Here is a 144,179-nt window from a genome sequence, read left to right as displayed (position 1 = left end):
CTTATCCACCTCCCTCCATCAACCCTCAGTTTGTTCTCTATCAGTAGGTGTCTCTTATGGTTTGTTTCTCTCTCTCTCCTTCCTTTTTGTCCCCTTCCCACACATTCATCTGTTTCCTAAATTCCACCGATGAGTGAAATCATATAATATTTATCTTTGTCTGATTGACTTATTTCACTTAGCATAATGCACTCTAGCTCCATCTACATTGTTGCAAATGGCAAGATTTCATTCTTTTTGATGGCTGAATAATATTCCATAGTATATTTTTACCACTTCTTCTTTATTCATCATTTAATGGACATCTGGGCTCTCTCTATAGTTTGGCTATTGTTCATAATGCTGCTATAAATATTGGGGTGCATGTACACCTTTGAATCTGTGTTTTTGTATCCTTTTGGTAACTATCTAGTAGTGCAATTGCTGAATTGTAGGGAAGTTCTTTTTTTAAGTTTATGAGAAACCTCCATACTGTTTTCCATGGTGGCTGCACCAGTTTGCATTCTAATCAACAGTGCAAGAGGGTTTCCTTTTCTCTACTTCCTCACCAAAATCTGTTGTTTCCTGTGTTGTAAATTCTAGCCTTTCTGATAGGTGTGACATGGTATCTCATTGTGGTTTTGATTTGTACTTCTCTGATAATGAGTGATGTTGAGTATCTTTTCATATATCTGTTAGCCATGTTGATGTCTTCTTTGGAAAAATATCTGTTTATGTCTTCTGCCCATTTCTTAACTAGCTTATTTGTTTTTTGGGTGTTGAGTTTGCTAAGTTCTTTATAGATTGTGAACACTAACCTTTCATCAGAAATGTCATTTGCAAATATCTTCTCCCATTCCATAGGCTTCTTTTTAGTTTTATTGATTGTTTCCTACCCTGTGCAGAATCTTATTATCTTGATTAAGCCCTAATAATTCATTTTTGCTTTTATTTTCCTTGCCTTTCATGATGTGTCTAGTAAGAGGTTGCTGTGGCTGAGGTCAAAGAGGTTACTGCCTATGTTTTTCTCTAGGATTTTGATGGTTTCCTGTTTCACATTTTTATATTTCATTCACTTTGAATTTATTTTTGTGTATAGTGTAAGAAAGTGGTCCAGTTTCATTTTTCTGCATACTGCTGTCCAGTTTTGAAGAGGCTGTCTTTTTTCCATTGGATATTCTTTCCTGCTTTGTTAAGGATTAGTTGACCATATAGTTGTGGGTCCATTCCTGGGTTTTCTATTCTGTTCCATTAATCTATGTGTCTGTTTTTGTACCAGTACCATATTGTCTTGATAACTACAGCTTTGTAATATAACTTGAAGTCTGGAATCATGTTGCCTTCCACTCTGCTTTTTCAGGATTGCTTTGACTATTCAGGATCTTCTGTGATTCTACACACATTTTAGGATTATTTGTTCTAGCTCTGTGAAAAATGCTGTTGGTATTTTGATAGGGTTTGCATTAAATGTGTAGACTGCTTTGTGTAGTATAGACATTTAAAAAATATTTGTTCTTTCAACCCATGAACATGGAATTTTTTCCTATTTCTTTGTATACTCTTCAATTCCTTTCATAAGTGTTCTATGGTTTTCAGAGTTCATATCTTTTCCTCTTTGGTTAGGTTTGCTCCTAGGTATCTTATGGCTTTTGGTGCAATTTCGAATGGGGTTGTTTCCTTGATTTCTCTTTCTGCTGCTTCATTATTGGTGTATAGAAATGTAATAGATTTCTGTACATGCCTTTTATTTCTTTTTGTTGTCTGATTGCTGAGGCTAGGATTTCCAGTAAATACTATGTTAAATAGCAGTGGTGATTGTGGACATCCCTGTCTTGTTCCAGACCTTAAGGAGAGGCTCTCAGTTTTTTCCCATTGAGAATAAAATTAGCTGTGTATCTTTCATGATGTTGAGGTATGTTCCATCTATCCCTACCTATATTAGTGTGTCATTCAAAGCCATTGTTTCCTTGTTGATCTTTTGCTTAGATTATCTGTCCATTGCTGTGAGAGGTTGCTAAAGTTCCCTACCATAATTGTATTATCAATGTGTTTATGTTAGTTAATAATCAATTTATAAATAATCAATTTATATATATGCTCCCAACTTGGGAGCATAAATATTTACAATTGTTAGATCTTCTTGTTGGATAGACCATTTACTTATGATGTAATGCCCTTCTTCATCTCTTGTTATAGTCTTTGACTTAAAACCTAGTTTGCCTGATATAAATATAGCTACTCCAGCTTTCTTTTGGCATCCATTAGCATGATAGATGGTCCTTCATTACCTCACTTTCAATATGCAGATGTCTTTAGGTCTAAACTGTCTTTTAGGCAGCATATATGAGTCTTTTTTTTTTTTTATCTATTCTGATACCATATGTCTTTTGATTGGAGCATTTAGTCCATTTACATTCAGAATGACTATTGAACGATATGAATTTAGTGCCATTGTATTACCAGTAAAGTTGATGTTTCTGGTGATGTTCTCTGTTCCTTTCTAGTCTTTGTTGCTTTTGGTCTTTTTCTATACTCAAAGATTCCCCTTTAATATTTCTTGCAGGGTTGGTTTAGTGGTCATGAACTCCTTCAGTTTTTATTTGTCTAGGAAGTCTTCATCTTTCCTTCTATTCTGAATAACAGTCATGTGGGATAAAGTATTCTTGGCTACATATGTTTGCCACTCAGCACATTGAATATATCATGCCACTTTCTTCTGGCCTGGTAAATTTCTATAGATAGATCTGCTGTGAACCTGATCTGTCTTTCCTTATAGGGTAAGGACTTCTATCCACTTGCTGTTTTCAGGAATCTTTCCTTGTCTGTGTTTTTTGTTTGTTTGTTTTGTTTTGTTTTGTTTTTTGTTTTGTTTGTTTGTTTGTGAATCTGACTATGATATGTCTTGGTGATGACTGGCTTTTGATAAATTTAATAGGAGTTCTGTGTGCTTTTTGGATTTCAATATCTGTGTCCTCCAGAAGGTTTGGGAGGTTTTCAGGTATAATTTCTCAAATAAACCTTCTGTTCCTTTTTCTTTCTCTTCTGGGACTCCTTTGATATGAATGCTACTATGCTTTATGGAGTTGCTGATTTCTACAAGTCTACATTTGTGATTCAATATCTTTCTTTACCTCTTTAGCTTCATTATTTTCCATAAGTTTATCTTCTATTTCACAGATTCATTCTTTTGTTTCATCCATCCACATTGTTATTACATCCGTTTAGTTTTACATCTCAGTTATAGTATTTTTAATTTCAGCCTAACTAGTTATGGTTCTTATATCTCTACAGTAAGGGATTCTCTAGTGTCTTTTATGCTCTTCTCAAATCAAGCCAGTATCCTTATTATTATTGTTTTAAATTCTGGTTCTGATATCTTACTTGTATCTGTATTGATTAAATCCTTGGCCACAACTTCTTCCTATTCTTTCTTTTGGGATGAATTCCTCTATCTTGTTTTGTCTGGGTCACTGGTTTTTGGTGTGTGTGATTGTTAGTAAAGCCTGTTGTATTCCTGCTCCTGAAAGTAATGACTATATTAAAAAGTGGTCCAAAGCGAAGCAAAATAAAACAAAAACAGATAACAACAACAACAAAAAGAAGCTAGATCCTAGGTGTGTTTTGGTCTGCTTATGAGAGGAAGCTAGATCTAGAAAAAAATAAAATAAATAAATTTTTAAAAATTAAAAAAAAAATTAAATGAAGTTAGATCCTACATGTGTGTTGATCTGTTCATGAAAAGAAGTTAGATTAAAAAAGAAAAAGAGGGGTGGGCAGCCCAGGTAGCTTAGTGGTTTAGCGCTGCCTTCAGCCCAGGGCCTGATCCTGGGAACCCGGGATTGAGTCCCATGTCGGGCTCTCTGCATGGAGCCTACTTCTCCCTTTGCCTGTGTCTCTGCATCTCTCTCTCTCTCTCTCGATCTCTGTCTCTCATGAATGAATAAATAAAATCTTTTAAAAAATTATAAAAAAGAAAAAGGGGAAGCTATATCTTATTTCTCCTAGAGTTGAAGCTCTGCAGCACTCTAAATTAGTAGACTCAGTGCAAGTGAGTGGTTTGTAGGGGCCTTGTGGGGGAGGGGCCTGCTGCTCTGATTCTTAGGTGAACTCCCCTAATGAAGATGCACCTGCAGGTCACAGGACTTGGGGCTCAGTGTAAGCCCCTCTGGCCTCCACTGGGTGGTGCTGTTTTGCTCCCTGAAGTCAGTCAAGGCTGATGGGGGTAGAGAATGGCGTTGCCATGCTCTCTCATCCTTAGAGCAAGAGCTTGTTCCCACCACTTTTCAGGAAGCCCTCTCAGAAGAGCAAACAATTACCTCTCTTGTGTCTCAGGCTGCTGCCAGATCCCTGCCTTCATCCTGCCTGTGTTCCAGTTGTCTGCCTGTCAGGCTGCACAACACTCCTGTGTTTTATCTCAGGCACAAATGACTGGATTTCAAAACTCCAAGTTTTAGAGATCTACATGGCCTGGACCCATGCTGATCCTCTGAGTAAGGGTCTTGCTGCACTGCAGCCAGTGCCGACTTGTCCCAGAAATAAGTTGTGCAACCATATAGCAGTTCAGGGTTTGTGGTAAAGTGCAGCTAAAAGCCAGCATGAAAGTTTGCTGCCTTGAGCTGTTGTCTTTGTTCCAGTGGTAGAGGACAGGACAGCATGCTGGTGCTGCCAGTTCTCTTGCTCTTGGAGAAGCTGTGCCATCACCCCCAAAATGTACTCTGAGCCTCTTCCCTATGACCCAGGGGTTCTTCAGACCATGCTGCCCACTCCTGGGGCTCCATCTTCCTTCCCCACTGGCATACCATGAAGCCTGCCAGGCATGATCGTAATGATGGTACAGACCTCTAAAACTTCAGATTCTGTGCTCTCTAAAAACCTGTGGTATTTGGGGGTGCCTGAGTGTGTCAGTCAGATGTCTGCCTCTTGATTTCAGCTCAGGTCACGATCTCAGGGTCCTGGGATCAAATCCCGTAACAGGCTTCATGTTCAGTGGGGAGCCTGTTCGGGATTCTATCCCTCTCCTTCTGCCCCTCCTCCCACTTGCACTCTCCCTCACTCTAAAATAAATAAATCTTAAAAACAAAACAAAAGAAAAAAACCTTGTGGTATTCATCTCCTCCTCTTTCCCAGTCAATGGTTTTGGGAAAGAGTTTTTCTTGTGCAATTCCTTCCATGTGGTTTCACTCTTTCTTTTTCTCTCACTCCTCTCTCCATGATCAAGGCTCCTTCTTCTTCATACCAGCTGCAGCTTCTATCCCCCAAATCAACTCTCCACAGATCAGCCTTCCAGGTTATGGCAGTGTTTTCTACCTCTAGTTGTGCAGTTTTGCTCTTTCTATCCTCAGATCAGTTTTTTGGATGTTCAAAATGATTTGATATTTATCTAACTGTGTTCAAGGAATAAGGCAAGCTTTGGGTCTCCTTACTTCTCCTGCATTTTAACTTCTCTTCCCTATTTAATTTTCAATTAATATTATCTAGTTCTCTCCACCCACCAAATGATATACTTCTAAAATCTACCCTAACACAACACACTTATCTCAATCATCATGTTTACCATTTGTATAAATTGTATCTGTTTGTAGATTTATCTTAATTAGACTTTGTTTCAGGAATATCTCAAAAGTAGAGTTAGTATTAGAGTCATCTTGGAAAGCCCAGAAATGTAGTATTAACTTAATATAAACTCAAACTTAACATGGTCTCCATAAATATTTAACTTATTTTGCAATACTCTTGGATAATTTATTAATTACAAATAGGAACAAAAGGAAATTCCAATTAATAGAGTGAAAATAGAATTTTCAACTGCAAAAATAGTTGCCAAAGGTAATAAAATAGCTCCCAAATACCGAAAGACATTTTCATTCTAAAACTATATTTTGGGAATCCCTGGGTGGCTCAGAGGTTAAGCGCTTGCCTTCGGCCCAGTGTGTGATCCTGGAGTCCTGGGATCAAGTCCTACATCAGGCTCCCTGCATGGAGCCTGCTTCTCCCTCTGCCTGTGTCTCTGCCTATCTCTCTCTCTCTCTCTCTCTCTCTGTGTGTGTTTGTGTCTTTCATGAATAAATAAATAAAATCCTTAAAAAAATAAAAAATAAAACTATATTTCTAGCTAAACGACCATTAAAGAATAGAGTAAAATAAATGTACTCTTAGCAAAAATTTAACAAAACAAAACAAAACAAATCATGAAAGTACTTCTCTGAGAAAATTTCAATGAAGTGTTTATCAAGGAATACAGTTAACCCAGAACAACACAGGTTTAAACTGCATAGGTCCACTTATACTTGGATTGTTGTTTTTTTTTTTAGAAAAATATGTACAATACTATAAATCCACTTTCTCTTCCTTATGATTTTCTTAACAACATTTTCTTTTCTATATCTTACCTCATTATAAGTATACCCAGTATACAATACATATAGCATACAAAATATGCATTAATCGAATATGTTATCATTAGGCTTCTGGTCAACAGTAGGCTATTAGTTAAGTTTTTGGGTGGTCAAAAGCTATAACCAGATTTTCAACTGCACAGGGGTTCAATATTCCCAACCACCACATTGTTCAAGGGTCAACTATATGTTTCACTAGGAAATTTCTATTTTTTTAAAGAACTGGGGTTAAAAGAACCTGTGGGCAAAAAAGGTGGTACATATGTGTGTGTGTGTGTGTGTGTGTGTGTGTGTATGAGTGATTTCAATTAGCATCATCTGTATAAACACACAACTAATGATAACGAATAACTTGGGGGGTGAGAATCATGATAGAGCTAAAATATTTGACAACACCATGTAAGGTAGCAAGGAGTGTGTTGTGGAGAAGAGTTAAATCATGTCAAAGCTTTGTATTATTGATAGTAGAGATGTTAATTAAGATTATATTCTGTTAAATTTCAATGGCAACCACAATAGGATGTATGTAAAATGTTTATCTTCTGGATCAGCAAAACAAGTATAAAATTACAGAGAAAACTTAAATGACTCAAAAGAATGCAAGAGGATAGAAAACAGGCTAGACATAGAGAAGTAACTATAAAACTTACAATCAGATCTTAGCAAGTTCCCAAATGTATTGATGAAAAGTAGCCTCATCAGTTAAAGAGCATAGATTTCTAGACTGGGAAAACTATAAATGGAAATGTATATGGTGATAACTCTCTGCAAAGTCCCATGTCAATGTATATGAAGCATCTCACATTGATTTTCCTTTTTTAACTAAATAATACCATTTCTAGTAACTAGTAATTTACCCACAAGAATAGTTAGAAGTGGCAATCAGAGAAATATACACATACTGAGACATATATAAAAAATGCTTCATGCTGTGCAAAAAAATAACAGGTTCCCAAAATCCTCTATACAATAAAAACTAAAATTTATAAATTTTAATTTTCTTTTATTTCTTTTTTTATTAATACATAGAAAATGTATAAAAATGCTACAATGTAAATGGAAGTACTTTCCTCTAATAGGCCAGTGGGTAATCAACTTTTTTCTTCAATATTCTCTTGATATTTATGACCATAAAAATGCATTATTTTGGTAATCAGAAAAATGCTGTATTTCTCTGTAGTAGAACTCATAGTATGCTTCAAATATACTTCATACACAAGATAATTTGGTTGAGGCACATACTGTTAAAATAATTTACATTGGGCATTTCTTTGTATCTTACATGTGTATGTGTGCATGCATGTGTGTATTATCTTATATGAATTTTATAAGAAGCTTGAGGTCTGGGCACCTGGGTGGCTCAGTGGTTGAGCATCTGCCTTCAGCTCAAAACATGATCCCAAGGTCCTGGAATCGAGTCCTGCGTCAGGCTTACCGCAGGGAACTTGCTTCTCCCTCTGTCTTGTCTCTGCCTCTCTATCTGGTCTCTCATGACTAAATAAAATAAAATCTAAAAAAAAAAAATTTCTTAAAAAAAAAAGAAGCTAAGTATTGTTATTACCTGTTTTTATATATAAGGAGACTAAAGATAAGAGATTACATCATGTAAGATTGTAAGATCTTACCTACTTGCTTTATAGATTCTGTGTTCTCTGTGCCAATTTCTCAAAATATGTATGGATTTCTAATATATTTTTAAAATTTTATATTAATCTCTATAAGGTTACTGAATAGCAATTGTGATGGTTCAGTTTGGTGAATATACAAATATGTACATAAGCATCTCAGTCTCAGTTGATTCTTTCCCACCAATATAGAAACACCAGGGCTAAGCAGCTGTCCAGATAGAAATTCCTTAACAAGCTGTAACCACAGACATAAACACCTCTCTTAAATGAGGAACATTCTCATGATCTTGACACTGCAATTTCTTGGCAATTTCCCAATACTATTAAGAAACATTCTCTAATCTCACAAAGAATGCTTGAGGTTTTTTTTTGTGGAATTTTTTTTTTTCAATTTGTAAAGATAAGTACTGGAAGATAAAACTAGAGTGCTGGGAAGACCAGTTTCATGCTCTGTGCCACTTCTCAGCTAACTGCAGTAGGCAACATGTCTTTGACCCTACTTTCTGTCCTCTGGCTCATCATTCAAACTCAAGGTAAGCACTACAATACTGACATCTTATACAAAAGTCAAATTATTTTATGCATTTTTAAAGTACTCTTGAGAAAGCAACATTTTTGTATGACCCAAAGCTCACTACTGTTGGCATTTTGGTATATTTACTCAATTTACATAAACTCCGTGCTTATAGTCAAGGTGTTGTGATTGGTATAATAATTTAGTTAGGATGTACCTGAAATTTCATTTCTCATTCAATAATGCTACTAGATCTATAATTGTATTTTCTAAAATGCACACAAACCAAATAACACCAGAGGATTAACTTCCAGGCCAGAAATCAAGAATTTTCTCACCATCTCCAATGTTATCTTGAATAACATTGATATTTTCTACTCCATAAGGAGAAAATCATCTATTAAGATAGAATTTGACCAAAAACTGTGCTAGGATGGATGACAAGGAAGACTTTTAAGTAAAATTAGCACTGAATTAGACTTAACAGCAATATTAAGCAAAATTAAAACTTAACCAACTGAACGGTTACTCATAAAGATCTATTAAATTTATTCTAACCTCAACCCCCCAACTTTTTCCATTAATTGGATTCTTATTCTCCATTGAATAAAAAAAACTTTTAGAAATATATTTATAGACTTTCTATTTTCCTGTGTAAGGAGTCCTTATTGGGATAGCACCATAGCCAAACTCTGGGGGTTGAGTAGGAGAAAATTTTTGCTTGATTATTTTCCTTTAGGTTCCCCACCTCAATCAGGTGTAAAACTTCTTGGTGTTCCCAAGGTCACCCTGTCTTTCAATGGGGAATTGTCTCTAAGCATTGACATTTATCTTTGAAAATGGGAGCTTTTAAAAATAAGACTGACTTTGATGGGTGATTGAACAATTAAAAGAAAAAGTAGATAAGGTGCACCTCCCATCTTCCTAGACTGGTGCTACATAATTTTATACTTTTCATGTTATTTAATTTTTACATGAATCCCCATTTTAGATAAGTAAACTGATAGGAAAGCAAAATAATTTTTATAAGACCATTTAGTTAGGACTTAAGACCACATATTTTGGCTCTGATATCAGTTCTTTTCCTACTAGATGCAAGCAAAATACAAAACAGTCTATGTACTATTATACCAAGTGTATCAAGAAGCACATTTAGCCTACTTGCTATCTAATTTTCCTACTTGCTATCTGATGCTTTGAAATTGCCCCAGCAGGGGATAAAAAAAAACTTTGCTTACTATGAAACCTGAAGTCTTGAGAGCAAATGCTAATGAGAGAAAGAACATAATAGTTTATCATTACAGAAGTAGTGTCTTCCCTAAGAATGCGGTATTTTTTTAAAGATTTTATTTATTTATTCATGAAAGACACACAGAGAAAGGCAGACACATAGGCAGAGGGAGAAGCAGGATCCATGCAGGCTCCATGTGGAACTCAATCCCAGGACCCTAGGATCACAACCTGAGCCAAAGGCAAACCTTCAACCACTGAGCCACCCAGGTGTCCCCAAAATGAGGTATTATCTGCTAATGAAATATTGGATTTTTGGAAGGGGTAATCAGGGGTAATCTCTTTGCACACAAAGAGAAAAAGACATAGAAAGTAAAAACAGAGATCTTTGAGAACACAGAGAGGAAAATCAACAATTTTGAAGAGGACTACATTGGAAGAGTGAACTGGGCCACAGGGAAGAATTCTGGTTCTAAAAATCTCTGATGTACTGAGAGATCATCTGAAGAATTATTTCATCATCTCCATATCTTTCCACAATAAGTAGATAGAGCAAAATTAAATTCTTTGTTATCAAAGCTGATAAGGAGAAGGAGGAAGGAAGACCTTGCTTTTCTTAATGCTTACTTTCTGGATGGGAATGGAGTCTTTTAGGCCATCTCAACAAAGCCAACCAACCCAAAACAAAACAAAACCCAAAACCTTTAAATGTATTATATCAATATTATTTCTTTTTCTCTAGCAATAGCCATAAAGCAAACACCTGAATTACAGCTCTATGAAGTAGTTCGACCTAAAAAACTACACATTTTATACAAAAGGGAAATACAAAACCACCAGACAGAGAATGGCAAAGATGTAAGTAATGTGAATGATGGTGAGATTTCACAATCAAAGAGCCACCAAAGAGCCTTTTTACTAATAGAGGTGATGCCTAATAGTTCCTTTTGAAGCCCATATCTATAGCTCCCTTGGTCTAGGAAAGAATGCAGAATTCTCAGGATGCTTTTACATTTAAGCAGTAGGAAGAGAGTTAACTATATCATTTTATCAGAAAGAATAAAGCTGCTTAGACATTTCTTCAAGTTTGGAGGATAGGGGGAAGCACATGAAGGGCAATCATTTCTAGAAAGAAATGTTTCTTGCCAAGTTCACCAAACCCTACCATCACCTCCTGCCCCACTGAATTGCCTTTTCCTTGGCCATTTTGTCTTTAATGGAGAATTCACCATTATCTCATTAATTGGCAAGATTTACAAAATTTATTAAAGATATTAACTTTTGGTTACATTACTGCAAATATTTATAATTTTGACCTTAATCCTTAGTGTTTCTAGTTAGTTTTCCTTGGTATATTTTACTTGGCTTTAAAGTAATAAAAATACATGCCTTACTATTATTATACCATGAATGATTCATTAGGATACACAGGACAGTATACTTTACAGTGGGGCAAATAGTAAGTTCCTATCTTACATAGTAGAGTTAGTTTAATCTGTGAGTATTATTACTGCATTATTGTACTTTTTGGAAATCCATCTTAATATAAAATTCATGTTTTATTTTATATATTTGAAATCTATAAGAACCATTTTATAGTAGAGGTACTTGCAATTCTGCTTCCCTGTATACTAAATTTATCATTGTATTATAATTATTTTAGATAGACTCAGAAGTATAAATTGATATCAGTATATTATTAAATATTTGTAGGAAAGATATGAACCTGAACTTCAGTATCAGATTGTATTAAATGGAAAAGAAGTTGTTCTTCACCTGAAAAAAAGCAAGTAAGTTGTACTTCCTGAAAGTCTGATCACTACATTATATTAACAGAATATGAAAAATAAACCTTAAGACCCTATTTACTGTGATTTGAGATAGAAGACATGAAATATATTAAATTCTAGGTATTATTATTATATTGTGCTAATGTTATCTAAGAAGATTGAGGCTTTCTAAGGAAATTTCATGCAAAATATAAAGCAAGGAGAACAACGCAGATAAAAGCTTTTCTTCCTAATCTTCTCCCAATTTACTGAAAATCTACCCATATGAACTCAAAATGTTGATGTGGCTTCCCATTGCTTTGATAAGAACATATGTAAGAGTCATTCAGGGCACATAGCCTTGAGATAGATTTCTGGGGATTGGGCTCCACCAAGCTTTACATCTGTTAGTAAACTTCTCCCTGAATATAATGGTCTTTTATGCATATTTGTGACCCAGCACCCTTCAGAGACCCTCTACAGGCTGGGCCTTTGGCACAAAGAATTCCGAAATAACCCATCTGAGGACAGAGAATTTGCAGCTGAAAAGTATCTGGGGGCATTTCTTCCCTTTAATCTAATGGATATAATTAATGCTTTGATTTGCTTCAGTAGCAGCATTTCAATGTTAGAAAAAGGATCAACGGGTCAAAATGTCTGCTGTTTCTCACTGTAGGCATAATCATTCTTTTAGTGCTGAATATCATATCAGGAACATTAGCCCCTATTACCACCCTAAGTGTATCTTGCAATTTTTTGAACTTTGCAGACATCTCCTGGGGCCAGACTACACTGAAACATATTACTCACCCAGGGGAGAGGAAATCACTACCAGCCCTCAGAACATGGTAAGTTCTGAATGCTTTCTGAGACTCTTTCTGTGATCTGCCATTTATGTTGTAAGATGCATAGGGTCCAAGGACAAAAAAGAAATAAAGGACTAGAGAGCAAGGTGCTCTTCTATGACCAATGAGACAATAGATGAGAAAATCATAGTCAGCTTTTTTACAAGGTTAATGATAGTGGGAGGCTTCAAAGTATCGCATTTGTAGAAGCAACTACAAGTCCGCTTTCCTCTAGACCATCTTATCAAAAAGTTAGAAATATTCTCCCCCATACCTACTTGAAACATCATTTAGCTATTTACTATTTGTGAATAATATACGCATATACCTGAGATCAGAAATGGGATATCAATTATTTAATTAATTAAATTTTATATTTCATTAAACCTACATGCTAGAGATAATGCCAAGGCCTAGAGTCAGACATAGAAAATCAATGCCAAGGGAGGAAAGGAAGAGAATACAAAAAGACAATCATGGTGTATTACCAAGCTAAGTGAATTTCTCAGAGCCACTCTCCCTGGGCAACCCCAAACATGTATGTCTATAAAAAGACAAAACTGCTGTTACAAAATGGTTCTTTGTTCCCTTCTCACATAAAAACTTCATTTCTTGGATACCTGGATTTTTGGTAACATTTAAATTAATTCATGCTCAAGTGTGAATGGCTGATGATATCTCTATTTGGTACCTTTTCCAAGTCCTTTACAGGAAAATGTTCATGATGACAAGGTTTCTTCCAAAGGCAAGAAAAATGTGGATGGAATTTCTGACCCTAAAACAAGTCAGTTTATTTTGAACAATAAAAACTTTGTTGGATCATTCTACATAAGTAACCTCCTACTTTGCTAACTTGGAGCACCAATCATGTCTGAATCTCTAGTTGTAAACAAATTTTCTGTGGTTTTAATGCTGGTAAAGGGATTCCACTAACACACCAATTAAAATGACAGGTTGGACCAGCTAATATCAGGAGTGGTAGTGTAACTTCTTGAGAACTCTGGAATCTAGAAAAATGGGTACCTCATTTTATTGATATGTGATGCACAGTGTCTTAGGGACTCAGCACAGGGAAGCCAAATTCTCAAAAGTGGGTGCTAAGACCTGAGAGCCCTCTGTCAATCCCAGGGGAGATGGCCACTTCTCAGATGCAGCGCCCATTTTCATCAGGAGCCCACGTAAGTTCGCACTCCTGGGACTTTTCTTTCTTGAAATGAGTGCCAGAAAGACAACTCAGCCATCAAAGATGGATTTTCCAAAGTCAATAGTGGAACAGATTATTAAATCTCTCAAGTTCTCATTGTTTTTGTTTCTGGGAACTGGTTTGGCTACTGCGGCTATTTGAAGAACCTCCCTACATATTCAAAATAACAGCTTTCACCACAATCATGATATGTTTATTCTTGTAGTCAAAAAAATATTTTTTTCCATCTTTAGGAACATTGCTACTATAAAGGACACATACTAAATGAAAAGGATTCTGTTGCCAGCATTAATACTTGTAATGGATTGAGGTGAGTCACTTACAAAACTATTAAACATTAAGCACCATTCTATTATACAGAATTGAGTCTTCCTGGATGTCGTCTTACAATCTTGGCAAAATATTCTACATAGATAAAATGCTGTTAAAATGAAGAATAAAGTATCACCCTTACAATCATTTTATAAGTGTATGTGTTCATATGCACATGTGAATATTTCTGCTTACAAAGATAATTCTTGCAAATTAGGGAAAATTTGGAAAGTAAGAAAAAGTACAAATAAAAAAGTAACAACCACAAAATTGTGCTTATGATTGGTCATTTTCACTAATATTTTGTCATGTTTTCAGCCTTTATGCATAGAGATGTTTATCTTTTATGTGGTTGAAATATGAAACAAATATACCTAATTATTCTGTTAACATGATTCATACCACATATCTTAAGCCTTTCCCATATCATAAAATTCCTTCATCAATGTAATTTTTAATGACTATCTAGTCTGCATTTGTAATCCTCCATCATATGAATTCACTTTACATTTCTGAACTGATTTTCCTGCTAAAAATAAGAATTCTCTAAGCTATTACTAGCTCCAGCCTGATCCTCTGGATAATTTGCTCATGATTCTTTATCTCTGGAGTTCTTAGCATCTAAACACTTGTTTACTTCATCCTCCATGATATTCCTATTTGCTAAGTGTATAAACAAACTATGGACAGGTATTTATGGAGCTTATGACATAAATTCTAAATTCTTTGGGATAGTTTCAGCTTAGCAATTCTTGTTTAGAATTTTCTTTTTCTTCATTTTTCTATTGACAAATACTGATTATAACTTAAGTTAGTAAAAGTTAGCTGGAAGGCGTATGAATGAAAACTAATTAAAGCTTAGGATTTGGGAAGAGGTATACTCCGTTCTTGTCAGTACTGTGACTCTGTGTGGCAAAGTATCTTGAAATATGAGTCTCTGTATCTCACAGGGGATACTTCACACATCATAACCAAAGATATGTGATAAAGCCTCTGAAAAGCACAGACCAAGAAGAACATGCTATCCTCACATACAACCAGGAGGAACTAGACCTGGCTAATCACACTTGTGGTGTAAGAAATGTTGGCAGGAAGCAAGGCCATATTCGAACCTCTAGGTCACTCAATAGCCCAGAGGTAAGTGTAGATTTCCTATGTCATCATTTCTTACTATTGTCTCAGCAATGATATATGATATACCGCTGTGTTCAACAGTTACTGGTATCGGTAAACCCTATAATTCATCTATTCTTAAATTTAATTTCCCTCTGGGGAAAAAAAAGCTCATTGCAAGTTTTTCAATCTTTTAGGATAAATATTAACCATGTTATTTTACTCTTTGTAAAGCAAGAAGATTTTCTTCAGGCTGAGAAATATATTGATCTCTTTTTGGTGCTGGATAATGCCTTTGTGAGTATGAATTGTATATGATTCTTGGGCAGTTAAGTCAATCTTTAAGTTTTCTTATCAAGTGAACACAGGAAATAAGCTATCCTAGGTGAAAATGCAGACTCTGGCCACCTGGTCATCATGTATTTTCTACCTGCCTTGCTGGCAGTAATTCTCACTCATTCACTGACCCTTTAACATCCACCTGCTGCCAATATATTCAGATATTGGAAGTATACTTCATACCAGATTTCTTACAGAAATCAACCACAATGATGAAAAACAAAAAAGAATGTTTTATTAAAATATATTAAAAATTCTCACTCTATTATATAAAATATAAAGTAGATACAGAACTATATACATTTTACAAAGTATATTTATATCCATAAAATACTAGAATCTGTGATCCTAAATTAGCAAATATTGCTTTATAATCAAATTTTAATAACACTGAATTGGTTAGAAATATTAAAATTGTTAATTTGGTTTCCTCAACTTTTTCTTTCACTTTTCAGTGAAAAAGTGAAATATATATGAATGTCTATTTTTTTCCTACCAAAAAATTATTTTCTTTAAAAACACTTTGTTGAAACAGTGTTATATAAGTCAGGGATGAATGAACATGCTTTTACTTATGTTGGAATGTGTATTTTTTCTTAAAATGTTAAAATCTGTACCATATCAAGTTTTTTTTAAAAAACATGTTTGCATTTTGTATTTTATAGTATAACATATACAAGGGGAATCTAACTTCGATAAGAAGCTTTGTGTTTGATGTGATGAACCTACTCAATGTGGTAAGATATTTGCCTAAGAAGCATGTATTCCCACATAGAAGTTTGGGACTTCCTTATGGTTTTGCCAAATAAGGAGTCGGGAGGGTCCTGTTTCATGTCAGCAGCTTTGGGGAATTTAGCACACAAGGATCAATATAAAATAAAGTCACACATACTATAGCAAAAGCAACTTCTAGACTTTCTATTTTAAAAATGCAGTACACCTATCTATCACTTATAGTCAACAAAATATCTATGGCAATAAAGAAATCTCAAATATTTTCATGAAGAAAAATGCTCTTCCCACAGATTTATAATACCCTAGACATTCAAGTGGCATTGGTAGGTATGGAAATCTGGTCTGATGGTGATAAGATCAACGTGGTATCCAACATAGGTGATACCTTTAACAACTTTCTGAATTGGCATCGTTCTAACCTGAGAAAAATGAAGATACATGACCATGCACAGCTACTCAGGTAAGCACATGCTGGCCAGGGCCAGATGTATGTAGGCAGAGTGGATAGTTACCCCAAAGGGTTTTTGGCAGAGATTTCTGTTCAGTTTTATCTCTCCAAGCAGTTATCAGAGAGCCTGAAGTTCTACCATTAGGAATCCACCTGTAAGAATATGGAGATCCATGTCAGGTTACTAAAATGGGCTCCTGGATGTAATGATTATCTGTGATCATATAACACTATGAAATAGCAGAAGCTTTTCTGGGGCCTAGGGAGTGTAAAAAAGGTGGAGCAACATGGGAAGTCTAAAATATAACTGACAAAAGCTAATGGTTCCAAAAACTCAGATTGTGACAATATGCCTGTAATTTTCACACAGTGGACTTGGCTTTGACAATCGACGTGTAGGAATGGCAGCATCAAATTCCTTGTGTTCTCCATCTTCAGTTGCTGTTATTGAGGTTTGTAAACTCATAGTAAGGCTCCTTGTGTTTCTGTGTCTTCTATGAAGACTAGAATGATGCATTATACAGAGATAACACAAAGAACATTTGTTGAACCAGTAACTAAAAATAGACATGAATCTATTGGTAAATCATTACACTGAAGATACCTTGGATTATGAAACAGAGTATCTCCTTACCTTGGCCCTCCCAGAAGTCTTCATTCTTTAGTTGGAGTAAGGGAATAAGAACAGGAAGATTAGAACAGAAAGGAAACTCAGATGCCCTCTGTGGCCTGAGCCAACTTTAAATTATCTTCAGTATCAATGGTCAGAGAGGTCAGAGAAGGTGCATTTTAGTGTCATACGGCAAAGCACTACCAATATCAAGCATTATGACAAGAGGTTTTGGAGGCCTTTGAATACCTAGTACAGTAGTTTGAATGAAGAATGTAATTACCTTAATTTATTTATGGTTTACCAAGAGCTCCTTATTAGCTCAGAAAATATTTACTGAGCACTGATTCAATGGCTGGATTCACTGGAGTGAACCATTTCAAATGTTAATTCAACATTTTACAATAGTCAATGACACAGAAAGGAGGTTAATGACTCATTATTTTTCATCTGTTGAACTATTTTATTAACTAGGAAATAGCTAAATATGTTAAGTAATAGATATTTCTGTTTTCCAGGCTAAGAAAAAGAACAATGTGGCTCTTGTAGGACTGATGTCACATGAGTTGGGTCATGTCCTTGGTATGCCTGATATTCCATATTATACCAAGTGTCCCTCAGGGAGTTGTGTGATGAACCAGTATCTGAGGTGAGGCCTTGTCACTCTTGAGAAAAAATATGTATTTCTTAAATCTTAAAGAATTCAGATGCAATCTATGTGCATGAGTATTTTTTTTTTTTACCAGTGGCTGAGTTCCATTAATTCACCCTATAATCTTTTGATGCACAGGTTTTACCAGCTTATCAGTGCTCATTATTTAAGATTTCCAAATACGCCAAGTGAGAGATTATTAGTATGGTAACCATGTTATTTTAACTTAAAATAATTTTAACTTTAACATATTTTTAACAATAGCCAAAATATGAAAGTAACATATCAGTAAATGAATAGGTTGAGAAACTGCTACACGTACAAATACACACACACAGTGGAATATTACTCAGCCATAAAGAAGAATGAAATCTTGCCTTTCATGTCAACAAGGATGGATCTAGAGAGCATTATGCTAAGTGAAATAAATCAAACAGGAAATGACAAAAATCACATTATTGTGATAATAATATTGTGAGTGATCGCCTCCACAGAGGAATTTAAATTCTTCCAGTTCTACAAGCCCAGTGTCTAAGAAAACAATTTTCCAAATAATGCTCTTTCTCCTTCCACATGTAACGTAGTACAGTCCTAACCAGATACTGAATTTAGAATTTCCATTGAACCAGGTGCTACAGTTAGACAAGTCAGATTCTCATGTTCATTTATCACTAGATATCATGATTTTTCTTCTGGTTACAGTTCAAAATTCCCGAAGGATTTCAGTACATCCTGCCGTTCACATTTTGAGAGATACATTTTATCTCAAAAACCAAAGTGCCTGCTGCAAGCACCAATTCCTAAAAATATAATAACAAAACCAGTGTGTGGGAACCAACTTCTGGAAGTAGGAGAAGATTGTGATTGTGGCTCTCCTAAGGTATGAAAATATCCACAGTTTAAAAACTCATTAGAATTATTGCAGCATGAGAATTATGCTGTTTTCTTCATCAAGAAATATTCTTTTGGAAATTCTTTCTAAAGACAAGCTTGGCATCATAGTAAAAAATAGGCTTGCACTTGTGATTCTTTCTTTTTTTTAAGATTTTATTTATTTATCTATTTATTTGTTTGTTTGTTTATAGTGCATAGGAGGGAAGGGGCAGTGGGAGAGGGAAAGAAGGAGAGAATCCCAAGCAGACTCCACACTGAGCACAGAGCTTTACATGGGGCTCGATCTCACAACTCTGAGATCATGACCTAAACTGAAACCAAGAGTTGGAAGCTTAACTGACTGAGCCATCCAGGTGCCCTGCACTTGTGTTTTTAATACTGATTTTAGACACATTTTGAAAGGCATTTCAAAAGCCAGGATGCACTTATGACATGATTGCATAAAGTTTGATGTAAAGAAGTAAATCATTAACTATCACATGTCACTTATCTTTCCTAGACATATTAGTCAGAAATTCTTAAATCAAGTAAGTCACAGTTAATCGTTTGTTGAGCGAAAACAATTACAGATCTAGAAGTTCTCTCCATAGTGAGACCAGGCCTTCCCTCACCAAGCCAATGTATAAACCAGGCAGTAAATGACACAGAGAAGGAGTAAAAGAAAAATCACATAAACCTGTAGAAAATGGGCTATTAATATAAAACATCTAAGATAATTACAATTCTGTACAATAATTATAATTCTGTTAATCTTTATAAAAATCTGACCTCTGCAAAGTATCAGTGTGCTTTAAAGAATGTCTCTGATAGAATATTTGCCAGCAATCCCGCATTAAGTTTCTAAGAGAACATTCTGTGTTTCTAGCAATCTTCTTTTAAGACTGAAAAAAAAAAAAATGAGTTATATTTGAAGAGTTTTTTAATGTGTCAATCTGAAAAATAAATTTTTATGTATACCATATCTCTTTTATTACTCACAACAAACCTACTGAATAGGTTTTGTTATCCCAATTTAGATAAGTGAGACTCAGAAAAGTTAAGTAACTAGTTCCAAAGATCAAAAGCCAGTAACAAATGAAGCCTGTGGCAGCCCAAGGTTAATTCATTACTTTAAGAAGCTCCATGACAAAAAAAAAAAAAAAAAAAAAAAAAAAGAAGCTCCATGACAATGGGGAAAGCATATAATCTCTCTATGCTTCAGTTATTTACTTACACATTTTAAGCTGTTGAATTACACTAGAGGATTTCATGATATCACTTAATAATTTGTAAAGAGTATTACAAATATTCTTTTAATTATAATGAAATATGAAATATTAAAAATGAGTTGATACTTTATAGTAAGCTGGATGTAAGGTTATCTCATGCCTACTTGCTCGAATTCCCATATGGCTTCTTGGGTGGAAGACAATTGAAGTTGTTCACATTCCGAGGTACTTCTGATTTTCAGCAGACACATGGCGTGTGGTCAGGACACACTGACAGGAACAGGAGAGAAAGAAAGAGAGAGAGAAACACTGTCCATGTGATGTGTAAGATCTAATATGCTCTAAGTAGATATGCCAGCTCCTGTAGGGCTTCCATTTTGTGTTGATTTTCTTCTTAAGGAGTGGAATAGAACTATAGTTAGGCTTATGAACAGCCGAGTTTTAAATAGCTGTTTTCTTACCTTAAAAGTAGTATATAAATTTTATATAGTATCTCTTAGTGAATAATCCAATTTTCCATGGTTTCATATGCTACTTTACTATTTTTTTTTGTACCTATTTAGGTCTTTTTCTAGGTCCTAAAAACAATCATTCCATCAATCTGTCTAGACATGTCACACAAGCATCACACTATTTTAGTGGCTGTAACCATGCAATGCATGTTATACCTGCAGTGTGTTCATCTTGGAGGGTGTAATTTGCATAGTCATTCTTCAGTGTTCATTCCCCCATATAGCTCTTGGTATTTTTTTTTTTATCAATTTGTCCACAAATAAAATTGAGATTCGATTGAAATACATGAAATTCATATTTTTCTCTGAGGGCCACTGGCATTTTCACAATATGATTGTTTTAAAAGATTAGTTGCCTTTGAGTTTCTCAGGAAAGTTAAATATAAAGTTCTTCACGTAGTTCTTGCATATGATGAAGCTTGTTCTGAAGATTTTCCTATTTTTCTTTTTGCTATTAGTATACGTAATGTTTACTTTTTTATATTAAGTTCTACTTTATTACTCCTTTTGATGTTATTTTCTTATTATCTTGAAAAGCCATCTTAGTGACACATCCATTGTTTTTAGAGTTGATTCTCTATTTTTCCCCAGTCAAATATTTTATTACATATAAAGAATGAAAATGTGATTTATACTTTCCAATTATTATTACAATTTCATATCTTTTCATTCTCTCATAGAATTTGTCAGAATTTTCATAAAAATATAGACTATAAATAATCTGTGGCTTATTGTTTATTTTATTAGATATTTTTTGCTATTTATCAGATTTTCTTTCTTTATATATTCTTTATTTTTTAGTCTTTGCCATTATCACAATAATATTAGTTGTTTTGTACCTTTGATCTCTTAATGTGATAGATAATATTACTTTATTCTGTATCATGGAGACACCCTTCTACTTTTGGTGAAAAAAAACCTTGCATAGTTGTAATGGAGACTTATTATATTAATAAACTGCTGTTTTGTTAATATTTTATTCAAGCTTTTGCATTTATATTCATAAATGAGAATTGTGTGTATTTATGTATGCATGTGTATTTGTGTGTTTATGTGTGCATGTGCATGCATGTGCGTAGGTATACATGTGTGTGTGCATGTATTTGTGTGCATGTGCATGCATACATGTGTGTAGTGTATGTGTGTGCTTATGTGTGTATATTCATTACCAGCTCTCATTATCAGAATTATGCAGGCTTAGTAAAATAAATTGAGAATTTTAAATTTTTTCCCTAGCTTCAAATAGTTTGAATAGTATAGAAATATTCTCCCTTTAAGTTTTAAATTAATTTACATGCAGTACCATCTAGGCCAAATTTATTTGTGATAATTCTTGGGTAATTCTATTTTTATCCTTTTAAGAAGTAGTTTTTATTGTACTTAACTTTTTTTTTCTATTATTACGTTTCCTTGGTCATTTCCTCTGGAATCTGTATAGTAGAGTAATTTAATTTAAAAAATGAAATTTCTTTGCCATCTTGTACTAAAATTGTATGCACTTAGTCTATAGAAAAAATGCTGAACCCACTTTCCCACTGTGTGTGCTTTAAAAGGAATGTTCCAATCCTTGCTGTGAGGCCAAGACCTGCAAATTAAAATCTGAAGCTGACTGTAGAAAAGAAACTCTGAACCATATCATGTAAGACGTTTTTTACTTTTTCTTTGTTCCCAAATGTTGTCTCACACTTATTTCAGATTTGAAAAAGGAATGCCACTGAGTTCTACAATGTACAAAACACAATTTAGTTAACATTTTTATTTATTAATTTTTGAAATTCTTTGTTATTTATTTTATATTTTTTTAACTTCACATCTTTAAAATAACTCAATTTCAGAAAGGAAAAAAAAAGCCACAATACTGAACAAAAATAACCCAGGGTTGTGTGTACACTAATATAATAATGAGAAAAGTGGCTACATGGTCATCTGTGAGATTAAGATTACTTAAACCTATGCTAAAAACTATAAATTTCTGTTAGGTCATAATGAGTTTAATACAAACTAAGATGAGAGAAAGAAAAGTCCATTAAAAAACCCTCTATTAAAAAAAAAACCCTCTATTGATGAGCACGTTTTATTCTTGATTAACCACTGATAATTTACAAGGTAGTCAGAAGATCAATAACATTTACAAACATATACTATATGATTTGATGGTTTTATTTCTTGTAAAGTGTCTCAATAAGATATAATCCACATATTATTTTTGTGTTTTATAGAATCTTACATGAGTTGGGCCAGGGAACTCAACTTCTCTTGACAGAATATGGCCTTTGTTTCAGTGAAAAATAGTCTCTGAACAACAACAAAAAATCATAAATGGGGAAAACTCAGGATAAAATATATGGAAATTATATTTACCCTCAACCCCATTCTATGAATCTTTTCTGGAATTGAACCTGCAGAGACATTATAAAGGGAAAAATCGACTCAGACACCATCAACTATCACTTTCTTAAGAAAGGACCATCCAGGTCCTAAGACTGGGAACAACACTCATTCCTTCAGCAAGCCCCATTTGATATGGCCTGCTGAAACCCCGGATGTGATCCACTCTGTAGGGAAGTCTGGAAATGATGCCCATCTTCTTATTTGGTCACAAAGATGAAAGCTTAGCATCTCAAAAGATACCCATTTGACCACTTCAGGGCTTGGAATGATAAGTAGACATGTCCCATTACTGGGCATGATTGGCAATCTAGTACCATGGAAAGGAAGTTGGACTTGGATGTAGGAAACTTCAGTTCTTTTCTTCATTCTGCCCAAAACTAGCTTTAGGACTTCAAACCAAGTTATTTAATTAGTGTTTCTAATTAAATACCTACAAAATGGAGGTAGTGCTGTCATCATTCAGTAGGGTTCTTACTATTACATAAATTTTATAAATGTTAATTATCAATGTTACATAATATTTCTGATTTGTAGTAACCATTGTTTCCATTTTTTTTTCTTTTAATCAGTGAATCAAAAGATCTACTTCATTGAGATGCTACTTGCTAGGACAAGAATCAAGAAATCTAAACATACCAAGAATTGGGGATCCCTGTGTGGCTCAGAGGTTTAGCACCTGCCTTTGGCCCAGGGCATGATCCTGGAGTCCTGAGATCAAGTCCCACATCAGGCTCTCTGCAAGGAGCCTGCTTCTCCTTCTGCCTGTGTCTCTGTCTCTCTGTGTGTCTCTCATGAATAAATAAATAAAATCTTTAAAATAAAATAAAATAAACATACCAAGAATCTTGTATATTTTCACCATTGTCTTAGATATATTTTGCTTTTCACTTGGCATTATACTTCCTATATTTTTTTCAGTCCAGCCAACAGGTAAACGTACTCAGTGAAATGGTTTGTTTTCTAAAGCTGAATCTTTAATGCATTTTTAAGGATGGTGAAGGTTGTTCTTAACTCTGCTCTTTGGAGAATAAAAGAAATTAGTCTTTGACCAAAACCCCTCAGCCGTGCTGCTGAATTGTGTTGGCTCAAGTCAGAACTGTAAAATTACAAGTGACTTATGTTTTTACCCCACTCTCATTTTACTGGCTTAAGCCATGACAAAATAAGACCCCTTGATGAGTGAAGCCTTTGGCAGAAGGGAGAACAGAATTCATGTGTCATGTATTACTCCTCAGTATTCCACTTACCTTGCTCTTAGAAGTGTGGTAGTTGTCTGTATGATGTCAAGATTAATTAAACATAAACATTTTTCACCTTATCATGTATAATCCTTTCACTGTCACTTAGAGGGTTAATTTTGAGAAGTCTTCATGCTTACATTTTAGCTTGACATTCAAGGATTGCTCCATTCATCTGTTGATTTAATATACCCCATAATGTCAATGAATAAAACCACAACTTTTTGAGATTCTAGTGTGTGGTAACTTTCAAAAATGAAATTTTTTTTGAGCTTCGTCGTAGGTTTGTGGTAGGTGTTAAAGTCTCACATAATTAATTAAAATATTTTCCCTGTGGTCCTCTAGCAGTATTGCCACAGATAACTGGGCATCATAATGTGGAAATGAAAAAAGAAAGCTGCATCATCTTTTAATGCCCCGAATGAAATGACTTGAGGCCAGTCACAGAAGATTAGACTTCTTCCTGTAAAAATACTTTTTAACAATTACTCAAAAAAAATTAATCAAAATTCCATTGATGTTTATACTGGAGGAACAGGAAATGAGACATACTTTTAAAGATTGTGCTTTGCAAAGAATAGCCTTCTAGAAAGCCCTTCTCCTGGTGTTGCCTGTCTCCCGCTTCACTGCCTCACTATCATTGCTGGGTTTAACACTACCAGGGCTACAATTGAAGCTTTATGACAGGTGTCATGGATAGCCATGCTATAGCCTCCAGGCAGGAATTGTCAATATTTTTGCTGTCCACTGGTCTGATGTGGACATCCAACCAATTCCTCCAAGGCAAAAGGATTTCTTCTGGCATATTTCCCTTCTTCATGCTCAGGTAAAGTTTTCTTATAGTAAAACTGACTGAGCTACAAAAATTATACATAATGGCATGCTGGAAAAATGAGCATGTGAGTGTCAATTGTTAGATGTTTTGGGAATATTATAAGCTGGTTCTGAAACACAGCCATTACTCAAAAACAACCTGTATAAGCTTATAATTAAATAAATTATAGTAAATCTTATTGAGTTCTCAGAGACTTCTTAGAGTTCTTCAGAGAAACAGAAGATATATATGTTTAGATAGATATTAATATATTTATATATTTACATATTGAAATATATTTATTTGTGTATTTAGTTATGGATACATGCATTTTATTATATACATTATTATATATCATATATACATAGACATATTTATAGAGAGACTGAAATTTGTGAAGGATTATTTATTATGAGGAACTTGCTCACATGATTCTGAATGTTGAGATGTCCCAGAATCTGCCATCTGCAAGCTGGAAAACCAGGAGATCTGGCAGTTTAATTTAGTCCAAGGGCAGGAGAAAATGAGATGAAATGTCTCAGCTCAAGCAGGCACACAGGAAATAAAAAGTGAATTCCTCTTTTTCTGCCCTTTGTTCTAGTCAGTGCCTCAACAGACTGGATGACATGCAACCACATTGAAGAGGGCAATCTGCTTTACCGAGCCCATAGATTCATGTTACACTAGTCCAGAAACACCCGTGTAGACACACCAAAAATAGTATTTACTCTGAACAGTTCATAGAGCTTTCAGGTTGACACATTGCTTAATCATCACAAAAGCAAAGGACATACTCAAAACTTACAACTTCCTATTACACTACATTTTAACCTATGCTTCTCTGATTGTTTCATTCTACTATGTGTAATGGAAATGTAATATAACGATGTGCAACTATACATGTCTACCGCATGTTCAATGATGTCACATTGGTAGCTTGAAATGGACTGTTGTGGAAAGATTATATTACAGACATAAGCAAATGCTATTAATCACTTATTGATTTGCTTATTGCCTATACTTAAGAAAGTTTTGGAAAAAATCATAATGCAGATTAAATTTTAAAAATGAGCCTTTATAAACAATTACAATGTGAATAGCACAAAAATCTGATATTACTTTCAGTATTTGAAAACTATTGTCCAATTCAACAAAGTTACTCACATATTTGACAAATGAGTGAAATTCCAATAGATAGTTTTGTTGTTTCAATTCCCTCATTCGCCTAAACAAAGATATGAATTAATATTCATATCAGAATTACACTCACATATCACATGCAAATATAGTTTGGCCTCAGACATAAATGCTCAACAGAAATCAGTGAAAGCATTCTGTGAAAACCTAATGGCTATATGGAATTTATAATAAAGAATACCGGGATCCCTGGGTGGCGCAGCAGTTTGGCACCTGCTTTTGGCCCAGGGCCTGATCCTGGAGAGGCGGGATCGAATCCCACGTCGGGCTCCCGGTGCGTGGAGCCTGCTTCTCCCTCTGCCTATGTCTCTGCCTCTCTCTCTCTCTCTCTCTGTGTGTGACTATCATAAATAAATAAAAATTAAAAGAAAAAAAAGCATAGAGCTTTAAAAAAAAGAATACCACATGTTTTATTATTTTAAAATTATGTCAGATATCCTTTATATCAGCAAAATCTACAAGAAACATATATGCATTTATGTGTGTACATGCACTTGTTTTTTCAGAGAGTCAATTAGTAAAACTTTACCAGCATACCACTGACAGAGCACATTAAATGTAAAGTTTTTAAGTCATATACATGCAGCCATTTCTCCAAAGCATATCAGTATATTCAGAATGGCCAGGTCACGGGGTACGATGGATTCTATTTGCCTAGGAATATGATCATGAGCCCATCTCCACTCTCTTCTCCCCTATTGAGTAAATCCAAGTATATAATCTGGTCTTTTCCTCTTCCTTTTATTGGTTTTTGTTGTTTTCTTGTTGTTGTTGTTGTTGTTACCTAAATGATCCCTTACCTCTTTATGAAATTTGCCTTGGTCAGGCTACGCCAGCCTATCCAACATAGACTTATAAATTACAAAAGAAAGGAGTCAGGATTTCAGTTCTTTTCCACCTTCAAAGAATGTTCTACTTCTGTTACTTAAGACATTACATAGATATCTGGGCTGGGAAATGAGGTGCAATGGGCCCTTTGAAATTCTGCTTTGTAACATCCAACCTTCAAAAACTGGTATATATCATGGGGAAGGGGCAACACCTAACTTATTATTACATGATTTTCAATTTCTTAATGATTCTTCATTTGTCACAAAAATATATGCATCTTCAGAAAAGTGGCCTAGAGATTTGGACAACTTTAAAAGGTGGTGTAAGTGGCATATCACCAATAACCAGTTTAAATGAAAATTTTTCCCATTAAAATTATCAGATGTCACAGAGCTATTCAGAAAAAAAAAAAGAAAACAAAAAACAAAAAACCTCCAAGAGCATTGCTATAATAAGGACTTAAATACTTTTTTTGGAAACCTCCAGATGGTTGACATGTTGGTAGACCAAACATCTAAATAGTTTCCTTTTGATGTTTGGCAATATGCATACAGTCTAACAGCAAAATGTGATATGTTTTTATCATCTAGAAATTCTTTCAAAAGCATAATTCTTTCAAAAGCATAATTCTGTTTCCAACCAAAGCAAAATCAAGAGACTACCATATATCTGATCAGTGTTGTAAGTTTTTCCAAGTATTTTTACATCTTTTACCTAGTTTGAATCTTATTGAAATAATTAAGACAGAAGCATAACAAGTACTATTGTTGTTATTTTATAAGGGAAGAATCTGTGGCCAAATAGGTTGTTAAGAGATTTATCTAGGGTTCTACAGCAAACATATGGAAGTCCTAGAACTCGTTCAAGTGCCCTGGGTCCTAAAGCAGGTCTCTTACAAATAATTTATATTTCTACTAATTTATTCTCCATTCTGATGAGATCATCTCCAGAAACTGTTGAACCTCACATCTTACAGCACTTTATTTATTGAAACTTACAGTATGTCATAAATCATGAGAACCTAGGATGCTATTGCAAAGTGCAGATAAGTGCAAAGGACAAATGTCTATGTACAGTGTCCAGTAATTTGTTTTCTAAAGACACTGATTGCTCTCTTCCTTTCCCCACCCTTGACCAAATTGTCTGGAATTAGGAGTTTATTTTTTAGTGAAAGATATTATTATAATTTACATACAAAACTGACAATGTGGTAAGTTAAGAGAAGAAAATTGAATTCATACAAGGATAAACAAATGTATCCCTCTTTAGTGATTAAAAAACACATGTATTCATATAGTTTCAACCCTACTAACTAATTGATTTGTTATATAGTTAAAGTTATTTGATCTACTGTATAACTAGTACATTGTAACTCATACATTACCAAGTGATGAATATAGATAATAGATAATGCATAATTTTTTTCTGCCCAGGAATTTTTAATTTAGTTGAAGATAATAGTTAAATGCACATGAAATACTTCCAGAATAATATAAGAAATCACATCCTTAGGTGACAGGTTATGTGGTACAGGCTACAAATATTATACAAGTTTAGAACAATGGCGATCTACACAGCCTGAGAGAGTTGAGCTCCTGGAGGAAATATGGCTTAACTTGGTTCTTGAGGAACAACAAGGTTTGAAAAGTCAAAGTAATAGAGTTGGGGATGTAGGGAAGTTTCCAGAATAGAGCGAAGACTAAAAGAGAGAAATGTCCTCATAAATAAGCATGAGACAAGAATGAGCAATGTGCCCCCTCCTGGCCCCTCTTCACCATGACCTTGAGTAATATGCCTTATGGCAGAATGCAGGGTTAGGTGAGCAAAGGATCAATATTAACATCTGTTAAGCAGGGAAAGACACTTAACTCTAAGTGCAATCAGACACTACATTAGGTCCTTGCCACACATCATCTTACTTAATTTTCACCACACTCATTACAATTTAGTCATGTTTCCATTTTGCAGGTGATTATATTAACACTCAGAACGATTTAACCAATGTCACACGGTGAATAAACAGGCAACTGGGGTTTATCCCAGATAGGACACTCTTTCCAGCGTAGCACTTTGAATTTTTAGAACTTGAAAATTATCCATTAAAATATATTGAAATTTATTCACCATATGTTTTAGAATTTAATAATAAATTAATAGCTAAAAATATAATAAAAAATTATTCAAATTTTTAAATAGTTGTTGCACTAAATCAACTTTTCAGCATACAAATTTAAAAAGACAAAGTAACAGCATGTAAGATATTTCTGTGCCAAGGATGATGACTAATTATACTTTATTATCCACGAAGAGGCAAAGAAAGAAGTAAGGAATTAGCTATGCCAAGCAGCTTTAAAGGCTTTAAAATATTTTATTTCTAGAAATCAGGGGAGAAATATATGTAATGATAATGTTTCTTCTAATCATCTTATTCTCTTTAAAATATTTTATTTCTAGAAATCAGGGGAGAAATCTATGTAATGATAATGTTTCTTCTAATCATCTTATTCTCTGCAGTAGGAAAGTGAATTAAAATGAGCAGCAGGAAATGCCTGTGTGGCTCAGTGGTGGAGCATCTGCCTTTGGTTCAGGTGGTGATCCCAGAGTCCTGGGATCAAGTCCCACATCAGGTTCCCCAAGGAAGCCTGCTTCTCCCTCTGCCTATGTCTCTGCATCTCTCTGTGTCTTTCATGAATAAATAACTTTAAAAAATATATATAATGAGCAGTAGAAGCAATGCCACTTAGTCCGCAGGAGTCTTCTCAGTGTCAAAAGGCATCCAGGTACTTGTGTCGGGATTTAAGCTGATTCCTAGGATTCTCTGGGAATGTTCATATCATGACAGTTTATCAGGAGAAAAATAGATCTGAATGGTTCTCCATTTACATGACAGTTTTCAATGTGTGGCTGCTTTCTTACTCCAGAAACACACTGAAAAAAGGACCTTAATAACTAAACTAGATGAAAAAGTTACCTAACCAAGCCATAGACATCACTGGAACCAAGGGACATAGCAGGTATGTGTATGCATGCACAAACACACACAGGGACCTGCATTTTCTCAGAGAATTCTATTCAAACATGAGAAGATCAGGACACAGCCAAACAACGGAGAACTGGTAGACAAGCTGTCCCGGAATGTTAAAGTGAGTGAGGACCATAAACATGATCAAAGCAGAGTTCAGTCACCCATGAGAAGAACACATGGGGCCACTTGGGGCCACAGGAAGGAAAGTGGTATCGCTGCAAAGATTTTACTGATCAAAATGATTTTCTGTGGGTGGTGATGAATGAAGAGACTTTGGAGTACAAAGACAGGAAAGCTTGATGACTCAAAATTACACTGCATGGCAGATGAGGAAACAAAGTCAAAGACAAGACAAAAGACCTTTGTCAGGGAACTTGTATAATATATTTTTTTTGGAAAAGAAAGCAAGGAACAGGACTGAGAGCACTTAAAGAGGAGACTGAAATATTTTTGAAATCTTAAGGAGCCCATGTTTGAAAAGAAGAAATATGGTTTGGGAGATCATTTTGTAGGGTCAATTTTAAGAGGGTCAAAACCAAATGAGAGATGCCTTGATAAGCATGGCAGAGAGGTCTTTACCTGCTGTTGACATACTAGAATAGGTCACGGAAAATGTGGAACACTGTGTTTTAAGGGAGGGGTTTGCAAGTGGACATTCTGGAATTATTACTAGAAGATATCTCTGGATGGGACTTTCTTATGAGAAGTTTCTTTAGAATGAGGGTTTGAGGAAAGAGTAGAAGGGTATAAGTAGGCCTAAGCACCTTAACATTTAGCAGTTACCTTAATACCTAGCATATAGGTTGGCACCAACTAGACACGAAAAGGAGAAAGAAAGGAAGAGAGAAAGAGAGAAGGGGAGGGAGAGTTGCATACAATGTCTGAGGAAAAGTTATGGTTTAGAAAGAAAAACTGCTGAAAAGGGCATTTACAAGTCCTTCAAATTCTGAAGCAGTGTATAGAAAGAAACAAATAAGAAACGTGGTTTCGACCTCTACTGAGAATGGGCTAGAATTCTTAAAGAAATATAGTTATAACGAGAGAACAGATTTCACAATGCAATTCCCTATGGTCTAAATTTATATTCTGTTTTAGAGGGAGGGGGATCACTTATCTGATGATACAGGCCACTTTCAAGAGTAAGAACGAAGTATAACAAAATCATGTTCACATTAATAAAGTTAACATTGGTAGTTTTGACAATTTTCAAAGAACACAATGGTCCATGTAAACAAACCAATTTATACGTCTGAAGTGGTCATCCCAATCTGTAAGAGGGCTGCTGTGGAAAGCCAGGGCTCAGCCAAGGAATTAGCCAAGGCAGGCACCAGACTTTGACTCCCCACACTCTCTTAGGTCATACTAGAATCGAAGGTTCAACTGTTCTGGAGAAGTGAGATAGATCTAGAAATAAAGGAGGGAGAGAGAGAGACAGATAGTAAGCAGAAAGGGGAGAGAACTCTGATGAACCCTGAGGGGGCCTTGTCAACTCTGGACATAAGACTATGACAAGACGCCAGGTTTTCTCTTCTCTGGAGGTTTGTCTGCTGAATACATATTTGAGGTCCATTAAAGTCCAAGGACCCATATCTCCCTCACACACCACAGCTAGTAACACAAACAAACAAACAACGTTGGGTAATAGTCAAGTAAGGGTCTGGCTCTACCTCATCTTTTATGGCCTTCTTCAAAGAAGACCTCACTTTTCTGCCATGTTTTACCTAAGGGAGGGAGGAGGAGAGAAGCTTGCCCTCAGCCCCTCTTCATTATTTTTAGATCTGTCCCCTCTTCTGTGCTGTTCACAGCATCACCCAGTATATCTCTTGGTGCTTTTTCAACATTTTCAACACCCTTCCATCTGTGTCAAGGAATGAGAGATTGCGTTATGTTTCCACTCCCTTAACATTTTACATGCTAATGCTTCTTAAAAGCAACACAAATAATTGCTCAGACATTTTTAACTTGATACACCCCAGACTTCCTTGAAGACCGACCAGTGGGATACAACTTCACCCCAGCCCTTGGAGCAAGCCTTCGGCATGTCTTGAATGCCTTGAATGTTATCAATTAGAAATGACTTCTTTCCCAGATTTTGGATCTGGAACTTGCCTTCTATGACTGTATCTGCCTTATTTTCTCATACACTCCCATGGCTGTGCATTCTTGTGATGGGATTTGCTCCCAAGGACTGACTTTCTTCTATTTATACCTTTCCCTTCTCTCAATTTTATGATCCTGCTGGAATCCCATAATGCGCCATTGCAGTGCTTCCTTTTTCTACCTTGTCCTTTGCAGTTAGGCTCTTGTCATGTTAATCACACCAGACCTCTGTATCCATACCTTCCATTTCTCAGATTGGCTGCCAGGTTCTGGTCAACCAGGCTACCACAAAGTCACATGAAATTCAGCAGGACTCTTGTTACTATTCACCATTCCTTTTGTCAATCTCACATTAACTCCTGAAACTCCCTTGAACTGGCTGTGTTAACTCATTCATTCTCATTCCTTTTCAACTGAAGGACAGCTTTTCCCATGGAGCTGAACTGAAGCATCAGGAGGGAAGTCCAGTCCTCAAATCTTCTTTCATTGGCATTTCAGGCCGTCTCTGAACTGGTCTCTGCCAGGACCCAATCTCCCTGACACCTGCACTGCTCACTCTTCTGCTGCCATTTGCTGTTTCAGAGAGGATGACTTCTCTTCATTTCCAGTCCTCCTATCTGTAAATCTCCTCTTTGAAACTCTTTTCCCTTATATCCCACGATGCTGTAATCCCATCCCTTCCTTCTTCCCTATTTTCATCTGAAAAGTACATTCTCAGCCTTTTATTCTGTCTGCAGCTCTTCAGAGTTAAGAAGGCCTCAGCTATCAACCTGACCCAGGTGAGCATGAGTGTTTGGACCAGCTCTCTGAGCTACAGGCCGCTGGGTTCTTCAGCCCTACCAGACATCTCCATGCAGCTGTCTGATTTTTTTTTTATCTCAAATGCAACATCTAAGACTGGATTTACTGCTGTTTTGCCCACAAAGCTTACTTTTCAAATAAATACTTGGGGAAGTCTTGAAACATTGGAATCATTGCCTTCCTCTCTCCTCCCTGTGATTACACACTTAGTAAATTCTTCTACCTAAAGAAACAATACTTCTTCTCTGACTCCCAAGATGGGTGTGTATTGTGAGTGTGTGGGGGAAGATCTCTTCTTCTTACAGGGATATCTGTTCTTGATTATTATCATTTGTCTATGAAGATCCCAACATTCAGGTTAATGTGATTTCAGAAGTGAAAAGGTCTGTCAATTTTAAGATATCACTAGGTGGAGGTGGTTTGGAGATGGGTGAAGCTGAAAAGCTGTAACTCTTTCATTCTGATGTTTCAATATTTAATGTAAAAATAAAGAATGATTTTATAGTCTCCTGCAACAGAGGATTATCTACCCTTGGGGGTAAAAGAAGAAGTGCTATTTCTTCAGGTAGAATGTGGTCCATGGAATATAAGAAAGCAGTGAAAATCATGGCAAAATGAGATAGTAAGATTTCTGTGGGTGGACAGGAAAAATCTGAGAGGGAGAATCAGTTCTATCGAATCAAGTTAAAACTGTTAGATTAGCTTTATAGTGATTACTTATAAGTAACTGAATCTATCATACAGAAAAAAATCCGTAACTTTCCAAATATCCTAGGAAAAGCCCTGGTTGTCCTCCTGAGTCCTCCTGTCTTCCCAGATAGACTTGTTCACTATGCATCTGCCGATCCACCATGCCAATTCCTGATAGAGTTTACTCCTCCTCTATGACAAACATTTCAAATAATGAAAACTAAAAGCTTCTTTCTTGTGTTTCCCTTAGCAGAGCTAACTAAAGTGCTCTTCTGGAAAACTAACTTTACTGTATATTTAATAATAGCAAGAAATAAATAGCAGTGTAAACCCATCATATAGGATTTATGTGATGCAAACATATAAACGCAAACATAGATAGAGCCATCTTCCTAAACTGCAGCTCTGCTCTGTCAATAAGCTCCAGCCTAGAGAATTGGTACATTTTTGTGTACTTTGCCCAGTTCCCTACTCCTTTTCTTTATTTCCATGTCGGTTCCATTTGATTGTCCATTAACTTTTCTTCCTCAACTTCTGATTCCTGTTCTTCCCTAAAAATCCCGTATTGTGAACCATCTATAAGGCTCCTCTTGATAGGTTTACAGGAAAGCCACTTACTTCCCTGCTGTAGACTCTCCCAGGAATGCTTTTGACTAGGAAGAACCCAGTTAGCTGGTGACAAAAAGCATGAAGCAGATTCCTTCAGCCCAGGGGCCCAGGGCCCACAGAGCAGGGTGGGGAGCTTCCCCAGGCCCTCCTAGAATAAGGGTTCCTTGCCTTCTCTTTACATCTCTATCTACTCTACTTTTCTCTTGCATTTGAAGGGCTGTTACCGGCGAGCTGTTGTTGAGCAAAGTAATGGATTCCAGGGTGGGGGCAGGTGGGTTTTAGTCTGAAGTTTTGAACCTTAAGAGAGAGGGGCTCAAGCAAGGCACACTTGTTTTGTGGACTCAGAGCTGATACAAGCCTTTGTAGATAAATCCTGGGCTTAGGGCGCCCTCCTGTGGATATAATGTGGACAGCAGCAGAACCCCTGCCTGAATCTTCTGTTCACCTGGGAAATCCTCAGTGTGAACACACCCTTCAGAGAGCGCTGTTAATGCAGACCTCAGGGTGTGTTGATGAAGCCTCAGGGTGTGTTGATGAACTGTGTGACCAAGGCAGATAGAAGAAACCCAGTCCCACAGAGAAATTACTTAGGGTCTGCTTTTGAACCAAGCTGGACCTGCATTCTCTACCATCAGCCCAATCTGCATTACCTTCAGAACATTTTTAGCAATGTTAACCCTCTAGGGCTGAATGCTGCTTCCCTGGCCAAGCCTGATCCCTTCAGTCTGGTAGACCCAACAGTTCTCTTGTTAACTATTGAATCAGTAAGTAGTTGACCACTTTCTTCACTCAAATGTCTTGGCTCTATTTTTTTTTTTTTTTAAGATTTTATTTATTTATTCATGAGAGACGCGCAGAGAGAGAGAGAGGCAGAGACACAGGCAGAGAGAGAAGCAGGCTCCATGCAGGGAGCCCATGTGGGACTCGATCCTGGGATCCAGGACTAAGCCCTGGGCCAAAGGCAGATGCTGAATCGCTGAGCCATCCAAGGATCCCCTCTTGGCTCTATTTTTGTGTACTTTTTGGAACCAAACTTGAGACTTAAAGTTTACAATAACCCTCTTCCTTATTCATTAAAGACTTGACCAGTTTTCTACTTCAGCAGAGTCTTTTTTTTTTAAAGTTAATTTTCACGTGTGGTTTCAGGTAAGATCCGATGCTCATTTTCACTATATATATATATACATATATATATATATAGCCAGTTGTTCTGGCAGCACCATTTGTTGAAAAAGTGTCCTTTCCCCACTGACTTATCTGTATGCAACTGTAAAAGCAACTGTCAATGAGTATATATGTGAGATAGAGATAGATTGTACAATTTCTGGACTCTATTCTGTTCCATTGATCTATGTATCTAATTGGTGACCTTGTTAAACTTACTTATTAGTTCCAGGAACTTTTTTCTCCTAATTTTATACTACTTTTCCTTGTTGTATGTTGTCTACAGGACTGCAAATGCCAATGTTCTTTATCAGCTTGTCACATCTAGACAACAATGGCTGTTCCTAAATCAGTTTGTGCAGCCAGTTCAGTGACTGCCAATCCTTATTCCTGTCTGGGTCAAGCATATGTGTGCTGTTCCCTGTCACAGTACCTCACTCTTTCCTAATTCTGCTATGGGACTAATTCATTGTCCCATACCCAATATCCTCTCACCCAGAACCAGGCTGATACGATCATCACTCTCTCTTCCCCATCTTCCAAGCCAATGGTATCATCTATATTTTGCTTAGGAATAGCATTCACCCAGTAATTCAGTTTAGAGACTGGATCTTTCAGCTTTTGCCCTGGAGAGGGTTATCTCCATGCAAGGAAATATTCCATATTTATTTGTAATTGGTCATTTAAAAGATTTATACTTTTTGCCTTTTTATTATTATTTATGTGTTTGACTATTTAGGGTAATATTTCTTATCCTTGAGGAATAAATAGAAGTAGAGAAGAAATATTATATTCAACGAAGGTGTATCCATGTCTGGAAAATGCCAGAATATTTTTCATAGCTCAGCTACTGGAGGACACCTTTTTCAACACAGTACCTATTCGTCTCTTGTCTTATAAAGGAACATCCACCAACGAGAATGGTAGTCTTAGCTAAAATGAGGGGCTCAGGACTGAGTGCAGAGATGTATTATATGAAAAACTGAGGGCTAACTTACTTTTTAAAAAATATAAACAATAGTAAAAGCTTCTCTAAGAATGAGAGCAAAGGAAGATAAAAGCTTGTGCTGAGCTGAGAGATGAAGTTTCTCATGGTCAGCTGCCATGTTTGGGATGGATATTGTCCAAAGACTGTTAACTGGTTTATTTTCCTTGTATTTATTGAGCTATGGGCCAAGTACCAAAACAGCAGGCACTTGCTGTAGGTCCTATTATGGGCAGCAGAGAGAGTTCCTTATTTCTCTCCTAACCATGCCAAAAGTGCAGATGAAAAGCAAAGTACTAGCTCCTGTGTCCCTCAGCAAATACCCAGTGACCACTACCATCCTTCACTACCCCAGGCCCTGCTGGCCTCAAAATCCCTTATTGTTTTCCTGAAGCATCGGCCAGCAGGAGTATTGGCACTTGGTTGACATCCTCCAGTGGTTCGTTACTATATTCCCCTGGTGCTAAGTGTGACATTCATTCACATTTCAACACTTATGAAGCTGAGATACTCTTGTAGTATACTTGGATATGTGTTTTTACACACACCTGCATACATGCATTTGGTGAGGTAGCATTCCCTTTTGTTCCCTCAATAACTATTATTAAATCAATGCTGTGGCTTGACCAGCATGTTACTTGTCAATAGAGGACATGTGCTCATTACCATGTCAATTCTAACATGCTAATGGTACTAACTGAATATTTTAAAACCATGTTTCAAGGTGATGCATGCCTTTCTCTTTTGCATTAAGAAAACAGACTGCTTCTCTTTTATTAGGCAATTGTGACACCTGCCGTCAGAAATAAAGAACTTACTCTCCTGTTGCCCACTGGCCTCTCTGATGGATAAGAAATAAATATTGTTAGAATGTGAAAACTTCCAGGAGAAAATGGGCAAGTGACAGTTTTTATTTTTATTTATTAAAACAATAATAGTTATTCCTGACCATTAAGATTATGGTGTTAAGCAGGTATCATTTGTGTTTGTAAGCAGCCCAAAGCCTGCCTTTGTCCTTCCCCAATTTTTTCCTAAGAACTTGGTGCTGAGTGATTTATTGACCACTCAATGGACAAATATTTGCAGATACCTACACATTGTTTGAGCATGTATGTATCAATCTTCTTTAGGTTTGAGTTCCCTCTATGTCTGTTTCTATTTTTCTTTTTTTTTATAAATTTATTTTTTATTGGTGTTCAATTTGCCAACAGATAGAATAACACCCAGTGATCATCTCGTCAAGTGCCAACCTCAGTGCCCCTCACCCAGTCATTTTTCAAGTACAGTTTTATTGAAGTATCATTTACATAAAATGTACTTTAAGGATACAGTTCAATATATTTTGACAAATGTAACCACTCCCACAATCAAGGAAAAAAATGTACCCATTCCTTATGCCCCTTTTGGGTCAGCCTCAACCCCGCCCCCCAGTCCCAGGCCATCACCAAACTACTTTCCACCACTATAAATTAAATACGAGTTTTCAAGTTTCAAGTAAAAGGAATCATACAGTATGTATTCTTTATGCTCAGCGTCTTTATTCAGCATATTTGGAAGATTCATCTGCTGTTCCAGTCATTATTAAGGCATAATTATTCATTTCAAAATTTAGTGGCATACAAGATGTTAGTATGTTCACTGACTCTGTGGGGCAGGATTTCAACAGCACACAGTGGAGAGGGTCCTGAGCACAGGATCTTCTGTCCTCATGGAATTGGGGCGCATCGGAATCCTGGCTGTTCACCAAGCTGGATTCTCTTCAAACCCCCTACATTTGGGATTTTTATGGAGGTTTCCTCATGCAGGCATGATCAATTATTAACTGTATTTTCTGTCCCTTTCCCTTCTCTGGAGAAGTGAGGAGGGGTAGAGCTGAAAATTCCAAGCTTCTCATCATGGTTTGGTCTTTCTGGTGACCTGCCTGCTTGCAGGAACTCATCCCGAGTCACCTCAATAGAATGATCCTCTAAGGTTTTTTGAAACTTGTTTCGTGGCATGACATGATCCATCCTAGAGAATGTTCCATGTGCACTTGAGAAGAATATGTATTTTGTTGCTTCTGGATGAAGTGTTCTGTATGTATTAAGTCTATCTAGTCTAATGTGTCATTTAAGGTCACAGTTTCTTTATTGACTTTCTGTGTGGATAATCTATCCATTGATATAAGGGGTATTTAAGTTCTCTACTGGTATTGTATTACTGTCATTTTCTCCCTTTAGGTCTGTTAATATTTGGTTTATATATTTAGGTGCTCCTATGTTGAGTACATAAATATTTACAAACATTATATACTCTCTTTGGATTGACCCCATTGTCATTATGTAATGCCCTTCTTTGTCTCTTATTAGAGTCTTAGTTTTAAAGCCTATTTTGTCTGATATAAGTATAGCTACCCCAGGTCCTGTTGGCTTTCATTCTCATGGAATATCTTTTCCCATCCCTTCATTTTCAGTTTTTATATGTCCTTATGACAGGAACAGAAACCTAGCTGAGGACAAAGCACAAGTTCACACCCTACATACTCCTATCCCCACTCCTGGGTGGGATATGTGTGACATTCCTAGGGCACTCCTGCCCACACCTCAAGCTAAGGGAAAGGAAAAACAAATAGTTAATTTATAAATATTATTGTCCTCTAGACTTGAGTCTCCTTCAGTTTACAAAATGTCTTAGTGATTTACAAGAAAAAAAGAATCCTTACTAGTAACCTAACTTCCAGAAGGAAACTCCCCTGCTCTCAATGTTAATACAACTTTTAACTTGACAATGACAAGGCCTTCAGTATCTTATAGGTCCTTTTTAGCATATGAAAGTTCTTTTGAAATCTCCTCTTTTCCTTACTTCCCCCAACTCCAGGTATATAATCAGTCACCCTCACAAGCCCAGGGCAGCAGCACTTCCTGTCCAAGGGACCTGCCCCCATGCTTTAACAAAACCACCATTTTGAACCAAAGATGTCTCAAGAATTCTTTCTTCCTCATCAGCTCTGGACCTCACCCCATCAAACCTCAACTATATGCCAAAACCACATCACTGACATGTGAAGTGAGTCTTTTGTTAGGCAGCACATAGATAGGTCTTGTTTTTTTAACCAATCTAGCCACTCTATGTCTTTTGATTGCAGAATTTAGTCCATTTATATTTAAAATAATTATTGATAAGCATGTTCTAGCAAATATAAATATCAATCAGTGCTTATTGTGTGTTCCTCTCTCATCTTTTCTTTTTTTTTTTAAGATTTTATTTATTTATTCATGAGAGACACAGAGAAAAAAGGCAGAGACATAGGCAGAGGGAGAAGCAGGGTCCCTGCAAAGAGCCTGATTCGGGACTCTATCCCAGGATGCCAGGGTCATGCCCTGAGCAAACATGAAACCACTGAGCCACTCAGGCACCCCTCCTCTCTCTCTCATCTAATCTATCATTCTATCTATACCAACTTACTTATCCTTATACTGCATAATTAAAATAACTTTTAAGGTAACTCATGGTCCATAATGTACAAACAAAAAATAAAATTTGAAGTAGACAAGAAGAGTAAATCTTTGAATTTTAAAGTATTCTTCTTTTAAATTTTATCCCCAATGTGAATAAGAGGCATTCTGGATCAGTGAAAGATTATTTATTACTATTTCCGGGATAATAACTGCATTGCTTACTTTGTTCCAATGCCTACCTTGAGACAATAAAGTGAGAGGCAGATGGGAAAACATATTTGGGGAGTCAGACACTCCTTATGCAAGGGCCAGGGAAAAATTGATTTTTTTTCCTGCTTATATATATGAAAAAGATACAGCTGTCTTTCTCTCCACTGCAAAAAGAAGGGACAAAATTCCTGCTCCTTAGAGACAGAATAGAAAGGATCCTGGGTTCTCACTCTAATCTTTTGGAATGTAAATACATCACTCGAAAAGTGAGATATGCCCTCAGACTTTCAGACATTAATGACTCATCTCCCAGGTCCTAGGCCTCATTTTCCCTTAAAATGTAAATTTATATCTATGGTGTAAATTATCTTCTTAAGACTTGGTCTTAGGCCAGAGTATGAAATTTCTGCAAAATTTATTCAGAAAACCACAGATCTGCAAAAACATAAAAATAGTTACTCACGTTCCTCAGAACTATAATGCTAAGGTCATAAAATGTATATTGACAAGAAACATAAAAGAAAGTAGTGCCAAATAGTCCTTGAAGTTGGCTTTTTATTAAACCCAAGAGATCCCAACTAGTTTCTCAGCTAATTGACTCTCTTTAGAGTAAAATATGTATACATATAGTCCTATACATGTACACACACAAAAAAATGAATAAGCAGAACAAACCCATCATTTTTATTCCAAAAAATATGACTATGTTTTGTTTTGTTTTGTTTTGTTTTTACTTCCATTTGGGAAATTAAAATAGACTTCATGGAATGAGGGACCCAAAATATTTTATTGTAAAATGGGGGGAAACTCATTAGGTTGACTTAAAATGTTCCTTTAGTGATTTTATTCTTCAGATTAAGGGCTTTTGCTCAGGGCATGTGGTTGAAGTCAGATTTCTTTATTAGGAACAGAGCATTTTAGAGCTAGGAGAGACTTTCAGTATCTAACAACCCTAATGGATTCAGAGCTAATTTTAGAAAAAGATATGTCTGGTGCACATATTGATTTGCAGTACTGATGAAGCTTGTGTTTCTTCAGAAATATTGTACATCTAATTATTTTCCCATTTTCCTAACACCCAAATGAGATTTCTAAAAGCTTTGAACCATAAGTCTTGACAGGAGATAGATGGTTGAGATTTTGTTTTTCAGTTACTCACTTTTACTAGAGTTAATGTGGTATCCTAAAAAGTACTGACTTTGTAGAAGATAAACTTTGTTTGGAATCCTTACTCCACCAGTTACAACTTGTGCACAATTGGAGAGTGAAATTGATTTAGTCGTTTATGAAATTACAAACACACACACACACACACACACACACACACCCTTTTACAAATGAGTACAGATGTATATGCACTAGAGGAAGACTGGTTCCATGTTGCAATCTTTTGGAAGTTTAATAGAGATGTATAAATTGTTTAGTAGTGTGTGTGTAAGGAGTAAGTATTAGACAGATGAAAGATGATATTACGATATAACAATAATAAAAATTGTTTTCCTCTTTGTCCAGTTTCAGATGGAATATCTTAGTATTGCTTATTTTTCATACCACCACTATCTCCTCCATCAACAAGTGGACCACTCTGGACACCCTTAGAAAGTCTTTTTAAGTGCATCTTTGGAGGACTACAATCTTCTGTATCACTTATACTACCACAATCATTTATACACTTTCAGGAAAAAAAAAAGTAGTGTCCCAGAGTCTGTGGAAAGAATTCCTGGGCAGTTAATTAGATGATTATATATTCTAAGACACAAGCTTTGTTTTTTTTTTTTTTTTTCTAACAAAAAGATATAGCATTAGCTGACCTAGTAGATGAAACAAATTGTTCTATGCTGGTTTCATCATGCTTTCTTTTTTCTAGTCTTTTCTGTTTTGTTTCTGTGTATACATATGTCTGTGTGTATAAGTGCAGTACTCTAAATTTGGCTATTTGAGAGGGCTTTTCTTCAGATGCCTGTTTCAGCTCTCCTTAAGAGCCCTGGTCAGCAAAAGGCAATGCGGGGACCATCTAAGTAGAATAAATACTTTGAAACAAAACATATCGCTAGAAAAATGATTCCTCCTTCTCTACCTTATGCCTTCTATATATTAAAATAATGAGTTATGGCTATGCCTGCATAATTAGTAGAAAATCTATTTTAGAAGAAATAACCTGAAGCAAAGAATTTCTTAGCTATGTGTTTATTTATGCTGGATATTTATTTCCTTTGAATTTAGTTTCCTTGTCATTACTTTTTCTCTTGGGAGTGGACCATTGCTCTTAGAAATAACTAAGAGCAGATATTTTGATAAATCTCAAGTCCACACTTGGTTTAAAATCTTTCATAAGTCTATCCTTACTGGAGTTAACCTGAAGGATTATACTTTTGCCTGACCATCAAACACATTTATCTTTCTTTTGCCTCTCTAATGTCCATATAGCACATAGGATCTGCCCTAGGATTAAAATATCTACCCATAGTGCCTAATTTCAGTTGTATTGTTTTACCTGGTCATCTCTGATTTTCATTTATCCAACAGACGTAGTAACTACTGTATGCCAGACAATTTGCCAAGCACTGGAAATGGAACAGTAGTCAAGCAGACAAAATTATTTTTAGGTAAAAAAGTCAGGGAACTCAACAGGAGTCAGATAAGCAGGATAAGACATGGGGCTTTTGCTTTCAGTTTGTTGAAAAGCCATTAAAAGGTTTTAAGCCATAAAATAATTTTTTATGTATCTTTTTTATTGGAGTTCAATTTGCCAACATATAGTATAACATCCAGTCACCCCATCCCCCACCCACCTCCCCTTCCACTAACCTTCTTCATTTCCCAGAGTTAGGAGTCTCTCATGCTCTGTCACCCTCTGTGATATTTCCTACCCTTTATTTCTTCTTTCCCCTTTAATCCTTTTCACTATTTTTTGTATTCCCCGTATGAGTGAAACCATATAATGTTTGTCCTTCTCTGATTGACTTACTTCACTCAGCATAATACCCTCCTGTTCTATCCCTGTTGAAGCAAATGGTAGGTATTCATCGTTTCTAATGGCTGAGTAATATTCTGTTGTATATATAGACTACATCTTCTTTATACATTCATCTTTTGGTGGACACCGAAGCTCCCTCCAGAGTTTGGCTATTGTGGACATTGCTGCTATAAACATTGGGGTGCAGGTGTCCCAGCGTTTCACTGCATCTGTATCTTTGAGGTAAATTCCTAGCAGTGCAATTGCTGGGTCATAGGGCAGATTTATTTTTAACTCTTTGAGGAACCTCCACACAGTTCTCCAAGTGGCTGCACCAGTTCACATTCCCACAAACAGTGCAAGAGGGTTCCCCTTTCTCCACATCCTCTCCAACGTTTGTTGTTTCCTGTCTTGTTAATTTTCCCCATTCTCACTAGTGTGAGGTGGTATCTCATTGTGGTTTTGATCTGTATTTCCTTGATGGCCAGTGATGCAGAGCATTTTCTCATGTGCTTGTTGGCCATGTCTGTCTTCTTCTGTGAAATTTCTGTTCATGTCTTTTGCCCATTTCATGATTGGATTGTTTGTTTCTTTGTTGTTGAGTTTCATAAGTTCTTTATAGAACTTCAATACTAGCCCTTTATCTGATACATCATTTGCCAATATCTTCTCCCATTCTGTAGGTTGTCTTTTAGTTTTGTTGACTGTTTCTTTTGTTGTGCAGAAGCTTTTTATCTTGATTAAGTCCCAATAGTTCATTTTTGCTTTTGTTTCCCTTGCCTTCATAGATGTATCTTGCAAGAAGTTGCTGTGGCCAATTTCAAAAAGGGTGTTGCCTGTGCTCTCCTCTAGGATTCTTATGGATTCTTGTCTCACATTTAGATCTTTCATCTATTTTGAGTTTATCTTTGTGTCTGGTGTAAGATAATGGTCTAGTTTCATTCTTCTGCACGTGTCTATCCAATTTTCCCAGCACCATTTATTGAAGAGACTGTCCTTTTTCCAATGGATAGCCTTTCCTGCTTTGTCAAGTATTAGTTGCCCATAGAGTTGAGGGCCCATTTTTGGGTTCTCTATTCTGTTCCACTGATCTATGTGTCTGTTTTTGTGCTGGTACCACACTGATCTTGATGTCTTGATGTACTTTGTAGTACAACTTGAAATCCAGCATTGTGATACCCCTGGCTCTGGTTTTCTTTTTCAATATTCCCCTGGCTATTCAGGGTCTTTTCTGATTCCACACAAATCTTAAGATGATTTGTTCCAACTCTCTGAAGAAAGTCCATGGTATTTTGATAGGGATTGCATTGAACGTGTAAATTGCCCTGGGTAGCATTGACACTTTCACAATATTCTTCCAATCCATGAGCATGGAATATTTTCCCATCTCTTTGTGTCTTCCTCAATTTCTTTCAGAAGTATTCTATAGTTTTTAGGGTATAGATCCTTTATCTCTTTGGTTAGATTTATTCTTACGTATCTCATGCTTTTGGGTGTGATTGTAAACGGGATTGACTCCTTAATTTCTCTTTCTTCAGTTTAATTGTTAGTGTATAGAAATACCACTGATTTCTGGGCATTGATTTTATATCCTGCCACATGGCCGAATTGCTGTATGAGTTCTAGCATTCTTGGGGTGGAGTCTTTTGGGTTTTCTAACTACAGTATCGTGTCATTTGCGAAGAGGGAGAGTATGACTTCTGCTTTGCCAGTTTGAATGCCTTTAATTTCTTTTTGTTGCCTGATTGCTGAGGCTAGGATTTCTAGTACTATGTTCAATAGCAGTGGTGAGAGTAGACATCCCTGTCGTGTTCCTGATCTTTGGGGAAAGGCTCTCAGTGTTTCCCCATTGAGAATGATATTTGCTGTGGGCTTTTCATAGATGGCTTTTAAGATGCTGAGGAATGTTCCCTCTATCCCTACACTCTGAAGAGTTTTGATCAGGAGTGGATGCTATATTTTGTCAAATGCTTTCTCTGCATTTATTGAGAGGATCATATGGTTCTTGTTTTTTTCTTTTGTTGATATGATCTATCACGATGATTGTTTTACAAGTGTTGGACCAGCCTTGCATCCCAGAGATAAATCCCACTTGATCATGGTGAATAATCTTAATGTACTATTGGATCCTATTGGCTAGTATCTTGTTGAGAATTTTTGCATCTGTGTTCATCAGGGATACTGGTCTATAATTCTCCTTTTTGGTAGGATCTTTGTCTGGTTTTGGGATTAAGGTGATGCTGGCCTCATAAAACGAGTGGAAGTATTCCTTCCCTTTCTATCCTTTGGAACAGCTTTAGTAGAATAGGTATGGTTTCTTATTTAAACGTTTGATAGAATTCCCCTGGTAAGTCATCTGGCCCTGGACTTTTGTGTCTTGGGAGGTTTTTGATGTCTGCTTCAATTTCCTCCCTGGTTATTAGCCTGTTCAGGTTTTCTATTTCTTCCTGTTCCAGTTTTGGTAATTTGTGGTTTTCCAGAAATGCATCCATTTCTTCTAGATTGACTAATTTATTGACATATAGTTGCTCATAATACATTTTTTAAATCCTTTGTATTTCCTTGGTATTGGTTGTGATCTCTCATCTTTCATTCGTGATTTTATTAATAGAGTCTTTTCTCTTTCTTTTTAATAAGGCTGGCTAATGGTTTATCTATCTTATTAATTCTTTCAAAGACCAACTCCTGGTTTTGTTGATCTGTTCTACAGTTTTTCTGGTCTCTATTTCATTGAGTTCTGCTCGAATCTTTATTAACTCTTTTCTTCTGCTTGGTGTAGGTTTTATTTGCTATTCTTTCTCCAGTTCCTTTAGGTGCAAGGTTAGCTTGTGTATTTGAGTTTTTTTTCAATTTTTTTGAGGGATGCTTGTATTGCAATGTATTTCCCTCTTAGGACTGCTTTTGCTGTATCCCAAAGATTTTGAATGGTTGTATCTTCATTCTCATTAGTTTCCATGAATCTTTTAAATTTTTCTCTAATTTCCTGGTTGAATCATTCATCTTTTAGCAGGATGCTCTTTAACCTCCATGTGCTTGAGTTTCTTCCAAATTTCTTCTTGTGATAGAGTTCTAGTTTCAAAGCATTGTGGTCTGAAAATATGCAGGGGCAATCCCAATCATTTGGTATTGGTTGAGACCTGATTTGTGATCAGGTATGTGTCTATTCTGGAGAAAGTTCCATGTGCACTTGAGAAGAATGTGTATTCAGTTGAGTTCGGGTGCAAAATTCTGTATATATCTGTGAAATCCATTTGGTCCAGTGAATCATTTAAAGCTCTTGTTTCTCTGGTGATAATGTGCTTGAAGATCTGTCATTTGCAAAAAGTGCCATGTTGAAGTCTCCTACTATTAGTGTATTTTTATCTAAGTATGTCTTTACTTTGGTTATTAATTGATTAATATACTTGGCAACTCCCCCATTAGGGGCATATTCATGATTGTTAGGTCTTCTTGTTGGATAGACCTTTTAAGTATGATATAGTGTCCCTCTTCCTCTCTTACTACAATCTTTGGGATAAACTTTAATTTATCGGATATGAGGATTGCTACCCCAGCTTTCTTTTGAGGACCATTTGAATGGTAAATTGTTCTCCAACCTTCCATTTTCAGGCCGGAGGTATCCTTAGGTCTCAAATGAGTCTCTTGTAGACAGCAAATAGATGGGTCTTGCTTTTTTATCCAGTCTGAAACCCTGTGTCTTTTGATGGGATTATTTAGCCCATTCACATTCAGAGTAACTATTGAAAGATATGAACTTAGTGCCGTCATAATACCTATTCAGTCCCTGGTTTTGTGGATTGTTTCTTTGGACTTCCTCTTTCTTTTACAAAATCCCCCTTAATATTTATTGTAGAGCTGGTTTGGTGGTCACAGAATATTCTTTCAGTTTCTGCCTATCTTGAAAGTTCTTTATCTCTCCTTCTACTCTGAATGAGAGCTTTACTGGATAGAGTCTTCTTGGCTGCATGTTCTTCTTATTTAGCACCCTGAATATATCTTGCCAGCCCTTTCTGGCCTGCCAGGTCTCTGTGGAGAGGTCTGCTGTTAATCTAATTTTTCTCCCCATATATGTTGGGGATCTTTTGTCTCTCACTGCTTTAAGGATTTTCTCTTTATTTTTGGAATTTTCAAGTTTCACCATTAAATGTCGAGGTGTTGAATGGTTTTTATTGATTTAGGGGGGAAATTTCTCAATATCCTAGATCTGAATGCCTGTTTCCCCCCCATATTAGAGAAGTTCTCAGCTATGATTTGTTCAAATATGCTTTCTGGCCCTCTGGCCTTCTCAGCGGTCTCTGGAGCCCCAATTTTACATAGATTTTTCCTTCTGAGGCTATCATTTATTTCCCTTAACTTTTCCTCATGAACTTTTGTTTTTCTCTTGTTTTCCCAGCTTCCTTCCTTGCTATCAACTTGTCTTCTATGTCACTCATTCTTTCTTCCACCTCATTAACCCTTGTCGTTAGAACCTCCAGTTTGGATTGCATTTCATTTAATTGATTTTTAATTTCAGCCTGATTAGATCTAAATTCTGCAGTCATGAAGTTTCTTGAATCCTTTATGCTTTTTTCCAGAGCCATCGGTAGCTCTATAATTGTGCTTCTGAATTGGCTTTCTGACATCGAATTGTAATCAAAATTCTGTAACTCTGTGGCAGAGAGTACTGTTTCTGATTTTTTCTTTTGTGGTGAGTTCTTCCTTCTAGTCATTTTGCTCAGTGCAGAGTGGCTGAATGAGCAGGCTGAGTTAAGAATATCAACCACGACCTAAGTAAATTTTACTCTAGATGATTCTGATGAGGTCAGAGGCCAGAAATTGAGAACAAAGATCAAAACAAAATAATATAAAAGGACCACTAAACTGAAAAACAAATTTTTAAAACAAAGTAGTAAAAAATAAAAGGCGAAGAATCCCAAAGAAGAGAAAAAAAAAGAAGACAAAAAAGCAAAATAAAAAGGAAAAAAAAGAAAAAAAGAAAGAAAAGGAGAAGGAAAAAAAGGAGGGGTGCTGGGAGATGGTGGTGGTGATGAAGTTGTAGTGGAGGGAAAATGTAGTCTACCTGAGGCATCCTAAAGGGTGATCCTCTTGGTTCTGAGTATATTAAGTTCTGTATGTTAGAAAATGCCCAGTCCCGAATATAAATAATAGTGAAAGGGAATATAAGGGAAGGGAGAAGAAATGTGTGGGAAATATCAGAAAGGGAGACAGAACATAAAGACTCCTAACTCTGGGAAATGAACTAGGGGTGGTGGAAGGGGAGGAGGGCGGGGGGTGGGGAGGAATGGGTGACGGGCACTGAGGGGGGCACTTGACGGGATGAGCACTGGGTGTTATTCTGTATGTTGGTAAATTGAACACCAATAAAAAATAAATTTATTAAAAAAAAAGAAAAAAAAAAGAAAATGCCCAGTCCCAAATTTATATAGACCAGAAATACTTGTAGAAAGCCCCACCATTGACCACCAAATTATAATGACATAAAAGAAGGGGGCAGAATGGGAGTGAAGAGGGCATATAATCTCACAGAATGAACCAGCATGGTATACCACTTGGTTCTTGGTGCATGCTGTTCATGTTTTAGAAGGTATTAACTTCTGCCATCGGAGAACAAAATGAGGCAGAGAAAACACAAAACAAAACAAAACGAAAACATATCTTATATATCTCCCAACATTAAGACCAGTATATTGAAAGGAATCTCTAAGTGGAAAATATATCTAAGACCTGTAATTGTAGAAATATGAAAGTCAAAAAGGAAGAACCTTAAAAATGAAGAGGTGGTAAAATATTGTATTTAAGGTGGGAAAAGATTAAAAAATTGGAAATTTATAGTCTGATATAAAAACAAGTTGTAATGGAAAAAGGAAAAAAAAAAAAGGAGGGGTACCATCTAGTTCTATATACTGTAAATCCCTCAACTTCCCCTGGAACATTCCAGTATTGCTAGGTCAAGAGGTTGCCCTTCCCCTATCCTTCCATCTGGTCTTCTTGGGGAGGGGCCTGCTGTGCTGATTCTCAGGTGTGTGCACCTGGGGAAGCTGCCCTGCCCCCTGCCAGGTGCACGGCTCAGTGGGAGCTGTTTATCCTGTGAGGCCTCTGTTCCCTGGCTGCCCCGCTTCTCCGAGGAACAGTGACACAGGAGGAACAACCACACTGGTGGTGCCCAGGTCTCAGCCCTGGAGTCAGCTCCCCCAGATACTACCCCAGTCTCCCAGTCCCCGCTGGCCTGGATGCTCCGGGGGTGGGGGGCGCTGACCTGCACAGCCTGGGGGCGCCCGGGAGCAGGAGCATCCCCTCTGTCCTGGGCCGTCCCCACCTCCACCTGTCCGAGGGGGAGCGCAGGAGCCTGGGCTGTGCCCCCGGCGCCCTGGGATCCCGGCCTGTGCTGCTGAAATCGCGCTCCCGGGCCGCAGCTCCCAAAGGCCGCAGGACGCAGCCCCCTGTGCCCGGAGCCCCCGCCTGACCCCCGCCTTCTCCCGAGGCCCCGCCGGGCTCGGCTCCAGCCCTTTTTCGAGCTCGGCCCGCGGGCTGTGGGGCGCTCTGCCCCTGGTGCACTTCCTCTGTTAGTGACCCCGGGAACCTGGAGGCGCCACTGCCCCTCTTGCGGTGCTGCCCGAGTTCTCTGCTAAGTGCTTCTTTGGGAAGAATCCAGTGCAGATTTTTTTTAAAGTTCCTGCTTCTCTGAGGCTGTGCTCTCTTGTCCCACCGAGGCTCCCGCAGGCCTTAGGCTGGTTCCTCAAGGGGTCCCTCCCCCACATGATTCTTTTTTATTTTATTTTTTCCCGCCTTCCTACCTTGTTAGAAGCAAAAACCCTTCTCTCTGTAGCATTCCGACTGTTCTCTCTTTATATCTCAGGTCGCATTGGTAGGTGTTCAGGATGGTTTGAAAGTTATCTAGGTAAGGTGGTGGGGCCGGTGAGGTGAGGACCCTTCTCCTCCACCATCCTGCCCCACCTCTTGCCATAAAATAAATTGACATGGCTTATATTTTAACAAAATCATTTGATTGCTGAATGCAATCTGGTGGTAGTGAGCCGGATGACAGACTCAATCCTGGGTCTCCAGGATCAGGCCCTGGGCTAAAGGCAACGCTAAACTGCTGAGCCACCCGGGCTGCCTTCAATAAAACTTTATTTATAAAACTGGTTGTGGTCCCTAGACCATAGCATTTTGACCACTTACTTAAAAAAATGTAATGGATATGATTTTATTTCTTAATTTTGTAGAAAATCACAGAGCAATCTTCCCAATAGTGTGTTAGAAATCTTTGCATTTAGTATCTCATACTAATTACAGCCGCGTTATTCTTTCTCTAATATAGAAAACTCCAAGGAATAAAATTCTTCGATCTGAGGTAGAAGAATAAAACTTACAGATGTGAGTGAAACCAAAATTATTCTTCCTGGATAGAAGGTCTGGTACAAACAAAACTATTTTCTCCTTTCTCCACTCTAATTCATCATCCTAAATATCTTTATCATTCAAAAACTAGGACTAACAATATTATTTCTGCGTTTAAAAATTTTCCAACTATTACCTTCAGCATAAATTAGCATCTTTTTACTCTGGCAAACAGACCTCTTCCCAATCCATCTCTAACCTACTGGATAGATTCATCTCATGGCACAGTCCACCTTCCCAATCTCATTTAATCTGGCCCATTCTTAAATATATCTCCACTGAGGACCCAGTTTCAGGAATCTGTCAGGGTTTCAGATGTGAGTCGACTTCATCTAAACTGTATGTATGTGTGTATGTATGTATGTATGTATTTTTATTAAATATTTTAATTTATTCATTAGAGACACACAGAGACATAGAGATAGGCAGAGGGAGAAGAAGGCTCCCTGCGGGAGCGCAATGTGGGACTCCATCCCAAGATCCTAGGATTATGACCTGAGCCAAAGGGAGATGCTCTACCACTGAGCCATCTGCGCATTACTAAACTGTTTTTAAACAATTTTATTTCAATTCATAGCAATATTCTACTAGAGATTACATTTCAGCATTCGATTAATATCTCACTAATATTCTTTGGCCTTGTTTAAATAAGTACTACAATCACTACAAATATGTGTTACTAAGGTGAAGCAACAGACTAAGTTTAGTAAAGGAAATGGTAGAAGCAAAGTTGAGAGAGTATCAAACCATAACAACAAACAAAAGAGAGCAACACAATGCAGCACAACAAAAGCATCTTTCCTGACTTCAGAGGGAGAGAAAGAGAGAGACAGAGGAAATAGGTTTCTTGTGAATCCTATTTAACAATTATGGATAAATGAATATGATTCTTAAAAGAAGAAACTTCAGTGAAATAAAAATTAAAAACTCTTGAATTTTTATTTCTGTTTCTAACCAGGGGCACAAACAGGCAGCAGGAACACCCACAAAGCACAGTGGAAGACAAAGGTCCCAAATACTTTACAGGACTTGTGGTTGAAATTTAAAATTGAAAGGGAATGAATTTTCTAATTTCAAACTTTGTGCAGACATTGGTTACTTTGAGAAATTAAAACATTCTTCTGTGTGTGACTATCACTAATACAGGATTTCTCTGATACTCAAGAAGTAAGGAGTAGAATGGAGTAGTGGGAACCTCATGAATTAATAGCCTAAGACGATTGGGCATATACAAACCTCCACCAGTCACACTGGTTATCTCTGAGCAGGTAAATTTCTCTCTTGAGATTCAGTTTTTTCACTTGCATAATGGCTAAATAACTACCACATATTGTCAAAACTGAATGAGCAAGTGCCCAACAGAATAAGTACTCAGGGTATAAGTTTTATTTAATCATGAGATAGTAGGGTTTACTTCAAGCCTGAATCACGATTCTTTGTTCTGAGTTAACGGATATTTGGGTGCCAACATTTCCCCCCTTAACTTTCTTTTATGAGAATACAACCTGAATGTGGGGCGTTTCTGGCACAGGTTTGAAGGCCGTACTGAGCCTCTTCCTCATGATTAATGGAGTACTGCTGGTACAGGCACACAGTGATCAAACTGTGCTGGAAGGTACAGTTGTGGGTGAAAACAATCTACAGAATTTGAATGGACCGACGGTAGAGATGCTATCACATTCATCCCTACTTTCAGAAGAAAGGCATGATGGATACCCAAGCTATTAGAAATATTGATGTAACCTCAACTCCTAGTATTTGATGGTGCCTGGATAGCTTTTGGTCACACGTGAGTCCGGAGCTTTTAGCCAGCCTTGGATTAGCTATACAGAGATCCAGAGAAACTTGATTTTCAGGAAAATAAGAATTGTGGAATTTGTTTTCAGTCACAGCAAATCTATATTTATCATCTAGTCTATGAATTGAGTGCAGCAATAAAGTTATGATAAATTAATCAGCTTCTTAAACTACCATTTACTGAGTGCCAACAATGTGCAAGGTCTAGAATTGTTAGACTCCACAGGGGGACACATGTATATTAGCCATGGTCTCTGTCTTCAAAGGGCTTACATATATTTCAGAAGATAAAATGAAAATTTTCTAATAATTCCTGACTTTGCAAATTTTGAAAGCATTAATAGGCAGAGGACAAGCAAATATATCACTTTATTAAGTCTAGACAAACTAGCTAAATACCTCAGGCTTCACTACATTTAATTTATAAAAACAATCAGGGAAAGAAACAAAATTCTCTCAAAGGTACTCATACACCTACCTGCAGACTCTAGGGCAGAAGTAGACAGTGTTAGGAATCAGAGAAAAGAAGAAGCAGTGTGTGCTATGGTGGGTAACAGAAGTATTATGAAGATTGTAGTGCTAAGATTTGTGGATTCAGGAAAGGTGGGAAGGAGATGGCCCCTCACCCCAAAGTGACTTATCGTATTTGTCAAATCAGAGATGAAGTGTGGCCTGGAATAAAGAATACGATTAAGCCACAAAGACTGATAAGTATACTGAGTTCTGTTCAGTCAACCCTGAAAAAGACGGTTCAGCTGAACCTGTAGGAAGATGAAAGGAGAGCTCAGCAGGTGTGCTGATAAAAGGAGCAGCAAAACCTGAGCAGGCCAACCAACCAAATGACCTGTTGGCTAAAAGCAAAGTCCCTAGTCTTCTTTAGCTGATAGTCTAAAAACATTTTACAGAAAGAGTCTGGGTGTGACAACTTAGCTCTCCTTATATTTGGCCATCCATGCTACTGGGAAATCCCCATCAGGAAGGGAGAAGGGGACAGAGTCTCAGTCATTCACTGGTAATACTCAGTTTCTTGAAAAGAAAATATAAACTTTAGGGACAGTATCTTTAAATAAACTTATCCTAAAAATATTTATTGTGAGATAAAATTCTAGACCTTGAAATATAGCACTGACCAACAGTATTACATTACAGTACAGGTAGAGATATGAAAATCAAGTACATAATTAAAATTCTTCACTGGCCAGGTGCTGAGTCTTCAATGACCAAGTGGGAAGTCATATATGGAGAGCTTAGATATATAAAGGGTGTGTATTTAAAATAGAGCAGGCAAAGAAAGACTTGCTGAAAAGGTATATTTGAGGAAAGAACTAACAGAAAATGAAGGACAGAGCCCTGAAATGATGACATGTTGTCATATTGATTCTGGGTAGAGCAAAAAAACAGAGTACCTGAAGAGAGCCAGGGAGAGGAGTAAATGATAAGGTCTGAGGGTATCGAGGCACCAGATCATGTGAAGACTTTAAGAGCACTTCAAGGAATTTAGCTTCTACTCACTTAGATGGTAAATCATTGGAGGATTTTACACAGAAGAACGACATGCCATTGCTTCCATTTTATTTATTTATTTTTTTAAAGATTTTATTTATTTTATTCATGAGAGACACACAGAGAGAGGCAGAGACATAGGCAGAGGGAGAAGCAGGCTCCCTGCAGGTCCATTCAAATTCTGTAGATTGATACCAGAACCCTGGGATCACGTCCTGAGCTGAAGGCAGATGCTCAACCACTGAGCCACCCAGGTATCTCTATTCATTCCACTTTAAAAAGATTTAAAAAGATTTCCAACTACTTCTGAAAACAAACTATGAGAAAGAGGTAAGGATAGAAATAGTGAAACCACTGATCAGGAGGTTGTGGCAGTTATCTGTGTGAAAGGGAGATGATTGTGGATTTACTCAGAGTGGTATCAATAGAAGAGATGAGAAGAGGTTATCTTCTGACTACACACTGAAGGAAAGCCAACAGGATGTCCTGACAGATTGTATATGGAGTGCAAGAGAAAGAGAAGTGCCACCGATGACACCACGGTCTTTGGCTTGAGTGGCTATGGTGATCTAAAGTATTGTTATTTCCTGAGATGAGCAAGATATTTGGAAGAACACTTTTGGGGATGTAGATCCGGAGTTTTGTTTTGGTATAAATTAAATTTGTGATGCCCACTAGACATCAAAATGGGGAAGCCAAATAGACAATTGAAGATAAGGAAATATTTCTGGAACATATGAACTTATAATCAACATCATAGCAAGAGTTTTTGAGACATGTGATTTGTTGAGATCTCCAAGAGAATAAGTGTAGACAGAAAAGAGAGTAAGTTCAAAGAGTAGCCCTAGGACTGTCCAATGTTTAAAGGTCTGGGGTGTGAGGAGAAATGAGTGCAGAAAGAAATAAGTGCAGAAAGTTTTTTCCCTTTTTTAAAAGGAAAAAACTCAAAACTAGAAGTCAAGTAAAGAATGTGTGTCAAAAAAAAAAGGAAGAAAGAAAGAAAGAAAGAAAGAAAGAAAGAAAGAAAGAAAGAACAAATAACAAACCAAACATGACCAAGAAGTGAAAATTAAGACAGACTTAATGATTGAATTTAAAATCTGGAAGTCATTGGTGATATTGATGAGTAATTTCAACAGAGTAGTGGAGATAAAAGAGATTGTCTTTTGTTCCAGATTAGAGTAGCTCAAAGAAAGAACTAGAGACAGTGATTATAGGTAAATTTTTGAGAGCATTTTGTTGCAAAGGGATCAAAAAAATATTGAAGCTGCTGGATGGGCATGTGAGATCAAGAGACTATCATTTGTTTAAAGATGAAGAGCATTACCACTTATTGAGGAGTGAGGAGAAGGTGTGACATAGCTGTGTAAGAATATGGGACTTACAGAGTCATGAGTGCTGTTGTCTTGGGCCTGCCTATCCAACAGGAGAAAATCTAATTATATTGCATTTCGTTTTATATCCTGTAACCATTTAGCTTTTAAGTTTATGTTCTTTAAACCATTGTGGACTTGCTAAATTTAGTGTGTTTCTTATAGCTGTTATGAAACAGAGTTAAGTTGAAGGTGAGAAAAATGTCAACCCTTCAATAAAATTAAGTTATATAAACAATGTATAGTTAATTAATTATCTCAATCTACATAGCAATCTTGTATAAAAACTCTCTCATCTTTAGTTTATCATAAGGATACCAAAACTCTGGGAATATTAGGTAATTTGTTCAATGTCACTGGCTAAGTAATGTTTTTATCAGAATAAAGGAGTAAATGACTACAAACTCTCTTCACCCTGGGTCTGCCATTACCCAGGAATAACCTAGTCCCTTTGGGTGGCAAAGCTGGGCAATTTGTTATGGCTCTTGTTGCATTTATCACGTTTGCTATTCATGTTAATTGATAAATCTGTAATTAGAAATAAAAAAAATATGACAGTGATAGAAAATCCCATTTGTCATTATTCTGCCAAATCAAAATTCCTACTTAAGATGAAAGTCTTAGAAAAGGAAAGAAAAATTAGTAAACATGGAAATAGAATTCTGATGTTAAAAAAAAATCTTAGAGTTCAAAAAATCTAACTACTTCAATTTCTAGATTAGGCAGTGGGGCCCAGAAAATAAGTGATTGCCTAAGATAGTAGAATTAGTCACAGGAGAACATAGAGCTCCTGATTTTGAATCTACTGTTCTTTTTATGCACTTAAAACACAATTAATAGGCTGAAATTAGCTTCTACAAAGAGAATTACGAGTTTCGTTTGATTATTATTGTTTTGGGGTACTTGATAATAATATTTCTTTTAAAGTTAGACAGAAAATGCTCATTTTTATTCCAATATTTCTATATGAAGCTTTTCCCATTTCTATCATAATTTAGATATTTTTCTTTATTCACCTAATTCTCTTCCTTCATTTGGATTTATTGCCCCTTTTTTTCATCTTTCTCTTCACAAAGGTGGTACAGAACAAGCATTTGGTGTCTACAGAGTGGGCAGCTTCTCATTGCTGATTTAAAATACATTGTGCATCATCTGTCATCCTTTCTGGGGTGTCCATCACTGAATACCTTCCTTTAAGTTTTTAAGAGGGTCTGGGGGATTGCTTTCCAAATTGCTAGCTAGAAGGAGAATGAGAACAACCTTAAGGAAAAGAGAGAAGCAGCTCAGAAGGCAAGCCTAAAGAGTATCTGGATTGTGAGGAGGTCAACAGTAGAAAGTGGGCAAGATGTTCACAAAGCTGGGGGCCTCCAAGACTATTTTGTATAAGAGCTGATCCTAGTGGTGATAAGAATGAACACAAGAATTTACAGCCTCAAAAGCTCTGTGGAAACCACAATGAAAGTAGATTAGAGAACCTCTTATGAGATGTAGCTTCACTAATTTGTAGCAAAGAAATAAGAACAGAACAGAACATTCTCATACATGTCTAATCTTTCTTAAAATCTGCTTTTGTCTGACCATTTGGACTCCACAGAGTCCCTTTGATATTGAAATATGTTCCAGGGTTCATTGTTTTTTGAAAGATAGTTTCTTATACTTTAGTGATCATGTTAATTTAAACAGAAGACTGACTTGGGAGTGAGAATAACAGATAGACTATCATACATTATATCATTACAACGTTATATCATAATATTGCACTATGCTATCAGTTATATCATAATATTCCACTATACCATGTTAGCCACTTGGTAGAGTTTGGAATTGAGTATAACATTCTCCAAACTTGAAAGATTGATTATAGTATGATTATAAGAAAGAATAAAGCTTTTTTCCTCTCAAAAAATGGGGCACCAGTATATAATAGAAAGAACATAGAGTTAGGCAGAAATTTTCTTTTAATTTCTGCTTTCCATTTATTGATTATGTGACTTGAGTAAATAATAAAAATTTTTCTTCCTTGAAAGTGCTTAGTTGTTTCACCTGGGTTAACCATAGGTAATGCTGTATCTGTAGTATTTTAGATATGCTAGAAAGTTAGCCTAGCTGTAGCTAATGCACAAAGACATCAGAACAGGCCTCAAACCTTTATCATTTACTATGACACTATGAATAATTGAGATTGCACAATTGGAATTTAAAAATTATTTATTCTTTTCCCCATAATTTTGACTGTAACAAATGCAAGTTCAATATAGTTCCTGTCACCCAATTTCAAATGCTCTTTTCAACTGTCACAATGTATAAAGCTAGTGAATTCCATTTGATGTGTGGATGAATATTTGTTTGGTTTGGTAATGGATCAAATACCCCGAGGACACTCATCAGTCTTCAACTCTCTCTCGCTATAGCCCTGAAAGAGTGTCAGAAATTCTACCAGTAAATGATCATTTGGATTAATGTTCTTTCAATTATGTTCAAAATTTCTGGAAACACATGAGGTTGTAACTAGGCAATAATCATATTGCAAATTATTTTTTGCATTTAACTAATTTATTAAATGCAGTGACTATATGCAAGACACTGCTATGTTTGTGGTACCAGACTCAGCAAAAACAAACAGAAACATTGCTTTCTGGAGATTATAGTCTGCTGGAGGAAACAGATAATCAAATAATTGAACCAATAAGTGTGTGATAAACTAACACAAGTTTTCAGGAAAAAAAAAAGAGTATCTTGTTTCAGAATGAAACATGGTCTAGATTCTGGGATTAGGGAAAGCTTTTCTGAGAGAGAGAGAGAGAGAGAGAGAGAGACCCTTGAACTGAAAACTGAAGAATGAGGAATTGATGTGGCTACAAAGAAGATAGGAGAGGACTCCAAGGGGACAACCATGTATGTCCTAAAGGTTTTTGATGGAAGAAAGTATGGCATGTTGCAGCAAAGAGAGGAAGCCAAAGTCCTTGAAGTGCAGAGAAAAAAAGGTAGATGAAAAGTGGATGAAACTGTTACAGAAAAAGTAATAAAAACAAAAATCAAGACTTATTTAGTTCTTAAAAAATCAATACTTACTCAGCTTTTAATATGCAATAGGCACTGTTTTTAGGTGACTTAGATAAATTATCTCTTTTAATCCTCACTACAACTGTTATGAGTTTAGTCTCATTTTGGGAAATGAGAAAACTGAGGCACAGAGAGTTAAGTTACCATCCAAGGTCCGCAGGTAGAAATTGTAAGTTCAGTAAGAACTGAACTCAGGTGGTCTGAATCTGAATGTATACTCTTATTTACTATAACCTCCTCATAAATAAAAGTTACAATAATTATAATTTAGTTTTATTAGGTGCTTACTACTACCAGATATTGTCCAACTTCTTAAATGTATTAATATATCCATTTAATAAAAATCATTCAGCAATCTATTGTTCTAGGCTCTGAAGATACAGCAATAAATAGAACTGCCAAAAATCCTAGAGGATACAGTTTAAGGAAAAGAAGCAGGCAATTGAAATATAGATAAATGAATGAATGAATTAATGAATTAATTAATTAATAACTAGCATTCCAGATGACATATAACACAAGGCAACAAAGGGCAACATAGGTACCAGGGCAGAAGTGAGAATGTCTACTTTGCCTAGAGTTTTTGGAGACCTTATTAACATGATGATATTTGAGTAGGGACCAGAAGGCAGAGAGGAAGAGAGACATGTGGCTGAAAGAAGGAACAAACTACAAGCAAACCAGAATATGCTTAGCATGTTCAGTAAAAAGCAAGGACACATAGAAACAGGATCTGAGTGAGAGGAGAGTAGAAAATATGAAGCCAGAAAACATCAAACTAGATTATGTAGATCCTAGAGGCCACCACAGGTCTTCAGCTACTATTTTGAGATGGCAAGTTCCTGAAAAGATTTCAACAGAAGAATCACATAATGTGATGTGTATTAATGAGATCATTTTGGATGTTATGTAGACAACACACTATGGGACTAAAAGAAAACCAGCAAGGTCAATTAAGAGGCTATTTTAATAAAGTAGGCTAGAGATGATGACATGTTGGATCAACAAAGCAGCAGTATATGTGGTTGGAAGTGGTCAGATTCTTGATGTCTTGACTCTTCTGAAAATACACAGCTGGATTTATTGATCAATAAGATGCAAAAAGGGGAAAAGAGAGGAATCAAAAATGACTCTTGTAGCTAAAAAAATGGGATTGTAATATCTTTGATAGGAAAGACTATGGAAATACCAGGTTTGAAAAGGAAGATCAGAAATCTAGCCTTCTACTTGTATTTGAGATATCTATTAAATATTCTAGTGAAGATGTTGAGAAGAGAGATGTTTCTATGAGTCTGAAATTCAGAGATGGTTGGATTAGATAAGTGAACTCGGCAGTCATCATGTCACAGATGATATTTAAAACCATGAGATTAGATGAGAACTTATTTATTAGTGACTATATATAGAGAAAAGTGCTAAGAGTTGAGCCTTGGGAATCTGGAATATTTAAATATTGGAAAGAGAAAAGGAATCCAATGAGAGCAACTTAAGAAGAAGCTGTGAATAAGCAGAGTCGATCCGTGGTATACCATGAGCTAAACTCTTCAAAAGGTAGAAGTGATCAATTGTATTAAATGTTGCTAAAAGGTCAAGTTAGAAGGGATTGAGACTAGACCACTGGATTTAGCAAGGTGCAGCTCATCAGTAACATTGATGAGAAGTGTTTTGTTGAGTGAAGGATAAAAAGTCTGATTACTCAGTTTCAAGAGCAAATGGGGAGAGAGGAATGCAGATAAACAGTATGTGCTATTAAAAGAAGTCAATAATGAGGGGACACCTGGGTGGCTCAGTGGTTGAGCATCTGCCTTCTGCTCAGGTAGTGATCCTAGAATACAGGACTGAGCCTGTATCAGGCTCCCCACAGGGAACCTGCTTCTCCCTCTGGCTATGTCTCTGTCTCTTTCTCTGTGTCTCTCATGAGTAAATAAATAAAATCTTTTAAAAAAGTAATCAAGAATTGGACAGTAGCTGAGTGGAGGGGACAATGAAGTAAAAGGAGAAGTACGTTTTTAAAAGATGGACAAAAATGACAGCATGTTTGCAAATATACAGTTCAGATGATAGCGTAGCAAAAGAGAGCAATTGCCAGAGTGATGACATTGGAGGTGGAAGGAGGAATAGAATCCAATATATTAATGGTGTGTAGACATTACAGGCATGGGCAGTCCATCCATAGAAACTGGAGAGACCTAGTCTATATTGGCACACATCTTGAAAGTGTGATACTGTGGTAGATGTGATAATGGGAGAAAGTAAGATTTCTTTCTTCTGGTAGTTTCTTTGTTTCTCAATGAAGTGGAAAACATGGTAATCATTAAGAGTAAATTAAAGGAGATTTGAGATCTGAGGAGAGAAGAGACTATGAAATAGTCAACTAAGAGAATTGGAGAGTGAATGAACCGTAGAATGTAAGATTGCCTTTTAGCACAGATTCATTTAACACTCATTCTCTGCCTATGAGATACATGTTATTATGCCCAAAGTCCATTTTATAGATGAGAAAACAGAAGTACAGAAATATTCCGTACTTTGACCAAAGCCACAGAATTAAAAAGTAGCAGGTAATTTACCTTTTGAAATTTTAAATTTTAATCCTAACACCAATGACAATGACAAAGTATTGAAGCATTTTCAACAGGCACATGACATGATCAGATTTCTATCTGAAAAGATCATACTTGTCGGAGTGTAGCCAAAAACAGTTTATAAGAACCTGGACATAAAAGGAGGCAGAAAAGCTGGAGAAAAGAGGTTTGAATATTTTTTAGAAGGTAAAATAAGCATACTTAATGATGGGTTGATTATGAGAGATACCAATGATGACTACTGGGTTTCAGACTTGCAATGTGGAATAAATATTAACATCATTAATGAAAGCAGAGAACAAGTTTTGTATCTTCTTAGTTTGCAGGGAGTTTGAGCTGTCTCAATGAAGATGTTGAATAGAGAGTTGGCTGTAAAGGTCTATCACGCAGGTGGCTGGGAGTAAAAATGTGAGGCATAGCAGAAAGATGATAATTAAACTATAACTGAAGATGAGATGGCTTTGGAACAAGCATACAGTTAGAGGAAAAGAGGAAATAGGATAATACCTTGAGGAACTCCAAAACCCAAAGGTTAAGTAAAAGAATATGTACCCAACTTAAACTTACGCAGTGTGATATGTCAGTTAGATCTCAATAAAATTGGGCGGGGGGAATCTAGTTATTTTCCCTTGCCTCAGGACTCTGGGGTCTTTTATCAGGGTGGGGGTGGCAAGTAGGGGTAGAATGTGGATGAGTATCTTCTCTTTTTACAGCTTTTGAAAGGCCATTATACCCATGCCCCATGGCATAGGCTTTTATTTAGTTAAAAAAATAACTTCTCAATACTTCTATCTAGTTTTTATAAAATTTTCCTTTATAATTTCTACATGTGGCATTCTTCATATGCATTTTCTCCAACCAAAGCTTCCATAAACATTCTTCAAATATTTTTTTCTAAGACATATATGATTTTTTTCACTTTTGAATTTTTAGTACATCTAGAATTCTATTTATATCAGGCATGAAGTAGGGATCTCTGCCCAGCCCAACTCCACCACAGCACCTCAGTGGTGCCTTTAATTAGTACATGATGTCCACCCTCCAGGTTTTAGCCTCAAGCACCTCACAAATGATGCAACACAAGCAAGGAACATTTCCTTGTACTGGATCAAAACTACTTATCTATCTGGGCTCTTCAACCCTGCTGTGGAAACAAGGGCAGAGAGCTGCACACATCTTTTCTCAAGCATCTGTGCCCCTTCTTCCATCAGAATCATTCAGAATGTTTCTCAGGAGTTTGCTTTTCATGATTATACTCATTTCTCAGATTAAAGGTATGTCTTAATCTTTTGATCACGGTTTTCTTACTAGGCTATGAGGTAATGTCTCTTTAGTCACAAAGTTTAAACTGTAAATAATAAAATAATATTCATTGATGATTTTGCTGAGAACATAGTGTAGGACTCGGACGAGTTATGTCTAATATTGAGATTCTAGGCTTTTATGAAATACTTCAGTGCTTTTACATACTCTGATTTACAGTGAGAAGGAGGAAGGAGTGGGTGTTTCTGAATATCTGCAGTGTAGAGACACTGTGCTAGCCATTAGGTACTTTCGCGTACATTAGCATGTGTGCAATCTTATTATCTCTATTTTATAAAGAAATTGAGAGGGGCACCTGGGAGACTCAGGGGTTGAACGTATGCCTTCGTCTCAGGTCATGATCCCAGGGTCCTAGGATCGAGTCCCACATCAGGCTTCCCACAGAGAGCCTACTTCTCCCTCTGCCTATGTCTCTGCTTCTTTGTCTGTATCTCTCATGAATAAATAAATAAAATCTAAAAAAAAAAAAAAGAAATTGAGAATAATATCTACAGATCAGAAAGAATAGAAATAGCATTTATGGCCAATAAACTCATAAGACTTTGATTCAAATAATAGCAGATTGTAGCATCCTATGGTCTTTCCTCTACATCACTCTTTAGTGAGATAAGCAGGGCTCACCTCAGGAAAGCACTGATTCAAGAGTACCTACGCCCTTTTAACAAGGGAAAGCTTTGTATTTGCATTTAGCTAGGAGAGTTAAGATTTCAAATGCAAGTGTCCCTGGGAGATAAAATTGGTAATTTACACCGAAACAATCCCTTACAATGCAGGTTTGACAGGTGCAAAATCCAGAGACAGACAGGAGGAGATTAAGATGACGAAGGTGGTAGCTGCAAAGCAAAGTGGGAAGACGAAAGAAGCTAAAGACCTAATGAGGAGGAGGGGAAGCCTGTTTTCCAATTTTGCTTATATTTGCCTAATTTGGAAACTATCAGTCTCAATTTCCTTACCTATTAAGTGGGAGTGATACTTCAAAGTGTTGTTGTACATGGCTGCTAATTGAGAGCAAGTGAACTCTATGAGAATGATTGTTATCTAGTCCCTGTGCATGGGTGTCAATGCCAGATTATATTTTCTCCCTTAAACATTTCCTTTTAGAAAAGGTAATCATTGGAGTCGAAGGTCAAGAAGTGGTTTATCCTAAAAAGCTTCCTCTGATGCAGAAGCGAGAAGTTTGGCACATTCATGATTATGACATACAGGTACATGTTTTGACTTAATAAATATGATTTATTGCTTTCATAGGGTATGTAGAAAGCAACCTCTGACTAATCAGAAGTGAAAAAGAGAGGAGTTTTGATTTTTCTGAGAACTCCCACTCAGTCTACAGCATGCACTTGAGGGGGCCGGAGTTGGGGAGGAAGCAAATTTGTGTTGGATTACAAAACAAAATGGAGTAAAATTTGGATTTTAGAGGGTGCCATGTACAGTTTTCCAGATTGTTTGAGGATTTCCACTAACAAGTTTCCAGGCTGATTTAAGGCAACCTCATTTGTTCTGAGCTGGTGCCTATGGAATGTAATTTCTGAGCATTTTGCTTTCCCAGTGATATAATATGCAGGTTCACTTGCCTTACAGACTCTGCAGCAAAGTTGGACAACTTTCATGGGAACACATGTGGTCTGTTGCTTAGAACAGTGTTTATTCAGTTGTTAAAATGTAAACATTTAAAATTTTATTTTCAAAAGAAACAAATGTTTATGCAGACAATATGTAATGCATATAATAGGAAAAAGGCTTCAAAATAAGGTAATTTTCAATTCCCATTACTATAAAAGGCATTCAATGACTGTTCTTAGATATTTATTACCAGACACTTGCATTGTGGGCCCAAGCTTTCTAACTTGGTCCATGGAGAATAATGACTCTCACTTTGCCCCAACACTCCTTGAGGGCAAACTTTTCCCAATGCAACTATTTTTCTTCCCTCCATCATTAGAAGAGCCAGCCTTCCAGGCTCTCATTTGTTAGGTACCTCAGTCATAAGCAAGACATATTTCAGCTTTCCAAATGATCCCACTGAGATGTCTTTCCCATGGCTTAAGATACTGAAAAAGCAACTTTTTATCTGCTGCCATTTGGAGATAATGTCTAACCATTTTTCTGTAATAATCTCCTTACAAATAATGTTTTCTCTTGATCTCCAATTCTTTTATCACCTTCTTAAATCTTTTATTAATATAACATTACATGTCAACTATACTTCAATTAAAAAATAAAAGAACTTTTATTGGTTGAAGTTTGGTACTCGTCTAAGAGGGCAAAATCAGCCCTCTGCCACCATTGTGCAACTCAAGTCCCATTATGAATATACAAGATGAGCCCGGATGGCGTCAGGAAATATGCAGGATGAGTTTGGAACATCTTATACTACCAGAATTAAGGAAATTCTCAAACAAACAAACAAACAAACAAACAAACCAAACTTGCATTGATGGGATTATGTCAAAAGAACATAGGGAGCCAAGTGAAGGACCTCCCAATAGCCAAAGAATGGACAATTTGAGCAAAAAAATAATAATAACATAGTTCTGGGCCATAGCAAAGTATAAATTAATATATTTGAACTCATAGTGGTATAAGTGAATACTTGAATAAGTAAATAAATGGGGGAAAATAGGAGATATATATTTATATAGGAAAATAGATTTATATCTCCTATACATAAGAATTAAAATATTGACATAGACACTTCCCTTCCCAGGAGGTGGAGCATAACTCCTCACCCTTTAAGCATGGCCTGTGCATAGTGACTTCCAAAGAGTAGACTATGGAAGGGGGAAACAGTGAAGAAAGATGGAAAAATGCTACCTCAGCCAAGTGATTACAGTAATCAGTAACCATTATCAGTAATAAGTCGCGTTGATAGTATGTACTCTTAATATGATGTGATGAAGATGGCACTTTATTTTGTTGTTTTCTCCCAAATCTTCAAAATTCCAGGCTAGGAGTGAGAAAAATATCAGAAAAATCTTAATTGAGATGCAACCTATAAAATGCTTGATCAGTACTCCTCAAAACTGTCAATGTTGTTAAAAAATAAGAAAAGCCCCCCCCCCCCAAAAAAAGAAGAAAAGCCCAAGAAACTGTCATAGTGTAGAAGAACCAAAGGAGGCATGACAACTAAATGTAATATGGTGTCCTGGATGGGATCCTAAGACAGTGAAAGGACATAAGACAGAAACTAAGGAAATCTGGATAAGTTTATTGATTTAATTGATTTGTCAATTATTTAATTGATAATGTCAATCTTGGTTCATGAGTTGTGACAAGTATGCCATAGTGATGTAAGATGTTGATAATATAGAATGCTGAATTGTGAGGTACATGGAAATTCTCTGTATTATCTTCCCAACTTTTCTCTAAATCTAAAATGATTCTAAAACAAACAAAAAAAAGTTGTAAAACTAAATAAAATAATAAAAATTATAAACAAAATTTAAAATTGTTTATTAATATAAAAACAATATTAATGACAAAATTAATAAGAATGTCACATTTGACAGTATTAACAATAATGTCTGAATATTAGCTAATATTAAAGCCATAATCACACATTCAAATTTTACAAAGTCCCACTATACCACTGTTACTCACACACACCTGCACATGTAGTTTATCACATTGTAAATAGGATTCAACCCTTCTTATCTGAATAAGCATCTAGGTTCTTGCCTGCCCACTGTGTGTGAATTACATGTTTATAAAGAAGTCCTAATTTTATGTTAAACTTGCAGTCAAAATAATACCCAAATGCACACTTCACATTCAAAAGCATTAACTCCCCTCTCTCTCCCTCAAAGCTGCCCCTCTTCAGAAGACCCTCCTTTCAATAGTATGGTTTAAACAAACCAGAAGCCTGAGGGAATTTTTATTTTTATTTTTTATTTTCTTTGAGAGAGAGAGGTGGGAGGCAGGAGAGAGCGAAAGAGAATCCTAAGTAGGCTCCCTGCTCAGTGTGGAGCCAGACATGGAGCTCCGTCTCATGACATCACGATTTGAGATGAAGTCAAGAGTAGGGATGCTTGACTGACTGACTTCTCATGCACTCCTTGAGAAAATTCTTCACTCTTCTCTTTTGCCTCTCCCATAAAAAACAAACAAACAAACAAAAAATCTTATGCATTCTAGCATGTAGATATCCTTGAAATTATCTACTCTCCCTTATCCCTGCTGCCACTCCCCTGCCCAAGTGAGCTGTATTCCATCAACAGCCTTTAAATACTTTTCCTACCAAAATAAGACAAAATCAGAGGAGACAAACCATAGGAGGTTCTTACCTCTTATGGAAGGGAACAAACTGAGGGTCACAAGAGGGGCAGGGGGTGAGGGGATGGTATAACAGGGTGATGGGCATTAAGGAAGGCACTTGATGTAATGAGGCCTGAGTATTATATAAGACTGATGAATCACTGGACTCTACCTCTGAAACTAATAATGCACTGTGTGTGTATTAACTGAATTTAAATTTAAAACAAACAAGCAAAAAATAAATGGTTTTCCTGCTTAAAGTTGTGATTTTTGCTAATCCATTATCTGTAATAAGTAAGCCATCTAAAATACCATACCTCCTTCTGCATTTTTTGTCTAAACTTTTTTCTTCGGATAAAGTCCAAATCTTCTTCTTTTTTTTTTGTTTTTTTGTTTTTTTGTTTTTTTTTTTAAAGTCCAAATCTTCTTAAGTGACTAATTAGTCTGTATATAATTCGGCTCCTTTCTACTTTTTCATTTCTCATATTTATTCAACTTACACTTGATTCTCCAACCACCTTGAACTTTTCTGGGTTTCTCAAACATGTCAAGCTCCTTCCTATCTCAGGGCCTTTGTATTCTCTGTTTTCTCCTGACTCCTCCCTCACACAGTCACTGCATTTCTCCTATTATGATGCTTATAATACTCAATTACATTTGCTTGATTTTCTTCTTTGCCAAGCTGTGGCTTCCAAAAGGGCAGTGTGTATCATTGTATATTCCATATTATCACTGTGCCTGAAATTGAATACATGGGTGAACAATAAACTAAAGAAATGTGCTAGATAAAAGACCAGTAACTGTCAATCCTTAAATTATAAATAATTCTTATGATCACAAAGAAATAAAATACCACAAAAATACCCAAAGGGCATAAGTTAGGAATTAATATACAAATAACAAAATAAACTAAACAAGAAAAATATCACTATGAACAATGATCATTAAAGAAAAGTTTGTCACAACAAGTTATCATTTCGTTGTTAATATTTAAGGCAAGAAAACAAGAACTACTATACATTTCTAATGAAATTCTAATTAAAAAAAAGAAATTCTAATTTTGTGCTTCCTTTCTTCAGGGTTATCTTACAACATTGTCAAACATTTTTTTTTTCACGTTGCTGTCAAAGAAATGATGTCTAAGTATAGTGAATACTCCAAATCAAATTTCTGATCCAGATAGAAGTTAAATAAATTCACATTGTGTTTCAGTCATAAAATAACATACTATAAAAGAACATTTATTGGACTAGGGAAAGTGGTCATAGTCATGATTAGTTTTTATGTGAGAAAGTAGATTATAAAAGAGTATAACCCAAACTGTTAAAGATACATAAACAAGAGCTCTATGGGTGGGTGCAGAACTGTAAGGACATACAACAACTTGTTATCTCTGGATAGGAAGAAAATATACATATTTTCATTTCATTTTATAACTAGAAAAAATGCCCATCAAACATTTAATTAAGGGACACCTGGGTGACTCAGTGGTTGAGTGTCTGCCTTTGGCTCGGTTGGTGATCCCACAGTCCAGGATCGAGTCCCACATCAGGCTCCCTGCATGGAACCTGCTTCTCCCTCTGCCTGTGTCTCTGCCTCTCTTTCTCTCTGTGTCTCTCATGAATAAATAAATAAATAATCTTTATTTTTTTAATTTTTTTTTATTTTTTTTTATTTATAATAGTTACAGAGAGAAAGAGAGGCAGAGACACAGGCAGAGGGAGAAGCAGGCTCCATGCACCGGAAGCCCGATGTGGGATTCGATCCTGGGTCTCCAGGATCGCGCCCTGGGCCAAAGGCAGGCGCCAAACCGCTGCGCCACCCAGGGATCCCTAAATAAAAATCTTTAAAAAAATAATTAAAAAAAAAAACTTACAAGCAAAATCCCCCATGTATATTGGACCTCATAAATTCAGCCTAATCCATGTTTATCGTTTTACCTGGCGGGATTGCTGGACTGCTGGGTAGATGGATTAAGTCTAATTTTTCCCCACACCCCCTCCACTCCCTGCCCCAATACACGTTAAAGGAATACACATGCAAGTCACACGATGGGTACTGTTTTGCAGGAAACTTATGAAGAAGAATTGCTGTATGAACTAAGACTCACTAGAAAAACTTTAATACTTCACCTTTTAAGGTCAAGGTAAGTTCAATTATAATTCAATACCTTATAGATTTATTAGTCTGTAGTATCCCAGTTTTTGTAGAAACTGCCAATGAAGTGAATTCCTCAAGTCATTGTTACCTACATATAGACTGAATTCTTACTTTCCTAATATAAGCCCTAATATAATTTCGACATCTTAGCAATTACAGACACTGCCCTGCGGTTCCTGAGTTACCCTCTATTTAAGGTACTTAGAGCCCTTTGAACTCTGTATACTCACTCTAGGAAGAGAGTTAATACATTACTTCTTTGTGAGTCAGTGAAACAGAGGAAATTTGAAAAACATGGTTTTTAGAATGCTAAGTTACTTAAAATAGATATCAAACCAAGTTCTTTTGGAGAATAAACTAAGAGCAGGGAAGAATTTACCAAAGCACGTTACACCTTGTGTCAGCTAAGCAATTCTAATGCCTTTAATTTCTTCATTATGATTCCTTGGTATTTGTTGGTGAATTGATTCTTTTATCATTGTGTCATTACAGAAAATCCCTCTGGTCAGGAAGTGTATTTTACCTAATATCAATGCTTTCATATGTTTGCACGGTGTACTATTTTCATCCATTTTCTTTCACATTTCTGTATCTTTCCATTTAAGATGGATCTCTTGTAAGTTGGCAAGTAGTTGGGTCCTGCTTTTTAATGAATTCAGACAATCTAATTTCTAATTGCAATGTTTAATCCATTAACATTTAATGTTATGAATGATATATTGTATTTAATATTTGATTCCCGCTTATTTTGTTTGTTTGTTTGATTATCTGGTCTTTTTTTCCCCTGCTTTCTCTAGATATTTGGGTTATTTGCTTTTTTTTTTTTTTTTTTTTTAACTTTACCTACTGGCTTTTCATTTATCTATTAGCTTTTTAGCAGTATCTCTCTGCTTTAGGTTTAAACTTTTGTTTTAGAGATTATAATATTTATTTACAGTTAACACTGTGTCATTTTATGTAAAATGTAAAAGTTTCCTCATCATATAAGTCCATTTAAAACCACAATTCTTTTATGTTAACTTGTTGTATATATACATCTATATACATAATTTACTCCATAATGCATGGCTATAATTTTGGCTTTAAGTGGTCATATACATCTTAAAGAAATCCAATAAAAATATATATATTGTTTTAACTTACTGAATCATTTACCATTTCCTATCCTTCTATTCTCAGAGATTCAATTTTCCTTCTGCTACCAATTCCTTTGACCTGAAGGACTTTCCTTGCCCATTTTTGTAGTACAGATCTGCTGGGAGAAATTTATCTTGGTTTCCTTTTATTTGAAATGGTCTTTTTTTTTCTTCATTTTTGAAGGTTATTTTTTGCTGTATATAAAATTATGGATTGACAGAATTTTTATTTCTTTTGGCAAAACAGTGTTGACATTGTTCTTTCCTCTGACCCCTATAGTTTCTAATGAGATGTTAGTGACAGTTTGAATTCTGTTCCCTTGTATACATTATGTTGTTCTCTTAGTGCTTTCAAGATTTGTCCTAGTTGCCAATATTCCTCAATTTGACAATGATATGTACAGGTGTAATTTTTTTCATATTAATCTTGCCTGTGCTTTACTAAACTTCTTTAAATTCTAATTTACGTCTTCCTCCAAATTGGATAAAATTTCAGTCATTACCATTTCCTTCCTCCATACTTTTTCTCTTCCTAGCAGTCAAATTATCAGTATTTTAGTCCTTTTAATATTATCTTACATGTCCCCAAAGCTCTGTTCTTTTTCTATTTCTTTTCTTTAGACTAGATAATTTCTACTGATCTATCATCAAGTTTATTACCTCTTTCCTTTATCAATTCTATTCTTGCCCATACAGTGAAACCTTTTATTCATGATATTTTCAATTATAGTTTTTTAATTTGCTTTTTAAAAAGTAATTTCCATATTTTTGTGCTAACATTTCACATCTTTTCATGCATTTCAAGTATATTTTCTTTTACTTTGTGGAAAATAGTTATAATACCTACTTTAGTCATCATCTATAATTTCAACCTCTGGATTGTCTCGAAGTAGATCTTTATTGATTGTCTTATTTCTTGAAGAGTTAGAATTTTCCTGTTTCTTCATATGTCTAGTAAATTTAGATTGTGTACTGAATAATTTTAATGAAATGTGGTAGAGACTAGATTCTGTTGTCCCTCTGAAGAGGTTTGATACTTTTATTTTATCAAGGAATTAACTTTGTTAAATTCAAACTGCAAACTCTGTCTTTTGGATGGTAGCTCAAATTTCAATTCAGTTATTTTATTCTTAGTAGCGCTTGTTTATTGAACACATTAATATGTCAAATACAGTACTGGGAACCAAAAAGATATAAGTAAAAGTAAATCAGTCCCTTTTTAAAAGTAGTTCACAGGCAACCTCAAGCATGTTAGGGCAAGGCAAATAAAAGCTGGTGGACCAAACTAGGTCTACTACGCTCTATGTATGACCCTCAAAATAAGAATAATTTTTAAAGTTTAAAATATTTGGAATGAAAACAAAATAAAACAACTAAGCAAAGAACATGTAACAAAGATCATATGTGGCCCACATAGCCCAAAATGTTTATCATTTGGATGTTTACGGAAAAACTTTGCTGACCTCTATAATATAGAATGAGAATCTAGTAAACATGAAAATGGAGATTTTTGGAGGTATGAAATACACATAGGAAAGAATTTCAAAGTTTACCTGGAGTATAGTAAGTGTGTTTTGAACTGGTTTTTGAAGTCTTGTAAGTTTCTCATGTCAGGAGTGGGAACAAAACGTGACCAGGGGTAGTTCAAAGAGCTAAAAGAAAAAATATGGTAGGTTCAAGAACTTTACAAATAGTTTATTATTTATCTATGTATCTATTTCTGAGATATCTTGACCTCTGTGGGTTATAAAAACTATTACCTTCTAATTCACTAAAATCCTTTAGTATGTTTACTTCTACATCATCCAAGTAGTTAATAAAATGTTAAGTCATTCTTAGATCAGGAATACCATGATAAAACAGCATTTTAAAAACTGTACCTTTATGATATTTTAGTTCTAAATCATTTATTATGGCTATATTGAGTATTTTTTAATCATATATTATGTTTCAGTTTTTGACTTGAGTAAACATTGGTGTCTATTCATCATCTTGGAGAGACTTTAGATTGAATGGATTCTACTAATGGCAAAAATATTATGTGATGATAAATGTGTTATGATTATGTAATATGTATGTGTTTTGAGGGTTTTTTTTAAAAGATTTTATTATTTATTCATGAGAGACACACACAGAGAGAGAGACAGAGACAAAGGCAGAGGGAGAAACAGGCTCCATGCAGGGAGCCCGTTTTGGGACTCGATTCCGGGACTCCAGGATCATGCCCTGGGCCGAAAGTGGACACTAAACTGCTGCCCCTCCCAGGCGTCCCTGTTTTGAGGTTAAAAAAACAATAAGCATAACTTGTGGTTGTCTATGAGCACAGTATTATGATATTATGTCATATTACAGTACAGAATTCCAAATGTTAAAAAATATGTTAAAATGATAAAAAAAGTTCTATAAAATTTCTTAAAATTGATGTTTTAATTTATAAAAGAAAATGAAGCTATGAATTTTTACTTCCAGAGAAATGGAGCAGACATATTTTTCTCTATTCCTTCCACTAAGTACAATTAAAACTTCTGGGCACTACATATATAAAGCAAATATAAGAAGACTGACAGATGTGAAGAGAAAGTTAGACCCGCTAGAAACTCTGTTACCCAAGGAATGACAGACACAGTGGTGTGTTTCTCAGGTTGCCTTTTGGCTTCATATATCCCAGACTAGATACTAGAGAAATCAGCAACCTGGAAATATCCATGAGCACATACAAAAAACAAACAAATAACTAAACCAAAAACCTACAAAAATCATGCTCTATTTAGCCAAAGGGCTAAGAAAGAAAGAAATAACTTAGAAAAACAAAGTTTTTAGACAATAACTGTTCTACTCTAGCAAACATCACATACACACAGAGAACAGTGTCCCCACTCCCATCTCAGCCAGAAAAAGCAGTATCAAGAGACTAAGCTTCCACCCTTGTCAGGCTATAAAAAGACACCCCAACACCCTCTCTTCTCCTGTTCAGAGAAACAGAGATAGCTAAATGGAGAGTCAAGACTTTCATTCTGGCCTAGTGGTAAAGAAGCCCCATTCTCCTCAGTGTAGTGTGAGGATTATTATAGAGCCTGGATGCCATGCCCATCTAGCACCTTTCCTGCTGGGTTAATGTGAGAAGAGGCCTAGTGGAGAACTAGCAAGAACACCCCTCACAGTGTCAGTGGAAGCCACATGAAAAGCATAGATGAAACATCCCTCCTTTCTTACTGAGAATTATTTCAGTGGGAATGCATTTGACCCTTGCCAAGCAATAGCAAGGAACACATGTAGGACAAGTAGAGACCTTTGGATTTCCATTCCTATTTGACAGTAATGAGGTGCCTCACACTAAAATAGTATCAGAGAAGATCTACTAAAACACAAGATCCAGGGGGTTATAACATAACATCATAATATCCAAGTTTTAATTAAAAATTCCTTATCAAACCAAAAGCCAGAAATATTTCAATCTAAAAGAACGAAAAAATTAGTAGCTGCCAACACCAAAATAAGACAGATGTTTGAGTTATCTGACAAAATTTTAAAGCAGCTATCATAAAAATGCTTCAATAAAAAATTACAAACATGCTTGAAACAAATGAAAAAAAATAGAATGTGTCAGGAAATGAATAGAAAAATCTCAGAAAAAAAGAAAATAGAAGATATAAATAAGAATCTAAAGAAAATGTTGGACCTGAAAAGTAAAAAAGTAAAACCCTCAATAGATAGGCTTAAGATCAGAATAGAAAGGAGAGTAGAAATAATCAGTGCAGTTAGAATAATAGAAATTATATAATCTGAATAACAAAATTTTCTGGGAAAAATATACTCTCAGGAATATGTGTGAATAAAACAAAAGATGTAAAATTGGTGCCATCAGACACCCAGAAGGAGAGGAGAAAGAGTATGGAGCTGAAAAAGTATTCAAATGAATATTTTGATACTGAAAATTCTCAAATTTGACAAGGAAAATACCAACACCTACAGGTTTAAGAAGCTGAACGAACTCAAAACAGGATAAACTTAAACAATCCCATTCCAAGTTTCTTTTTTTTTTTTTTTAAGATTTTATTTATTTATTCATGAGAGACAGACAGAGAGAGAGAGAGGCAGAGACACAGACAGAGGGAGAAGCAGGTTCCACGCAGGAAGCCCGATGTGGGACTCGATCTCGGGTCTCCAGGATCAAACCCTGGGCCAAAGGCGGTGCTAAACCGCTGAGCCACCCGGCCGCCCCCATTCCAAGTTTCACCACGTATTCACATACATACATACATACACCTAGAGCAACCACTAAGAAATCTATTCAGAGATGTATTCTGAAAAGCGCTATAGATAAATCAAGATGGAATTTGAAAATATATTTAAGCAACCCACAAGAAGGAAAGAAAAGGAAACTAAAACATGAAAAAAGAAGAAACAGGAAAAAAAATAAAATATCAGACTTAAGTCTTAATATTTTAACAATTACTTCAAATCTAAATGGTCCAAATACTCCAATTAAAAGAGAAAAAAAAAAAAAAAAAAAAAAAAAAAAAAAGAATGACAGAGTGAATGAAAAATGCTGTTTAGGGCAGCCCCGGTGGCTCAGCGGTTTAGCACCACCTTCAGCAGGGGGGCAGGGAGGTATTATCCTGAAGACCCAGGATTGAGTCCCATGTCAGGCTCCCTGTATGGAGCCTGCTTCTCCCTCTGCCTGTGTTTCTGACTCTCTCTCTCTCAGTGTCAGTCATGAATAAATAAAATCTTTAAAAAAGAAAAAAAAATGTTGTTTATACCATGTCTTCCACAAAATAGAGGGAAAACTTCCCTTTCATTCTATGAAACCAACACTACTCTGATACCTAAACTAGACAAAGATAATATAAATGAAATTGAACTACAGGCAAATATCCATTGTGAATGCTAGCAAATAGAATTCAACAATGAACAAGAATTATAAAAAAAAAATTATATACCATAACCAAATGGATATTTGGTAAGCCCTTGACTTACTCTGGTAAAAGACTGAATGTTTTCCTCCTAAAATCCAGAACCAGGCAAATATATGCACTCTCACCACAGCTATTCAACATATTCCCAGAAGATCTAGTTAGCACAACTCAGGAAGAAAAGGAAATGAAAGACATATAGATTGGAAAGGTAGACGAAGAAAAAAGCCCTTATTTGCAGATGATACAATAATGGTTTGCATAGAAAATTCTATGAAATCTAACAAACTAAGCTAGCATACAAATAAGCAAACAAACAAAAACACCTCCTAGAAGGAATAAATGGGCTCAGCAAAGTTACAAAATATTTCATCATAAAAAATCAATCGTATTTCTATACAGTTGCAATGAATATGTGGACACTGAAGTTTAAAATACAAAACCACTTTCAATTATTCAAAAATAAATGAAAAAGTTACAAATATGAGGAATATATACAAAGCTTGTTCACTGAAAACTATAAAATTCTGATGAAAATCATCAAAAAGATATAAATAGATGGGACCTTATTTTGTGTTCATATACTAGAAGACTCAACATGGTAAAGATGGTGATTCCCCAATTGATATATAGGGTTATCGCAATTCTTATCAAAATTACTGTAAGATTTTTTAAAGATACAGACAGGATTATTCCAAAATTTATAGGGAAAGACAAAGGAACTAGAGAAGTTAAAAGAAATACGGAAAGAAAAAAAACAGGAGTAACCGCTTCAAGATGTATATAGATACAGAGTCATACTATTAGGGGAATAGGCACATAGATCAGTGGAATCAAATAGAAAACTTGGAAACATTTCCACACAAGTAGAGCCAACTGATTTTTGCCAAAGTTTGTAAAGCAAATCAATGGAGAAAGTATAGTCTCTTCACCAAATGGTGCTGAAACTATACTATATCCATAGCAAAACAAAGCAAAACAAAACACACACACACACACACACACACACAAATAAATCACAAAAAAACAGAAACCTCAACCTGAATCCAAAAGCTTATGACAATTTTATACAAAAATTAATTCAAAATAGATCTTGGGTTTCAACATAGAATGCAAAACTATAATACTTTTAGATAAAACAAGATAATATCTTCAAGATTTAGGGCTAAGGCAAAAAAATTCTTAGACTTGACACCAGATCATTTGACGTAAATAATAAAAGATAAAGTTGATAAATTGGACTTCATTGAAAATGAGAGTGCTTACTCTACAAAAGTCTTGTTATGAGGATGAAAGACAAGCTGCAGATTGGGAGCAAACATTTGCAAACCACTACCAAAAAGGGACTAGTATTTGGAAAATAAAGGGTTCTCAAAACTCAACCATAATAAAGCAAACAATCCAATTGGAAAATAGGCAAAAGATATGAAGAGACATATCACCAAAGAGAATATATAGATGACAAGTAGGCACTGAAAAGGTGTATGGCACCATTAATCGTTCAAGAAATGCAATGAAATAGTACATTCGATCAGAATGGCTGAAACTAAAAAATAATTATATCTCCAAAGGCTGGCAAGAGATATAAAGAAACTGGATCATTAAAGCATTGCTGATGTGCATACAAAATGATATAGCACTCTGGGGAAACAATCTGCCAATTTTTATAAAACCAAATGTGCAACCTCCACAAGGTAAAGCAATTGTACTTCCGGGTATTATCTCAGAAAAGTAAAAAACCTACATTCACACAGATAGCTGTACACAAATGTTTACAGCTTTATTCATGATATCCTTAAACTAGAAGCAACTCAGAGCTCCTCAACAAGTGAATGGTTAAGCAAACTGTAGTAAATCCATAGTATGGAATACTACCCAGCATGAAATGGAACAGCTCCCGTGGATCATTAGGGCATTATGCTGAATGGGGAAAAGAAGGCAAACCATATGTCATATACCAAAGGTCATATAACATATGATTCTGCTGATAAAACATTCTCAAAATGACAAAATTGTAAGGCTGGGAAACAGATTGGTTGTTTTGAAGTATTGTTAAGAATTAAGGATGTTGTTCGAGAAGTCAGGGATTATAAAGAGATAGCAATGAGGGAGATTTTTCTGGTGGAATAGTTCTGTATCTTGATTGCAGGGGTATAACAGAAATCCACATATATGATAAAATAACACAGAAATGCACACACATGTATTGTACTAGTGCACATATCTGGTTTTGTTATTGTACTATAGTTGTGTAAGATATGACTGAATGAAGTGTACACAGACACCAGACTCTGCTATGCTATCTCTGTAACTACCTGTGAGTGGGTGATTATTTCAAAATGAGTGGGTCGTACTTTGTATTCATGAATTAAAAAAAAATAGGATCTGTTGTTTTATAAGAAAATGATGTTTTTCAATATACTTTGGGGGGAAAAGAGAGTGATCCCCACTATGATTCAGTCCCTAAGCTTAAATGCACATCCTGGCTGCATGCAGAACACATAATCCTACCTATTTAGGACTTACCAAGGATGAGACAAGCTATGTTCATGGAATGTGGGCATGAAGAGAAATCTACCAATTCTGCTCTATTAGAGCAAATTCTCATTGTTATGCCAGCTCTCTGAGGAAAGACAAGTAAAAAGGCACAGGTGGATATTTTTAATTCAGGTTAAATATTTCCTTAATCTTGTTTTATAAAAATCTGTTGTTAAATGCATATTTATGAGATAATTAAAGGAAGGCTTGGATAAACAGCTATGTAGAGAGAATGATGTCAATTTTAATAATGAACATGTTTATGCATTTATAACTACATAACTGTCTGTTTGTTTTTCTTGTTCATATAACACAGTATATGTTTTACCTCTCAAAAGTGATTTTGAGCTCATTCCATTCCGTCAAACCCAAGTAATGGTACTGATACTAGGGCTTTCTCTACTCTATCACCATTTCATGTCCAATAGAGTCAATATTACACTTTTCTTCTTCCGGACTCATGAATGTTAAAATGGAATTGTTATTATCCACATGGGGTAATTCAGACAGAACTAAGTGAATTTCAGAGCACAGTACAGGGTCTTCTTACTGAGTAGGAAATAAGCAGCCTATTGGCTGTCGTCAGAAATCTCACCAGATAGCGGAATTCTAAACAAACTTCTTTTCAAGCAACTTATAGTGTGCCATTGAATGAAAAGTTGACAGTCTTGACAGGGGGAATAACTCTATGCCTATCCTTTTCCTGATTCTAGGAATAGGTTTGGGGCACATCAGGAAGTCTTTGATGCTGACAATCCCTGCTTCTGTGTTATCTCTGTGTGCAGTCACATTTACTCCAGATAAACAGTCACATTCCATCATCATATTTCCTCCATCCATTCCCTTCCACCAGACTTTTTACTTGGTCAGTGTTGTAGCCTGGCTTCTTTTTTACTATTGTTGATCTCCTATGTATAGGAAGACTGCCCTGAGCTCTTCATTTTTATAATTTGGAAACATAAACCCTAGTTCATGTATTCCAAAAGTCTTGACTTTAAAAACTAATGTTTCTGTCATGAGTTTCAAAGGTCTGTTTTTCAGGGCAAAATTTCACAATTTTTTTTTTTTTAGAAGGTACTTTATTGAGGTGATTAGGAGTGCTGGTTTCCTGTCTCCTGTCCAGCTGCCTCAGTACAGTCTCATGGGTGGAAAAGACCAGGCCTCTGGGCTGCTCTGGGCCACTACCCAGGAGAGGCTGGGCAGTGGGGCACGGGGGGCTGGGACTCCAGTCCAGGGCAGAGGTTCCAGGCAGCAAGGGTGATGGTGGCTGAGGCAGGGGCAGTTGTGGCCCAATCCCCCAGGGACGTGGAGGGGGCGGTGTGGCTACCAGCCAGATGCTTTTCAGCAGGTCAAAGGCTGTTGGGGGGCCCCAGGCTGCCCCAGATGGTGAAGGCAACAAGGGCAAGGGAGGTGGCCAAGGGAGTTGGCCAAGGGAGTTGACATATACAATCTTAATTCTCAGTGTGAGGATACCCATGGGTTTGATACAGGAGATGTGGGAGAGCACTGGTTACTCTACGATCACTCAGAATGCCCTTTACTTGTGCAGAGAAAAAACTATGAAGAATTACATGAAAATATTAACAGAGGTATTTCTCTATGGTGAGAATTCAGGACAATTTCATTGGTACTTTTCCATGTTTTCTAAATTTACTATTATTAGTACATATTTCTTTTATCTAAATATATAGCTGTTGGGTTAATGTATTTTAAAATATGTATAGTGGGGCAGCCCAGGTGGCTCAGCGGTTTAGCGCCACCTTCAGCCCAGGAAGTGATCCTGGAGACTCAAGATCGAGGCTCATATCGGGCTACCTGGTGGGGCCTGCTTTTCCCTCTGCCTGTGTATCTGCCTCTCTCTGTGTCTCTCATGAATAAACAAATAAAATCTTAAAAAAAATAAAATATGTATAGTGTATGTATATATGACATGTGTCAAATATATTTTGTATAAAATATATTTATATATTATTTTTACTTAGGTAACATTTTCTCTAGGTTCATCTCAAGTTGTTACCTTGGCTAAAACTACCAGAATCTTTTTCAGTTTCTTCAAGTGTTTACCATACCATGAAGTCCAGGTAGAAGGTTTTTTCATCTGAACAGGATTGATTTTGCTTATGTGTTTTTAGCACAAAAGGAACTTACTGAGATTTGAAAGCAGTCTAGAGACTTCTCTCTCCATAACTGGTTTTATTGGGTGACTTTATAGAATGAGTAAATCTCACTACCTCTCTGCCCTCTTTTCCAGGGAGTTCCTAGGCTTAAATTACAGTGAAACTTACTACTCCACAAAAGGAGAGATGATCACCAGCTATCCTTCCACCACGGTATCTTATGGAACCTTCCCACATCTCTTTCCTGAAATTTCCTCATGTGATTTTGAAACCCAATCTAACTTCATAAGCAGCTTCAGAAAATATTATGTCAGGAAAAAAAAAGAAAATATTATGTCAGGAATGAATATTGATTGAATTTTGTCACTGAGTTATCCTAGAATAGAAAACATGACCCTCCAAACTCTAAAAGGAAGCTGATTATTAACAAATCAATGACTGTTAATGTATTTTTCTTTACTAAACTGACTTCTATATACTCAAAATGGTACTAAGTCTGGAGGAAGGGTACGTAGGGCAGGACACAAAAGGAGTATAAGATAGTCTGATGTTCAACATTCTTTTATGCAAAGGATGGTTGTTGGCCTGTGAGGGTCTGAGATCCCATGGGAAGGGCCACACATAGGCAGGAGTTGAAGAGATGGATATAATGGAAAACGTGATTACCTTGACAGAACCACTGTAGACAGAGCACCAAGTAGGGAATGACAAGGATACTAACTTGACTGAAGCACAACAGTAGGAGACTTGAGGGGACCTGGTTGGAGAGTAAAATCTAATTTTAGCAATCATCAAAAACATTGGCATATTTCATAGGCAACTGTAGGAAAACTATAATAATAACATAAGGGTAGTTTGGTAGGAATTTTAGAATGGGTTTAATAAAAAGAAATATTTATAAGGAAACGGTCACATTTCTAAGGCTGGATTCATAAACTAATAAACTGCTAAATTTGCGAGGGAAGAATCCATATACTGCTTAACACAATGTAATCATGCGATTAAAAGGATTCTAAAGGCATTTCAAAATTTCCAAATGACAGAAGACAATGAATGAATACATGAATGAGTATGTGTACAATTTGTGAGAATGAAATGTTGGTATATTATAAACACAAAATATGCGTATATTATAATTTATGTAATATAAATATATATATATTTATTCGATAGCCTCTTCATCTATTTTAGGATCACTGTTTTTACCAAGGATCCATCATACATGAATTTGATTCTGCTGCCAGTATCAGCACATGTAATGGTCTGAGGTATTGGACAAGTATCTATTTTATTTATAAATTTTCATAATGGATTTTCAGAGACATTTCCTTCTCATCTCTCTAACAACTCTTTAAATAGAAAAATTAATGGGAAAAAACTACTGTGTATTTTCAGCATAAGTATACATTCTGGCCCATCGTTTATGTTAATTTTTGAGAAAAAGATGTCTAATGCACAGCTTTAAGCAAGACAAGTTTTTCAGTATACGATCAAGGGATTCAAGTTGTAAGACTGCTGGAAATCATCTAGCCTGTCCTCTCATGTTATAGACACTGAAATCAGAGACTTGCCTCTGAGCATTCAGTCTTACCGGTGATAGAACTCAACCCAAAAACCAGGCTTCCTAACTTCTAGCCCTGTAATTTCCTACCACACAACATTTCACACCATTTTAATTATCGGGAGTTTAGAGTCCTTAGAAATTAAAGTCAGAAGTAAAGCCTATTTCAGTTCTCTGTAGATCTTGGTCTTAAGGGTAAGAAAGGAAGGAGGTAGAGGGTAGAAGAATAAGAAATTTCCACCTTCATGTGTGAAGTACTCATACATGAATGAGTACTTCACTTGAGTAGATCCCAATATATTCAGAATAAGAATATCTTTGATGACAAAACTTCTGGATAATAGTATTTTACTTTTACGTATTTACAATTAATGCATGATGGACATAAAAATTCACAAATGTTTGCTAGAACTCTGAGATTTCAAAGTAGAGATCGGACTGTCAAATTTCTGAAAATTTAGATGATTTCATTCTTACGAAAGTTATTAATTCAAAGGCCACAATAACCTCATCTTTTTATCATTCCCAGTACCTGACTACATGCTCATGAGACTTTGGTCTTATAGTTTCCATTCTTAAATAGACAAAGTTGATAAAATGGAACAGAAGAATATTGTGAGAAATATAGAAGTAAAATGGAATAGATCTTAAATGTACATCACATTCCCATTTTCCATAGGGGATTCTTCAGGGTATATGACCAAAGGTACCTCATTGAACCAGTGAAATATTCAGATGAGGGACAACATTTGGTGTTCAGATATAATCCAAAGATGCAGTATGCTGCCAATTATTCTTGTACAGAACTCAATTTTACAAGGAAAAATGATCCAAAGGATGATATTAAAATCATGGAAGACCTCAAAATAGAAGTAAGTGCTTTATCTTTAAATCATCTTAATGCCAGGAAAATGTCTCATTTGCTTTTTGATTTCAAAACAGAGATATGAGCTGAACTAATGAAGTACATATGCTACCTGAGTTTGAATCTTCATTGTTTAAAATCTAAAATGTAAATCAAACTTTTTTTTAAATCAACATAGAAAATGTTCATTCCCTACAGTAAATCTCAGTTTGTCCCATCAATTTTAAGAATGGGGAATATTTACAACCATACATATAGATTTATGGCATTAAGACAATAAATGTTTGGAAAGGATGAAATTTGCAATGTCAGGAAACCTCTCCTAAATACTGTCTTCCCTCATCTTCACTGACATTTTTGTTTTTGGGGAGTGTGTTCATGATAAGTCAGGGTCTCCCCCTCTCATCATCCAAATGCTCTAATTATGAATTATTAAGCACAATTATAAGAGTAATAGCAACTTCAATTTCTGGTGGGATAATTGCACAATCAGAGCCCTCTGTGTCTTAGGCTTTCCTGTACTAGTTCTAATCACCTCAAATCTCCACTCAGTGTTAGCCTTTAAGATCTATAAGTACCCCTCTTCTTCAAATATTCTTGGTCCAGATAGTGTCAGAAACTTACTAGATGCCTAACAAATGTTTCTGATTGATTCAATCAACTAACTGTTAAAATACATACTTAGTTCACACAAAAAAATCACTTAGATCTTTGTACGATATGCTTCCGGTTTTACTTAGAGGGTATGCATGCACCTCAAGGCATAACACTGAGAGCTAAAACCAGAATTTTCTGGTGTTGGTGATTTATAAAATAAAAGATCTATAATTAGCAACTTTTTAAAATTTTTATTTATTTATGATAGTCACAGAGAGAGAGAGAGAGGCAGAGACATAGGCAGAGGGAGAAGCAGGCTCCATGCACCGGGAGCCCGATGTGGGATTCGACCCGGCGTCTCCAGGATCGCGCCCTGGGCCAAAGGCAGGCGCTAAACCGCTGCGCCACCCAGGGATCCCTATAATTAGAAACTTTTATACATTTCTTGGAATTCAGGCTACTGTACAGTAGGAGATTGGAAAGTAGGAGAAAAGTAGAAGGAATACAGTCAGTCCTATTAGCTGGTCAGTCTTATGTTTTGCTCTTCACTATTGATAAATCCTTTTTATAGGAGCTACCTAGTAGGCATTTACTTTATACATGAGATAAAACTAAGCATTAAAAATTGTATTCATTATTCTTATTTATAACCCTTCTATTTATTTATTTAGAGTATAAACTAACACACAATGTTACATTAATCTCAGGTATACAACATAGTGATTCAACATCTCCAACTTCTCCATACATCATGCTGCACTTGCAGTGAGTGTAGCTACCATCTGTCACCATACAATGCTACAATATCATTGACTATATTTCCTATGCTTTGCCTCTTATTCAATGACTTATTTATTCCATAACTGAAAGTCTGTGTCTCCCATTCCCTTTCATCTGTTTTGCCCATCACTACTCCTCCCTGCTTCCCTCTGGCAACCATCAGTTTGTTCTCTGTAGTTATAGGCCTGATTCTAGTTTTCATTTGTTTGTCTACTCATTTGTTTTGAATTTTAGATTCCACATAAGTGTGAAATCATATACTAGCAGTCTTCCTCAGTCTGACTTATTTCACTTAGTATAATACCCTCTAGATCCATCCATATTGCTTCAAATGGCAACATTCCATCCTTTTTATGCCTGCATAATATTTGTATGTGTGTGTATACCACATTTTCTATGTCCTTCCATCTATTGACAGACACTTAGGTTGCTTTCTTATCTTAGCTATTGTTAAGTAATGTTGCAATAAATATAATTTTTATTTCACCTGAAAGGCTAAAGAAAGAAAGGAAGGGTATTCAAATATAGAATGTTGTTTTAGGTTTTTAAAAATCTGATGTACAGGGTCATATGTATTAATAATATATTGGGTTTTATTTGATAAATTCTTGGAATTATTAATTATACTCCTGTACCTTACCTTCCTGTATCAATAATATTAACATTTCTTACCAGGAAAACTAACTTAAAACATTAAAATGAGGAACATTAACCATACTTTATTAAATTTTTCATAAATTTCCAGAGGATTCATAAAGAAAAGTATGTTGAACTGTTCATTGTCGCTGATAATAACGTGGTAAGTTTTCAGATGAACATTTGCTCTTCATTCATGCTTATAAAACATAGCTGTGATTCTAAACAAAAAAAAAAGGAGAAAAAAGTATTTTAATCAGAATTCCATTTTTGGCTCAATCTTGTTTTTAGCTTCCCCAAACAGAATTATGTAAGAGGTGATAAGGTCCTTTGGCAGTATAGTGGACTAAGTCAAAAGAGAATTTTCCTCCCTATTATGAACATATGGAAATGATGAACAATGTATACAAATTTTATGTATACATAAAATAAATAAGTGCACAACCTATAGTTTAGTTCAGAAGAAAACACAGGAAATCTCCAAGTCCTAAAAATGAGAAGAGAATCTCTGTCAGAGCAATGTGTAAAATTCAAAAGCTTGGTGACATGTAATATATAGAACATATTGCATTATTCCCAGAGCCATAAAGAGCTGCTGCATCTCTGAAAAGGGAACTGGATAATCCCTTTCCAATGAAACTGCAAAGAGAAAATGTTCTGTTTGTCTATAGCAATGGGTAGGGAACATATTAAGCATGAGAAAGCAGAAATCCGAAACTTGCGCCATGCAATGATGTGGAACATGATATATATTTCTTTAGATACAGAAATGCTAAGCAAAGCTTTCAACGTAAAGGTGATTAGAAACTTGATAAACTATCAAAGCTCAAGTCAAAAGTGTCCTATAAAGACAGGCTCATAATCCAAGATAAAACTAATCACATGAGGAAGTGTCAACCAACATAATAGAAAGTAGAATAAGCTCTCCAAGAACTGAAAATTATCCACTGATATTTGAGATTATACACTTAACAATAGAGTAGGAAAAGATATTAAAACAAAAAATAAAAGAGTTACAGGGAGAATCTGGGGTTTTCTTCCCCTCTATCAGGAAATTTTAGATCAAGTAGCAAAAAATCAAAAAAAAAAAAAAAAAGAAAATATTTGAGCCCATAAATATAGTTTTAATCTAATCAGTTGATGGAACATCCTGCATCCACAAAATAGACTCTCTCTATATATATAGATAGATAGATAGATAGATAGATAGATAGATAGATAGATAGATACTCTTTCCAAGTGCAGATAAAATACTTTCAAAAATTAAACTGGTATTTGTCCACAAAGGAAGTAAAAATAAATAGAAAGGAATAGGTATATAATAAAGAACACCTTTTTTAAAAAGCATAACCAAAGTGGAAGTTGTAACAAAAATTGTTACTAAACCAATAAAAGATCATTGGTTTGGAATCTAAAGCAAAATACACTTTCAAATATTAATTGAATAAAGAAATCAAATCTGAAATTATGAAAAACTTAGAACAGCAGAAATAAAAGATTGGTATGGAAAAAATTGTTTAGATGCAGATGGAGTAGCAGTATTTTGAAGGATATTTATAGACTTAAACATTTCTATTAAAGAGAAAGAAAAAAAGAGAAAGAAAAATTTAATGAACTAGGAGTCTAACTGGAAAAGTTAAAAATGAATCCAAAAAATATAAAGAAAATAGTTTTAACAATGTGTAAAATTTTAAGACACAAACCAAAAAGAAATAAATGGTAGATCAACAAAGCCAAATGCTCATTCCTTGAAGTCATTTCTGAAATAGAGAAATCTCTGACAATATTTATTAAGAAAAAAATAGAAGTCACGGAGTGTTGTTTAGAATCACTAAATTCTACCCCTTAAACTAACACTACGCTATATGAGAACTAACTTGAATTTAATAAAATCTTGAAAAAATTTAAAAAATAAATGGCACCTTCAAAAAAAAGAGAAAATGGAACTACAAATATAATTATAAATAAAAAGAAAGCATAACTATGAATACAGTAGAGGTTATACATCATTAGAAAATATATGTACAACTTATGCCAATACATTTATGAGTGGATGCATGCAGCAAAATACTACCAAGATGACGTGAGAAGAAATAGGAAACTCTGAAAAGGTTTTAAAAAAAATTTAAAAAATAAACTAGCCCAAGTCTATCAACAAATAAACACTAGACCCACATGCATTTAAACACAAATTTTACCAAATTTCCTATAAGATAATCCTATCTTCTACAAACTGCTCTGAAGAATAGGAAAAGAGGAAAAATTCTTCACACATGTTATAAAGTTATTATAATCTTCATAGTAGTTGTTTACACTGTGTAACAAACTACCCCAAACTTAGTGTGGTCTACTTATGTAACTGTAGTAATCTAGTTCCACTGCGCTAACTGGCTGGTGTAAAAATGGCCTCAGACACTTGTCTGGTATGTAGTATTGGGTTTCAGTTGGCTACATACGCAGTGGGCTAGACTGTGCTTCTCACATCACAACTGGGCATCCAAATATCAAGAAAGACTCAAGGCTTCAATGTATAAGAGCTTTTCAAGCTTCTGCTTGTACATTTATTAATGTCTTATTAGCCAAAGGAAGCCATACAGCCAAGCCTAGAATTGATGTAGGAGGGAAATATATAAGGATATAGACATCTAGAAGATTGATTTCTTGAGGGGATTTACTGTGACAATTTATGATGACTTTGATAACAACTCCAAATAACAAATTAAAATTATAAGTCAATTTCACTTACAAACACAACTACAAAAATCCTAAAAATATTTTCAAACCCAATCCTGAACATATCCAAAAAAAACTTACATGGCAATGGTTTATTTTAGTAAAGCAATCATCCCAAATATTCTCAATAAAACTCTTAGCAAGTAAGAATGGAAAAAAATAAAGAATATTTACCAAAATCATTCTATCCTGTATATATATATATATATATATATATAAAACTTAATAATGAAATGTTGGAATTTTTTTCTCCAAAAGTGAGAATAAGATACATTTGTTTTCACTGTCAATATATTTTCTTTTGATAGATTAACTGAAAATTTTAGCCATTACAATAAGACAAAATAAATGAGATCTATGTTAATTTAAAAGGAAGACACAAAATTGTTGCATTTTTTTGAAAAGCAGAAACTACAGCTACTTATTTTTTTAAAAAGGAAATTGATAAAATTTAAGTGCTACTTAGGCTTACATTAACATGTTTATGAGAACATATTAATTCACTTTTAAAGAGTGTTAAAATATGCTTTCTTAATAATAATTTATTAATAAGAAGTAAGAACAATTTGTTAAATTTAATATTTACCAGGTAAAAGTTTGCTTGATATGACTTTAGGGGATTAAACTGGACTTATACATGCATACCTATCACATTTGCTGCCTTAATATTGTCTTTAGATATTAAGGAGGTTAATTTTTGGAGTAGTTCCTATAGAAAATCATCCATTTTCATTTAATGAATTATTAATATGCTAGATTCTGAGTATTATAAATATTTATAGTTATCTGAGTAATATATGCACACATGCATACATGTATGTGTTAGCTGAGTATAAAGGGCAACAGCAAGAACAATGTAGAGTTAGTGTATTCTCGTAAGATAGAATAGAAAACTAAAGGCAACTTTTGGGAAATATTTCAATGTATTTACATATCTTGAAGACACTGTGATGAATTTTAAGCGGCTAAGTAGAGTAAGGATATGGATGTATACACCCAGACCTAGCAAGTTGAAAGAATAAGCAGAACACAAGTGTCTTTATACTGGGGAAGACTAGCTATATAATGAAAGCTTGTCAATAAGAATGCAAAGACCCCATATCACTTTCTTTCCCTTAGCCCATGGATGGAAATCAGTGATTAAAGTACCTTATCCCTATGACCTCCAAGATAGGCTCATAATCTCTCAAATGTGTATTTTAGGCAAGCACTACCAATTGGTCACCAAGAATTCGGGTGTGAAACTATATTTGCCATCCAGAATTTAAGGGGGATGGTGGAAAAAAGGAAACTCTGCACAATAAAACACTAGAAGTAATAGGGTATTAGCAACCAAGGTGTTAAGAAATTTCTTTAAAGAGAAAATGGTCAATATTAAAGGTAAACAAGATGACCAGGAAGATGAGGAAAAGGTGTTCAAATGGATTGGATAACTAGGAGGACATTTATGTTCCTGTCGAGAATAGTTTTAATGGAATAGAGGCAGTTGAACCAATGAATAGTAGTAGGTTGTGTAAAGAATGAGAGATGAGAAGTGAAGAGAGTCTAAAGTTATATCTTTGAGGTATTTAGGTACGTGAGATAACAGGAGAGCAGTGGAATAGTAACTAAGGACACTTACGAGATTCAGAAAAGCCATGCTTCTTTTAATTTTTATTATAAAACAAGTTTGATCATTTGCATTTATCCCTATGGGATACTTTTGTCATTATAAAGTATAATTTATCAGGCTAAGTTGATAATGCTAAGAAGAAGATCCTCATGGCACAAATGTAAATTCCATTTGTAGAAAGGAAAAAAAAAGCAGAATAGTCTACAGAAGGAAAGTCTACTTCATCCTCTCAGGCTTTCCCTAAATAGAAGGGGGAGCCACAATTTCCTGCACTTCTCCATCACATCTCTGGCTCTAGGATGGTACTTGATTACATTCCTTAATTTGTGACAACATGGACATAGAGGGACTGATAAAAGTTTCTGGTTTATTTACAATACAATGGTTTCTATGGAGCTTTAAGAAGTTTTGTTTCACCACCATGATAAATATGGACTCTAAAGGACACTTATCAGTTAGTTTAATAAATCAATGTACTGTAATATATTGTAATGTGAAAGGGGGATAAAGTTATGAAGAAAACCTTAAACTGAACCTTGTCCTTAGAAACTGCTTTATGTAGTTATTTTATATCAAAAATATAATTCTGCATAAATTGCCCATTTTTACCTGACCAGAAAGAATGCCAATAATTTTTTTCTTGAAAATGTCTCATATTGAGAGAAGTATTTTGTTGAGTTTTTATTTATGTCCTATTATTAATGAATGTTGAACTGATGTTTTATTTCCAGTATCGCAGGAATAGTTCTCCTCTCAGTAAGCTGAGGAACAGAATTTGGGGAATGGTCAATTTTGTCAACATGGTAAGATCTGCTACAGCTTGAATCAAGCTAAAAATGCAAATGGAAGAAGATTTTAAGATAGGTGGCTGCTGGATTTTGTGGTAACTTTGGTATTGAGATAGCCCAAAACATAAATTTTTTACCATGTGGAATAATTAGCCAAAATCCACTGAAAAATTCACAGCAATAAATTAACCAGCACTGACGTTTTGGTTTTCTAAGTAAATGACATTTAATATTTAAGACGTTTTCAAATATTGATTACTAATCACAAATTTTATAAAGCTCTGTATAAAGACTTGAATATTTATTGTACATAAATCAAATCCACTAATGCATTTAAAATCCCTGCCCTAGCATTGTTGGAGAGATTGTTTCTGTTTGCCCTCAACTTCAGGCCTTTATCAAGGACCAGTGCTCAATTGTCTCCACTTACATTCTTATCTCTTCTTCAATAGTAATCTATTCTTGTTGGTCACTCAGTAATTACTACCCTAGTTATGGGACCGGGACATTTTATTGCCCTGATCTATCCTGTCTTATAAAAGCTCTGTCCATGGGTCTTTGGGTAAATTATTCTGTTTGTGCTCTTCCTTCATTGGTAGGAGACATTGAATGTTCTGCCCCTAGGTTTCCTCCTTCCTGCTTCTTCTCCAGGGGTAGAAGGCTTTTTTTTTTTTTTTTTCTTTCCCCTTCTTTCAGCAACAATCAGCTTTCATTTGAGTTCTGGGAGCATAAAAAAAAAAAGCCCCACTCTCAACAATGGATATGTCATCCAGACAGATAATCAATAAAGAGTGGTTTTGAACAACACTATAGGCCAAATGAAGCCAACAGGTATATACAGAACATTCCATCCAAGAGAAACAGAATACACCATTTCTTCTCAAGATCAGATGGAATATTTCATAGTATATATTATATAGTGGTCCACAAAGCAAATCTTTGAACAAATTCAAAAAGAAAGAAATTATATCAAGTACAATGACAAGATTACTGGAAAATTTATAAATATGTGGAAATTAAAGAACACACTCCTGAACAATAAATGGATCAAAGAATAAAAGAAAGGTAAAATAAAAATATATCTTGATACTAACAAAAATGGAAGCAAAACATACCAAAACTTATGGGATCCAATAAAAGCAGTTCCAGGAGGAAAGTCTATAGATGTAAATGCATACATACATCAATTAAAAAGAAAATATCAAATAAACAACAATGTTATACCTTAAGGAACTACAAAAAGAACAAACTAAGCCCACAGCACAGGGAAAGAAGAAATAAGATTAGAACAGAAAAAAAAAATACTTGCTGAAAGTCATACAGCAGTTTAATGCTTTTGTTTCTTTCTGGAGAGCAAGAATCTGGTGGGTTTAAAGATGTTCCCAAAGCAACAGCTTCTCCCATCCTCCAGGCCTATACACAAGGGGAGGTTATTTCCAGTCTCTTACTCCACCCTCCACGGTTTCATGCGCATCCAGAGGAGGCTCATGAAGAGTCTGAGCATAGGTGTGAAATTCCTTGTATCTATATTTTCAGAAGGTCCTATACTCTCATTTTATCCCACGCATGCCCTTTAGCAATTCTTTACAATTATTCTTGGCTCAGCATCTCTTTTTATCATGCTCTGCCACTGGGAGATGCTCTAGTACTATCTGTCCCCAAAGGAGGAAATCTTCCCTTAGATTTTGGGCTACTCATTTGCACTGTTACCTCAATTAACTTATGGTCTGATAAGATATGATGTTGTAGATTCTCCGGCTTTTTCTTTTTGTCAGGGTAGAAGCAACATTCTTTCCAACTTTATACATCTTAGCCAGAAGTAGAACTTCTCTGAACTTTAAAACTATGTGTACGGAAATTAAAAATCCTCCTCATATTTTTCTAAAAGGTAGAATCAATGTGGAATGGAATAGTGTAGAAGCAATGTGGAATGGAATAGTGTTTCACCTGTTTCTTTTTATTGATTGATTGATAAGGGCTTTTGTAAGTTTATTTGTGACTTGGGTCTGATCTTATTTTTCCGATAATGCTTTTAGTTTTTGTAACTATCTTTTCTCCTAACCATAGAGGCTGCTAAAGCATTTTTCCAGTTCTATTTGAGAAATAATGGACATGCACTGTTTATAAGGCATACAGCACCAATGGTTTAACATAAACTGTGAAATGATTATCACAGTAGGTTCAGCTAACATCCATCTTCTCATATATGTGTAGTGAAAAGAAAAGAAAAATAAAAGAATAAAGGAAAAAAAATCTCCTTGCGATAAGACCTCTAAGTATCTACTCTTAACAACTTTCCTATCTATCATTTAGCGGGGTTAGCTGTAGTCATCATATTGTACATTTCTAGTACTTACTTATCACTGGAAGTTTGTACCTTTTGACCCCCTTCCTCTAATTTCCCCTTCTCTCCATACCCCACCTGTGGTAACCACAAGTCTGATCACTTTTCCTAAGAATTTTTTTTCATTCCATATATAAGTGAGATCATATAGTGTTTGTCTTTCTCTGTCTGATTTATTTCACTTAGCATAATATCCTCCAGGATAATCTATATTATAAAAAATGGTAGGATATCCTTGCTTTTTTATGGCTGAATAATATTTCATTTTATATGGCTACTATAAATTCTTCCATTCATCCATTATTGGACACTTAGACTGTTTCATGTTTTGACTATTTAATAATGCTGGCATAAACATAGGGGTGCAGATATCTCTTTGAATTGGTGCTTTTGTTTCCTTTGATATATTCCTTTGATTTGTTAGCTGAACCTACTGTAGTAGTAATATATCAATATACATGTGGAATTGTGGATCATATAATAGTTCAATTTTTAAATTTTTTGAGGTTTTCCATAATGCTATATCCATGCTGTTTTCCATAATGGCTATATCAATTTACAATCTCACCAACAGTGCTCAAGGGTTCTTTTTTTTTTTTTTTTTTTCACTACATCCATACCAGCATTTGTTCTTTCTTGTCTTTTTGATGATGGCCATTCTAAGAAGCATGAGATGTTATGTCATTGTGATTTTAATTTACATTATCCTAGTGACCAGAGATGTTGAAAATCTTTTCATGCACTTGTTGACCTTTCATGTATTCTTTTGAAGGAATGTCTATTCAGGTACTTTGCCCATTTTGGAATTAGAATTTTTTTTCTTTTGCTACTAGGTTGCTAAGTTGTTTATATGTGTTGGATATTAACCCCTTATCAGATATATGGCTTGTAAATATTTTTCCACATTCCATAATTTGTCTTTTCACTCTTTTACTAGTTTCCTTTGCTGTGCGGAAGCTTTTTAGTTTGATGCAGTCCCACTTGTTTATTTCTTATTTCATTGCTTGTGCTTTAGGCATCATATCTCAATAATCATTACTAAGACCCATGTCAAGGAGCTTTATTTCTGTTTTCTTCCATAATTATCATGGTAAAACTCAATTTATGTTTTTATCCATTTGAGTTAATTTCTGTGAGTGGTATAAGTTAAGAATCCAGTTTCATTCTTTTATATGTGAATACCCAATTGTCACAGTACCATTTATTAAAGAGATTGTCTTTGTCCATTGAGTATTCTTGACTTCCTTGTCAAAGATTAGTTGACCCTAGGAGTGCCTGAGTGGCTCAGTCAGTTGAACTTCTGACTCTTGGTTTCAGCTTAGATCACCATCTCCATGTCTTGGGATCAAGCCCCACATGTCTCTGTGCTCAGTGGGGAGTCCACTTCCTCTTTCCTTCTCCCTCTGCCCCTCCCCTCGACTCTCTCTCTCTCATAAATAAATGAATTTCTTAAAATAAATGAATCTTTAAAAAAATATTAGTTGACTGTTTGCTTGGATTTATTTGGGCTCTTGATAATGTTCCATTAAACTATTTGTATGTTTATATGCCAGTACCATATTGTTTTGATGACTGTAGATTTATAACTTAAGATCAGGAAGTGTGATGCTCCTGCTTTGTTTGTCTTTCTCAGGATTTCTTCGGCTATTTGAAGTGTTTTGTGTTCCATATAAACTTGAGTAGTATTTTTTCTACTTCTTTAAAAAATGTCATTGGAATCTTGATAGGGATTGCATTGAGTATATAAATGCTTTCAGTAGTATTGATATTTTTACAATATTAATTCTTCCAGTCTATGAACAGGGGATATTTTTGCATTTATTTGTGTCTTCTTTGATTTCTTTTATCAACCTCTCATTTTCAGTATAGACATCTTTCACTTCCGTAGTTAAATTTATTCCTAAAATTTTATTGTTCTTCTTTAAGATTTTATTTATTTATTAATGAGAGACACACACACAGAGGTAGAGACACAAGCAGAGACACAGGCAGAGGAAGAAGCAGGCCCCATGCAGGGAGCCCAACGAGGGACTCCATCCCGGGTCTCCAGGATCACAGCCTGGGCCGAAGGCGGCGCTAAACCGCTGAGCCACCCGGGCTGCCCAAATTTTATTGTTTTTGATGTTCATGGATATGGGATCAATTTCTTTGCTTCTTTTTCAGAAATTTCTTTGTTATTGTATATAAATGCTACCAAATGTTTGCATGTTAATTTTGTACCCTGCAAATTTACGCATCCATTGATTACATCTAATCATTTTTGGTTGTCTTTAGGATTTTCTATATATAAAATCATGGCTGCAAATAGAGACAGGTTTACTCTTTTCTTACTAATTCTGATACCTTTAATCTTTTTCTTGTCTGATTGTTCTAAGTAGGACATCTAGTACTATATTGAATAAGGATGGTAAGAGTGGACACTTTTGTTCTTTCTTTCCTTTCTTCTTCTTTTCTTCTTCTTCTTCTGAGAGAGAGAGAGAGAGAGAGAAAGAGAGAGAGAACATGAAAGTCAGGGAGTGGGCAGAGGGGGAGAGAGAGATTGAAGAGAGGAGAGAGAGAGAGAGAGAGAAACTTAAGTAGGATCCATGTCCAGTGTGAAGCCTGAAACAAGGCTTGATATCATGACTCCGAGATCATGACCTGAGCCAAAATCAAGAGTTGGATTCTTAACCAACTGAGCCACACAGGTTCCCCTTTCTTGATTTTAGAGGAAAAGTTTTCAGCCTGTCACCACTGAGCATGATATTAGAGATGGGTTTGTCATATATGGCCTTGATTATGTTGAGATATGTTCCTTCTATGCCTAATTTGTTAAAAGTTTTTTTTTAAATAACAAATGAAATTAATCTGCCAAGCTGAGATATGATTCTTATGATTCATTTCTTTGATTCTATTAATGTATCACATTCATTGGTTTACTTATGTTGAATGATCCTCACATCTCAGGGATAAATTTCACTTGATCATGTGAATGATTCTTTTAATGTGTTGCTGAATTCAGTTTGGCAGTATTTTATTGAGAACTTTTGCATTTATACTCATCAGAGGTATTAGCCTGCAGTATTCTTTTCTGATAATATCCTTTTCTGATTTGGGTATCAGGCTAATGCTAGTCTTGTGCAATGAGTTTGGAAGTGTTTCCTTCTCTTTGATTGTTTTGGAAAAGTTTGAGAATGATATTAATTCTTTAAATGTTTGATCTAGTAAAGCTAACTGGTCCTGGACTTTTCTTCATTAGAATATTGTTGATTACTGATTCAATCTCCTTACTAGTAATTAGTCTATTCAGAGTTTCTATTTCTACTGATTTGATCTTGGTACATTATATAGTACCAAGAATATTTGCATTTCTTCTAGGCGTCCAGTTTTTTGTCATATAGTTGTGCATAGCAGCCTCTTATCTTTTAAATATCTGTGGTATCCATTGTAATCTCCTTTTTCATTTATAATTTTGTTGATCTTTGTCCCTTTTCTTTTTCCTTAGTCTAGTTAGGATGTGTCCATTTTCTTCATCTTTTTAAAGAATCAACCCTTAGTTTAGCTAATCTTTTACAATGTTTTTCTGTTCTCTACTTCATTTATTTCTCCTATAATCTTTATTATTTCCTTTCTTTGGCTATGTTTGGACTCTGTTTCTGTTGTTGCTGTTAATATATAATTCTTCAAGGTGTAGAGTTATGTTGTTTACCTCAGATGTTTCTTATTTCTTAATGTAGGCATTTATGGTTATGAACTTTCTTTCCTCTTGAACTGTTTTTGCTATATCCCATAAGTTCTTCACATTGTGTTCCATTTTCATTGTCTTAAGAAGCTCTTTTATTTCTCCTTTAATTTCTTCTTTGATCCATTAATTGTTCAGGAGAGTGTTGTTTAGTTCACATGTTTCTAGTTTTCCTCTTATTATTGGTTTCTAGTTCTATACCATTATGTTCAGAAAAGATACTTGGTATGATTTTTTAATGATTTTTGAATTTGCTAAGAATTGTTTTAAAACCTAACATATAAAAAAAAATAAAACCTAACATATGATATATTCTAAAAAATATGTGCACATAAGAATATGTATTCTGCTATTGTTAGATAGAATGTTCTGTATATATCAGTTAGGACTAGAGTATTGTACAAATGCACTGTTTGCTTATTGATTCTCTGTCTGGATGATCTATCCCTTGTTCAGTGTGGAGTATTAAAACATTTTTTTTAATTTATCCTTTCAGTTCTTTTAGTTTTTCTTTTTATATTTAGATTTTCCAATATTGGGCACATAAATACTTACAATTATGTCTTCTTGATATATTGACCCCTTTATCATCATGTAGTGATCTTTGTCTCTTTTTACCATTTTTAGTTTAAAATCTACTTTGATATATGCATAGTTACCCTTGCTTTTTTGGGGGGGGTATTATTTGCTTGAAATGTCTTTTTCCATCCCTTCATTTTCAGTGTATGTGTGTCTTTAGGTCTAACATGTCTTTTGTATGCTGTATATTGTTGGATTTTGCTTTTTTATACATTCAGCCACCCTATATCTTTTGATTGGGAAATTAAATTTATTCACATTTATAGTAATTATTGATAGGTAGGGACTCGCTATTGCCATTTTGTTAATTGTTTTCTTAGTTTTGTAGATCCATTCTTCCCTATTTCTTATCCTACTGTCCTTTTCTGTATTTTGATGTCTTTGATATTGGTAATAGGTATGCTTTGACTTCTTTATTGTATGCATCTAATTATCAGAAAGTTTTCCCTTGAGGTTATCATGAGGTTTACATAAAATATCAATCTGGGAGATTCTTCCAGATGTATAGATTTTCTTTGGCAGAGATAGTTCTTTACCATTCAGCTCTGTTTGGGTTTCTGTGTGTGTCTGCAGATAATGTCTTTGAGAAGACTATGCTTCTACTCTGGTCTATTTTTGGATATAACAGTTTCATCTCTGAGGATGGAGAAGCAAGTTATGCCACTGGCTAAGAACAGTTGTATAGCCCTGCAAGCTTGGTTCCCTTGCCAAGTGAGGATGCAGAATGGGCTCCCCAGTTGCCTGTATTTTCTAGTCAGGCTTACTAGACCAGAAAGTGAGTACTATATTCAGTAATACATGGAACTATGAATTACTTTCCCTGGATAAGGCCCAGTGCCTACACAACTCACTGTTTGGGGGCACAAAACAGCTCAGAATGTGCACAGAATTCCCTGATCAGAGAAGGACATCAGTTTTGTTCTATAGAGGAAGCCAAGGCCTGTGCTATCTGTCCAAATGTCAACTATACATAAGGCTGTTGAACGGATTACACACCTTCCCATGTGCTCCGGTTAGGCTGCCTGCTGGGACATACTGAAAACTATATTCAGTGATGACCAGGACTATGAGTTAGATTCCCTGTCCTGGTGCAATAGAAAAAGCAGCTTTAAAGCTGGACTATATCTTTGTTGTCTTAACTTAAGCTAAACTGCACCCCAAAAGCTGCAGCCAAACAGGGCCACTGGCTTTGCTCTGCAAACTATAGGCTATGTCTGCCTTTCTCTTGTGCCTTTCTGAAGTTTTCTGGGATGCACAGCTTTCATGTGTTTTACCAAACTTCAGTCAGTTGGAACAAAAAGGCTCTCTTCACCATGGGTGGACTATGTCTCATTCTCCTTGCCTGGGTAGCGACTCCAGACAACTCTCAATTTCCCAAAGAGGCTCTCCAGTTAGAAGGGGCCAGAAACTACCCTCGCCTTGGCTAAAAATTAATTCCCCTGCCTGTGTGTAACTCAGGAAGCCTCCACACTTGGTATAGGTTTCTCCTAATATCTGAAAGTAGAGCATTCCTATGAAAGATTTAACAGGAATGCTCTAATTTCAGATATTAGGAGAAAACTTTCATAGGCCAAAATAGCACAAATCAAAGAAACAATTACTATTAATTTATATGGGAATGTTTTTGAGCCAAAAAACAACCTCTTTTAGGCTTTTCTGGTACCTTAGGTAACATCTTGCTAACAAATGCGCAAAATAAATTGATATAAAGTACTGGTGCTCAAAGACACAGTTCAAATCTATGGCAGCTTGATACTGTGATTCTGAGCATGGTTCCTGGAGAAAGAGCTTGGCAGTTCCACCTACCTAGGGTATGTGCTGCCTCTATAGTGACTCACCACAAAACAAACACTGAGCATTATTTTTCCTTTTTGCCCTTTCTCATGAAAGCAAAAATTTTCTTCAGATTTTTTTTCTCCAGTGAAAACAAATTCTAATGTAGATCTTTTGTGAAAGCAAAATGGCATAAAACAAACTCAAAAATCAAGGAATATCTGTATTGGCTTTTTTCTGAAAGTAATCAGCTCCACCTATCCACTTCTTTCTCAAACCATCACTGATTCACACACCTTTCAGGAATGTCACCATCTCTTCTGGTCAGATCCAATGAGAAGACTCCCCATGGTGAGTGGGGCTATGTCTCAGTTGTCTTGCCTAGGCTACTCTCAATTTCTCAATCTTCAATCAGGAAATCCCAGGAGCTACTCTTGGCTTTGTGTGTGAATTAATCCCCCTGTGTGTGTGTAGTGTGGAAGGGCTCATGCCTGGTACTGACTTTGCTCTGGGGTTGATCAGCTCTGCTCCTCTGCCTCTCAGCTCAAACTCCTCTTGGTCTGTTTCTTATATTTTGCAATTGTCTTTATTACTACCCTAACACCGATCTAAATATAAGACTCAGTCTTTCTCTTTGGGTTCCCATTGGCAAAGTAAACATACATACAAAACTGGGTGCATATTACTGAACTTTTACTAAAGATTTCCAGTTTAGATTGGGAAGTCATACTGGTCCTTTATCCTCCACATACTCATTATTTTACTGTATCCTCTCTCATTTACTTTCATATTGCCTTTACCTTTTTATCTTAGAAATTTCAAAGTTTGGGGTGCCTGGGTGGCTCAGTGGTTGAGCATCTGCTTTTGGCTCAAGGCATGATCCTGGGATCCCAGGATCAAGACCCACATCGGACTTCCTGTGGGGAGCCTGCTTCTCCCTCTGCCTGTGTCTCTGCCTCTCTGTGTGTCTCTCATGAATAAATAAATAAAATATTTGAAAAAAAAAAGGAAATTTCAAAGTTTTTTCTTTACTATGAAGAACGAATCAACTCTTTACAATTTCCTGAATGGGTATCTCCAAACCCATCCTAGCATTCTATAGATGCAGCAGGGTTTTATTTTATAGGATAATTTCTCATTAGAAGAGAGTACATTCATAGGATGACAGATGACAAATTTTGTTACCATTTGCACTTTCCCCAGTTTTATGGGCCTAAAGCTCACTTATGAGTTGTAGAGATTCCAATGAGCAAGGTTAAAAGAAATTGTTTCTGTGGGACCTCACTTATAAGGTTTATTCCACAGTAAAGTCAGGGTCAAAAGGAATAGACATTATAGGTTCCAGTATGGATTTGAGATCATGATTTCACTAAAGGTCTAACTTCATGAGAGTTTAAAGGAGGCCTAGTTCTCATGCTTATGAAATGACTTTGTTGGACTATGTTGACAGGTAGAATTCAATATATTCATATTATGCAGGTTAAGAAAATTAGATACTTAACACAGTGTTGCTATACCCAGGATGTATCACACTTCTTAATAACTGTTTGCATCCTCTACTAATACTGAGTGAGTGACCTCTTCATTTCTACTCTTAACTCAATGTTCATAGTTCTTCATTCATTCTTTCAGCCTACTTTGTACTGGCTATTATGAAATATAAAATTGATATAACATTTTTTTGGTCTAAAAATCTTCTTAATAGTTGCCTCAATTCTGTCTTCTTTGTGCTGGCATCAGAGGATCTACCAACTTAGTGTTTACAAAAGCAAATGGGAATGGAGTGAGAAGGCTATGGGCTATAGCTATTTGCATCTGTTTTGAGCAGTCTCCAAGAAGATTTCTCAGGCAACAAAGTAGCTCCAAAAATCAAACAAAACTATTGCTTTTTAAAAGCCAGTATCAGTTCTAATTTGCCATAGAACTAACTAATGACTTAAATAGAGAGATAGATAAAGAACATTCATTCCTCTGTGTGCCACTGTTAGTAAACTCACATCTTCAGGTCAGTTATAATCTCAGAGTTTTACTAAATTATTTATTGGACACATCTTGAGCCCAGTGACTGTAAGGTTTATGATATTCAAAGGGAACCATATTGTTCTTTTTTTTTTAGTTAAGTTTCTTTGTTGGTCATGGCAATTCACTCAGTATTCTGAGCAATTTACTCTACGTTCTGTTTCAATATAACCATTTGTAAAATAAGGCCTACACTTTTTGTTACAGTACTTCACATGTTAAAATTATTACTTTTTTATTGTAGAGGAATATAGTAATGATGAACTATCCTTCTGTAAATTGACTCTGTGAAAATTAATTTCTCCTTTGAACAGATTTATAAAATTTTGGACATTCATGTGACATTGGTTGGACTTGAAATATGGACAAATGAAGATAAAGTACACATAGATTCAAATATAGAAAACACCTTATTGCGTTTTTCAACTTGGCAAGAAATAATCCTTAAAAAAAGGAATAACTTTGATCATGTTCTATTACTCAGGTATGTAAGTGCTCTATTTTTCTGCATACTCTAGGTGGATTAGAAAAAAGGAAAATAAAACGAATGAGCAACAACATACTTTTTAAAACAATTGACTTTTGCACAGTACACAGTCACAAAATATCAATTGTTTTAAAAAGTATGTTGTTGCTTATTCGTTTTATTTCCAAATGAACTTTTTAATAGTCTTTCTTTCTAATACTGATTAATACTAGAAAGTAAACATAACACATTTACATTTCTGGGAAGGGTTGAAAATGTCATTAGGTAAGCAATATACTTTTATAATTGATTTATTTATCAGCATCCAACACTAACTCCTTTTATTCTTCTGCACTATGCCATTCCAATACTCCACCAAAACCTACATTTCGGAGAAAGCACTTCATTCTCTGGACATTTTCCCTCAACAAAGTGTCCTTATCCAATGAAAAGCATTTCAAGAGCATCTCTTCCACAGCTTTAATATTCCTAAGTAAACAAGGGTTTGGATTTATCAACAATATTGTCATTCTTAAAAAGGGGGGGGGGGCATTTTAAAATCATTTTTTGTAATTCAAAATAACCATACTACTCAGTCTATAAGGAAAAGATAAATAATTGTGGAGCTGAATTGACTTTAACCTTGCATTAACCATAGTCCTATTATCCTAATTAAAATATGAAAGCACAGCTTTGGAGCAATGGAGTTTTTTAGCATTTCTTCTAGTGCCCTTAAAGCTACTATATAACAATGGTACCCACTTTACCTACTTCATCTTCCTATAATAGCAGTGTTTCTCCTACAGCCTACAAATATGCTTCTTAGCATTATTTAAATGTTAACTTTCAATTTGAACTCAGAACTGTGAGCCTTCTAGAACCTGTAGTTGGAGGTCAGCTCCAGCTCTTTGGCAGACTGATGAGAGTGAACCACACCTCCAAAGTCATATCATTTCTGATTTTCATATCTGGGATGGCCCACAGCATATATATCCAGGGGGATAGTTTTACCTGACTGAGACACAGATATTCATTCACTAGTATGTTCTAAAACTATAGAAATTAAAGTAAAATATCATAATAACCTTTATTTTGGGCAAGATTATCCTCTTTGCCTATTTCTTGGACATGTGTTTTAAAATACTTAATAAATTAGTCTAGAAATAATACATGGCTGTAAGCAGAAAACTTTTTACTTTCATGAATGCCTCATTCTGAGCAGAAGCTTCTCACAACAATAGTATGTCTGCAAATAGGAAAATGAGGAAAGTTCTCCTAAATGTCTAATTGGACATCATATTTGGGATTTCTTATGTGTTGAGTTTCTTGTATGTCCTCTTATCTATATTCACATAGATGAGTGATGAAATAATATATATGGCATTATCATGGTGTGTGATTTTTGTTTTAAGTAACCATGAGCAAAATCAGAATCCAGATTGCATTACACTGATGCTTCATCTTTATACACAGTATTCTATTCCAAGATTTCTAGCGTCTAAGAAGACAGACATTTTAAATTCCTCCAAGATACATAGCTAAACACTGAGACTAAAAGTGTATCTTCTTGATTAAAAGAGTTAAAGATTAAAAGGGATCATCTAGCCTGACCACCTTTCTCATATTTGAATCTTCTTACTTATATTTCAAGTGTGGTCTTCCAGTTCATGATGGCTCTTTAAAGTGGTCCAATTCTAAATGTTCTCGAAAGTGTATCAAGTCTGGACTCCCTTAGTATATACATCTATATCTGTCTTTTTAGGTAATCCAAGGATAGTTCACATGACAACTCTTTTAAATGTTTGATTATGGTTACCTAATGCTCTATGAGTTTCTATGGTTGATTAAAATTTTTTAAAACTTTCAACTATAGCTAAGTAATTAATCTCAGTATTGAGTCTAGTTATTATGCTGTATTTTTTCCTTCCAAACACTTTTAACTTAATTTTTGGCCTTTTAAGTGGTTTTATCTAAAGCTGAGTGTAGAGTAAGCCATGTAAAATTGGACTCTCACGTTATTTTTTTAAGTTCTATTTTTTCAGGATTTCAACTTTAGATTGTACTGATTTATTCAATACCCTCTAATATGCCACAAGCTTTAAATGAACTTAATAACAATTAAGATCATCCTGAATTCTAGAACTTCAGGGAAAAAAAGACATTTTAATGTGCAAAGTCACTAGCATTATGAGGATTCATTGCAATTCAATCTTTGTGTTAATTAAACTACTGCCTCAGACTGAAGAGTGTATTTGCATCTTTTTTTTTATTTGCATCTTTTTTATAGTGGGAAGTGGCTCTACACACATGCACAAGGAACTTCTTTTTCAGAGGGCATATGTCTGCCCTATTACTCCTCCAGTGTTGTTAAGGTAGGCTGTGTTTTATTTGTTATTAAACTTAATCACAAAGTTTGAATTTAAGTTTTATAAATTTTCTGTCTCCTATTGAAAGGGACCAGGTGTACCTTTGTGGCTCAGTCAGTTCAGCATCCAACTCTTGATCTCAGCTCAGGTCTTGATCTCAGTATCATGAGTTCAAGCCTTGTGTTGGGCTCTGCCTGGGCATGGAGCCAATGAAGAAGAAGAAGAAGAAGAAGAAGAAGAAGAAGAAGAAGAAGAAGAAGAAGAAGAAGAAGAAGAAGAAGAAGAAGAAGGGGAGGGGGAGGGGGAGGAGGAGGAGGAGGAGGAGGAGGAGGAGGAGGAGGAGAAAGAAAGGAAACATGTTCATTCTGTCATATATTCCCACCAAGATATATCACAATGATACTGCTATGTTTCCTTTATTAAAGAGGAAAAGAAATGTCTTATAAAAGGTATAGATAAACAATGAAGGTAGACCAGTGTTGTTCATCATCACATACCACTACTGTGCAATATAAGACTGTACTCTAAAAATATGACATCACATATTTTTTTATTTTTACCCTCTTTGAATATCTAGTATATAAAAGGCAAATCAATAATGTTTAGTGTATTGTGTAGGACATTAGTAATAATTTTTAGCTGTTTGTAAGAATGAGTTTATAGAAATCCAATAATGACTATTACTATGCCACAAAAAAAGAATTTCAAAATGTGAGAGTTAGAGACCCTCAAAAGATCATTTACCCAATCTCACTATATAATTAAAAGAACTTAGGGCAGGACTGGAATGTGATGAAGTCAATGGTCTCTCAAATAAGTTCTAGTTAATCAGAAGCTAGAAACCAGATCTCAACCAATAGTTCAAAACACTATGTACTAAAGTATATTATCTTATAGAGATTTCTAGCGTACATCTTTTCTTGGCCTCAGGATCTTTTGCCTGACCTAAATGTAGTTGCAAGCAGAATTGCACATCAGCTGGGGCATAACTTTGGGATGAAGCATGATGATTACCCATGTACCTGTAATTTTGAGAGATGTGTGATGGATCGTGGTGGAAGGTAAGGCTCAAACAATGTAGAGAAGACACTTAAATATTTTGGGCATGCCTCTTGATTAGAACTCCATATTGTGGGTATATATTGTTATTATGTGAAAATTTTACTAATATATTCCATGAAGTCTATTACAAAACCAGCCATGATAGGCTATTTCCCTTTGGGGGCTAAATCTTATCAGTTCATAGTATCTGTCCTAGTGACATGATGAAAGAAATTCTAAAACTCCATCTGAGTATATTGCAAAAGTATACAATGATTAACTAGTAAATCATACTAAGGTGCTAAGGAGAAAAATACACTCCATGTGCCTTGTTTTATCATCTTTGCTATAAACTCTAATTTCTGGGCAGCCCCGGTGGCGCAGCGGTTTAGTGCCGCCTGCAGCCCGGGGTGTGATCCTGGAGACTGAGGATCGAGTCCCACATCAGTCTTCCTGCATGGAGCCTGCTTCTCCCTCTGCTGTGTCTCTGCCTCTCTCTTCGCTCTCTCTAAATAAATAAATAAATAAATAAATCTTAAAAAAAAAAAAAACTCTAATTTCTTTCTTCCTTCAAATCTTTACTCAAATGTTATTCTCAGCCAAACCTTCTCCAACCACCGGATCCAATTTTTCGATCCTGTCTCCTCAAATACATACTATGTCATTATCCATCCTTTCCTTTTTTGTTTTGTTTTTTCCATTCTTGGTATTAATTACTATCTAAAGTGATATGCTTTAGTCTATGCTTTACCTACTTAGCTTACTTATTATTTTATTCCTCCAACAAAATATAAATTTCATGAGGTCAGAGGGTTTTGTTTTCTTTTTTTCACTGTTTTATCACACTATCTAGAAAAGCCCCAGATACATACTAGGTACTCTATAAATAGTTACAGAACAAATGAATGTCCTATATCTCCCCATCGTGCTGTGAATTACCTGCAGCGAGGTCCTAAACTTTATACATATTTTAACTCCCTCACAGAGAATACACAGTACATTGCATATAAGAAAAGTGTTTATGATGATGATCAGTACTTCTCCATATTGATTAAATGAAATAGTGAAAGCACCCAAGCACAGTGACTGGTGTAGAGTAAAAGAACTAAGTAACTGATATTTAAATTGATAGCATTATCTACATAATTAGCAGTATTTTTCAGGGCCCCACCATTCCAAAGTAATGTATTTAAGACTCTAAAAGTTCATCTGTGTCCATCATGTCTCAATAATGGCAAGGGAGTCAAAGCAAAAGGAAGACAGAAGGGAGATGAATTTTAGTCTATTAATCTTTAAACTTTTGAGAAGTATAGTGCATTCTATGATGTGTAAGAAAATCCTAAATAAATGATTTATTTCAACAAATGTTTATAGAGAACTAGTTTGTGCTAGGCACTATATTAATTTGTGCTTATTTTTTAAAAAATATAGTCCCTGCATTGAAAAGCTTGTAATCTTGTATAAACGATAAACAAATATATAGGTTATGTCAAGAGAAACAAATAAAAAGTGATCTAGGAGCAGCAGGCACATTCAGTCTGAACTGTGGGCTTTGGAAGGACTTTCTGGAGGATATATAGTCAGAGTATGTTTACCAGAATATCATGTGTTGGCTGTTTCAATAAGACATTTTCTACAACAAAAGCGCAGTTGCTACTCTCCTATAACAGTAAAGCAAAGTAGGAGAAGTAAATGAACTTTTAGAGTTCTTCATTTATATTTATCCTTTCTAAATTCTTCATAAAAGTTTCATAGCTGTTCCACCACTGTGTATTGATAAAATTAATCTTTTTTTAATTCATCTAAATCTAGCATTCCTGCAATAAAATTTAGTAAATGCAACAGAATTCAGTACCTGCAACACCTGAAGAATTATAATCCCACATGCATGTTCAATATTCCATTTTCTGATAAGTTAAGTGATTACCCATATTGTGGAAACAAGAAGTTGGATGAAGGAGAAGAGTGTGATTGTGGCTCCATTCAGGTATTTGCAAATAATATCTTTAAATTACAAAGTTTATGCTTAGCTTGAACGTAGGCAAGGAGGTAGCCATTAAACAACCATGATATTCCTTGTAAAGTTTTAAAGAATGTGTTTTTTGTCTCATTTTGAAATGAGTCCCTGGTGTGGCCTCATTACAAGGCATCTTACCAAGTCATGAACTGTATAATGATCTTACTGGAGATCCACAGTACCGCATTTGCCTGGTTTATATGGTAATTGGTTCTTCTTGTAAGAAAGGCCTGTAGGTGCCATTAAGTCTGATCTCATGCATAATAGGAATCTGTTCTCCACAGTCAGGCAATTGAGCTTTACTTGGGGCCTTATAAGACTGGTCTATATCCCAGTTGGACAGTTCATGTCATTAGAAAACTGTCTTAACCGAGAAGAACCCTTCTAACCTTCCACATATTTATTACAGCCTTGGTCTCTGGAACATTTAGAACATGGCTTTAAGATAAATTTTAAAGTAATTCTTAATCTGCTTTTCTCCAACATAGAAGCTATTTCTCTTAAGAGCCTATCATATAGGTATGGATCTTAGCCACTTCTCAAATTATTATATTTATAATATAAATATTTATATTTATAATTATATATATATAAGTTCCCAAGTTCCACTTGGGAACATTTTTAAAACATGGGTTCTGATTCTGTAGGCCTGAAGTGAGGGTGAGATCCTTCATTACTAACAATCTGCAAGGTTATGTTGATACTGCTGGTCTGAAGACGACATTTGTAGTATGTACACTTAGACACTAATTCAAAATAAGTCTAATAGCCTAGTGAATCAGAGACTATATGATCAGAGTGGGGACAGTGACATGTAAAGAAGTTGCAACAACTAGTTTTCAAATGTCTCAGATTAAATGTAAAGAGGCTCTTAAATTTGGAAAATGGTGCTTTTGCCTATGCACATTCTTTAGAATGGTTCTACAGTTTGATTCCAACACATGAAGTACCTTACAATACAGGATGCAGACAATTTCTTTTGCTATTTTAATTTTTTAGAGTACATAGGCCCTAAGCATCCTTCCTGCTAATTATTTAATGATGTATTAAAAACAACAAAGTTCCACTTGAAATACTTAAAATCTTGAGGAAAATGTGAAATTAGATCTTCAGAAGTTCTATTATTAAACTTTTAGAATTGAGAAGTAGCAAGATCCTTTCAAAGAATGGAAATCATCAGGAAAACGGAAGGTCAGAAACTTTGAACTTTGTATACTGCTGATGAAAATTCATTAGCATGGAGTACTAAACGGCCAATTTGGAAGAAAATAGAGGCACCTGGGTGGCTCAATCAGTTAAGTCTCCAATTCTTGATTTTGACTCAAGTCATGATCTCAGGGTCTTGGGATTAAGCCTCACATTGGGCTCCATGCTCAGTGGGTAGTCTGCTTGAGATTTTCCCCCTCTCTCTCTGAAAGACAAGTAATAATAAATTACACAGAACAACTTATTAAACAGGACCTTAAGTACAAAACAATTTATCTTTTTGATTATTTCCAGGAGTGTACCAATCCTTGCTGTGATGCAAACAAATGTGTGTTGAAGCCAGGATTTACTTGTGCAGAAGGAGAATGCTGTGAATCTTGTCAGGTAAGGACCTTTGCTAGGAATGGGTTTTCCATTTTCAGTTTAAGTGTACATAGGACCACAGAATTGGCCATCCATTGAATGACCCTACACTATTAATCCCAGATCAGGGTTAGGCTTGCTTGTCCCAAATAAAACCTCTTCTGAGATGTTCTGACTTCAGTCCTGGGCAATCCCATGGTCAGGAAAGTGAAGAAGCATGTAGGTATCACTTGGTCTTTTAGGAATAGAGCTATATGATCAACATTATTCTTGTTCCTTTGTAAATCATTACCAACTTATTTAACCTCAGCTCAGATGTGGTGATAGGGAGGGGTGGCATTCCAACAACAGTGAACTAGAAGGGAAAAGGATCATACAGGACTTGGAAAGTGAGAGTGACTAGTACATGGAAATATATTCCTAGGTAAGGCAATCAGGAATCCAAATGACTCTGTCCAAAGTTTTAATGACATCTCTTTCAACTCACTGTACTGTAAACTCACAAAGGAAAGGAAGCATGTCTTATTCATTTTCAAATCTTTCTAGGACTCATTACAATCAAATGCATATTGAGAGGCTGAATAATGCACTTTCCTCCAGGAATGAGTCAGAGAATTTTTCCAGTTCATATGGAGAGATCTGATTTATTGGGAATGGAGTTTCCTCATTATAGATAGGTAGGGGCTCCCAGTTGTATGTGTGCTGGGGATGGTATGTACTAGAGCAAAATGAACAAAACACTTGCTCATTTCTCCATTTTATGTCTGTTCCAACTCTGCCCAATGTTGTTCTAATACAGATTTTCAAAAACACCATCGTGTCTTTCCTGAAATTACATAAAAACCAAATGTATTTACAAATGATAATAATTCTCAGTGGAATAGAGATGAAAGTCATGATCCAAACTTAAAACATTTATTTTTAGATAAATTAAGTGGGTCAAACTTTCCCCTACTTACTGAAACTTAACATACCTAATGTGTCCAAGATTTATTAGTCTTTTTTTTCAACAGATGAAAAAATCAGGGTCCATATGCAGACCAGCAAAAGATGAATGTGATTTTCCTGAAGTGTGTACTGGTCACTCTACTGCATGTCCTCAGGACAAATTCCAAGTAAATGGATTTCCTTGCAAGAATGCAAAAGGCTACTGCTTCATGGGGAAATGTCCCACCCGGGATGATCAGTGCTCTGAATTCTTTGATAATGGTGAGAGAGTATTCACTCCAGTGAACAGCTGATAAACATAATAGCTATTATTATCCTGTAAAAATTTAGGGACAAGATTGAAGATAATGCCATTTGTGATATTCTTCCCAGATCTTACCTAGAATTTCTTTGGATATTACCGTTAATATTAGTTGATATTACCTCTAACATTAACTAGCTCAGTATGTGGGTTAAGGTATGTTTGTTACTTTTTTATATCCATACTTCTCCCTAAAATATCCTCCTGATGCAATAGGATAGCTTTAGAGTGATTTATTTTTCCCGTTCTGCCTTACCAATTCTTAATACTGAAATTTCAATTGCATTAGAAAAATAAGATATTTTACGATTTATAACATTCATGTTTTTATTGTTCTACTTTAATTATTCCATATTGGATCCTAGAGGTGAAAGACAGTTCTGATCTCTGCTATGAGATGAATAAAAAAGGAAATAGATTTGGATACTGCAAAAACAAGGAAAACAGCTTAATTCCCTGTGAAGAGAAGTAAGTGCTTTTTAAGAGTGTTTTTGCAAAATCAAAATTGCTCTTGTTCTGACAGCTGCTAACCTCTTTTTACTGAGGAGATTAGGAAGAGGGGGGGTGAGGGAATGAGCACACATCCCTGTCTGTGTAACTGGTATTTACATACTATGAGCTGAAGGTCATGGAGAACAAGGAGAAAAGATAAGAAAGAGATAAATTTCTTAGGAAAGAAAGGGAGGAAGAGAAGCCAAAAAAACAATAGGAAGATACAGTGGAATGGGGGAAAAGAAACAGAAAGAAGGAATAAGTGAAGCCATAACAGGAAAGAAAAGTAGAACTTGAAATTGGAAGGAAGGAGAGAAGTGGAAGCTAGATCTGATTTTAAAAAGCATTAGCTGTGTCATTCTTCCAGGTTTGCTATACTCAGAAAGGTTTTTTTCTGTGCCATAAAACAGGGATTGGACTGAAAACAACAAAGAAAACTTTGGTCAAGTTCAACTTTGCTCATATATATACGAGGTGAAACTCGGCAGTCACTTAACTTCCTCTAGCTTCCAATTTTTGCCTAATCTATAAAATGGGTATAATAGTAATAGCAAATGCATAGTTTTTTTTGTGTGTGTGAGAATTAACTGATGTGCTCTGTGCAAGAAAGAATAAAGAATAAGAGAGAAATCTTAACGTATTGATGAAAGTTATACAAACTCAAATTACTAATAGGAAATATTCTTCTGTAAACTTGAGCTAATATGGATTTGTGAGAATCACAGAACTCCAAAGAAATACAATTATTTTACATCTTCACCTACTCATCACAGGTCCCAAAGTCAGGACTTTGTCTAACCTTTCATCCTGCCTCTCTTGGTGCTTTTGCAACCCACTGATGAGCCTGGGTCTAGAGAAAAGTGACCAGGCCACACCACTATACTGCCAGCCTCATCTCTATAAAGTTCTATTTCCTGGTCCCAAGACAGAATATTCTTCCTTTCCTTCAGAGATGTCAAATGTGGAAAGATACACTGCAGTAGAGGGCAGCATTCATCACTACTTGGGAAAGAAAAGATCAATCACCTTAAGAAGATTTCAAAGCAGAATGTCACTGCAGAGTGCAAAACTTTTATTTTATACCACAATTCTAAAGATTTGGGCCTGGTTGCTCCTGGAACAAAATGTGGAGATGGAATGGTAAGATGAAAGCCCTCTGTTTTATGAAAACTTCTTGGTTCAGCCACTTTAAAAAATTATTTTTTAATTGGTTCCTGAGGGCCTCTATATGGAAAAGCAGAAACAAATGGGTAACTTTTTATTTTAATTGAGCAAAGTAGTAATAACACTATAATAAATATTCATTTTGTCTAATCTCTGTTATAGAAAATGATATGCAAATGTTATTAGTGTGCTAATTAGTATCTTAGAGTAGACATCTAGTGAAATTATAGACATAATTTTTTTAATTAATTTGACTGTGAAGTAGCCATATGTTCTTCATTTATTTTATTCATTCATTCCTATTTACTGGGCACATGCTATGGTGCCAGTGGCCATGCTAGACACAAATGATATAAAGATGAGTGTACTTGAGAATTTCATAGATTGAATTATATATTACAATCTAATACAAGTGCTTTTATAGTGGTGTGACCAATGCACATTTGAGTCCAAAACAAGAGGTGACTGACTTTACTTGGACAACACAAGTGATATTTCAACTTTGACATTATGAACATTTTTCAATGCAGACAAAATGAGAAAATGCTTTTTAGAAAGAAATACCTACATAATATGCAAAGGTGCAAATGTATAGCATAGTCATGTAACTGACAATTTCAATGTTACTGGAGCTTTGGGTGAAATGTCAGAATATGAAGCTGAGCAGCTAGAGTAAGGCCAGATCAGAAGAGGTTTATCATTCCAAGGTGGAAAATTTAGATGCATCCTAAAAACAACAGCCAACTCATCAAAGCTTATAAACACAGGAATATATAGAAAACATAATACTTTTTAAAAATCAGTTATTTCAAAATACTATAGTTACTGTCTGTGATATAGCTTCTCTTCTCCCATACCACCACCCACAAACATTACATAGTATCATGCATATAATGTGATAGAAAAATGAATTGAAAAAAAATCCAGAATGTAAAGGAAGGAATTAGAATTTAATAATTTAATGGAGATTATATTTCAAATCCATATTTTTAAGTATTACAATTTCCCATTAAAATAATTAAATATCAAAATTGTGAGGAATGTATATTTGTAAAATTTTACGTACGTATGTGTACCAGCCACATACTAGAGAGTTCAATGACTTTCAATGATAGAGTGTATGAGGCATTAGATTAGAGAAAATATCAAACAATTTTCTATTCACATCGGGTAAGAAAAATCATCCAGAAATACTAAGCAAAAGTATGACTTACCCTTCATAGAACCCATTAAGAGTGGCAGGGATTAAGCAAAGGAATTTATATGGAAGCTATTACTGCATCTTGATCTTATAAGTATGTTGTGACCATATGCCGCCACATAGAGGGCCTATTGTTTCAGGAGAAGTCTTAGTATAAAAGTGTACAAATCAGGGCAGCCCTGATGTCTCAGCAGTTTAGCACCTCCTTCAGCATAGGGAGTGATCCTGGAGACCCAGGATCAAGTCCCACAACTCCCTGCATGGAGCCTGCTTCTCTCTCTGCCTTTGTCTCCGCCTCTCTCTCTATCTCTCTCTTTGTGCCTTTCATGAATAAATAAATAAAATCTTTTTTAAAAAGCATACAAATCATAATGGTGCCAGTTATTGAACTATTTCACAATGATGGAATTTATGAATAGCAAATGTCAGTTTATAGAGGTATCACAAAGATACTAATTATAGACTTTTCATCTCATTTTTACATTGAGATAGTATTTTTATATATGAGTAAATTAAAATGAATAAAACATTCTAGTTTCTCTTAATATTTTTTCTTTCTGGGTCAATTTTAATTTGGCATAAGAAATGAGGGCAAACATATCCCATTGCTCCCGGATTTTTTTTTCCTTATAGAACTTGCAGCATAGATAAGGAAAATAATACAGTGGAAAAGGAAGAAGAGTAGAGGAGAAGGGGAAGGGAAGAGAGAATACTAGTCTTCACTGGCACAAAAGAATTGCCGCAAACCTGTCTCTATAGTTTTCTCTTTATATATAAACATTTATATACATATAAATATGGCAAAATCAAAAAAGGAACATTTCAATGTTTCCCTTTAGTTGAACCTGAAGTATGTGGAAAGATATTTACATAGATTTACACAGTGTTTTCCAGTGTTCATTGATCATGTATATAGGAAAATCCATTCTATAAGGATTAGAAAGAAGACAAATAGCAACATACATAAAAGAATTCAACAGTGTGAACAATGGAGATTAATCTGAGGACTCATAGATGATCTTCCCCTATGAAACACATATACATAAGAAAAGAGAGAAATCCTTTAGAAAAAAGTTAAATTTATATTTTAATCAGATTTAAATGGATATTAAATCTATAAAAATGGTATTATTTGAAAACAAGCACTGCCTTCAAATTACAAAATAAATCATAACTACTGATTTATTTGTAATTTGAGCAGTAAACCATGAAATGGATAACACAAAAAAATAGTAAATTAGAAGTTAAAATTCTTAACACACAAGGATGAAATAAAGGAATTCTAAAGAAGAAAATGGGGATCCCTGGGTGGCGCAGCGGTTTGGCGCCTGCCTTTGGCCCAGGGCCCGATCCTGGAGACCCGGGATCGAATCCCACGTCGGGCTCCCGGTGCATGGAGCCTGCTTCTCCTTCTGCCTATGTCTCTGCCTCTCTCTCTCTCTCTCTCTCTGTGTGACTATCATAAATAAAAAAAAAAAAAATAAAGAAGAAAATGAATACAAGCAGGAAAAATAGTCCTAAGAAATCTAATACTGTTTTAATAGGAATCCTAGATAAAGAAAACATAAGTAAAAGTATGATTGAAGATGTAATAACAAAAAAATCGCTGAGCTGAAGAATGTATAAAATAAAAACTCAGTACCAGAAAAAATTCATAGAAGGAGGTGAGCATTTAGAATCATCCTCACAGCATACAGTCAACAATAAAGAAAATGTCACATAAGCACTAAAGAAGGCAAGCGGCACTTTTCAACAACAACAACAATTATCAGGCCATTATTACATTTATCTCCAAAAAGAAATGCCAGAAGATATTGCAGCAAAATCTGTGGAGCTTTGGGGAATAGAAGTATTGGAATCCTAAAACCATACTTGCAGCCAAGTTATTATTCATATAGAAAGAAATAGGATGACGTCCTCACACACCTTATGACTATAAAAAACTACAGTAAATTAGATAGCATTTATTTCTGAAAAGAAAGATAGTCAAGAAAGTGTTCTAGCCAGCTGAGAAATGAATTAAACTAAAAAGTTAAATGAGTAGAGAGAATATTAAGGAAATAGTTGCAAGCCAGAAAGTCTATATTAATTTTGAATAAATTATAGTTATTTATTATTAATATGTTTATTATAAGATTATAAAGCATTGAATAGTGAATAACAGTCTATAGAAATCTCAAATTTCAATTTTCTCAAACAAATATATAAAGAAAAATAAAGAATAAAAATGTGACAAATGTCTTAGCTTACATAAGGAAGAGTTAATGCTTATTTGGTATTGACAATGATAGAGTGATTAAGATTTAAATGTTTTAATGCAAAATGAATCAATGTTTAGAAAACAAGACATATGGCTTTCAAATAATTGCAGAAAAAGTAATAAAGATAAAAAAGCTAAAATGTCTAACATTTAAAATAATATACTAAAATGAAAGGAGTAAAATTAAACATATCACTTATCACAATGAATATAAGTAGAATAAAATTTCCGTATTTAAAATGTTAAAGTAAGCTTTGAATTGGTGGATTGAAAAGATTTTTCAGGGGATGACATCAGCAAAATGGTGGAATAAGAAGTGTCCCAGTTGTATCTCCGCACAGCAGTAATAATTTAGTAGCCAGCCATGGAAAAAGCACCTTTGTAGGAGCTTTGAAACCAGGTAGTATCTTGCAAAACACTGATGGAGTCCATTTTGAGGAAGGAGGCCCATTGCTGGGTGATAAGCTTGTTGACCATAATCCTAGCTACAGACCCCATAAATACCCATGTCTCCTGCTACTTGGCTGTAACCCCATTTGGCTTTGGTACTGTTACCAACAACATCTTCTAGGCACCCATCAGACTTATCTATATCCCTGGAGGCAGACCTGAAGATCTTGGTCCAGCCACAGCTTCAATGGCAGACTGGATCATTCAGAAGAAAAAATCAGCGAAGTCTAAGATAGGTCATTTGAAATTAGCTAGTTGGAAGAACAAAAGAGAAAAGAATGAAAACTAGTGAAGAAAGCCTTTATATGATACTAAAGACAAAAAAAATGAATATATGCATTATGTGAGTCCCAGAAGGAGAAAAGAGAGAAATAAAGAGGAATAAAGATTATTTTTAATAATAATGGTTGAAAAATTGCCAAATATTGGGAAGGATATGGACATTTAGATTCAGAAAGCTCAAAAAAACACAAGCAAGACCAATCCGAAGATTATCCAGAGATAGATTATGGCCAAATTGTCAAAAGCCAAAGACAAAAAGAGAATTTTAAAAACAAGAGAAAAGCAACTCATCATATCTAAGGGAATGACCATAAGACTATCAATAAAATTCTCAGCAGAAGTCTTACAGGCCAAGAGAGGTGGGGTGATATATCCCAATAGAGTTGAAAAAATATTTCCTGATACAAGTTTTTAAAAGAAATGGGTAAAAATAAAAATGACAGGTAAAAATTAAATGTGTGAAGATAAGCCAGGTAATAATTATAAGCAACAAAAACAACAATATTTTGGTTATAAAATGTACAAAATATAACAAGCAAATTTTTTAAAGTTAATAAGCATAAATAAGATTAATTGACACGACAATAACAAGTGCCTAATCAGTAACTGTGATATAGCAAGCAAAGATCGTTACCAAATCAAAAGAACACTTGATACAAGTAATAAAAAGAAATTATTTCATTTATGATTATAAAATCTTTGATAAATTAACATTTGAAGAATTAGTAAGGATATAGATATTTTAAGGATTTTGTATATAACAATAAATGTACACTATCTTTGTTTCAAATATCTATCAAACATTTATGGAGAATTCTTTCTTCTACAGAATATTCTACATGTGATTTTTTTTCAATACGAAAATCATGTACATTCTAAGAACAAGTTATTAATTCATATCGGTAACTTCATTTCCAGGTGTGCAGCAATGGTGAATGTATGAAACTTGAAAAGGTCTACAATTCAACCAACTGCTCTTCTCAATGCAATGAAAATGCTGTAAGATTGGACTGCTTTTTAAATTAATGTCTTGCCAGTCATTTATTTACAAAGGACTTCATTCCTGAGCATGGAGTGTATGCGTGTATGTGTTTGTGTGTGTGTGTGTGTGTGTGTGTGTGTGGTGATTTTTTAAATATACATTTGGGATCCATTTTTTCATGGATCATCCATAAAACTAATCTAAATATCCAAACCAGTATTATACATAGATATTGCCAGTATTGAAAGTATATATTTTATTAGTGGACTGGTAATCTAGAAACCCAGTAACTTAGTACATATCAAGTTTAAACCTGATGTTTAAAGTTGTATCTATCATAGTGTCACTTATAGTTAAATTATGCCAATGTCAACATTAACCTAAGTTTTTGACAAATCAACAAAATATTATATAATATGTATGTATGTGTGTATATATGCATATATGTATGTGTATATGTCTATACATATATATACACATATATAATTGTATATATGTATGTATATGTACATATACATACATATGTATATACATATATATACACTCACACATGTATATAATTTCAATTAACACTACCGAGTACTAGCAGTACCTAGTAGTTTGCATTTGTGGATAATATCTCCCCTTAACCCAATTAATCAATAAGACTTATATAAAGTTGTATATATATCAGGTACTCTTTCAAGTACTTTACATATACATTCATTTAAAAGCTTTAGAAGAGGCTTAAAAGGTGAGTACAATTTCTATACCTACTTTTATATTGTGGAGAATAAGTCCATGATGTTATGTGAAAGAAAAGCTGAGATTTAAATACAGAAAGAATGCATTATTCTTAATCGTTACACACACTTTTTGATGAAAACATTATGCCACCACTTTTTCTCATGTTAATATTATTTCATTACTACTAAGCCCAGCTAGAGCCTGCAGTCTAGATATATGTGTAACTCTAGCAGGCTTGTTCCTTTAATAGATTGATGCCTTCTAGAAAGATAAGTCAAACCATCTTGTTCCTCTGGTTTTTAATTTATTAGAATTATTCTCTTGTCCAAAGGCCATCTTCAAAAGCAGTTGCTTCTTGTAATTTTGTTTGCTTATGTTTTTTAAAGTTTTATTCTGGTATGCAGTTTAGTTAACTAATCAGTAAAAGTGTGTGTGTGTGTGTGTGTGTGTATGTGTGATGTAGAACTAAGATATGTGAGGTGCAAAACACACACATAATCTGATAAAATTATATGACTGACTGCTTTTCCAGGTGGATGGCCATGACCTTCAGTGCCAGTGTAAGGAAGAACAGGAACATGTGGACTGGGAAGAAAACTTAAATGTTACCAGTGAGCATCCTAGAAATATAATATCTTGCATATATCAAAAGCCTAAACATTTTTGCCTTATTTCCGAAGTCTAATAGATGTATGTTGTATTTCTGCATAGATTTGCATGATGTTTTAATTATTTTGCATATTTAAATACCCAAACTTGAATTTACAACAATTGCCTTTTAGAATTAACATATCTTCTTCTAGTTAAATTTGGATTAGGTCTTCTAAGAATCCATAACACAACAAAACCTTTCCTAGAGTCAATTAATAAAGGAGTCAAAACATTTCCTGCTGATTGTAGTTCTTAAACATAGTGGACTCTTGAGTAGAGTGCCAATGGTTAACACAATGATAATTTCTAAAATGTTTGGATCTTTTACTTTATATTTTTTTTAAAAATGGAGGAAGGGGGAATTAAAGTCATTTAAGGAAGGGAGAAACTGGATTATAACAGCTCTAGTTAATATTCCACTGTCCTAAAGTTGATGTCCTGGCTAAAGCTTATTATGCTTTTTAATGTTGCAGATATATCCATCCTGGCTGTTATGCTTGTCCTGGTTATTTTTGGTGTTGGGGTTGTCATATTATTAATTCATTACCAAAAATGCATTAAGCTGAAGCAAATTCAAAGGTATGTTTTTTCTATGTGTTGAAATGTAACCATTACTGAGAATATATAACCTTTATCACCATAGATGATACTCCACGGGGGTGAAGTATAAGCCCCTTACTGAGGACAAAGTAAGAGTAACAGTAAATTGAACTTTTAGATATTTATGTTCTCATCTCCAAATGCCTATTCCAGTGGTTCCCAAACTTTGCTACACATGGGAATCAGAGATTTTTTAAAAGAATGCTAATTTTAGTTCCTACCTCAGATTTAATCATTAGAGCGTGTAACCTGAGTATCAATCTTTTAGAAATCACCTAAGTGATTAAATATTAACCACAGACTTATCCTACAGCTTATGTTAATATTCAATTTCCTTCTTGACAGCCCACCTACAGACTCACTGGGAGTGGAGAATAAAGGATACTTTGGTGATGACCAGCAGACAAGGACTGAGCCAATTTTACCTAATATTCATCCCCTCCATGTAAGGAGATGTCATTCTTAATAGTTAATTTATTTAAAAAGTAGTTGTATATGTTTTGAAGTGGAACTAACCCTAAGACATGGGAGATGCAAAAGAACTGTTTAACATGATTCCACACCAATGAAGCTTACAATCCACATGTGGGGAAGGAAAGGATGGCAAGACATGAGCAAACCAAGACACTATTTCAAAGCAGTATATATTCATTAAATATTTAACGAATATTTGTGCACTATTGGAAAAGTTTACAAACACAAACTCTATTTTGGGATATAAAACAAGCTTTTTTATAAAAAAAAAAAAGATTCTATTTATTTTTTAAGAGGGAGAGCATGAGCAGGTAAGAGGGGCAGAGGAAGAGGGAGAAGCAGATTCCCTACTGGGCAGGGAGCTCTGAGATCATGACCTGAATGAAGGCAGATACTCAACTCACCAAGCCACCCAGGCACCCTGGATGTAAAAGAAGTCTTAACAAACTTAAAAGAATTAGTCATACAAAATATGTTCTCAAAGTAAAATTGTATTAAAAATAATTAACAGAAATATATTTGGAAAATCCCTAATTGAAAGTTAGATAAGAAATTCTAAGGAGCACTTGGGTCAAATAAATATCAGGGTGGCCCCGGGTGGCTCAGTGGTTTAGTGCCGCCTTCTGCCCAGGGCCTGATCCTGGAGACCCCGGGATCGAGTCCCATGTCAGGCTCCCTGAATGGAGCCTGCTTCTTCCTCTGCCTGTGTCTCTGCCTCATTCTCTCTCTCTCTCTCTGTGTGTGTGTCTCTCATGAATGAAAATATAAAATCTTTAAAAAGAAATCAAAAGGGGGGATAGAAAATACTTTAAACTAAAAGAAAATGGAACAAAACATACCAAAATCTGTGGGAAGTAGTGAAATCAGTAATTAAAGAAGTTTATAGCACTAAATACTTATGCCAGAAAAGAAAAAAAGTGTCATATCAATGATATTAGCTTTCATTTTAAGAAACAAAAAAAAAAGAAAAGAAAAAGAAGAAGAAAAAAGAAAAGCAAATAAAACTCCATGCAAGTTAGACAGGAAAACAGTAAGTACTGGGCACCAACAAAATAAAAAACAAACAAACTCATAAGAAAACAATGAAAGCAAAAGTGGTTTTCTAGTAATTAATAAATCTTATAAACTTCCAGGCAGACTGAGCAGAAAAAAATAAGAGAGACAGCATGACTGTCAGGAATTACAAAGGTGACTTCACAGGAGAGTAAAGTATCCATATGTACAAAGACACTTTGATTCAGTCCTCAAACCATAAACAAAATTAATTCAAACTGCAATATACACAGAAATATATGTATTTTTCCTAGTAAAAAATTTAAAGTTAAAAAATGTACAAACTAAATTATAGTTTTGAGAGGTAAATGTTTGGGGGTAAAAGTATAATGACATGCAACAGTGAGGTCATTATTTTAAATCAGGAATGTGACTAATTTAGAGGGAAGTTGTAGGTGAAAATAGTGATACGAAACTTGAAGTGGCAAAGTTTTACTGCATAGCCAAGGGAGTGATAACAGGGATATTTACCTAAAATTGGTCAATAAGCCATGAACCAGTTTTTTGTGTGTTTTATCTGTATTGTATTTTCCCATGAAATGATTAAAAATAAATAAAGGACAACAATACTAAGTACTTGTGAGGATATGGACAAGGAAAACTTTCATACAAAGCTAACGAGTTTAAACAGTATAACTATGGGGAAAATTGGTGCTAAGTATTAAAACTAATCATGCATAAACTTTATGACCCAGCATTTCCTGTCATATGAATACACCCAACAGCAATCTGTATATGTACATGGGAAAATATTTACAGTTATGTGCCAATAGTATTTTACACTAAAGGAAAAAGCTGACTGAAATAACAGCTTTAGCAATATACGAAAACCTAAAGGAAAAACCAACAATCTTGGTTAAGTCCCTACAATTAGCAGCTTGTTTACTGCATTTAATAACAGCTATGATTTCCAGTGCCTTCAGTTCATGGAAAAAACTGTAAATGTCCAAATTAAGCTACAAAGTCATTCCCTTAAAAAGAATTAACCAGTGAAGAAAGCATTATTGATAAGACAATACTGATGAAATTTCCCAAGAGGACTGTCTTGAAGGAGGGAAAATAAGCCTTAAATTCAGAGGCTAAATATTAGCTGACCATTATCAGATGCATATGTTGATGAAAATATGATAATGCTAGTATTTTTAAATTAGGATTTTTTTGTTGTTGTTAGTGGTGATCTGGTAACACAGATCCACAAGTTTTGAATGCTTTGCCCCAACTCTACATGTCTCATAATCCCTGTGTTTGTTACTTCACAATATTACAGAACATGGTCCCACTTAATCCCCAGAAATACATATATGACAGTATACCAGAAATACTTCCACTGAAATGGATGGTTAGTTAATCTTTCTCTGGTTGTATGATGGTTTACTATTTTATTTATTTATACTTTTTATTATACCAGTGATGACCCCAAGATTATAAAAGCAAGTTTTAATTGTCCACTGGAATGGATGGAAAATATTGTGTGGAATTTTTTTAGGCTTACACTCAGATTTTGTGATATGAACAACATGATGCTAATACCAATCTTGTATATTTGCCTTGAGATTTAAATAAGAAACTATGTAAATGTACTTATCACAGTGTTTGTTATATATGTAGCACTTAATATGTGTTAACATGCTTTATGAATTAATAAGAAAAACAGTTGTGTTCCCAGAGAAGAGAGTCAGCTGAAAGGAGCCTGAGTATGTGATCAATGATGAAAATTCACAGAAGTCAACCAGAGGATCACATAGAGTTTGGGGCATATTTATTTCATTTCTAGAATGCAAGTTCCTTAAATGCTTTGGCATTGTAGTTAAATGAGAGAATAAAGAAGAGGAGCTTAATAAATATTTGTTAGATATATGTATAAGTTAAATTCACTATTAATGGTATATGTACCATAATATGTTATAAACACAGATTATACAGGAGAGCTCATGGTGTCAAATCTCTCATTTAGGCTTTGAGTATTATTCATTATAAATTTTTATAAATAGCAGTTATTTAGCTGGTGCTTGTTTGACACATTAGTTACCCATCAAAGGCCAGTTTTCAGCAAAATTATAGTTTGGGAAAAGTCTCTTGATGTCCTTTCCCTGTTACATTAATGATGCTTAGTTATTTTTTTCCTCTGGCACTCAGTACCTCTCCTAGGTAGGTCCTGTTTCCACTGGATCATGTTTTCTAGTTGTACAAATGTCCACTATGGGCTAACAGAAAACACTTTAAAGAAGATAACCTCATCCAGGCATCTCTATATTACAACAGTAAGTTTTGGAGGTCCTCAAAGATCTTCAAGGTTCAAAAAGCGGGATTTCAGACATTTGGACAATTCAGTTAAGATTTGGAGGCTGAAAGACTTGTGTGATTCTCATCATCACATGTAAAGAAACTCCCACTCATCTCGAGTGTATGATTGTGACTCCTTCATTATAAGAGAATAGCCTAGGAAAGAATATTGTTCCCATTTACTAGGTTGTATTCCAGAGATACCTAGAAAATTTATATAGCACACTTAAGAAACAGTCACATTTGTTTAAATACAAATTGAAGGTTAACAGAGTTTCTTTTCACTAGCAAAGAACTGCAGAGTCCTTGGAGAGGCTTCCCACCAGTTTTTCAAGTCCACACTACATCACACTGGTATGGTCCCTTACTTCTTTTCTGTTAGTTGTACTGATCCGTGGCCATTTCAATAATAATTTTGGTGCCACTTAACCGTTTGCTGGTTCCTTGAATAAGTCCAATAATATAACATAGCTCTCTGATTTGAGGCAGAAATAGGACAGGTCCCACTTATCATCAGGGCTGGGATTCGTTTGAGAAGAGCACGAGAAGTCATGCTTGTTCATTCATGCACAGATACTACCTTTAGGTAAAATACTGACATTGTGTTCATCATGAACTCTTGGGAATTAGATTAGATTTTTTAAAAACAGATTTTTAACACATTATTTTCCACAATTACTGAGTTTGTGCCCCTTAAATGGTGCTTTTGAGATGAATGCCTCACCAGCCATACCCTACCCCCAACCTTGATTTTCAGGAGTCAAAACCCAGTGATGGCTTCCAGCAGGGCCTTATCAGCCTGAGGGCTTTCCACTGACTGGAATGTATTCCCTGATCAATATTAATGAAAGAGAAACACATTAGCCAAATTTGCATGCATATGCCTTAGAGACTGAGTCAAAAAAAGTTATTACAGGATCTCTAGGATCTTCTGAACTGCTAGAGTCTCTGTATCTGCATCTGTAGCCTCAAGGTCTCTGGTAGAACAATTATTCAGAGATGGGCACTAAAACCACCAAGATTCTCAACTATGTATTTTTTTCAAATCAACAATTCTCATTACACTTTCTTTATTAATGTCTTATGAGTAAGATAGATTTCAGTCTGTGATTCTGCAGAATTTTCCTGTCACACAAAAGGATCTCAGCGTGTGCTGTACGGTTGGGGTGGAATTGAATGAGCATTTCTCCCCAGTCCCCACTCAATCAGTACAGTCCATTTTTATAAGTTGTTTTTACTGGAATTTCGAAAGAAATGTTTTCTTGGTGAAAACTCTGGCACTTGAAAAGTGTTTGGAAATCTCTTACTAAGTACACTGTTGGAGAGATCCATCACAAGGTTTACGAGGAACACTGGTTTCTGATAAAACTTCACTGACCAGAACCATCCCCTGTCCCTCACCCCAGCCTCTCCCATAGCAACTTACAAACTTTATTAGATTTTTAATGAATCAAGAAGAGATGGTCTGCACGTGTATGCGCTCATGTGTGTCTATACATGATATCTGATGCAGTTCCTGACACAGTAAAATTTATTTATTATAGAAACCTGCAAATAAAGATCCAAGAGGAATTGCCGATCCCAATCAAAGTTCCAAAATGGTAAGTTCCTGTGACGGATGGTACCCCTCCACTTTTTAACTTCTTAAACGTTAGCATCCTTTGTGTCCTTTGCCTCCTCATTGATAGAAGTAGGGACTTTTTCTCTTTATCAGAAGAACAGGATGGTTGAAATGATTTTATCTGATATGCTAAAATTTCTAACAGATAATTCAGCAGAACATAGTTCAAGAACTTCTGACCTGATTGCAGAAGCAAGCTAGAATTTGACAGTGTCAGAGTCTCAACACATGTTGACATAACAAAAACAAGACTTCTTTCTCAAACTTTTTTTGCCCAGCATATATGCACTTATGGGTTTTAATGAAGGATTCTAAAAAATGTAATAGCATAGGTAATTACAGAGAAAGTACCTTCCTCAAGAACAGTTATTTCATGATAGTTTCATCAAAGTTTCACTTACCCCATCAATAACTGACTATATCTGAGGGATGATTTCATTTTCGAATTGCTATGGCTATGTTAGAAAATCTATCAAGAAATTGTGTTTTTTGTCAAAGGGGGACAAAAGAGCATTGTTCGGCTACATTTCAGTTCATTCATCCATTCTTTGATTTCTGTTGAGTTTCTACAATGTACTGGTTAATATGAAGCTTTCCCCCACAAAACATTCTTATAAGGAAACTTCCCCAGTACACTTCCTCTGTTGGGATGGGGAAGGGATGATATTTCTAATGGTCCTTCCACTCCATAACGATGGACCTGTCTCATACTGAAGAGAGGAGAGAAATGCTCCCTAGTGCAAGCAAAATGTTTAGCTTTCTGTAATGAAAAACAAAATGATTTTCTTTCTTTTGATAGGCTTGTTCATTTTATAATGACTGCTTAATTAGCCATGGCTAAGGAGATTTGGGAAAATGTGAATAAATGTAGTACAACAGAATCCAGAAAAGTTACTGTAATTAGCAGATAAAAATGAGTAACTGAAACATAACATGCTTATAGACTTTAGGGGAAATAACTTCTTCTTAACCATCTGTTTTTATTTAGAACTTGAAATTGGATATCCAAAATGGCTGTGCAAGGCTAGGTTGAGGATTCTGGCGGAAAGATCTTCACAACCTTCCCTAGATATTTGCTACACAAGCTTCTGGCAGTTTTTCAAAATTTCTTTATCCGGACAGAAAATGTTGACGAGAAACAGATTCTTTCTGTAATTATTTACCTACAGAATTTACAACCTGTATTGTAGACATATAGTACAAAAAAATTCGTAGCTTTTCAATGCTTTTTAGCCTAAAACAAAAATAGCCTCTTTGCTTTAGTGTTTTCCTTTAAAATGTCAATCTAGTTGCTTTAAAAAGACTCAAAACCTTGAGGATATTAAATTACACCCCTGAGTCGAAGAAGCAAAACATTGGGAGCATAAAACTACTTAACTTAATTGGAATCTGACACGATTACCACTAATTCTGGTTTAAAAGAAATTGTCTCCTGCAGAAATGCCAAGAAATTCAGTGCAGGAAGTCATCTGATTCCACTAAATAATTAAAAGGTAGATAGCTGTATGGCTTATGTCCTATCAGCGAAGGAGGCAGAAGAATAGTCATCTTAACTACAGAGTAGTTCGTAAAATTGTGATGGCAGCAAAGGAGGACTTGAAGTGCTCCTGGTTAAATTCCCTAGAATCTAATTCTAAACTGCTAAATTTTTAGAATTCCTTGTAAAGCTGACAGAAGTCAGGGGGTTATAAGAATTTCAGAAAATTAGTTTCAGCAGAGAAGAACTACAACCCCCATGAGGTGCTTATGAGATCTTTATAATACAGAGATTCAAGAACTTACTGTGTAATTTTTGTGCCATCTCTACTCCTTCCTGATGATGCTGTGTGGGGCTGTTCCAAGAATGATTTCAGCTGTTTCTTATGCCAATGTTTCCCACCATCTTCTCTTATAGCTTCTGTTAAAGCTATATGCAATTGTTTCATTCACTAAAATGAATTTTTCAACTGTGAAATGAGAATTTTCTGATTCAATAAATAAAGGCTGCAAATCAAGGAAGAAAGCTGGTTGTTCCTGATGAAACTCTTCTTGCTATGTTGACTGGTTGATGGGAGGACAAGTGAGATCGGCAAAAGACAGCAGGGACTCAGCACTTTACACCTAGTGAGCATTTATTTATTTATTTATTTGAGAGGGAGAGAGAGAGAGCAAGTGCATGCATAAACAGGGAGGGGCAGAGGGAGAGGGAGAGAGAGAATCTCAAGCAGATTCTATGCCCAGCATGGAGCCCAAAGTAGGGCTCAATCTCATATCCCTGATATCGTGACCTGAGTCAAAATCAAGAGTTGGATGCTTAACAGACTGATCCACTCAGGAGCCCCATTGAGCTTTTAATAAACATTTGTTGTTCTAATTAAAACCATTCATTTAGGGGATCTCTGGGTGGCTCAGTGGTTTAGTGCCTGCCTTCGGCCCAGGGCGTGATGTCCTGCATTGGGCCCCCTGCATGGAGCCTGGTTCTCCCTTTGCCTATGTCTTTGCCTCTCTCTCTCTCTCTCTCTCATGAATAAATAAATAAAATCTTTAAAAACAATCCATTTAAGACAGAATATTGATGATTGCATACTGAAAGCAAAAGATGCTAATTGAAATGTTTTATGCAAATTGGTGAAAAAAAGAAATTCTGCATCACATATACTGGCCTCATTAAAGCAAACAACAGTCTTCCAATGTCTAAAATGAAGGGAGAGTCACATATTTGTATCTGCTTGAACAACACACACGTTGATGAACAATATGTATTTTGGTGATACATTATTCCCCCTATAAAAGGCTCACCTTCTTGATTCATTCATTATTTTTCCTATCATTCTCATATTTCATCCAAACGACTCACTGTCCCTTTGCCTTGGGTTCCAAATTCAGGAAACTGATTTGATTGTTTTTTCCAAATTCCTCCTCTCTCTTCAATTCTGTATGGTACCACCTGAGTCCTCCTGCTTTTTTGCTTCCCACCTAGATAATAACTCTAGATTTCCAATCTTCTCCCCTGTTCTTCAGATAACCCCCAGAAGCCTTCTGACAGTTAAGCTCCTTTTTTATTTTAAGGTGAATTCTCCATGCTTGCCCCTATTACTTACCTGAGCCCCTAGAGACTTGACCTACTCTTTCTTCAGATGCTATGTCTTAGAGATCTTCTCCTTCCAACACCATCTGTGGATTAGGAAGCATCTTTATGGCTTCTCCATACTAGTGGTTCCTTGTAGGCCCAGGGCTATTTCTGGTTATGGAGCCAATTATGATTTCATAGCCCTAATATTTCTGGCTCTCGTCACCTCTGAGAGTTTGAGTCTTCCCCCTTGAATGAACAGTTGCCGACAGAATTCCTATTGTGAATGGACAGACCTGCCCGACCTAACGTCTTAGGACCTCTGTCTTCCTCCTTAGCCCTGTGAACTTCTCGCTGCCCCACCCCATACACAGATAGAGAACCCTTCCTGATGCTGGAACCTGCCTAAATTAATACTGAACGTGTTACAGCTCTGGGATGTTGTTTATGAGTAGTGAGTTACTCTCTCAGCTGGGTCACTGGACGAAGGTGGATTTATCTGGAAGCTAAATGAGGCTTGAGCTTCAGAGTCTATCACATGTACTGCCCCTTCTAAGACCTTTTATCTAATTTTATATTTACATTTTTTTAATGACAGTGGGCTGGTTTGGATTGGGAAACAAGAACTCAGATGATTTACCAGCAATAGTGACTCTACCTAAAAGGCAATTAGGACTGAGATGCTAGGCTGAGATGGTGGTTGCAGCAAGGGCAAGGAGAGGACCAGCCAGAAAGGGGATGGGGGCACCTGGGAATGAGTGCAGCATAGCAGGTATGAGGAGCTCTCCACAAACCCCTGGCTGACTGGAGAAAGGAATGGTGTGGGGGTGAGGACCCTAGAGAGCACCACCAAAAGGAAAATCCGACAGAGAAGTAAAAGCAGACTAACCTTTGATTATGTTCTCCAATCCACCCACAGACAATGGCCAAAACTTTACTAGTTCACAGAGTTTGCCCAAAACTTCTGCCCAAATCACTGACTACTGAGTGGTGCAGACACAGTGCAACCCATAGAGAAACAATATAAATACAAAAATAAGAAAACCTGAGCAGAGATATCAGTAGCTGTACATCTCAGGGGGCAGAGGGTGGACAATAGATTCCGCGGCTTACTTTTGGACAGATCCCTTTAAGAAACACTTAGAAAAATAAATCAGGGGGATCCCTGGGTGGCTCAGTGGTTTGGCATCTGCCTTTGGCCCAGGGCCTGATCCTAGAGTCCCGGGATTGCGTCCCACATCAGGCTCCCTGCATGGAGCCTGCTTCTCCCTCCGCCTGTGTCTCTGCCTCTGTGTGTGTGTGTGTGTGTGTGTGTGTGTGTGTGATAAATAAATAAATAAATAAATAAATACCTTTAAAAAATAAAATAAATAAATCAGAATTCATATTCACATCCGTTGCAATATATTATCTAAACACTTATGTGCGAAGGAATCTCAAATATATACTTACATCAGTCTGCCAGGGATGCAGTGATGGCAATCCAAAACCAAACCAAACCTAACCAGCATTCCCCATATAGCATCCGTTATTCTAAATACCAACCAGCTCCGCACAGCCACGCTGCTTGTTTCTTAAGGCATCTATGCTGCCCAATTATAGAATTTTAAAAAACGCGCTTGGGATGGGCTAGAATTGCGAAGTAATATTCTAAAAAAAAAAAAAAATCGGTGCTCATTCCCTATCCGTGCATAAATGTGCAGTCAGCGCCCCGCAACCCATCGATGAAGTTCCTACAACGGCCACTAGGTGGCCACACAGCAAGCGGAATCCCCCCGCGCTGGACACCTGCTCAAGGATTTCCCACAGGAGACCTGCAAAATCCTTACTTAAATAAACTTACTAAGAAGTTTGTTAGACTCTGCTCCTGGTTATCAGAGCTGTAACTCTGGGGGAATTTGGCCAGATGCCACTTTTTTTTTTTCTCTCCAGGGTTGGGGGTTGAGGTAGAAACAGAGAGATGGAGCCTCTGAACTAAGGGGGAACTGGGCTTACAGCCTGAGCTTGCAGCTTTGCTGCCAGTTTTTTTTTTTTAAGATTTTATTTATTTGTTCATGAGCGACACAGAGAGAGGCAGGGACATAAACAGAGGGAGAAGTGAGCTCCTTGAGGAGAGCCTGATGCAGGCTCGATCCCAGGACCTCAGGATCAAGACCTGAGCCAAAGGCAGATGCTCAACCACTGAGCCACCCAGGCACCGCTCCTGCTAGTTCTGAAGTCTAATTGTTACCAGGTTAACCTGTCAATAGTCCCCCAAAACCCAATTTCCTGAAAACTTTGGGGGCCTGCTTTTGGTTTTGGTTTTTAATTTTTGTTTGTTTTGTTTTGTTTTGTTCGTAAGAGACACAGAGGCAGAGACATAGGCAGAAGCAGAAACGGGGAACTTGATCCCAGGACCCTGGGGTCAGGACCTGAGCCAAAGACAGATGCTCAACCACTGAGCCACCCAGGTGCTCCTGTTTTTTGTTTTGCTTTGTTTTGTTTTTTTTAATTTTATATGATCCATTCATTCATTTATTTAGTTTTTTGAATGTCTGTAAATTAGCCACTGCTGCCACGGAAGCCTGAAGGGCTCCCTTTGTCCCCAGGGACTGGTAATGGGTCCTAAATGTCAGGAAGCGCCTCTGCCCATGTGACTTACAGGACTTAGTGGTGGGCCGCGCATGGCAACGGATGTCCCCCTACTAATCACCACCGAGGAAGTGGGAAATATTGAGTAGACTCCTGAGCTTATTGGAAGCTTCCTTATCACTTTCTAACGGAAGCACAGGCTTTTAGGGAACTCAAGAGCCATTACGTAGGGAAGTGGCTGTCTCATGGTCTTGACAGAATCCATTAATATTTTTCCTCCAGGAAAAGCTGTAATTGTGAGCTCTACGTAATGGATATTGATTTGCTAAGAAAAGAAGATACATACAACCTTAAGCCTCAGGGGTCTCCAGGAACAAAAGATATGGAAAAAGGCGACCTTTATAGGATCATTGGAGTGCTAGTTGAAAAGCAAGCGTACCAGAGCTGTCTTAGAGCTTGAGGAAGAGCAGTCCAAAAGCCAACGCTTTTTGCTCAAGGGTGTCAGTGACTTGCTGCAAAGAGAGCAAATATAGCATTTACTGAGTACAGACTATTATTTGTCAGGCATCATTCTAAGCAATTCATACGCATTATTTTATTTGACTTAAAATAACTCTAGAAGTTAACTACTATTATTACCATCATCATTTTATGCTTTGAGAAAACCAAGGTCAAAAATAAAATGATTTGCCTAAAGGAATGAGAGCTGAAGCAAGAATATAGCCAGGACATCCACCCAGGAATCCTAGCTCCAGAGAGTATGCTTTGAAACACCACCATGCTGTTTGGAGCAAGATAATTTTGTTAGGGAAACAGCACAAGCCCCTCCAACATTCATAGTCATGTAAGGGCAACTAAGATATCTCACTCCCATCCCCATTTTCCATCCACAGTCTTCCCAACTTGTGCAGCCACAGCAATGATCATGCATGGATTTACACAGCAGGGGAAGCCAGGCACCTCCCAATTTAGCAGACCCTGGCTGCAGTGTTGTCTGTGGTAGAACTGTATTTGGGGAGGCACCCGAGACTAGCACCTTTCACCGTCCTCCTGGCCACTCCCAAGGAGGTGATTGTGATCCTGGGAGGTTTTCTGTGTTTTACTGTTTTCTGGTTATGGAAGATCTTTCTCAACCTGGTTAATGTTTTAGTTCAGTTTAGCATGCCTGGGACAGCTGTCTGCTGCTGCCCCCAATGTCTGTGTGCAGGGGAAGAAAACCAACAGAAATACTGACTCTGGACCACAGCTGGTGGATCAAGGGATGGCAAGAATCAATGCAGAGGCAGTGCCCTCTGATGAAGGTTTTTTCCTTGCTTTAATAAAATGAACACTGCATCAGATATGTGATCACCTTTAACACATAGGAAAAGAGAGAGTCTTGGGCTACATCAGACTCTAGGCACCTGATGGTCCTTTACATATTTCTCATCTGATGCCCACTGCAAAGCTCTGTGAAAAGTATTATTTTACAGACAAGGAAACTAAGGAGAAGAGGTGCCCAGACATACAGTTGTAAATGGTAAAGCAGAAGTCTGAACGTAAACCTCAGACCAAACCCATAGTCTGAACTCATGCCAGTTTCAAAATTGACCTATCACCTACCAGTGGGACAGTGACATCACAGGTGGCCATTGAATGAATGACTGAGTAGTTTATGTCTAGGAAAGGCAACTTTGATCTAGAAAGGGGCTGGCCAACAAAAATGCAGTGGGCAGGCCTGGATTTTCATCATAAAGAGCAAGGTATCAATTTAATTTTCCTATCTTCTCCAGATTTTCATAGTGATGATTAGAGGGAAGAAAATGTCCAAAGGTCTACTGTCATTCCAACAGGACTCAAAAGAGGATTCACTGGATAGAAAAATTCAAAGTCTTTTTAGATAAATCCTCTGGCAGTTAAAGTCATTCCCATTCCACATTTAAACTATTCCTTTCTCTCCTATTATCAGCATCAACCTCTGGTTATAAAAGTTAATGCTCATTACCCATAGAATGAGAAACTTAAAAACAAAAAAGTAGAAAACTGAAGATCTGGCTCACGGACATGCCTCTTCAAGTCCACCAGGGAAAGTAGTTGGATATTAATTTGATCTTCTTGGAAATGTGTTTGATGCTCTCTCTGAAGAAAGACATAGTTTAATATATCATTTTCTACTGTAGTCTTTAGGCTGGTGGAGGAAAGGAAGAAACAATCTCCCAAATAGCACATTGAGCAAATTTGATACTTCAGTGTTGAGGCACTGCCAACCAATTCAGGAGAGAAATATATCAATTCATTCCATCTTGTTCATGCTGCCTCATAGTATAGCAGGTTTCTATGCTGAAAATAGCACCAGCTGGACACTGTGCCACTCAATATGCCACCTTCAGAAATTATTAATCAGACACAGCCCAATCCAGTGTCATACCACTCACTTGCATTTTCAAGTGAGAGAACACTCAGAAAGAAACATGATAAAATGGCACATCCACACAACATCGTTTCCAGACAAGGCTATAATCTTCTTCACTGGGATCCTCAGTGACTCTTCTAAAAGCAAACAAAAACTAGTAACAGAGACCAATAGTCCTTATAGATTTCAGATGGGAAAAAATGGCGTAAAAATAACAAAATAATTAATAAATAAGAATTGATACATTGTAGGCTCTGCTTGTTTCATTATTCATGTACTCCATCACGCAACATGTGCTCACTGCACATTTGCTATATTTGAGGTACTGTTCTAGGTACATGAAGATATATGATGTAGAAAGCTTCATGGGAAAGCACATAGGCTTCTAAATGGATAATCCTAAAACAACGTGATGAAGGCACAAAAGAGGAAGGTGGAGGAGGAGGCAGATGTGTCCAACCAGGGGAAGAAAAAAGAGGCTTATACTATTTGGTAGACTGGAGAATCCTTCAGAAAGGCAATTTTTTATCAAGAACTTAACAACTATACAGGTTTGCCAAGCAGAGAATTAGCATTCCAGGGCGAATCAGCGAGTCTATGCACGCCAGAGTTTGATGGATCCATTTGTAGTGAGTAGTTAGAATTATAAGGCATACAGCAATGCATGATATGAGGGCAGGTTGATGGTAGGCTCCATAGGATATACTATGCTGTGTTCATCTTAAAGGCAGTGAGAATTATTTAAGGGATTTAAATGAGAGGGGCGTGCTCAAACTTGTATTTGAGGGGGACAAAGATAATCATAATTATGATAGGTAGATTAAAGAGAAATGAGTGGGATACCCAGATTAGAAGACACCAAAATTCATAGAGAGTAAGGATGGTAGAAAAAGAGAGAAGAGGCTGGCTTCACATAGATTCTTTCTAACTGAGTGAGAGACCAGGGATGAGGTAGATAGAAAAGTTGATATTGGCTGGTTGGTTTCTATTTCATATATATGAAGCCCCAAAAAAGAATGTAAGTAGGAGAACCAGGTTACCCTGGGGGTGATAATGAGTTAAGTCTGAGGCATTGTAACAGACTCTTATATATCATATAGTGAATTAATATGATAATAAGAACAAACTGAGAAAAATGACTCCAAAAAAATTAAGTGATTTGAGGACACCTGAGTGGCTCAGTCGGTTGAGCATCTGACTCTTGATTTCAACTCAGGTCATGATCTCAGAGTCCTGGGATCAAGCTCTGGCATCAGGCTCTGTGCTCAATGGGAGTCTGCTTGAGGATTCTCTCTCTCTCTGCCCTTCTCCCTGCTAACAAGCTTTCTCTTTATCTCTCTCTCTCTCTCTCTCTTTCTCTCTCTCTCCAAAATAGATAAATAAATCTTAAAAAAGGAAATTACTTAAAACTATTCAATTTACTCAATTTATTATGCTAGAAGCTGACTGCCTATAGCAGAATCCAGGACCAGTAACACAGGGTAGAATAACAAACTGGGCTCATCGAATAGTGGCTTAGATTTAAAAGAAATGCTACACATTTTTTAGGTAATGAAAAGAAAATTCAATAAAATTACATGACTAGTGGAAAAAACAAAGATGTCAGTAATTCTGGCAGTAGGACAACCGAGTCCCCTCTCTGCTCATGCAGCACCTGGTCCCCACCCATCCTGAGACACATTGCTGCATCAGAATTCTCCCTCAAAGTCCACAGATTCTGTGACTCTCCCTGCTGAGCTCAAGACACAACTTATTCTGAGACCCAGTAAAAGCCCTTCAAGGGATAAGAGGCATTCTCCTTGAATGATTCTTTAAACCATTTCTATTCAACAAAATCATCCTTGTCTCTGTCTTGAAACAATGAAAACATTCAATACCTTTTGTATATTCCATGTCTCCACTTAAATATTTGGCTATATGACATTTAGTAACTGTTACAATGACCTTGTCTGGTTCTTCAAAAATCTGTATTGGTTCTGGTTTGGTTTTCATTGAGTTTCCTACTCATAAGGGTCGTATTCTCCTGCTTCTTTAATGCCTAGTCACTGTTGATTAGATGCCACTCACGGTGAATGCCATCCTTATTGTACTGGATATTTTTTGTATTCTCATAATACTCTTGAACTTTGTTCTGAAAACTGTTAATTATTTGGAGACAATATGATCCTTTTAGGTGTTGGTTTTAAGATTGTTCTGCAGGCTCAGAGCAGTGTTTAGCCTAGGGGTACTGATGGCTCACTCCTGAGCAATACAAAGTACTGTACCAGATGCTCTGTGAATTATAAGGTATCTGATGGAGCTAATGGGAGTAGGCACTATTCCCAGCCTCATAAGCATACCCAGTAATATTCTCTTTGTCTTGTGTTATGGGCTGAGTCATGTCCCCACAATGATCTTGTATTGCAAGCCTCCAGAATTGGGAAGAAATACATTTCTGTTGCGTTATTGCAGTTCAAGGAAAGTAATACAGATTTTCGTGCCAGGAAGTGAGATGCTGCTGTAACAAAAACCTAGAAATGTGGTAGTAGTTTTGAAACTGGACAATGGGGAGAGGCTGAGTCTTGAGGTGCATGTTAGAAGAGGCATAGATTGCTTTCAAGAGACTCTTGGCAGAAATATGACCATTAAAGATGATTCTGGTAAAGGCTGAGAAAGAAGAGGAGAGCTGTGGAAAAAGGACACACATATCATCACCCAACAGGATGTTGTTAGAAGGACAAATGTAGGCAGGGCTTCTGATGAGGTCTCAGAGGAAAATGATGAACATGTGATTGGAAACTAGATGAAAGGCAATTCTTGTTATAAAGTTGTAGAACTTGGCCTAATTGTGTCCTAGTGCTTTATGAAAGGTAAAATTTGCAAGGGATGAACTTGGTGATTTAGATGATGATATTCCTACACAAAGTGTTGAAGGATGCTTCCAGTTTCTCTTTGCTGCTAATAGTAAAATCAAGAAGAGAGAGAGAGACAAATTGAAGAAGCAATTACTAAACCTAAGGGAAACAGAAATTGAAGGTTTGGAAAATTCTGAGCCCACCCATATTGCAAACTGAGAAAGCATATTCCAGAAAGAACACCAAGAACATAACTACACAATGATTTGCTAAAAGCTAACTGATGTATGACTTATGGATCCAACCAGCCATCTCAGCAGAAGCCAGGAATAAGCCTGGGTTGTACCTTCAGAAATGCTGAAGAGGATTCTCTAGAATGGGCCAATAGACCTATCTTGATACAACATGTTATTCTTCTAGAGAAGGGAAGAATGACCCTGAAGATGGCTCAGAGGTCAGCAGGGACAGTCATTTCACCAAGGGCCAGAAGGCCAAGGCCTGAGTCAAAGGAGTGGGGCCACCACACTTGGACTGGAGGTTCTACAGGGCAGGGCTACTAACCAGGAAGGCCCAAAGCCAAAAAAGAATTATTCCTAAACCTTAACATCTTATGGAATTTTCTCTGCTAGGTTTCAGACTTGCTTGGAACCCATCATCCTTTTCTTTTTTTCTAATTTATCCTTTTAGAGTTGGAATGTCTATCTTATGCCTGTCCTACCATTGTATTTGGAGAGCAGTTAATGTATCTGGTTACAAAGATTCACAGCTGGAGGAATTTTGTTTCAGGATGAATCATACCTTGAGTTTCACCCACACCCGATTTAGATGATATTTAAATGAAATTTTGAATTTAGAGTATATGTGGGAATGAGTTAAGACATTTGGGGCTGTTGAGATGGAATAAATGCGTTCTCTATGAAAGAAGAACTTGAATTTGGGGGGGCCAGAAGGTGGACTGTTATAGGCTGAACTCCTCCCCTAAATTCATATATTGAAGCACTAATCTACAGTGCTGTAGAATTTGACTATATTTAGAGATAAGCCTTCTAAAGTAGCAATTTAGTGAAAATGAAGTCATTAGCATGGTTTTTAATCCAATACAATGGGAAAAGAGAAGATGAGGACCCAAAGAGGCACAAAGGGAAGACCTTGTGAAGAGAGCAGGAGTAGGTGGTCATCTACAAGAGGAGAGAGAGGGCTCAGGGGAAACTAACCCTGATGACACCTGAATCTTGGACTTCTAGACTCCAGACCTGTGAGAAAATAAATTTCTGTTTTTCAAGTCATTCAGTCTGTGGTATTTGGGACAGCAGCCCAGCAAGCTAATACAACCTTAGCTAGTTTCCTGTCATTTACGTGCTGACCCTGTTAGGTACCCTAGGGGAACTTTAGATCTGCAGAGTTCCATTTCTGTGCACCCCTGCTCTCTCTGTTACTCTCTGCTATGCAGTAGCCCTACCATCACTCTATCTCCTCACCTTTGCCGGGCTCCCCTTCTGTTGTGGTGCAGCCTGAAGATTCTCAAGGCAATGAGTTTGGAAACCACATAGTACAGCTTTTTGCTTCTAGTTTTTCAACAATCCTTCATTGTTGGACATCTTGTGTCTTGAAAACTTGTTTCATACTTTTTATGCTTTATGTTTTAGTGGATGCTGCAGGTGAGAGGATGAATCTAGCCTCTGTGACTCCAAGTTCATCCTTGGTTGGATATAAAAGAATGACGTAGAATTGCAACTTCCCCTTCTGCCAACCTGTGCATTAGAAAACTAAAGAAATATAACTGGGATAGAATACCAAAAAGTTTTGGAAAACTTTTTTTTTTTCTTCCTGATTCATTGCTGCATTGATAAGAAAGCAAAGGAAAATTTCGGAGTCCAGAAACAAGGTGAAATGTGAATTCAAAGATGTCAGCTACAGAAAAGCCACTTTAATGGCAAAGTCAATTTTTTATCTCACAATTAGGGTCCAATGAACAGGATGTGACATTTTAGAAAACTGTAGAGCAGAATTGGAATTAGGTGATCAGGAGCAAGAAACAGTAGAAAAATATAGCAGATTGAAATTTCCAATATAATCAATGTCAAAAATAACAGATTCGGAATATAAAACAGATACATGTATTTAAAGAGTTAAAAGACCAGGAAACAATAGAAATAAGAAACAAAAATAACCTGTAGATTTAAATATATACATAAAGTAATTAAAAATAAAAATACAATGGTTGTGTTCAGTAGCATATTGCATATAAACAAATTGAAGATTCATGAGCTTTATGACAGCTCTAAAGAAATTATCCAGAATGCAGCATAATGAGATAGGATTGGGGGGGGGGTGAAAGAATAGTTTGAGGATATAGGAGGAAGTGAAAAGATGTAACCTCTATCTTGCTATAGTCCTCAAGTAGGTGAGCAAATCAAGGGACGTTATTCATAAAATTATGGCTAAGTATTTTCCAGCAGGGGGAGAAAGGAGATGGGAAGGAAAAAAAGGGGAGGGGGAGCAAAACTAGAGCATGTGACTGCTCAGATGTGAAGTCCCCATCTTAGAAGTTAGGGTGAAGTTTCAAATCCTCAGGTGTAAAGGGAAGAATCCAAAACCTCCCAAGAAAAAATAAAAGCTATCAAGAATGATGGGAGAATCAAGGAGGCATGATATTTCTCAGTGCAGTGCAGGACGTTAGAAGAAAACATGATCAAGATCTTCTTCACATGTTGAGGGAAGATGTTTTTCAAACTTGGAAGTCTAAACTCAGCCAAACTTGAATAATCAAGATGAACATAGAATAGACATTTGTACAAGTTCTCCAAATTTTCCCTGTTGTTCACTTCCAGGCAGGTAGCAGAGGATGTACTTCAAAATTTTAAAGAATAAAGGAGTAAAGGAGACAAAAGATTTAGTAAACAGATAAGTCAACATAGTGGAAAAGCAAAGGGAATTTCCAGAGGTGGGTGAAAGGAAGTCCCAGGATAACTGCTGTGCTAGGGAGCCCCAGGGAGCAGCTGTCAGATTGAAGCAAGATCACGAACAGCTCCAGAAGAAATGTCTCTAAGAGGAAAGAGGACGTGGTTGAGAACAAAGTATCTTTATCATTTTGAGATGTGGTTTCTAATTCTTCTGGAGCAGTGATTTTTTTTCTTGATGAGACATTTGACAATGTCCAGAGACATTCTTGGTTGTTGCAATGAGATGGGGGTGCTGCTGGTATCAAGTAGGATGAGGCCAGTGATGCGGCTAACCATCCTACAATGCACAGGATAGCCCTCCTGCTCTTCACCATTCCATAAAAGAATTATTTTTTTAAATATTTTATTTATTCATTCATGAGAAACAGAGAGAGGCAGAGACACAGGCTCCAGAGAGGGAGAGGGAGGCTCCATGCATGGAGCCCGATGTGGGACTCGATCCTGGGACTCCAGGATCATGCCCTGGGCCAAAGGCAGATGCTCAACTGCTGAACCATCCAGGCAGCCCCATCAAAGAATTCTAAGACAAAATGTCAGTAGTTCCAAGGTCAAAAACCTTCTCCTATAGAGTTTAAGACAAAAATTTTAAATGAAGCTATTTTAATTCCATGGGCGAGGGGTGGGAGGGATTGGAGAAGGATACAGAAAGAAATGGACTCACATATACTGTGGTGGTCAATATGAGCAATATTTAAAACAATTGTCCTGTAACTATTTGGAAAGATTAGGAAACAGAGATGGTGAGAGAAAGCAGGTAAGAGAGACATGAATCATTATCTCTCAGCAGAAGACAGCAGAATTCCTAAAACTGGGATGCGGGGTGGCTCAGCAGTTTAGCGTCTGCCTTCAACCCAGGGCATTATCCTAAAGTTCCAGGATTGAGTTCCACATCAGGCTCCTGCAGGGAGCCTGCTTCTCCCTCTGACTATGTCTCTCTCTCTCTCTCTCTGTGTCTCAAATAAAAAAATAATAAATAAATAAATAAATAAATAAATAAATATTTAAAAAAAGAATTCCTAAAACTGACGTACAAATGGAAGTGTAACTTATTTAGAAATATGAAGGTAGCTGAGAATGAAAATAACCTCCAGAATTAAAAGTTTAATATATAGCAAGTGGAAACCAAGAATAAGAAAGTATGGGGCAGAGGCTCCTATCTTTCATTAGACATATTTAAATATTATTTGATATTTGAAAGTATGTTTTTATGAAAAAAAATTCATGCAGTTATGCAACCGTCCATCATAAGATTCAGTGATCTAATCAAGAAATTAGAATTCTGGTTCACATAAATGAATGTTACCTAGACAACTTTGATGAAAATTTAATATCTAAAAAAAAAAAAGAAAATTTAATATCTTTATTTTCTGATTGATATGCCAAGGGAGGCAATTTTTCTGATCTCCACTGTAATTTTTCCCCATTATTTCAAGTTGGTTTTCCCCTAGCAGAGAGCTCAGACAGGCAAGCTGTAGCAGTGCATTCCAGGGTTGATTCAGCAGGCAGCAAGACAGCCCCCTCATCATCCTAACATGGTGCTAAGGACAATATAAAATTGCAACTGAGAGACAAAATTGAGGCTGATCCAAAAAGATATGAGAAAAGCAGGTCCCTTACCCTGTGATAGAGGAAGCATTGAGAGCCTACCTATTGAAATCAACTGGAATTGAAGACTGAAGTTATTTGGGGGAGAATTGCCTGGAATGAGGGGAATAGGAGGTGGTCTAGAATAACTCCAGAAATGGGAGCCCTTGTCCCACTACTAGGCTTATATGAATTCTCCATACATTGGCATTTGAGAGTTCACCCATCAAAGAGGATGGGATGTAAAAGAACATCAGAAGACCACGTGAAGGGAGGACTCAAAAACTAAGCAAATACACATGCACACACACACACACACACACACATGTAAATAGTTCTTTATTCTCCAAAAATGTATTTATTTGAGAGAGACAGCACACAAGTAGAAGGAAAGGCAGAAGGAGAAAATCTTCAAGCAGGTGCCCCACTGAGCGTAGAGCCTTACACCGGGCTCCTTATGGGGCTCCACCTCATGAGCCTGAGATCATGACCTGAGAGGAAACCCAGAGTCAGAAGCTTAACTGACTGAGACACCCACATGCCCTTATTCTCTTATTTTGAAATTCAGTGCACAGGCTCTGTGAGCCACTCAAACCAATGAAATAGATGAGAATACCAGTCTGAAAGTGATCAGGATAAAACCTTGATTTGCTGCTGTGTTAAAGCAGCATCACTGTATGACAGCATCACTGGAAACCTCGCTGACTTGACCAAGCAACCCATTTTGAACTAAGAAGTCCAGCACTGAGGGCTTGCTTCATCTAGGTAATGGGCTTGCTTACCTCTTTCCTTTCAGGAGCACTGCTAATATAGAACTGTTTCTAATCAAGACTTCAGGAATAACACGTGGATTTTTAAAAGTGATTTGCTATTTTAATTAGATGTGGTCATGATAAAAATCTGCGTTTTGAAGATGACAGTGCAATTTTCTTCTTATCACTAAGAATAATTTTTATTAGTGGATTCAGAGAATATATGCATATAGAAGACAAGATGTGAGGAATTGTCTCACACGATGAGGAATTTAGAAGAGGAATGAATGAGCCATATCACGATGAAAAAATTTTAGAAGAGGAATAGCCATATCACGATGAAAATTTTTACTTTTCCTAATTTTTTAAAAGGATCTTATTTATTTACTCATGAGAGACACACAGAGAAAGGCAGAGACATAGGCAGAGGGAGAAGCAGGCTCCCTTAAGGGAGCCTGATGTGAGACTCAATCCCAGGATCCCAAAATCACAACCTGAGCCAAAGGCAGATACTCAACCACTGAGCCACCCAAGTGCCCAGGAAAAATTTTAAATCCAGTAAGCTAAGGATGTTAATATCTGCATTCATGTGGTTAAAATCCTTCCCTTTTTCACACCTCAATTTTTTTTCCTGTGCATATGTTAGGTATTTAATTTTTTTTCCCTTGGTTAGTAGAGGTACAAAGTTGTTCCTCAGGGCATTTGCATTTTGGCAAGGTATTAGAAATAGAAGAAATACACATTTTGTTTTAATTTCTTAGTTTGTTTTTCATAAAGCCAATGATAACCATGGAAATTTCAACATTCCTAATGGCAACCAGAATATGGTTGGAAAGGCCAAGATGGGGTCAGCGATGCATTTTGGTGCTAAGTGGGCTAGGGTGGGTTTGGGAAGTAGAAATATATTTGATAGGAAGCACAGAAAATATTTTAAATCATCCTTGCTCTCAAGGCACTTATCCAGCTTGAGAATTAAGATTGATACATAAAGAAAAAAATCCCATGTTAAATTGCAAGTACTAACTTTAAATAGATTAGGAGCACAGAGTGAACTGCTCCATGTGTGAGCATATAGGGGTTTGAACCTGAAGGGCCTTGAGAAAGACTACCTTTCAGGCTCTAAACATTAATTATTATGGGAGAGTCTGGGTGGCTCAGTTGGCTGAGCATCTAGCTCCTGATTTCAGTTCAGGACATAAACTCAGGGTCACAAGATCCAGACCCATTGGCAGGGTGGAGGAAGCCGGGGGCGGAGGGGGGGGGGGTCCATGCTCAGCAGGGAATCTGCTGAGACTTGCTCTCTCCCTCTCCTTCTGTCTCTCCCTCACTCTCGCTCTCTAAAATAAATAAGTAAATCTTTAAAAAAAATTAATTAGTGTGGGGAAGAGGAAATAAAGGAGGCAAGGTGATTATTAATTCCTCTTTATTATTTTGCATAATTTACTAGCTAAAACCAATGGAGATTACTTTTTGTAATTTAAAAGGAAATAATGTGGTTTTTGGATAGAAAAATGGGTGGTGCCTGATTTGCCGACTCCATTCTCAGCTTAGCAAATGACTGTCTGAGGTCCTAGAACAGTCAGAACCAGAACAAATTTTCTCCCATAACAGAGGCATCACATCCTCATTCTCTGCTAATACAAAAGGTAGGTCTGTGCATTTTCACCTCCACTGCCCACTTTCTCCTAAGCAGACAACTACTCTGAGTTCTACCCCGCATGTTATTGGAGAAGAAGCACTTAGGATGAAAATACTTCAGTGTGGCTTCTGTAATGAATAGCATGAGCAAGAAGTCCTAGCTAAAAAAAGACAAGCAAAAAACCTTGAAAGGACACTAAGTAGACTAAATAGGGAGGTTTTTACATCCAGTTGGTGTAAAATGTTTTGCCTGTCTCATTATTTGATTTTAAATGAGAATAGCCAATTCCCCTGCCATAACAATGAGCTACATAGTACAGTCATTTGTAGAGCACAGTAGTTGATCTGATTTATTCATATGGCAAAGCATTGACTCTAGCTTTGGATGATAGTTCTCTTTAATTAACTTTCCATAGAGAGTACCAAAATCATTCTCACTAAGTCCTGTTCGTGATACCCTAACATCCTTTGTCCTTAACCAGCCACAATATACACCAGACGTAGAAAATGTAATAGCTTTTCTTCCCCTGTTAAGTGTACATGTGAACACTTGGGATTAGAGATACAGAAAAAGCAGTTTACAGCAACTCATTTACAGACACTCATTTGCATCTTTATGTGTCATTCACTAGAAAGTTTATGGAGTTAAGATAGCCAGAACCAGCCAGTTGCTTTTATCTATCTATCTATCTATCTATCTATCTATCTATCTATCATCTATCTATCCCTATCTGTCTATTATCAGCTGATTTTATCAAAGTCTAACTTTCAAAGCTGTTAAGCCATCAGCAAATATATAATTGGGACTTGCTGTGTGCCCAGCCCTTGAAAATAGTAATAAATATATATGACAAATGTGGAAAAAATAGTTCTTACCCTTCTGTTTAGATTGTGAAAATATCTACCAGTAAATAATATAAAAGTATATGTCATTCAAACATGGATGATAGGGCACAGAATAGGAAGTGATTTATTTATATAAATAAATATTGTGATTGATTTATATAAATGAAATATCCCAAGTCTCTCTGTACTGTGACTTTGATTAGAAGCAGAAAGTCAAGTCACCCTGGCTGTAGCTCTGCAGAAACACCACTTGATTGAACTTCTGGGCTCTGACACCTAGTACTGGTATCTTTTTAAAAGATTTCATTCATTTATTTATTTATTTATTTATTTATTTATTTATTTATTTATTACATAGAGAGAGATATAAAGAGATAGGCAGAGGGAGAGGTAGGCTCACCCCAGGGAGCCCAATGAAGGACTGGATCCCTGGACCAGGATCATGTCCCCAGCTGAAAGCAGACGCCCAAATGTTGAGCCACCCAGGTAACTGGTAGTGGTATGTTCTTGAGCACTAGTGAGCCTCTCTATGCTCCCCATAAGCTTGAAGATATTACCTTCACCTCAAAATGCCCTCCAGTTACTTCTGGGAGGTTCCAAAGAGGTTTTTTACATGAGGTCCACAAACCACAGAGGTGGTTTCAGCCTCACACGTTTGCCTGCTCAGGTGCATGCTTGCTCCTTTCTGGCAGAAGTAGGGAGAATATTCATCCTCCCCTCCCCCTTTACCAAAAGCAATTACACAGACCCTAAAGCAGGTCAGTTTGTACCCAATTAAGTCAAACAGTTACACCAGGAAACTCACTTCCCTACAATCCTAGAAGAGAGAGAGAGAGAGAGAAGAAAGAAAGAAAAGAAAGAAGAAAGAAAGAAAGAAAGAAAGAAAGAAAGAAAGAAAGAAAGAAAGAAAAGAAAGAAAGAAAGGAAAGAAAGAAAGAAGAAGACGAAAGAAAGAAAGAAAGAAAGAAAGAAAGAAAGAAAGAAAGAAAGAAAGAAAGAAAAGGAAACCATTCCTTCCATCTTTCTCAATAAGCTCTGCTCCTATTCACAACATCCGCTCTAGGCATAAAATATGAATACAAAGACATGTGGCTGGACCGGGGGACATAAGAAGAGAAGGTTTGGTTTAGAGGGCTCTAACTTATCCAAGCAGAACATTCTCAGTTCCAATCAAAAATGAGTGTGTTTGCAGGAGGTGGAAGGTGTGTGGGCAGGGTAAGAAACTCAGAATTACAAAGGTTGGACTGATCAGAAAAGTTTTTATGAACAAGGTGAGACCAATTTGACCTTGATAGAGGAAAAAAATGGGATACATTAAGGAGCTTAGAGTATGTTTCACAGAAAGGTAACATTTACATAAGGTTAACAAGGTGCAATATTCATAGATCCTGGGCGTCATGTGCTGGGAGCAAAGCAAGATGAGGTTGAATGGGTAGATGAAGCCACTGGAAGGAAAAACTTAAAAAGCTAAGTTAAATAGTTAAATTAGATGTAGCCAGCAATAGGAAAACATTGGGGTTATAAACTAAACATGGCTAGACCATGAGAGAAATTCTATTTTAGCAATTTCAATTAATTTAACTGGATTTTGGAGTTGTGATGATGCTAACCTAAGAATAACCGTAATAAACTTCCAGGAAGATGTAGAAACCAGTAGAAGCCAAGCTAATTTTTTCAGGATGACTCATGTGGAAATAATGAAATCTTTAGTTAGGGGATCTTATGGAGAGTTATGGTGTTTTCCTAAATCTTTGTTCAGCAGAGGAGACATGACAGATAAATAGGCCTTTAACACAATTCTGCACTTGGAAACTGCAAAGCTATCAAAGTGTCCAGAAACTCATGCAGATGCAGTTGCCACGCTAGAAAATTCCTTTAATTTCCATTTCTTGAAAAATGAGTCCATAATAATTCTTCAGGCTCACGCTCCATCTATTACGACACATCACTTGATTTGCAGTCTAAAAGAACTGCTAATGTAGAAAAGGGCAAAGAGATGAAAATATCCAGAATTGGCTGCAAAGTCCATTTGGCACAGACTCTAATCAGATCACAGGTTATAAAGTGGTTCAAGCTTTTTGGTCATCTGAATGGTCTGCATATGACTTTTTTTTTCTTTTTATCTCATAGAAATATAAAATTAGTAGAGGGGAAGAAATTAATCTACTTTTGAACATTTAAAAGAGGCCAAGCTCTGTGCTATATTCTTTTCATTCCCCTATTTAATAACAGCTTTATTAAGCCCAAGGGTGTTAGGTGGTTTGTTCAGGATCATACAGCAGAAGGTTTTAAAGTAGGCCGCTCCATCTTCAATAACCAGCGCCTTTCATATGCTACTCACCTGGCATAACTGTGCAGAAATATTGTTTGAATGTATATATGCTCAACATGATAGATCTGAGTTTTCTTCCAAGAATTTTCAACAAGTATGATACAGAGCTAAGTTTCTGCCTGCTTGCAATCAGTCCTCTCTCTCTCTCTCTGATCTAAATCAAGTGTCAAGTTAAAGGAGACCCATTTCTTATTTATTTCCTGACACTTTCATGTGGTTTTCTTTCTTTCTTTCTTTCTTTCTTTCTTTCTTTCTTTCTTTCTTTCTTTCTTTCTTTCTTTCTTTCTTTCTTTCTTTCTTCTTTCTTTCTTTTTCTTCTTTCTTTCTTTCCTTCCTTTCTTTCTTTCTTTTTCTTTCTTTCTTTTTTCTTTCTTCTTTCGTTCTGTTCCTTCATTTGTGTATGTTTGAAAGAAAATAAGATTTGATGTTATTTATCCTTTTATATTTTTATATATGTTAGCAACTCCTATATGCAAGGTGTTAATAATAACTAAAAGAAAAATAAAGTTGCAATCCTCTACTCAAGGTGTTTTTTAAAAAGTAGGGAATGGACCCTTGCGTAGGGACCTCTAATATTGTTTATATATTGAATATTATATGTTGAAAGTAATGGAAAATGTGTCATGTTGAAGTGATAAATTGTATGTTGTGAAAGATTTGAATGCCAGGTGTAAGGTACTTGAAATTTACCTGAGCACTGGGGAGTCATGTTAGAGTTTTCAGTATCCTTTAAATCTGTGTAGTTTCCAAGTACAACTGTGGTATTATCAAAAATTCTAATATATATGTAAAAGAGAAACATTGAATTTAGAACTGGAACTTAGTTTTAGACTCACCTTGTTCCACTCTGTGATTCTGTCAAGGATGTTCACATTCATAGAGGTGAAAATTACTTACCTGCATTGGAGAGGGTCTGTGTAGGACTTCTTTCTAAATTTAAATCTCTTAGTAGATTGCCATTGAACTGAATGTCTGCTAATTTAACTCACAGATCAGTATTTCACAGTATCTTTGTGACCACTGATTCATTATCATATTGACTGAATAAACAGCTGAGGGCCCAAGCCATGTTCCATGCATAATGAGAAAAGCAATCACAGGCCCCTGCCTAGAAAAACTTCGTTACCGTGGAGAAGGCTGAAATGCCAAGGAAGGCATTTGCTAATAATACATTTGGATTCACAGGGTGTTGGGAGAGCACAAAAATGTATTGCGATATCTTAATACCCAACAGATTGTTCAAAATGTGTGGTTATTTCATA

The 144,179-nt window shown here is 36.0% G+C and overlaps 2 protein-coding genes across 3 annotated transcripts; both read left to right on the top strand.

Moving 5' to 3' along the window:
- The first annotated feature begins 8,387 nt into the window (after positions 1–8,387).
- Positions 8,388–23,621, top strand: ADAMDEC1 (ADAM like decysin 1). The gene is made up of 14 exons (XM_025463075.3): positions 8,388–8,535; positions 10,489–10,604; positions 11,460–11,536; positions 12,285–12,363; positions 13,798–13,874; positions 14,827–15,013; positions 15,224–15,286; positions 15,994–16,065; positions 16,354–16,523; positions 16,882–16,963; positions 17,640–17,770; positions 18,476–18,653; positions 21,941–22,026; positions 23,348–23,621. The coding sequence occupies exons 1-14, from the start codon at positions 8,448–8,450 to the stop codon at positions 23,370–23,372; spliced, it is 1,431 nt and encodes a 476-aa protein (XP_025318860.1). The 5' UTR covers positions 8,388–8,447; the 3' UTR covers positions 23,373–23,621.
- Positions 23,622–61,556: 37,935 nt separating this feature from the next.
- Positions 61,557–123,170, top strand: ADAM7 (ADAM metallopeptidase domain 7). 2 transcript variants are annotated; one of them, XM_035718628.2, is made up of 23 exons: positions 61,557–61,831; positions 62,982–63,085; positions 68,204–68,280; positions 79,136–79,214; positions 80,193–80,269; positions 81,242–81,434; positions 83,550–83,603; positions 88,517–88,588; positions 99,324–99,493; positions 101,763–101,847; positions 102,772–102,902; positions 104,695–104,869; positions 106,400–106,489; positions 107,482–107,677; positions 108,083–108,185; positions 109,160–109,349; positions 114,485–114,565; positions 115,807–115,885; positions 116,399–116,504; positions 116,871–116,970; positions 120,624–120,689; positions 121,880–121,936; positions 122,945–123,170. In XM_035718628.2, exons 1-23 carry the CDS (start codon positions 61,585–61,587, stop codon positions 122,987–122,989), a joined length of 2,577 nt encoding a protein of 858 aa, XP_035574521.2. In that variant the 5' UTR covers positions 61,557–61,584; the 3' UTR covers positions 122,990–123,170. The 2 variants fall into 2 exon arrangements, with proteins under 2 accessions (XP_035574521.2, XP_048957263.1); XM_049101306.1 differs by lacking the exon at positions 120,624–120,689.
- Positions 123,171–144,179: the final 21,009 nt, after the last annotated feature.

This window comes from Canis lupus, chromosome 25, assembly GCF_003254725.2.
Source record: "Canis lupus dingo isolate Sandy chromosome 25, ASM325472v2, whole genome shotgun sequence".
NCBI lineage: Eukaryota > Metazoa > Chordata > Mammalia > Carnivora > Canidae > Canis > Canis lupus.
This window is presented reverse-complemented; position numbering and strand designations above follow the sequence as displayed.

Excerpts from the sequence above, each read along its gene's own strand:
- ADAM7 (XM_035718628.2), top strand. The coding sequence starts at position 61,585 with ATGATGTCCACCCTCCAGGTTTTAGCCTCAAGCACCTCACAAATGATG. Across the intron at positions 107,678-108,082 it reads CTCTGAATTCTTTGATAATG|AGGTGAAAGACAGTTCTGAT; the intron begins GTGAGAGAGTAT and ends ATTGGATCCTAG. Across the intron at positions 121,937-122,944 it reads CCAATCAAAGTTCCAAAATG|AACTTGAAATTGGATATCCA; the intron begins GTAAGTTCCTGT and ends GTTTTTATTTAG.
- ADAMDEC1 (XM_025463075.3), top strand. The coding sequence starts at position 8,448 with ATGCTCTGTGCCACTTCTCAGCTAACTGCAGTAGGCAACATGTCTTTG. Across the intron at positions 15,014-15,223 it reads GGTCACTCAATAGCCCAGAG|CAAGAAGATTTTCTTCAGGC; the intron begins GTAAGTGTAGAT and ends CTCTTTGTAAAG. Across the intron at positions 16,964-17,639 it reads CTTCAGTTGCTGTTATTGAG|GCTAAGAAAAAGAACAATGT; the intron begins GTTTGTAAACTC and ends TCTGTTTTCCAG.